We start from the raw sequence: 101840 nt of genomic DNA, 5'->3' as shown, positions 1-101840 counted from the left end.
TAAACTTAATTTATGGACTACAAATAATAGAAGCCTTTTCCAACAGTGACGACAGCATGATTGACTTTTGTCTCAATACATGACCTTAGAAAAGTCACCACAAAAATCACAGCTCGGCAGAGTCTCTGGCAGAGGCCTGGAACAAGGCTGCAGCAGAGGCTCTTGACCGAATTGCGCCACTGCGACCTCTCCACGGCATTAGACCCCGTAGAGCTCCATGGTTCAACGAGGAGCTTCGGGAGTTGAAACGCCAGAAGAGACGTCTAGAGAAGCGATGGAGGAAGAGTAAGTCCGAATCCGACCGAACACTTGTAAGAGCTTTTATTAAGACTTACAAAGTGGCTCTCAAGGCGACAAGATGCACGTACCATGCCGCCTTGATTGCATCAGTGGAATCCCGCCCGGCCGCTCTATTTAGGGTGACCTGCTCCCTTCTTAACCAGGGGGGAGTTGGGGCGCCCTTGCAGAGTACTGCCAAGGATTTTAACACGTTTTTCGCTGATTAAATCGCTCGGATCCGACTGGACCTCGACTCCAATTGGAATACGGAGTCGACTGACAACGAGTCAGTCGAGGTGACTGGGGCCCGTACTTGTCCATCTGTCTGGGAAGAGTTTGATCTGGTGACACCTGATGAAGTGGACAAGGCCATTGGAGCTGTGAGTTTCGCCACCTGTTTACTGGATCCGTGTCCCTCCTGGCTGGTTTCGGCTAGCAGGGAGGTGACATGGAGCTGGGTCCAGAAGATTGTCAACGCTTCTCTGGGGAGGGGGTCATTCCCAGATCCCTACAAGGAGGCACTTGTGCGCCCCCTTCTCAAGAAGCCTTCCCTGGACCCAGCCATTCTCAATAACAATCGTCCAGTCTCCAACCTTCCTTTAATGGGGAAGGTTGTTTAGAAGGTGGTTGACGCTCCAACTCCAGCGGTCCTTGGAAGAAGCTGATTATATAGGCCCCCAACAGTCAGGATTCAGGCCCAGCTACAGCACAGAAACTGCTTTGGTCGCTCTGATGGAGGATCTCTGGCGGGCCCGGGACAGGGGTTTATCCTCTGTCCTGGTACTTCTCGATACCATCGACCATGGTATCCTTCTGTGCCGGCTGGAGGGGTTGGGAGTGGGAGGCACTGTTCTCCAGTGGTTCTCCTACCACTCTGGTCAGTCGCAGTCGGTTTTAATAGGGGATCAGAGGTCGACCACTATGTCGCTCCCTTGTGTGGTACCTCAGGGGTCGGTCCTCTCCCCCCTACTATTTGATATCTACATGAAACCGCTGGGTGAGATCATCCAAGGGCATGGGGTGAGGTATCATCAATATGCTGATGTTACCCAGCTTTACATCTCCACCCCTTCCCCTGTCAGTGAAGCAGTAGAAGTGATGTGCCAGTGTCTGGAGGCTGTTGGGGTCTGGATGGGTGTCAACACACTCAAACTCAACCCTGATAAGACGGAGTGGTTGTGAGTTTTACCTCCCAACGACAATCCCATCTGTCCATCCATTACCCTGGGGGGGGGGGCAACTTGGGCGTCCTCCTCGATCCACAGCTCACAATAGAGAAACATCTTTTAGCTGTGGCGAGGGGGGCGTTTGCCCAGGTCCGCCTGGTGCACCAGTTGCGGCCCTATCTGGACCGGGACTCATTGCTCACAGTCACTCACGCCCTCATCACCTCGAGACTCGACTACTGTAACGCTCTCTACAGGGGGCTACCTTTGAAAAGTGTTCGGAAACTTCAGATCGTGCAGATTGCAGCTGCGAGAGCTATCATGGGCTTTGATAAATATGCCCATGTCACACCAACACTCCGCAGTCTGCATTGGTTGCCGATCGGTTTCCAGTCACAATTCAAAGTGTTGGTTATGACCTATAAAGCCCTTCATGGCATCGGACCAGAATATCTCCGGGACCGTCTTCGGCCGCACGAATCCCAGCGACCGGTTAGGTCCCACAGAGTTGGCCTTCTCCGGGTCCCGTTGACTAAACAATATCGTTTGGCAGGACCCAGGGGAAGAGCCTTCTCTGTGGCGGCCCCGCCCCTCTGGAACCAACTCCCCCCAGATATCAGGGTTGCCCCCACCCTCCTTGCCTCTCGTAAGCTCCTTAAAACCCACCTCTGTCATCAGGCGTGAGGGAATTGAGATATTCCCTTTCCCCCTAGGCTTATAAAATTTATGCATGGTATGTCTGTATGATTGGTGTCTTAAATTGGGTTTTTTAAAATTAGTTTTAATATTAGATTTGTTATATTTGTCTTTTTTACTGCTGTTAGCTGCCCCGAGACTGCAGAGCGGGGCGGCATACAAATGTAATAGATAGATAGATAGATAGATAGATTGATAGATAGATAGATAGATAGATAGATAGATAGATAGATAGATAGATAATGATGGGATAACCAATTGCAACTTCAAAAAAGCCACTGTGATCTCATAGACACCGACCTCTCATCTCTTGATTGGCAAAACTCTTTTTTCTGGCTGGAACATTGACAATGACCATTACATTTTCTTGCTTAAAGTCAAAAAGAATTATTAAACTATACAAATAATTAATAATCATAAAACCAGGAAAACCAAATTATACATATGAATAAGGAAGCTACAATCCCCCCAAAAATCTCTAGGGAAAAAAACAAAACTGGCTACGCAGCTAACTTTAAAAATCTTAGACTGTCTACTGTTGACCTCACCCCATTCCACAGAGGTCTGTAAGAGGGGTGCATAAGGGCAGCAGAGTGCCTACCGCCTCTGTCCAAATGTTTCCTTTTATTCCTATTCATTACATCTATTGAAATCATGTTTATACTAATCTAATGCATACTTGACTAAATAAATAACTGCAGAAAAAACAATTGCTGCCAACCTGTCTTCCATTGAGGACCTGTATACTGCACGAGTCAAAAAGAGGATGGGGAAAATATTTACTGACCCCTCGCATACCCTCTTATCTTACTTGGTGACCTCAATCTACCTCTTATTAATTGGACCCTAAACGAATGTACAGCTGAAACCATCCATATAACCCTATACAATGCTGTTACTAATCTGGGACTAAATCAATTTGTATCTAACACTAGACTCAACAACTGTCTCGATCTCATATTCTGTAACTGTTTAAACTTAATTTATGGACTACAAATAATAGAAGCCTTTTCCAACAGTGACGACAGCATGATTGACTTTTGTCTCAATACATGACCTTAGAAAAGTCACCACAAAAATCACAGCTCGGCAGAGTCTCTGGCAGAGGCCTGGAACAAGGCTGCAGCAGAGGCTCTTGACCGAATTGCGCCACTGCGACCTCTCCACGGCATTAGACCCCGTAGAGCTCCATGGTTCAACGAGGAGCTTCGGGAGTTGAAACGCCAGAAGAGACGTCTAGAGAAGCGATGGAGGAAGAGTAAGTCCGAATCCGACCGAACACTTGTAAGAGCTTTTATTAAGACTTACAAAGTGGCTCTCAAGGCGACAAGATGCACGTACCATGCCGCCTTGATTGCATCAGTGGAATCCCGCCCGGCCGCTCTATTTAGGGTGACCTGCTCCCTTCTTAACCAGGGGGGAGTTGGGGCGCCCTTGCAGAGTACTGCCAAGGATTTTAACACGTTTTTCGCTGATTAAATCGCTCGGATCCGACTGGACCTCGACTCCAATTGGAATACGGAGTCGACTGACAACGAGTCAGTCGAGGTGACTGGGGCCCGTACTTGTCCATCTGTCTGGGAAGAGTTTGATCTGGTGACACCTGATGAAGTGGACAAGGCCATTGGAGCTGTGAGTTTCGCCACCTGTTTACTGGATCCGTGTCCCTCCTGGCTGGTTTCGGCTAGCAGGGAGGTGACATGGAGCTGGGTCCAGAAGATTGTCAACGCTTCTCTGGGGAGGGGGTCATTCCCAGATCCCTACAAGGAGGCACTTGTGCGCCCCCTTCTCAAGAAGCCTTCCCTGGACCCAGCCATTCTCAATAACAATCGTCCAGTCTCCAACCTTCCTTTAATGGGGAAGGTTGTTTAGAAGGTGGTTGACGCTCCAACTCCAGCGGTCCTTGGAAGAAGCTGATTATATAGGCCCCCAACAGTCAGGATTCAGGCCCAGCTACAGCACAGAAACTGCTTTGGTCGCTCTGATGGAGGATCTCTGGCGGGCCCGGGACAGGGGTTTATCCTCTGTCCTGGTACTTCTCGATACCATCGACCATGGTATCCTTCTGTGCCGGCTGGAGGGGTTGGGAGTGGGAGGCACTGTTCTCCAGTGGTTCTCCTACCACTCTGGTCAGTCGCAGTCGGTTTTAATAGGGGATCAGAGGTCGACCACTATGTCGCTCCCTTGTGTGGTACCTCAGGGGTCGGTCCTCTCCCCCCTACTATTTGATATCTACATGAAACCGCTGGGTGAGATCATCCAAGGGCATGGGGTGAGGTATCATCAATATGCTGATGTTACCCAGCTTTACATCTCCACCCCTTCCCCTGTCAGTGAAGCAGTAGAAGTGATGTGCCAGTGTCTGGAGGCTGTTGGGGTCTGGATGGGTGTCAACACACTCAAACTCAACCCTGATAAGACGGAGTGGTTGTGAGTTTTACCTCCCAACGACAATCCCATCTGTCCATCCATTACCCTGGGGGGGGGGGCAACTTGGGCGTCCTCCTCGATCCACAGCTCACAATAGAGAAACATCTTTTAGCTGTGGCGAGGGGGGCGTTTGCCCAGGTCCGCCTGGTGCACCAGTTGCGGCCCTATCTGGACCGGGACTCATTGCTCACAGTCACTCACGCCCTCATCACCTCGAGACTCGACTACTGTAACGCTCTCTACAGGGGGCTACCTTTGAAAAGTGTTCGGAAACTTCAGATCGTGCAGATTGCAGCTGCGAGAGCTATCATGGGCTTTGATAAATATGCCCATGTCACACCAACACTCCGCAGTCTGCATTGGTTGCCGATCGGTTTCCAGTCACAATTCAAAGTGTTGGTTATGACCTATAAAGCCCTTCATGGCATCGGACCAGAATATCTCCGGGACCGTCTTCGGCCGCACGAATCCCAGCGACCGGTTAGGTCCCACAGAGTTGGCCTTCTCCGGGTCCCGTTGACTAAACAATATCGTTTGGCAGGACCCAGGGGAAGAGCCTTCTCTGTGGCGGCCCCGCCCCTCTGGAACCAACTCCCCCCAGATATCAGGGTTGCCCCCACCCTCCTTGCCTCTCGTAAGCTCCTTAAAACCCACCTCTGTCATCAGGCGTGAGGGAATTGAGATATTCCCTTTCCCCCTAGGCTTATAAAATTTATGCATGGTATGTCTGTATGATTGGTGTCTTAAATTGGGTTTTTTAAAATTAGTTTTAATATTAGATTTGTTATATTTGTCTTTTTTACTGCTGTTAGCTGCCCCGAGACTGCAGAGCGGGGCGGCATACAAATGTAATAGATAGATAGATAGATAGATAGATAGATAGATAGATAGATAGATAGATAGATAGATAGATAGATAGATAGATAGATAATGATGGGATAACCAATTGCAACTTCAAAAAAGCCACTGTGATCTCATAGACACCGACCTCTCATCTCTTGATTGGCAAAACTCTTTTTTCTGGCTGGAACATTGACAATGACCATTACATTTTCTTGCTTAAAGTCAAAAAGAATTATTAAACTATACAAATAATTAATAATCATAAAACCAGGAAAACCAAATTATACATATGAATAAGGAAGCTACAATCCCCCCAAAAATCTCTAGGGAAAAAAACAAAACTGGCTACGCAGCTAACTTTAAAAATCTTAGACTGTCTACTGTTGACCTCACCCCATTCCACAGAGGTCTGTAAGAGGGGTGCATAAGGGCAGCAGAGTGCCTACCGCCTCTGTCCAAATGTTTCCTTTTATTCCTATTCATTACATCTATTGAAATCATGTTTATACTAATCTAATGCATACTTGACTAAATAAATAACTGCAGAAAAAACAATTGCTGCCAACCTGTCTTCCATTGAGGACCTGTATACTGCACGAGTCAAAAAGAGGATGGGGAAAATATTTACTGACCCCTCGCATCCTGAACACAAACTGTTTCAACTTCTACCCTCAAAAAGTCATTACAGAGCACTTCACACCAAGACAACTAGGCACAAGAGCAATTTTCCCCGAATGCCATCCCTCTATTAAACAAATAATTTCCTCAACACTGTCAGACTTTTTACTAAATCTGCACTTCTATTTCTGCTACTTTTTCTCTATTCTATTATATTCTATAATCTATAAAATAAAATGCATGCACTTCAGCATAAAACCACTGGAGGGCCACAGGTGGATTCCAGAGGAGGATGAGAAGGAAGTGACATGTTTAGGCTTGCCTCTCTAGGACGTTGTAGTCCCTCTCTTTAACCCTTTGAGTTTTGCATGTGGTAAAACTGGAGGAAAGTCTTGAAGAGAAGAGGTCCAGCGGTGGTCCTGGGTGACTAGTGGATGTTTTCCGATTAAGAGGGAGGCAGGAGATTCTCACGCTGAAGAAGTAAGATATATTGATATATTGATTGATCGACTGATTGATTGACTGATTATTTGGATTTATGTGCCGGGCGGCTTGCAACATATATGCCCTCATCCAGGTTCAGTCTTGTGTCCCGAGAGTGGAAGAGCCCAGATCCCATGTGCCTCTATCCGCCATTCTATGCTCATAACAGGCGGTGTGGGAGGGAAAGCAGACTGCCAGACAAGCTGTTTGGTCTCCAGTTGTGTTGTCCCCAGAAAGTAATCCATATCCCCAGGAAGAAGGAGAGTATTTCGGGGAGGCAATCATGCCCCGTTTCCTGGGAAAAGCTCGGTTGGGGGAGAGGGTGAACTTGCATCACAAGCAGGGAAGAAGAAACGTTTTACAAAGGAGATGCAGAAGATTGTGCCTGCATTCTTACTATGTGCTGGATGGTATTAAAATAGGGCCTGGGTCTTATGCAGTTCAATTTGTCTTAGGAGGTGTAGGAAGGTAGCATGCTCTCTCCTAGAAAAAATGAAATATCCTAGGACATTTTTAAACGGCAGATTATATTGAATATAATCTGCTTTTTTTAAATAAACATGCTTTTAGGCAAGGAAAAAGACCCACTCTTAGTAGCCCCCACCTTTGTCAATGTGCCCATCAAGGAAGCTCACCTTTGTTAATAGATGGACTAATCTATTCTACATAACAAACCAACTCCTGACAGAGCCATATTAGCAATTGCCCAAAGAGCTTTCATTCTACTATCACCCAGCAAAGGGCCAGCCAAACCCAAAATCAAAAAAACAGCCTACAATGTTGCCCTTGTATGGCACCATGGGAATCCGACAGCCAATCAGTGCATTTCTTGCACAGAAGCAGCAGGGCCCCATATAACAAAACAAAGAACTTCCCAGCATCTCCCCCCCCCCCATTAAATCTGGAAACACGTGATCCCCCTTTTCTGGGCAGGAGCTCATGCCATGTGCTCCTGTCCACCATTAAACCTCCTTTCCAAGCAACCTCCATGAATCCAGTGTCTTTTCCCCCACTGGAACTGAACCCAGAAGAAGAAGATTAAGGAGAGAAGCAACTTAGAACTAAGGAGAAAATTCCTGGCAGTTAGAACAATCAGTCAGTGGAATAGCTTGCCTACAGAGGTTGTGAATTTATTTATTTTATTTTATTTTATTTTTTTACTTATCTGTCAAACAATTATAGGGTGATAATTTGTACATATTAAACATTAGATAAGTAATGATAAAAAGTAACAAAAGAAGACTATAGGACAGGGACGGTGGGCACAATGGTGCACTTACGCACTCCCCTTACAGACCTGTTAGAAAGGAGGAGAGGTCAATTGTAGATAGTCTAAGGTTAAAGTTTTTGGGGTTAAGAGTAGAAACCACAGAATGCTCCAACACTGGAAGTTTTTAAGAAGAGATTGGTTAACCTTTTATCTTAAATGGTGGAGGGTCTCTTACCCAAAGAGGGGATTGGACTGGAAGACCTCCAAGATCCCTTCCACCTCTGTTGTTGTTGTTGTTGTTGTTATTTGTTATTATTTCCAACAGTGAGTAAAGGAACCAGGATCCCTGCAAGGGATCTTCCGCTCTCTCCCCATCAATAAGGGAGCAGGTCACACTAAACATGGCGGCCGGGTGTGAATCTGCAGACACAATAAGAGCCAAAAAATACAGACGTTTTGTCGCCCTTATCACCACTAGATAAATCCTAATGTAGGCTCTTAGTAGTGTTCAGTCGGACTCGGATTTACTGGCCCTCAAGCGTCACTCTAGACGTCAAATCAAAGGAAAAGGGGGGGACATGATCGAAACATTTAAATATGTTAAAGGGTGAAATAAGGTTCAGGAGGGAAGTGTTTTTAATAGGAAAGTGAACACAAGAACAAGGGGGCACAATCAGGCTTGTTGGGGGAAAGATGAGAAGCAACATGAGAAAATATTATTTTACTAAAAGAGTAGTAGATGCTTGGGATAAACTTCCAGCAGACATGGTTGGTAAATCCACAGTAACTGAATTTAAACATGCCTGGTATAAACATATATCTATCCTAAGATAAAATACAGGAAATACTATAAGGGCAGACTAGATGGACGATGAGGTCTTTTTCTGCAGTCAGTCTTCTATGTTTCTATGTTTCAAATTAATTGTTCTATCAGAATTAATTGGTCTGTCAGGAAATTTATCCCTAGTTCTAAGTTCTACGTCCTAGTTCTCTTATTGATTAGTTTCCACCCATTGCTTCTTCTCCTGCCCAATGGTGCTATGGGGAATAGCTAGATTCACTCTTCTTTGTGGCAACCCTGGAGATATTGGAACAGTGCTATCCTGTCACCCCTAGTCCTTCTTTTCATCAAACTAGACATACCCAGTTTGCAACCGTTCTTCATATGCTTTATCCTCCAGTTTATTTATCTTTGTTGCTCATTGGTTTTTAAAAGGCAAGCCTTTCTTTGAGGGAGAAGGAAATAGAAAACAAAAGTGTTCAGAAATGAATTTATTCACTGCATTTCATTCCAAACTTTGATGGGGGTCAATCCCATAGTTTGCAACAAACACAAAATTGCACATAGAAACTAACTGCTCAGTGTCACCAGCTGAGAAATTATTATTGAATTAATTATTATTGAATGGTTAAATGCACCATTTTCTAATTCTTTATTTGGTTTTCAGTCTCAGATACGGAAACTGGAAGCGACTTCTGCAGTGTTTCATAGAGACAAAGTTCTCTTCAACAAAGAGGGCTGAATGGTTTGTTCTCAGGCTAGATGAAAGCTCCAATGAATGAAGAAAGCATTTGAAGATCCTCAAGATTCATTCAACCTATTTGGAATTGTGTAACAGGACAGAGAAAGGATGGCAAGCCATTTAGCAAATGAGAGAACTGGAAAAAGCCCTTCTGGTTCTAAGTCTGAGAGCCGTGGGGAGATCTGGGGAAGATCTGGGCAGAAGATCTCAGAGGAAGAAACCATCGTTTCACAAGTTCATGGCTGGAACTTCAGGAGCTTCCAATATCAGGAGGATGAGGGTCCCCGAGGACTTTGCAGCCGACTCTATTCCTTTTCCACTGGATGGTTGAGACAAGACAAGCACACAAAAGCGCAGATGCTAGACCTGGTTATTCTGGAGAAGTTCCTGGCGCTTCTGCCCCTGCAGATGCAGAACTGGGTGCGGGAGTGTGGAGCAGAGACCAGCGCCCAGGCGGTGGCCCTGGTGGAAGGCTTCCTCATGAGCCAGAAGGAAGAGAAGGAGGAGCAGCTTGAGTTGCAGGTGAGATAATTTCATCTCTGGAGCCTAGAAGGAGTTTAAATATTAATAAACAACGTGTTTGAATTCTATGCTCTTTATTACTAGTTCTCTAGAATTCATAGGATTTCACTAATTCTTGAAGGATGTTGTTCCATTGTCCATTGCTTGAAGAAAGATTTGGGACAGCCTTTTCTTTCTTCTTTTCCAACCTTTTTTTAAAAAATAAATTTTATTTATATACATATACATATACAGTGAACCCTCGATTATCGCGAGGGTTCCGTTCCAGGACCCCACGCGATGATTGATTTTTAGCGAAGTAGCGGTGCGGAGGTGAAAACACCATCTGCGCGCGCGCAGATGGTGTTTTTGCTTCCACTGCCGCCCGCCCTTTGCCCGCCCACCCCGTTGCTCGCGCCTGGGGTGCGCGCGCGCTTGGGGACACCCCAGCTCCGCTTCCCAGCTGGGAGGCGGAGGTGGGGTGTCCCCAGGCGCGCGCGCTTTCCCCAGCAACGCGCGCGCGCGTGGGGACACCCTAGCTCCGCTTCCCAGCTGGGAGGCGGAGCTGGGGTGTCCCCAAGCGCGCGCGCTTTCCCCAGCAACGCGCGCGCGGTGGGGACACCCTAGCTCCGCTTCCCAGCTGGGAGGCGGAGGTGGGGTGTCCCCAAGCGCGCGCGCTTTCCCCAGCAACGCGCGCGCGGTGGGGACACCCTAGCTCCGCTTCCCAGCTGGGAGGCGGAGGTGGGGTGTCCCCAGGCGCGCACGCTTTCCCCAGCAACGCGCGCGCGCGTGGGGACACCCTAGCTCCGCTTCCCAGCTGGGAGGCGGAGGTGGGGTGTCCCCAGGCTCGCGCGCGCCGCCCGCCCGCCCACGCTGTTGCCGGCTCCGCTTCCCAGCTGGGAAGCGGAGCTGGGGTTTCCGCGCGCGTGCCGCCCGCCAGCCCATGCCGTTGCTCGCGCCGCCACTGGGGTCTTACCGGGGCAAGAGGGGGAAGACCCAGGGAAGCCTCTGCCCGGCGGGGAAGCTCCACCATCTACGCATGCGTGGAAGGGCACGCATGCGCAGATGGTGGAGTTTACTTCCGGGTTGAAAACTAGTGATATAGCCCTTTCGCGATGCTCGAGGACGCGAAACTCGAGGGATCACTGTACATACATATATATATATATATGTTTAAGCTGAATTTGAAAATTAAGGGAGACTAGGATAGATCTATTTCGGCCTTATTTTGGACTCATCAGCTAGCCATACCCACTGGGACTTGAACCTGCAACCTTTGCCTTGTAAGGCAGAGAATTATTCTCTAGGCTACAGTATCCAATCCCTTCAGCTCTGTACCAGGGAAGGGTTACATTTTGTGTCGAATCACCCTGGTATATTGAAGGAACATCACAGCTCCTTTTTTGCCTCTCGGCCCAACCCAGGGCCATTTCCAAGGCAGTTAATTTTATTGATAGCCGACAATTCTATCTGTATGTGTCACATGTTTAATCTGAATTTGAAAATTAGGGGAGACTAGGATAGATCTATTTTGGCCTTATTTTGGCCTCATCAGCTAGCCATACCCACTGGGACTTGAACCTGCAACCTTTGCCTTGTAAGGCAGAGAATTATCCTCTAGGCTACAGTATCCAATCCCTTCAGCTCTGTACCAGGGAAGGGTTACATTTTGTGTCGAATCACCCTGGTATATTGATATATATATACATATATACATATATATATATACATATACATATATACATATATATATATATACATATATATATACACACACACACACACAATACATAAATCAATACCACTACATTTAAAACAAAAACAACAGAGAGGAAAAAGACATATTTATTTATTTATTTATTTATTTTGTCCAATACACAATACATATTGAAGAGGATAGACATGAAGTATTATATATAAAGAAAAGATATAAAAGTAGAGGAGAAGATATATGAAAGGAAGAAAAGGTATATGATATATGAGATAAGGAGAGACATTTGGACAGGGGATGAAAGGCAGGCTAGTGCACTTATGTACGCCCCTTACTGACCTCTTAGGAACCTGGAGAGGTCAATCGTGGATAGTCTAAGGGAGAAATGTTGGGGGTTAGGGGTTGACACTACTGAGTCCGGTAATGAGTTCCACGCTTCGACAACTCGATTGCTAAAGTCATATTTTTTACAGTCAAGCTTGGAGTGATTAATATTAAGTTTGAATTTGTTGCGTGCTCTTGTGTTGTTGCGGTTGAAGCTGAAGTAGTCATTGACAGGCAGGACGTTGCAGCATATGATTTTGTGGGCAATACTTAGATCGTGTTTTAGGTGTCGTAGTTCTAAGCTTTCTAGACCTAGGATTGATAGTCTGCTTTCGTAGGGCATTTTGTTTCGAGTGGAGGAGTGAGGGGCTCTTCTGGTGAAGTATCTTTGGACATTTTCTAGGGTGTTGATGTGCTTTTGACCACAGCTTGGGGAGTGTGCTGGTCCTGAAGGATTTTTGAAAGATAATGCTTAGAGGTTTGGCTATGGCAGAAGAAAGCTTTTTTAGGAAGTATGCACAGAGACCGTCTGGTCCAACTGATAGTGTTGCCCCCAGGGAAGATTTGAGGTCACGGATTGCTTTTTCAACACGGTCTATAGTGAAGTTGATTTGGGTTAGGTTGATGAGAGAATTTGAAGTGCAATTTGCAAAGATGGGGGATGAGCCATTACTGTTAACAAAGACAGAGCCAAAGAAAGAGTTGAAGAGGTTAGCTTTGGATAGATCATCGTGGTATTCTTTGTTGTTGGGTCCTACGAGATATATAACAAAGAAAAACAAACAAACAGTGTTTGGACGTATTTGCAGCATATCATATAGAAAAAACGGTTCCAACTATGGTAACATTCTATTATAGCTCTATTAAATTATTTGCATGTGCCAGTTTTGAAAAAGAATACACATCTTAAATTATAAAAAACATTCCATAACTTAATATTAACAATAGATTTTAATACCAGGCAATAGTTTTGTCAAATAAATGTTTTTCTGATCTTATTTTAACTACAGTTTTTTTCCTTTTTTCTCTAACCACAAACAGAACCTCTACCAACACTTATAAAAGTCTGATTCTTCCTTATTTTTGATTTCTAACGTTAATTTATCCATTTCTGCGCAGAGTATGACTTTTTCTGTGATCTCTTCCTCCTGAGGGATTTCTTGTCAATTCTAGCTAATTGTACAGGTGTTATATAGAATAGAATAGAATAGAATAGAATTTTTATTGGCCAAGTGTGATTGGACACACAAGGAATTTGTCTTGGTGCATATGCTCTCAACGTACATAAAATAAAATATACATTTGTCAAGAATCATGTGGTACAACACTTAATGATTGTCATAGGGGTCAAATAAGCAATGAAGAAGCAATATTAATAAAAATCTTAGGATATACGCAACAAGTTACAGTCATATGCCATCTGTAGTACAATTTGAACCAATTCTCTTTGTAAGATGTGGCTAAAGTCATTTTTAAGTTTTCCCATGCTTGTTGCCAGATTTCAAATTCTATATTGTAAACAAAATTTTGTTACCATTTCCTCATATTTAACTTTATTTTTCCCTTTTCCTCAATCTGAGAAAGTAAATAGCGATATATTTTCTGAATTGTTTGTCCAATATCTTTTCTTTCTGGATTCCTAAATCTCTCATATCCTTTTCATATTTAGATTTAATCTGTAAGTATTCCCACCATTCTAACTTAATTTCTTCCTTATCTAATTCTGCTCTTGTCTTAATACAGTGGTACCTCAAGGTACGAACCCCTCGTCTTACGAACAACCCGAGATACAAACCCGGGGTTCAGAAAATTTTTGCCTCTTTTTACGAACTTTTTTCATCTTACGAACACCAAACCCGAACTTCCGGGTTCGGTGTTCGGGAGGCTGCTGGGAAGCCCCGCAGCCCGGCTGTCACCTTTTAAAACAGCCGGGGGGCTTCCCAGCAGCCTCCCGAAGCCGAAGCCGGAAGTTCGGGTTTGGCGTTCGGCTTCGGGAGGCTTCTGGGAATCCCCCCGGCTGTTTTAAAGGTGACAGCCAGGCGGCGGGGCTTCTCGGCGGCGGCGGCAGGTTCGTAAGACGGAAAACGTTCGGGTTCGGGAGGCCGCTTTGGGTTTTTGGCTGGGAGGGAGGGCAGGAGGTCCGGCGCTGGGGGAGGGAGTCAGGAAGGTCCTCCTGCTCCCCCCTCCCAGCGAAAAACACAAAGACGGTCTGCCGCCGCATGACAGGCAGGGCGGAGCAGCGTGGAGCAAAGGGAGTCTAAAACCGCCGCTGGCTTCAGCTTCCCATTGCTCTGCGGGCGACGGCAGACCCCTTTGTATTTTTGGCTGGGGGGGGAAGCAGGAAGCGCAGGATTGGGCCGGCAGCGGGCGCGGGGAGAGGCAGCAGGTCTGCATCCTGGGCGGGCGGCGGGCGAGGAGGCGCGACCGAGCGGGCCCGGCTCAGGCTCCGGCTAGGACGGGGCGGGCAGCGGCTGGGCGCGGCGGCAAGGGTGCGTCCGACTCGAGGCTGGCGGCGCCCGACGTAGCGGGGAACATCGGCGCAGGAGGCAGGAGAGGACCGGGTGAAGTGAGCAGCAGCGCTGCCGCTGTCGCCGCCACACCCGGCTTGGCTTCCCTGGCCGCCACAGGCAACGTGCGGTGCAATCTTCCGGGCCGGCGAGGCTCAGTGACTGGAGCCGCTGAGCCTCGCCGGCCCTGAAGATCACAGCGCGTGGTGCCTGCGGCAGCCAGGGAAGCCAAGCCGGGCATGGCGGCGATGGCGACGGCGCTGCTGCTCACTTCACCCGGTCCTCTCCTGCCTCCTGCGCCGATGTTCCCCGCTGCGTCAGGGGCCGTCAGCCCCGAGTCGGACGCACCATCGCCGCCACGCCCAGCTGCTGCCTGCCCCGTCCTCGCTGGAGGTCTAGCCGGAGCCTGAGCCGGGCCCGCCCCGCCCGGCCGTGCCTCCTCACCCGCCGCCCACCCGCCCACCCAGGATGCAGACCTGCTGCCTCGCCCTGTGCCTGCTGCCTGGGCTGGCAACGTCTCCGACTGCTTAGCTTCTCCTGTCCAGCCCGAAGCCGAAAGAAAAACATGGAGGCTGGTGAACAAAGGGCAAAACTTTCGGCTTCTGGATGGATGGGAGGAGCTAAGCGCCTGTCGGAGAGCTTCTTGGGCATGAAAGCTGGCGAATGCAACAAGAACGAAAGCCAGGAAGCTCTCTGAGCTCGGAAAGGAGCCCTCAGTCAGTCGGCTGCAGGCGGGAGGAAGGCGAATCCCCCGTTGGCTCCGTTACATCTTCCGCTGCCAGCCAGGCCATGCTGGCGGCAGCGCAACAAAGAGAGGCATTCGCTTTCCTCCCGCCCGCAGCCGACTGACCGTGGGCTCCTTCCCGAGCTCAGAGAGCTTCCTGGCTTTCGTTCTTGTTGCATTCACGAGGTTTCATGCCCAGGAAGCTCTCCGAGCTCGGGAAGGAGCCCACGGTCAGTCGGCTGCGGGCGGGAGGAAGGCGAATGCCTCTCTTTGTTGCGCTGCCGCCAGCATGGCCTGGCTGGCAGCGGAAGATGTAACGGAGCCCACGGGGGATTCGTCTTCCTCCCGCCCGCAGCCGACTGACCGTGGGCTCCTTTCTGAGCTCGGAGAGCTTCCTGGGCATGAAAGCTCGCGAATGTAACAGGAACGAAAGCCAGGAAGCTCTTCGAGCTCGGGAAGGAGCCCACGGTCAGTGGGCTGCGGGCGGGAGGAAAGCGAATCCCCCGTGGACTCCATTACATCTTCCGCTGCCAGCCAGGCCATGCTGGCGGCAGCGCAACAAAGAGATCCGAACGGGGGAGGGGTAACAATTCTGGGGAGAGGAAGCCGTGGTTAGGGGAAGCCTTTTGGGGGAGGGCCCCGAGGAGGGGGGAGCGGGGCTTGCGATGGAGGGTGGAGGAAGCGGCCATGGGAGGGCAAGCTGCCTCAGGGAGGAGGAGGATCTGGCGGGACCAGGTGTGGGCTGGAATTTCTCCGCTGGGAAGAAGCGGCGATGGATCCTCCGTCTACCTCTGTCGCCTGCTCCCGAAGGGGCAGGACTTCCCGGGCGGAAGGCATGCTCGGCTCTGCCGCTCCAGCCCCTTTCGGTCGAGCCTCCCTGGCCAAGCGGGGAACATCGGCGCGGGAGGCAGAAGAGGACCGGGCCACCGGAGAAGCAGCGCCGCCATGCCCAGCTCGGCTTCCCTGGCTGCTTCCCCTAACCACGGCTTCCCCTCCCCAGAACCATTACCCTTCCCCCGTTCGGATCTCCCCCCCCCTCCCCGCCCGGGGGGCTGGGCTGGGAGGGGCGGGAAAAAGAGAAAGAAGGCGGTGCCCCCCGCCCGGCCACGACGGTCCCTTTCTTACCGCTCATGTTGGCTGACGGGGAAGGCTAACCTAAGTGGTGCCGGAGGGGTGGGCGGGGCGGGGGCAGCGAAGTCGGTGACGAGGCAGCCTAATCCCACCGGTGACTGCCAAAGGGTTGGCAAAGGGAGGGTGCTGCGCCGACCCGGCCCAAGCCTATGGACACGCCTCCCGCCGCTCTGCCCAATCGCAAAGCCGAAGGAAGCACGGGAGGCGGTGAATGTCGTGTCCTCCGACCATTCAAGCGAAGCAAGGCGGGGCTTGGCGGGGAATGTTGGGGGGGGGAGTGAAGAAAATGGAAACAGATTACGAAAAGCTCGGTGGTGGTGATGGCACTCCTTCCAGGAAAACGCCTCCGAGCGAGGCTCCGCCTGGCCGGGTAGACTCGACCGAAAGGAAGGTCCTACTTTCCCCCCCACCAGCCAAAAACCCAAAGCCTGTCTGTTGCCGCACGGTTTAGCCAGGACAGGAGCGGCGAAGTGCTTGGTTTCAGCTTCGCATTCCTCCACGTCACTTTGCCGCTCCTGTCCTGGCTAAACCGTGCAGCAACAGACAGACTTTGGGTTTTTGGCTGGGGGTGGGAGGGAGTTAGGAAGGTCCTACTTCCCCCCCCAGCCAAAAACCCATTCTGGGCGGGCGGGCAGCAAGGAAGCCGGCGGCTGTGGCAGCTGCTGCAGGAGGCTTCCCCCCCCTCGTCCGCCGCCCGCCCACCCAGAATGCTGACGTGATGCCTCGCGGGGAAGACGGGCAAGAGCGATCTTCTGCCAGCCATGGGCGAGCGGCGGGGAGTCGCCCATGGCCGGCAGAAGATCGCTCTTGCCCGGCTTCACCGCGAGGCATCAGGTCAGCATTCTGGGCGGGCGGGCGGCGGGGAAGCCGGCGGCTGTGGTAGCTGCTGCAAGAGGCTTCCCCGCCTCCTCAAAGCAGCCTCACAAACCCGAACTTTCGCTGAGAAGCCCCAGCGCCCGGCTGTCACCTTTTAAAACAGCCGGGGGGCTTCTCAGCAGCCTCCCAACGCCGAACCCGGAAGTTTGGGTTTGGCGTTCGGGTTCAGGAGGCTGCTGGGAAGCCCCCCCGGCTGTTTTAAAAGGTGACAGCCGGGCGGCAGCGGTTTTTTGCGGGGGGGGGGTTGTTGTTGCACGGATTAATTGACTTTACATTGTTTCCTATGGGAAACAATGTTTCGTCTTACGAACCTTTCGTCTTACGAACCTCCACCTGGAACCAATTAGGTTCGTAAGACGAGGTATGACTGTATTCCCATCCTCTCTATATGTTTATATGTAATTATTTTACCTAATTTTGTAAAGTTCGGGTGGGTATAAGCTTTCAAGGGTGAGAAGCAGTTCAGGACACCTCTATATTCTTGATTTTTAATTTTTTGCCTTAATAACTTGATTTTTAATTTTTTGCCTTAATAACTTAATAATGAATTTGTAATATAATGGTTTGTGAAATATTTGCTCGTTTTGCATTTATCTTGCTATAAAAATGCATGCCAGCCAGAGTGGAGATCATGGCCCTCTAAAGTTAGTAGTCTAGTGCAGTGATTTTCAACCTTTTTTGAGCCACGGCATATTTTTTACATTTACAAAATCCTTGGGCACACCACCAACCAAAATGACACAAATCTAATAAATAAATAAATAAATAAATAAATACATACATACATACATACATACATACATACATACATACATACATACATACATACATACATAAAACCCTCATATATACGATCCCATGTAACATCCCCTTATAAATGCAGTCAATCATCAATCATCCCTCCTCAAATTTATACCACTGTCTCATTTCTGGGTACTTCTCCTGTCTTTCCCCCTTTTCTCTCTCATGTTTCTCATTTCTCTCTCTTCCTCCCTTTTTCCCTCATTCCTTCTCCCTCTCATTTCTCCTCTTTTTCCATCCCTGTCTCTCTCTCTCCCTCCCTTATGTGTGTGTGTGTATACACACTCGAATCATTTCCAAAACCAGTTGCGGGCTGGGTTTTTTTTCTCTTATTCTTTTCAAAAACAGGTGTGGGCTGGGGGGGGTTTCTTATTATTTGGGTGCTTTTTACCATATGCTTCAAGAATCACCTCTCTCTCTCTCTCTTTTGTTTCTCTCTCCTCTCATTCTCTGCCTCAGTCATTTTATCATTTCTCCTTTTTTCTCCCCTTTTTGTTCTCATTTCTCTCTCTCCTTTCCTCTCCCTATCTGTCTCTCTTGCTTTCTCTCTCTCTTGCTATCTCTCTTTTTCTCTCTTGCTTTCCTTCTCTCTCTCTCTCTCTCTCTCGTTCTCTCTCTTATTTTCTTTCTCTCTCTCTCTTGTTCTTTCTCTTTTGCTCTCTCTCGTTCTCTCTTATTTTCTTTCTCTCTCTCTTGTTCTCTCTTATTTTCTTTCTCTCTCTTGTTCTTTCTCTCTCTCTCTTGTTCTTTCTCTCTCTCTCATGCTTTCTCTCTGTTGCTCTCTCTCTCTCTGTTGCTCTCTCTCTCTCGTTTTCTCTCTTATTTTCTTTCTCTCTCTCTGTTGCTCTCTCTCTTGTTCTCTCTCTTATTTTCTTTCTCTCTCTCTTGTTCTTTCTCTCTCACTCATGCTTTCTCTCTCTTGTTCCCTCTCTCTCTCTCTCTGTTGCTCTCTCTTGTTCTGTCTTGTTCTCTCTCTCTCTCTCTGTTGCTCTCTCGTTCTCTCTTATTTTCTTTCTCTCTCTCTCTCTTGTTCTCTCTCTCTTGTTCTCTCTCTTATTTTCTTTCTCTCTCTCTTGTTCTTTCTCTCTCTCTCTCATGCTTTCTCTCTGTTTCTCTCTCTCTCTCTGTTGCTCTCTCTCTCTCGTTCTCTCTCTTATTTTCTTTCTCTCTCTCTGTTGCTCTCTCGTTCTCTCTTATTTTCTTTCTCTCTCTGTCTCTTGTTCTCTCTCTCTTTTTCTCTCTCATTTTCTTTCTCTCTCTCTTGTTCCTTCTCTCTCTCTCATGCTTTCTCTCTCTTGTTCTCTCTCTCTCTCTCTCTGTTGCTCTCTCTCTCGTTCTCTCTCTTCCTTTCTTCTCTGTGGAGGCCGGCGAAGGTTTTCCTTAGTTTGAATGTTCTGAACAAGCTGGCAGGGGCATGGGAAGCAGCCCCTTTACTGGCAGCCCGGGATGGGACTGTGAGAGGGGTGGGCGTTCCCACAGCGCTCGGAGCGGCTAGCGGTCGGATCGCCAGCGCCGCTACAGCCACCGCTGTGAGAGGAGCCGCGCCCCAAGAAAGCTGGAGAGAAGGACGGATCGGGCGGGCAGGGACAGCCACAAGTGGAAGCCTCAGCCCTGGAGCTCCCACTTGAAGAAGCAGCCCCTCCCCCCGACTATTGCCCGCCGCCCCTGCCGCCGCTATTAGCGAGGAGAAGCCATGCGCGCGAGGGGGCCGACTTTCAAAACAATCTTTGCTGGCCTCCCATGGGAGGGTGCCAATAGCAGCGGCGGGCAATAGCCGGGGGGCGGCTTCTGCAAGTGGGAGCTCCAGGGCTGAAGCCTCAGCTCTGGAGCTCCCACTTGCAGGAGCCGCTTCGCGGCACACCTGGGCACACCGGTTGAAAAACACTGGTCTAGTGTTATCTAATTTGATCCAATCTTTGATCCACATTAAAATATATGCATTATAGTATTGTTTCCAGGCTGGTAAACTAAGGCCTCCCTCCTCTTTTGGCATATGTAAGTATTTAAGGCAAATTCTTGGTTTTTTATGTTGCCAAATAAATTTGCCGACAAGTTTAAATTGGTAAAGTAATCGTGTTTAAGCTTTATAGGGATGGTCTTCTTTTCCAATCTAACTGATGGACATTGGGTGCTTTCAGTTGGTGTTGAAAGAACAGAACAAGAATCCTTGTCATTGTTTGTGTGGTCCTTTCATTCTTCTTCTTTTCTCTGGCTTATATTTCAAGTCCTTCAATGTGGAGAACAGAGATCCTGACGGAAAGAGGCATCTATCCAATACCCCTCGGGAACTGTTTTTCTTCAGGACTATTCAGCATGACTTCAGCATGATAGATGGGACAAATCAAGAAATATACACAGGTAATACAAGACTCTCCCATTCCCCATAGAGATCTCAACTGGCTCATGTTCTCCATGTCTTTGCTATTAGAGCGCCCCTCCTCCTATTTTGTTAATTTTCAATTTTAAAATTATGTGTCCCTCACAGGCGAGAATAGAGGGAAGCTGACTCTTCCTTATGGTGAAGATGAAACCATGATTGAACTTCCAACTCAAGTAAGAAAAGGAATGTTATTTATTAGATTTGTATTCTCCCTTTTCTTCAAAAATCCAACCTAGTGTCCTTCCATTTTTTTTCTTCCTGTTTGGAATGCCTAACTTTCATGACCCCAAACAGCAAAACTTCAAAGGAGGTTGTTTATTAGGATTTTTCTTTTAAAAAACCAATACTTTTGAAATGTATTCTTTATGCTAATTACACTCCACACATTTTAATTTTTTATAAAACCCTTCACAATGCCCATTTTTTGTCATTCTTTGACTCAATTTGTGCAAAGATGCAAAAAACCCACGTAGTATTTATTCTGGTACATTATTATTTTAAAATGTTTTGTTGCAAGGTTAATATTGACCGGGATATTCTGGCCCTCTGCCACCCCAGAGATAGATACCCCCATCCTTCCTGTCTCTCCAGGTGGACTATTCTCATTCATACCATTTCCATTTGCCTCATACATAACATCCCACCTACCCCAATCATTCATTCCATACACACCTTCCCAGTTATCCCAAAAATCCATCATTTAAAAACCCTCCGCAATAGGTTAACTAAAATATTAATTACTAAAATCTTAATAAATACAGTTCCATTAATAATTAATACTAAATTACCAATTACTCTTAATACTAAAATACCAATTTAGCTATATTACTTTCTAAATTTAAGTAGAATAATATATGAATTATTAAACATTATTAAAATATTCATGAATTCATATATGCTCCTAAACTCATTCCAATTATTCATCAAATTAAGAAACCCCCAATAATTTAATTAAAAATATAAGTTAATTCTTGTCCTCTGTCCTGGTGCTTCTTGACCTCTCAGTGGCTTTCGATACCATCGACCATGGTATATTTCTGTGCCGGCTGGATGGGTTGGGAGTGGGAGGCGCTGTTCTTCAGTGGTTCTCCTCCTACCTCTCCGGTCAGTCGCAGTCGGTGTTAGTGGGGGGGGTCAGAGGTCGACCTCTAGGTCTCTCCCTTGTGGGATCGGTCCTAATGCAATCAATGTGGCATGATACACGCATCTTGCTACCTTAAGTGCCACTTTGTAAGTCTTTATATGAGGTATTAAAAGTGTTCGATCAGATTCAGATTTACTCTTCCTCCATCTCTTCTCCAGTCGCCGCAGAAGGATACCATGGTTGATGGTATCAAAGGCCACTGAAAGGTCGAGCAGCACCAGGCCAGCCAGAGATCATCCATCAGCGATCCAGAAGGAAATGGATCTTTAACTAAATGGCACCAAACATCCTGATAAAGGCTGCCTAAAATATTTTTTCAGTCAAATCCTTCTTGTTTTGTCCATTTTCTCATCTCAATCCAGGAATCCTACTAAGCATAGACCTAAATGCATAATTTTGCTTTGGGGATTTCTAAACAAAAGGGCAGATCCCAGGCCTATTCTGTACTATTTTTTTCCCAGGAGCGTCTTGTGTGTTTTGAGGATGTGGCTGTTTATTTCTCTGAGGACGAGTGGTCTCAGCTGGATCCTGACCAAAAAGATCTGCATTGGGAAGTCATGCTGGAGAATTACAGAAACACGGCTTCTTTAGGTAAGATTTTCTATTCTCCAGGAAGAGCTCAGGAAGACATGATGTGGTTAGATGCCATTGACTGTTTCTTATTTAAGTATCTCCAAATAGAGGTCATCTCTTTATTTATTTATTTATTTTATTTGTTAAATTTGTATGCCGCTCCTCTTCGCAGACTCGGGGCGGCTCACAACAGTAACAGAAAAAAATATATAATACAAATTCAATAATTAGAAAGCTAAAAACCCATAGTTTTTTTAAAAAAACAACATACACACAACATACCATACATAAACAGTATAGGCCTGGGGAAGATATTTCAGTTCCCCAATGCCTGATGGCAGAGGTGGGTTTTAAGGAGTTTGCGGATGGCAAGGAGGGTGGGGGCAGTTCTAATTTCAGGGGGGAGTTGGTTCCAGAGGGTCGGGGCCGCCACAGAGAAGGCTCTTCCCCTGGGACCCGCCAAACGACATTGTTTAGTCGACGGGACCTGCAGAAGGCCAACTCTGTGGGACCTAATCGGTCGCTGGGATTTGTGCGGCAAAAGGGAAAAGGAAAATATATGCATTTTACTGCTCCCAGTATTGAAATAGATCAATGGCTTTTGGCTTAAATGCATCCTGTGCCATTTGTCAACTGTTGAGATTTTCTATTTCTCTTTAAACCTGCCAGTGATAAAGTAATTCCTTGGTTTCAGGTAATGCTAAACTCTGTTACAAAGATTTCATAATTTTTGGCCCAGGTGCTTCCGTACTATGAAGGATTGCAATTCAATTAAATTTTTTGGCTTAATGGACTTTGCTTCCATTTCATTTCTATCCTGAGTCTTGGAATTAGGGAAATCTGGTGCCATTTTTCAATTGCAAACATGCTGCATAGGGTTAATACAAGAACTCTTTAAGTTCTCTGTCTCTTCCATCATGTGACCTTTGGCAGGAAAAAATTAAAACACGAATGGAAGGTAGGTTTATATAGGAAGAAAAAAATGAGTTTCAAAGTTATTCTCTGTGGTCTATTCCAAAATTGGCCCACCTCCAATAAATCTTAGGTTTTCTACAATGCTTCTTAAGTGAAAGTTTTGTTTTAGATTTTTGAAAGCTTTGACGTCTCATGAATAGTGATATTATAATTTATATATCATGCCATTATAAGTATACAAATATACAATATATAAGAGTTTGGCACAATATACAAAGGGAAATTCACATGACTTCTGGAAGATTGACCTTTTTTCTTAACCTTGCTAACATTTTTATTTCTTTTTTCCTTTGGAGGTAATAATGGGCAGGAGAATAAAGAGTTGATTGAACCATTCCAAAAGTGTATAGGAGGGAAAAAACGAGTTTCAAAGTTAATACTGAGAGGGCTCGTCTGAAATTGCCCCACCTCCAATAAATCTTAGGTTTTCTAAAATTACTTTCTTAGATGTTTCTCCTTCATTCTTAACCTTGCTAACTTTTTTATTCCTCTTTTCCCTTGAAGGTTATAATTTGCAAGACTATAAAGAGTCGAATGAACCATTCCAAAAGTACAGACTTGGGAACAGAATAGAAAAACCTGCAAATCAAATGGAACAACAAAAACAGAAGAAAAACCCATCAAATAATTTGAATAAGGAAAGCCCATCTTCAGTTGATGCTCAGTTGCATGGCTTTCTTGAACAACTAGGAAAAATACAGAAAAAATATATTGGGGTAGGAGAAGGACTATTCAAAGACATAGATGTAAATGAATATAATCCAACACAGCCAAACCCAGAAGACTCCATATGTAAAGACAATGGAAGAAATTACAGCTGGACATTAACTCTTTCTAGAGAAAGAGTGATACCTGAGAAAGGAGAGCACATAGGAGAGAAGCCATTTAAATACATGGAGTGTGGAAAGAACCAATGTGGTCATCTTGCTTCCCATAACAGAAGATATATAGGGGAGAAGTCATATAAATGCATGGAGTGTGGAAAGGACTTCATTAAAAGCAGTACACTGACATCCCATCAAAGGATCCACACAGGGGAGAAAAAATATAAATGCATGGAGTGTGGGAAGGGTTTCAGAAACCTTGGTAATCTTACTTCACATCAAAGGATCCACACAGGGGAGAAACCATATAAATGCATGGAGTGTGGGAAGGGCTTCAGAAACCTTGGTAATCTTACTTCACATCAAATGATCCACACAGGAGAGAAGCCATATAAATGCATGGAGTGTGGAAAGGACTTCATTAAAAGCAGTGATCTTACACGCCATCAAAGGATCCACACAGGGGAAAAGCCATATAAATGCATGGAGTGTGGAAAAAGCTTTAGAACAAACTCTGAACTTTCACTCCATCAAAGGATACACACAGGGGAGAAGCCATATAAATGCATGGAGTGTGGGAAGGGCTTCATTACAAGCAGTACACTGACATCCCATCAAAGTATCCACACAGGGGAGAAACAATATAAATGCATGGAGTGTGGGAAGGGTTTCAGAAACCTTGGTAATCTTACTTCACATCAAAGGATCCACAAAGGGGAGAAACCGTATAAATGCATGGAGTGTGGGAAGGGCTTCAGAAACCTTGGTAATCTTACTTCACATCAAATGATCCACACAGGAGAGAAGCCATATAAATGCATGGAGTGTGGAAAGGACTTCATTAAAAGCAGTGATCTTACACGCCATCAAAGAATCCACACAGGGGAGAAACCATATAAATGCATGGATTGTGGAAAAAGCTTTAGAACAAACTCTGACCTTTCACTCCATCAAAGGATACACACAGGGGAGAAGCCATATAAATGCATGGAGTGTGGGAAGGGCTTCATTACAAGCAGTACACTGACATCCCATCAAAGTATCCACACAGGGGAGAAACAATATAAATGCATGCAGTGTGGGAAGGACTTCAAAAATCTTGGTAATCTTACTTCACATCAAAGGATCCACAAAGGGGAAAAACCATATAAATGCATGGAGTGTGGGAAGGACTTCAGAAACCTTGGTAATCTTACTTCACATCAAATGATACACACAGGGGAGAAGCCATATAAATGTATGGAGTGTGGAAAGGATTTCATTAAAAGCAGTGATCTTACACGCCATCAAAGGATCCACACAGGGGAGAAGCCATATAAATGCATGGAGTGTGGAAAAAGCTTTAGAACAAACTCTGAACTTTCACTCCATCAAATGAAACACACAGGGGAGAAGCCATTTAAATGCATGGAGTGTGGAAAGGACTTCATTACAAGCAGTATACTCACGTCCCATCAAAGGATCCACACAGGAGAGAAGCCATATAAATGCATGGAGTGCGGAAAGGACTTCATTAAAAGCAGTGATCTTACACGCCATCAAAGGATCCACACAGGGGAGAAGCCATATAAATGCATGGAGTGTGGAAAGGACTTCATTACAAGCAGTATACTTAAGTCCCATCAAAGGATCCACACAGGAGGGAATCCATATAAATGCATGGTGTGTGGAAAGGACTTCATTACAAGCAGTTCATTTACATGCCATCAAAGGATCCACACAGGAGAGAAGCCATATAAATGCATGGAGTGCGGAAAAGACTTCATTAGAAGCAGTGATCTTACACGCCATCAAAGGGTCCACACAGTGGAGAAGCCATATAAATGCATGAAGTGTAGGAAGAGCTTCATTACCAGCAGTACACTGGAATCCCATCAAAAGATTCACACAGGGGAGAAACAATATAAATGCATGGAGTGTGGGAAGGGCTTCATCAACCTTGCTAATCGTATTTCACATCAAATGATCCACATAGGGGAGAAACCATATAAATGCATGGAGTGTGGGAAAGGCTTCAGAAACCTTGGTAATCTTGCTTCACATCAAAGGATCCACAAAGGGGAGAAACCATATAAATGCATGGATTGTGGGAAGGGCTTCAGAAACCCTGGTAATCTTACTTCACATCAAAGGATCCACGCGGGAGAAGCCATATAAATGCATGGAGTGTGGTAAGGGCTTCATTACAAGCAATGATCTTACACGCCATCAAAGGGTCCACACAGTGGAGAAGCCATAAAAATGCATGGAGTGTGGGAAGGGCTTCATTACAAGCCATAAACTTACATTCCATCAAAGGATCCACACTGGAGAAGTCAAATAAATGTATGGAGTGTTGAAAAGGCTTTAAACAACAGACTAGCCTTAACTTCCATCAAACGATCCTCACAGAGGGCCTCGGGGGGGAGAAGTTGTTTTTGCCCTCCCCAGGTATTGCATGGCATAAGGAAAAAATGGTTCACCATCACTGCCCTACACCATCTTTGACAAATGACAGTTCAATTTCTTCTTGAAATTCTCAAGTGATGAAGCTTCCACAAATTCCGAAAGCAAGCTGTTCCACTGGTTGATGGTTGCCAATGTCTTTAGTTTCTAGGTTGAATCTCTCCTTAATCAGTTTCCATCCATTATCCCTTCTGTGGCCTTCAGTTGCTTTGGAAAATAGCTTGGCCCCCTCCTGTCTGTGGCTGCCCCTCAGATATTGGAACACTGCTACCATGTCTCCCGTCATCCTTCTCTTCAGGTCCAGTTCCTGTAATCATTCTTGATATGTTTTAGTCAACAGTCTCCTAATCATTCTGCTTCTTCTCTGCTGCACTTTTTCTAGAGCCTCAACATCTTTTCTATAGTGTGGTGACCAAAACTAGATGCAGTACTTCAGTGATGGCGAACCTTTTTTTTCCTTGGGTGCCGAAAGACTGTGCCCTATTGCACATGCGTGAGTGCTCACACCCATACAGTATTTCAATTCCTGGGTAGGGTGAAAACAGCTTCCTCCGCCCCCCAGTTGCCCTCTGGCACCGGGAATGGACTCTTTCCCAACTTCTCGTGGATCTAGTAGGCTCTTGTTTCGCCCTCCCCAAGTTACAAAGCATTCCCTAGAGTTTATATGTATATTTTTGGTTTTTTTTTTTACCTAACTGTAGGACTTTACTTTTCTCTGCATTGCATTTCATTTTGTTAGATAGAACCCAGCGCTCCAGGCTGTCAAGAGCCATCTGCATCTTCAGCCTATCTTCTAGGGTGTTAGCTTTACTCCATCATCCTTGTTGAGGGATGGATTTTAATTAATGAGGAGACTCGGACAGCAGGAATGAAAACAAAACATTTCTTTATTTAATAAACAGAAAAATAAATTGTGCCACGAGGGACACTTGTAAAACAGCCGAAAGCATGGCTGCAGGGAGGAGAACAGAGATAGAATGGAATGTGCTTGCTACGTAAGCAGGCGGATATGATTAAAAAGGATATGATGTGAATTGTGGGAGTGATTAAGGGGGGAAGGCGCACATTAACTCTTTAACTACTGAATGTCTCTGTGGCTGGCAATTCTCAGCGTGACACCCCTTCTTTGGTAGTCATCAGGGACATTGGTTCACATAAGGCACATTTTCTCGGAGAGGTATTCGTGTTGGTCGGCTGGCAGTGGTTTATTCAGCATGTCAGCGATCTGTTCATTTGTAGGCACATATTGTAGTTTCACGAATCCTTGTTGCACATATTTTCTTGCATTCTTATATCTTAAGTCGATGTGCCGTGAACGGGCTCCCACATATTCAGCTTCAGCAATGAATTTAACTGAAGTATTGTCCTCCATAATAACAATTGGTTTCATTGGATCAGCCCAGATACTATTAATGAGAGCAGAAACATTGATTAAATCATTACAACAGTCAGAAACACAAGCATATTCTGACTCCGTGGAAGAAGAAGAAATAAATTTCTGCTTTCTAACTTTCCAATAAATTGGACAACCGTTCAAAAACATTATAAAACCAGAAGTACTTTGACGAGTTTCAATATCACTCGCCCAATCGGAATCTGCGTAGCAAATCAATTCAGGATACTTGTTGTGTTCTGGTTCCAGGAACAACTTCATGTTCATCGTGTGCTTCATGTACCTGAGCAATCTCTTTATGCATATCCAATGAAATGTAGTTGCATTGCCTACGTGTCGTGACAACAAATTCACACTAAGTGAAATGTCAGGCCTTGTCCAACTGCTAATGTATAACAGTGACCCAATGACTGAGCGATAAAGTGTTTGGTCCTTAAGCAAAGGACTGATTTGGTATGTCAACTTGTAAAAGTCTGTCTGCATTGGAGACCGACATGGGCGTGCATCAGCCATGTTGCATTGTTGCAAAAGTTTATCAATCTTGTTTGCTTGTGAGAGGCTAAACCCCTTCTGAGTTTTCTGAATCTGAACTCCTAAGTAATCATGAATGTGTCCTAAGCTTTTCAGTGTAAAGTGTTTTTCTAAACCTTTTGCAAAAATCTCATACGTTGATTTGGACCAATGCAAACAATATCATCAACATAAACTAGAACAATTTCATAAACATTACCTTGCCCTTTTGTAAACACGCATTGATCAGAATCGGACTTAATAAAGCCCATCGAATTTAGCTTGTCAATGAGACATCTGTGCCACATTAAACCAGATTGTTTCAATCCGTACAAACTCTTTTGCAGGCGCCAGACATGTCCTTCTTGGTTCTGGAATCCGGGTGCGCCTTTCACGTAGATTTCTTCATCTAGATCAGCATTCAGATAGGCAGTTTCGACATCGAACTGGAAAACTTCTAAATTCAGGGCAGCGGCAGTTGTTAAGGCGATTTTGACACTTTCATTTCTGACAGTAGGTGAATAAGTATCGGTGTAATCATCTGGAAAAATCTGAGAGTAGCCTTATGCTACTAATCTTGCTTTGTATAGTTCCTCACCATTTGGTTTTTGCTTAATTCTGTAGACCCATCGTGTACCAATAACTCTCTTGTCCTCTGGAGGGTCAACATGTTTGTACACCTTAAGTTTCTTTAAACTGTGAAGTTCAGCTTGCCATTTTTCTTGTTCAGGTTCAGGTAAATGTCTTATTTGATAAAAATTATCGGGAGGAAGTAAAACATTGTTGCAAATAACAGGAAACAATTTTTGAGTTACTTGCGCTTGATATCTCTGAGGAGGAACTCCTTTTGTGGTTCTCCTGGAACGTCTTAGAACCGTGGTCCATTCATTTTGGTCATCTCCGTCTTCATTTACATCGCTAGGAACATAATCTGCGACTGGTGAAGACTGTACATCAGGAACAGCTGGAACAGCTATCTGAGAATCAGGTTGCGCTGTACCTTGAACATCTTTAGGAAAATAAACTGAAGTATCATTACTGTGTATTCTGGACCAATTTGTATCTTCCTCAAATTTGGCTGAATTGGAAATAACAGCTCTGTACTTAGAGTCAGTAAATTTGTAGTACTTGGAACTTTCATCAAAACCTATAAATCTCAGTCTTTCTGCCACTGGACCGCCCTTCTTTCTCTGGGCCAGTGGAATGTTAACCATGGTATACGAGCCAAAAATGTGGAGGTTTTGAATGTCAGGCTTCTTCCCATAAAACATGTAGTACGGAGTTTGTTTTAAAACACTGCTCCAAGTACGATTAACAAGGTAGTTTGCATACCTTAGTGCTTCGCCCCAGTAGGCATTGTCGAGATCAGCGTCTTCTAGGAGACAGCGATACGTAGTCTGTAAAACACCTTGGCGTCGTTCAACAATCCCGTTGTGGGCGGAGTGTAAGGGGCTAAAGCTTGGTGCCATATTCCTTTGTATCTCATCCAGTTCTGGAATCGCTGAGACATGAACTCTCCGCCACGATCACTTTGGATTCTTCTGATACGGACACCGAATTGATTGAAGACCTGTGCAGCAAAGTCTGTAAAGATCTGAAACGTCTCTGATTTCTGTTTCATAAGAAATACAAAACCATATCTAGAAAAACTATCAACAATTGTTAAGAAATACTTATTGTTACCCCTAGTAGGCTGAAAATGGACCGACAATGTCAGTATGAACCAAATCGAAAATGCGTGAAAACAAACGAAGGGCATGCTTAGCAATGGGCGCAGCTTTTGATTTTGATTTGTTACAAACAAAACAGTCCAAGTAAATGGGACAATTACTATTGACTTTGAAACCGTTTACGCATTCGGGCATCTTGGATAAGACATCATATGAAGCATGGCCCAAATGACGATGCCAATGGTGGATGCACATGGAATGAAAAGGTTTATTAGTTAGTACAGGTTTAGCATTTGCAACATTATGCGGAACACCTTGGGATTCATTGGCTTTATGAGCCTCTGATTTTATAGTAGCAGCAGGTTTTCTCTCTGGGCCTGCACTTTCATGGTTTGGAACGCTCATACTTACATCTACCAGTGAACGAAAATGTAGCTTCAGGTAGAAGACACCACCAATCGGAATGGCATATGCGACAACAGTTCCATTTCTAATAATGTGGATATCATAGTTCAGGATCATAGCTTTGTAGCCTAAGTCTTGGTTTAGGCAATGAAGGCTGAGTATGTTGCTTTCAGCGTCTGGAATGTAGAGAACGCGTGGAATCATCTGGTCCAGTTCATCTATGTAGATCAGGGGTCCCCAAACATTTTACACAGGGGGCCAGTTCACTGTCCCTCGGACTGTTGGAGGGCCGAACTATAAAAAAACCTATGAACAGATTCCTATGCACACTGCACATACCTTATTTCTCTCTCTCTCTCTCTCTCTCTTGCTTTTTTTCTGTCTCTTGCTCTCTGTCTCTTTCTCACTCTCTCTTTCTATCTCTCTGCCTCCCTCCCTTTCTCTTTCCCTCTTTATCCCCCCTCCTTCCTTCCTCTCCACTTCTCTTTCCCTCGCTTTTTCCCTTCTCTTTCCTTTTTCTTTCTTTCTCTCCACCTCTCTCTTGCTCTTTTCCCTCTTTCACCCTCCCTCTTCTCTCCCCGCGGAGGACTCACCCGACAAGCCTCCACCCTCCAACCCCGGACTCCCATTCAATCCCCATTCAGAAAACAGGAGCTAGCAACTCAAAGAGAAGGAGGCGGGTGTGTGCATGTATGTGTGTGTGTTGTGCCCAGCTCGGCTTTCGGCAAGCCTTACTTTACCTCAGGTGAGATAAGATTGAGGGGGACGTTCTCACTGCTTTTCCAGTGCACCCTTGAAAAAGACCCGTGGGCCAGATAAATGGCCTCAGTGGGCTGCATGTGGCCCCCGGGCCGTAGTTTGGGGACCACTGATGTAGATAGTTCCTTCTCCTTCGACTTGGGATAGGTGATTTGAGAATCCATACACCTCCTTTATGTCAGCCCCCGTGCGTCCCTCCGGAGGAGCCCCATCGTGGACGGAGCAGCCTGAGGGGTCCGGTGCAGCGCTGCCTCCTCCCGCGCCCCGCCCCCGCTCGGCAATCGGCCCGGCGGCATTGCTGGCGTTCCAGGCGGGCCGCCCGGCATAAGTGGCGGTTTCGTGCCTCTCGGGCCGGGCAGACAAGAGGTGCGGCACTCCCACGGGGAAGGGAGAAGGCGGCGGCTCAAGCCCTTCCCCGTGCGCCCCTCCGGAGGAGCCCCATCCCGGACGGAGTGGCCTGAGGGGTCCGGTGCGGCGCTGCCTCCTCCCGCGCCCCGCCCCCGCTCGGCAATCAGCCCGGTGGCATTGCTGGCGTTCCAGGCGAGCTGCCCGGCATAAGCGTCGGTTTCGTGCCTCTCGGGCCGGGCAGACAAGAGGTGCGGTGCTCCCACGGGGAAGGGAGAAGGTGGCGGCTCAAGCCCTTCCCCGTGCGCCCCTCCGGAGGAGCCCCTCTGGCAGTTGTCCGGGCGGGTGAAGGTGGCTGGGCCGCTAACAGGGACAGGCGGTGAGCGCTCGGAGGGGCTCGTATCTCGAATTTGAGCTCGGGAGTAGAGCAGAAATATCTCTCCACTCCTAGCTCGTATCTCGAAATGCTTGTATATAGAGCAGCTCGTATCTAGAGGTACTACTGTATTTTGAGCCTCCTAAGTGAGAAGACGACAGAATTCTATTTCTGGAATTCTGGCACAAGAAAATCAGCATCTGCGTGTATATTGAGGGGATACCATTGGAAATGGAAGTTGACACTGGCTCATCTAAGAACCTTTTCTCTTGGTCGACATTATCACGCCTATTGTCCTCTTTTCAAAAATCTAGACTCAGACCCTCTAATGTACTTTTACATGACAATCAGGGAAATTACATATCTATAAAGTTGAACTTTCTGTGACTAGGGGATCATTTGCTGGATTGTTGCCCTTGGTGGTAGTTGCTAAGCCCCTCCCCTCATTACTAGGCATTGATTGGTTTGGGGTGCTAGGCCTAAGTGTAACAAGTATTAATACTATCGCTAGCGACTTTGAATGTATATTCACAGAATTTGCAGATGTGTTTTCAGAAGGGTTGGGGTGTTATAAGGGTAAACCTATTTCATTGAACCTGGACCCGGGGATTGCCACGATTCATCTTAAACCTAGAAGTATTCCTTTTGCCTTAAGGCCCTTGGTTGATGAAGAGTTGGATAAGCTCATTTTGCAAGATATACTAGAAGCTACTGACCATTCTCGCTGGGAAACCCCTATAGTAATACCGATAAGGCCTGACAGTTCTATTAGAATTTGTGGAGATTTTAAATGTACGTTGAAAAGGGCCTTTCAATCACACCCCTATCCGGTGCCCATTGTGCAACAACTGCTTCATTCTCTAGGTTGGGGACAGGTATTCGCCAAGCTTGATATGGCGCAGGCTTATGAGCAGTTGCCTGTGGACTGCTGATGCTTTAACATTGGTCACCCATCATGGGGCATTCCGTTGCCGTTGCCTGCAGTTTGGCGTAAGTGTGGCCCCAGGCCTATTTTTAAATATTTAAATATTTTTTAAATTGTCTGTTTACTTATGATTTGTTTTTACATGTTGTGAGCCGCCCCGAGTCTTCGGAGAGGGGCGGCATACAAATCTAAGTAATAAATAAAATCTAAGTAATAAATATTTCGAAACATGGAGCGATTGCTCACAGACTTGCCTGGAGTCATCCCATATTTTGACAACATTCTAATTTCAGCCTCTTTTAATTCAGAATTAATATCACGTCCCAAAGTTGTTCTATTGAGATTATGCCAGGCAGGTCTAAAATTGAAAAGAAGCAAATGCCTGATAGGGGTACCCAGGGTAGAGTTCTTGGGTTATGTGGTGGATTCCTCGGGCATCTATCCCTCTCCTATAGTGTAGTAATACCCCCAGATTTGAGAACAGCAGTTCTTTGCCTATTACATAATGGCCACCCAGATATTGTTAGAATGAAAGCACTAGGTCGCAGGTATGTTTGGTAACCAGGAATGGGTTGCTATATGTTCAGCGTGCCAGGATTTGAGACCGGTTCCACCTTCTGTTACTCCTAGAGTTTGGGGACTGCCAAGAGGGCCATGGGCCAGATTGCATGTGGATTCCACAGGTCCTTTTCATGGGCACTACTTCATGGTACTGGTAGATGCGTTCTCAGGCTGGGGTAGAGATTGATACAATGAATTCCATCACAACAGAGGCCTTAATTTGATCATTGCAAAGAATATTTGCAACTCGTGGCCTCCCTGATATCATTGTTAGTGATAATGGCCCTCAATTTTCTGCCACTGCCTTTCAATTGTACTTGGCAGCCAGGGGCATTCGCCATGCCAGGGTAGCACCATAGCATCCCGCTACTAACGGGAGGGTTGAGAGGGCTGTGAGATTGGCTAAGGAGGCCTTGGTACGTTTGAGTAAAGCGAATTGGCATGATAAGGTGGCCCAATATTTGTTTTGTCAACATACCACCCTGTGTCCCACATCCAACTGTAGCCCAGTTGAAATATTGATGGGGCATGGACTCAGAACGCACTTGGATAGACTGCACCCGTCATTTGCCCCAGAATCTGTTGGGGAGAAGTCATTTAACCATAGAGAGTTCCAGGTGGGGGACTAGGTCTTTGCTGAGAATCAGGGGGCACTTCTCGTTGGCTACCAGGAGTTATTAATGAAATAACGGGCCCTGTTTTTTACAGGGTCCAGTTAGAGGATGGGAGGTGTGGGCGCAGACACGTGGACTAGCTTCCTGCTCGCCACCAAGGGGCATACTTGGCTCGACCAGAGGGAATTGTCACCATTGAAGGCCCACAATTGTTTCAAACACCAGTAGCGGTACCACCAATTGATTCTGCATCTGATGCTCGACTAGAAGGTATTGTTACCACCAGAAGCCCTCGATTATTTCAAACACCAGGAGTGCCACCATCAATAGACTCCCTGCCCGAAGCTTCAGGCAGCACGGTTGTCCACCTGAAACTGAGTTGGCAGATATCAGTGCTCCGGCCTTGCAGGAGGAGCCAATGATTCCCCGTCGATCAATCGGGCAGCGTAGGCGTACAGCGTATCTCGATGAGTTCATCTGCACATGCCAAGGGGGAAGGGCGTTGTGTCCCCAGCAACAGCAGGGAGCACAGCTGTAGCCTTCTAAAACAGCGGGAAAGCTTACTTCACTGATTGGCTGCTGAATAATGATAATAGGAGTTGTAGGAGGGTTTACACTCACTCCTTGTTTTAGCCTGCATGCATTGGGTTTGTTTTTATGTGTTTTTTATTGCTACAATAAAGTGAGAACTTTTCTACCCCAGAGCTTGTCCAGTACATAATAAAAAGGCTTCCTGATCAGTGTGGCCAGGACAAACATCTGGTCCCCATCCAAAATGTACCATTCTTCCTTTGCATTAGTACCTGCAATGTACATACAATCCACCTGTAGGAACATCATTACTTCACTAAATAACTTCACTACTAACCTGGGTAGCCTCCTTGCCCATACCCTCTTATCTTTCTTGGTGACCTCAATCTACCTCTTATTTAATAATAATAATAATAATAATAATTTATTATATTTGTATGCCGCCCCTCTCCGCAGACTTGGGGCGGCTCACAACAACAATAACAATATACAATGTAACAAACCTAATATTAAAGTAAAGTATCTAAAAACCCATCATTTAAAAAACATACAACACAAGCATACCATACATAAACTCTAATTGGACCCTAAATGAATGTATAGCTGAAACTATCCATACAACCCTATACAATGCTGTTACTAATCTGGGAATAGAACAATTACTATCTAACACTAGACTCAACAACTGCCTCAATCTACGGGGGAGAGGAGAGTCAAGGGCCACGGCAACACGGGGGTGCCCTCATTCCCTTGAGGGCACCCCGAGATCCCCATCGTCCAGGGGTTTCGGTTCTCCTGAACCGAACCCAATCCTCCCTAAAGAGGAGGTGATGCAGGGGATGCTTTTGCGAGCCAGTTTGGGGGTCAGCAACACCCCCTCCGGTGAACCGACCTGGTCTTGCGTCAACGGTGGTGCAAGGCCAGCCAGGCAGCCATGTCTGAGCCGGCACTAGCCATGGGAGACAACGCAATGCAGGCGATTGAAGAAGACAGGTAACCAATGTTCCCTCTAATTTTTTTTCAGTGTGGGTGGAAAAGTATAGTGTCTGAGCGGCAGTCCCCTTGGGACTGGGCAGCATAGAAATAAATAAACAAACAAACAAACAAATAAATAAATAAGAAAAAAATCCCTTCTTTTTTATTAAAAGAAATTAATAATTTAAAAAAACCAAAATCCATTACTATTAAAACTAAAACAAACAGCAAAACCAAAAACATAACTAGTAATAAAAACAGGTAAGGGCTGGGTTTTTTTTCTCTGTTATTATTTAAATGCTTTTACCATATGCTTTAAATCAAGAGTAACTTCTCTCTGTTTCTCTCGCTTTCCTGTCATTCTCTGCCTGAATCATTTTCTCATTTTTCTTTTTTCTCCCCTTTTTTCTATCATTTCTCCCTCTCTTCCTTCCACTCTTCTCTCTCTCTCTTGCTTTCTGTCTCTCTCTCTTGCTTTCTTCCTCTCTCTCACTCTCTTCTTTCCTCTCTCATCTCTTTCTTTCTTTCTCTCTTCCCCTCTTGCTCTTTCTCTCTTTTTCTCACTTTCTCTCTCTTGTTTTCTTTCTCTCTCTCTTGCTTTCTCTCTCTCACTCTTTCTTGTTTTCTTTCTCTCACTCTTTCTCTTGTTCTCTCTCTCTTGCTATCTCTTTCTTTTCCCCCTCTTTCTCTCTCTCTTTCTCACTTTCTATCTTGCTCTGTCTTTCTCACTCCCTCTCGTTCTTCTTACAGCGGAGGCCGGCGAAGGTGATTTTCAATGTCAGACGTGTGGGCGGGTGCGCGGGCTCCCCATCACCCTGCCAGCCCGCCCAGAACATTCAAAGTAAGAAAAACCTTTGCCGGTGAAGGTTTTTCTTATTTTGAATGTTCTGAGCGGGCTGACGGGGGTGGGGAGTGCGCGCACCCATGCGCCCGACATTGAAAATCACCTTTGCCAGCCTCCGCTGTGAGAACGCCTACCCTGCCTCTCCTGCAGCCCCCTCGCTGAGAGCCTGGGGTGAAAGCGCTCTCGGCGAAGGGGCTGCGAGAGTGGCGGGGCGGGCGTTCCCGTTGCGGGAGGAGCCGTGCCCCAAGGCGGGAAGCGGAGGAGAAAGAGAGGCGGATCGGGCAGGCAGGCAGCAGCGAGAAGCCAAGGGTGCGAGGGGACCGGAGGTGCAGGGGGGGTGGGGGCGGCCGCAGCTCTGTGCACGCCCTTGGAAAAGGGTGCACGGGGGGGTTGGGGTGCGCGCAGCTTACGAGGAACAGTGCCGGTAACATCTGGGAAGGGATAAATATAAGCATTAGCGAGATGAAGAAACCTTAAGCGGTGTGCTGGTGACTTGGAGTGCTAAGGAAGCTAAATGGATTCGGTTGCGAAATTGTTACGATCAGGACCAGAAAAAGCCAGAAATAGATCACAGCGGCTGCTCGTGGTGGTGGCATAAAGCAAGAGCATAGATCAGCAAAAATGCCTTAACTTTCTCTCTTCTTCTTGAAGAGCTTCATAGCTGTTAAGGATGAAGTTTGGATCAAAGCTAATTTGGTGTTCATTTTGATTATGGTGTTAGGGTTTTTCCCCGAAATTGTTCCCTTCTAAGTGTAAGGAAAGGATGTGTGGCTTTGGAGTTGACGTGTTGTTTGGAGCTGATTCACCATCCTAGATTCTAGAAGCAAGCACCATCCTGGACTCGAGAAGCAAGCATAGTGGGAAGTGGGAAGATTTGAATATGCAAAGGAGAAGCTGTGTACAGCTTGTATGCCACCCCGAGTCTACGGGGAGGGGCGGCATTCAAATCTAATAAATAAATAAATAAATACATACATACATACATACATACATACATACAATATAAGGACTTTTTACAGAACAAACAACCACATCATATTTTGAGACTTGTGCGGAGAAGATCTGAAGCGGGAGTTTGTTATTTTACATTTTACATTATGTTAAATGCATACAGTAACATTTCACAGTATGTTCAATAGATATGATAACACCCTAGGAAAAGAAGAAAAGAGAAAGAAGAAAAGGTGTTATTCTTAGAGCCACGGACATGCTATTTGTTAAGGGACATTATACATTTAAAAGCTTAAATATATCAAATTATCAAACTTATTAGCAGGTATACCTATGAGAAAAAAATCTTGGTTTTTTTTTTCAAATTTGCTTGATATGGATTTGATGATACTTGAGGATATTAACATCTTGATATTTGAGGATATTAACATCATGAGTGAAAGAGCGTTTTGAATGGTTAATATACTATATAAATGCTTGCTTTTCCTTTTTTTTCTTTTCGTCAAGATGGTGATTATATGAAATTTGATAAGTTCAAAATTATTTTTAAAAGGATATAATGTTAGAGGGAATGCATTTCATTTTGGAGATATAGGGTTTGAGGAAAGGGGAATTAATATAGTCAAAGATATTTTTGTTCTGTATGATGTTGGATACAATGAAGTTTGACTAGAAAATAAATTAATTAGAAATTTAATCTTTCTTTTATTTTACTTTGTACTTATAGAAATTCTTTCTTAAAATTAATAATAATAATAATAATTGGGAAAATTTAAATTTAAACAGAGATTAAGATATAAAATATATAAATAAATATAAATATAAATATTGAAATACTGGAATTTGGAACTATTTAAGAATGGAAAGGAATAGAGAGAGGGATGTTGTTTTTCTTTCTATTTCCTTTTATTCATTATTTTTATTAGTGAAGAAGGTGGTCAAGGTTTATGAGAATCATAGGATTATATGGGAATATATACATGTGAATGGAAAAGAGGAATGAAAATACTATAAGCAATGGTACGAATATAAGAAACTAAGTGTACTTTTTTCAGGCAGATAATAGATTTTTATAAGATGCAAGATATAAGATATATGTAGCACAAAAGAAGTATTGAAAGCAAAAGTAATAATGAAATAATGGAATTAATTTACTGAGATAAGAAATGAATTGTTTTTTTACTTAAGCTATTTTGTAATGAAAAGATGTTATCAACTTTATAGTCTTGAAACTATTAAAACTATGGATTGAAGAAGGGGAAGCTTTTCCTATTACCTATTGGGATCAATTTAAGTAGAATAGGGCATGACAATTCTGCTGGGTTTGCAGTGATAAACTTAGACTAGGGCATAAAAATTAGCTGAGTATACAGCGTTATATTTATAATTAGATCCTGGCTGGATATTGGAGGGCTTTCTTCCTTCCCTTCAAAAAATTTTTATGAATAATGATGGAGAAATTACCTTAGGTATTTAAACTTTGGACAATGTGGATTATAAATTTTGAAGAGCATATTATTAATTTTAGAAAGGATATAAGCATGCTCAGGATTAGGGAAGGGGAATTTTCTTTTTTATTCACTGGGACCAACAATTTAGACTAGGGTATGATGATTCTGCTGGGTATGCAGCAATAAAGCTAGACTAGGGCCAGTGTTCCCTGTAAGGTGTGCAGCGTGCTTTAGCGTGCTGGTTTTTCCTTCTCAGCACGGGAATTTTGAATTCCCGTGCAGAGGACCTTCTCCCCGCTTTGGGGTCAGCAGCCGAGGCTGCCCCAGCTCTGATACCCACCCACGTGGCGTCGGAGGAGGCATTGGCCTCCTCCCCAGCCACCGCGCTGCGAGCTGCCCCCTGGAGCTGGGGGTGATGGGCCCGGGCTCAGCCTACTCTGCCCTGAACTCCGCCTCCTCCCCTGCCACCGTGGTGGGCAGCAAAGCATCAAGGCTTGTGAGGTGAGCTGCGCCAGTAAAGCCGGCTTTCTGGGAAACCGGTGCGCTTTTCAAACGTGCTGCTTTCCTGCACCTCTTTCCTGGGCAGTGGGGGAGAGGCGGCCCCCTCCCCTCCCCCTCGGCACCAGGCTCAAGCCCTGTGCTGGCCAGCAAAGCTTGCTGCCCGGGAAAGCCCTGCGCCAGTCAAGAAAGCCGACTGCCCACCGGAGAAGTGGAGAGAAGGAAAGAAAAAAGAAGGGAAAGAGAGGGAGGGAAAGAGAAGTGGAGAGGAAGGAAGGAAGGAGGGGAGGGAGGCAGTGAGGAAAGGAAGGAAGAGAGAGAAAATGGAGAAAGAGGGAGGGAGAAAGGGAGGAAGAGAGGAAGGAAGGGAGAAATATAAAGGGAGGGAGGGAGAAAGAGAGGGAGAGGGAGGGAAAGAGGGAAGAGGGGAAGGAAGAGAGAGAGAGAAAGAAAAAAGTGGAAGGAAGAGAGAAGGAAAGAAAGGAAGGGAGAGAGAGAGAGAGAAAGAAAATCAAAATTTAGTTTGAAACTAACTCAACTATTTAAGCGGCATTTTTATACTTAGCAGAGTTGCCTCCTTCTGAGGTCACTGTTACAGACACACAGTATTTTATTTTGAAATTCTCTGAGGCAAAATATGGTCGGTTTTTTAAAAACCAAAATATCTTTACTGAAGATTACGATCAGCAAAACACCCAATTTCTTAATATGCTTTAATTTTCATGTCTCTCAGCTGCGTAAAATCCTTTGGTAACTTATAATTAAAAAGAAAAATAACAAATATCAAAAGAAAAACGCAGGCTACTGAAAAACAACATGGTTTCTTCCCTTTGGCAAGAGTGGTAGAAATTTGAGGAGGGATGATTGATTATTAAATATGGATTGACTATGGAATGATGGTAAAAGATATATTTAGATGTTGTTTAATATTAGGATGTATTAATTCTTAAAATTGTATTAGAATTTTAGAACTACCCTGTTTCCCCGAAAATAAGACGTACCCCGAAAGTAAGGCATGTCAGAGGTTTTGCAGAATTTGCTAATATAAGGCACACACACACCCCCTCCGAAAATAAGGCGTAGTCAAGTTTACATACGGTACAGTGGAAAAACATACGGTACCATTCAAAGCTGTTCATAGCGGTACCGTAATAATGTGGCATCCCCTGCTGGCCCCTTCCATCGCTTTGTATTGTTCAGTACAGCAGACACAATCTGCTGCTGTCTCACCGCCATTACAGTCTCCACTACAGTGCATAGACTATAATTCCTCTGGTGGCCGGAAGCTGCAATAGCGGGAGTATACTGTTGTACCATATAAGTGCCATTGTTTGTGTGTGTGGGTGCCATACTGACAGGTACTGTACCATAATCAGTGTACCGTACGGTACACTTTTTTTGGGGGGGGTCAGCTTTTTTGCCTGTGAATTTGGCTTATTTGAGAAATATAAGGCACCCCCCCCCCCCCCCGAAAATAAGACATAGCACAACTTTTGGAGCAAAAATTAATATAAGACAGTGTCTTATTTTTGGGGAAACACAGTATATAGAGTTACATAGGTAAAATTAATGGAAGATACATAGGAGTTTATGACAAGGGGTTTATGATATGTACTGTATGATTTTATGAGTTTGCATTATGAATTTAAAATATAGTTGGAAATGTAGACGATTGATGAAAGTTAATGCTAAGTGCCTGAAAATTAATTGAGCTTGGAAATATGTAATGAAATTATAGAAAAGTAAATATGGAAATATATTAATTGATGCATTGGTGTTCAGATAGATTTTCATAGTATTATTAGATTACTATAATACTATGATAAATATTTAAGAAATGAAGATTTTAAAGCATGGATTTATTAACAGTTGTGTTTTTGGGACTGCTGCTCAGACACTATACTTTTCCGCCCACACCGAAAAAAAATTAGAGGGAACACTGACTAGGGCACAATGATTCAGCTGGGTAGGCAGTGTTAATTTTAAAAATTGACTCCGGAAATAAAGGAAATTTCTTTCTTTTCTTTTCTCTGTTTGGGTTGGAGGATTCTGTTGGGTATGTTCTTCTTTATAAAATAACCTTAAAATTTTGCAAATTTTGGAAAATGCTATAAGGAGATAGGTGGAGAGGTAAAATGAGAAGAAGAGGAAAGCTTTTTTTTGCTCTTTCCTCCTCTTCCTCTTTTTATTTTTCTTCTTGCACTGTGCTTTTCTTTTTCTTTCTTTTTCCTGCTTTTTCTTTTCATCCTGTTTGTGTCTTTACGTCTATAGTTACCTTATCTACTTAGTGTAATTTTCTATTTTCTGTCTCATATCTCTTTGTTTTCTTATTTTTTATAGATTTAATTCTATTTTTTTAAAACTTTTTTATTTTTATTTTTTTATATAAAGGAATTCATAATTAGGTTTGTAATTGGATTAATTTGGCAATATTTGGTGATACTATTTGTTTTTCCCCCTTTGATTACGCTACCACAAGATGTTTTCAAATGTTTTTTTAGGGGTATTTTTTTAATAGGCGCTAATTATCTGTAAAGGGTATTGACTATACATGAAAATTGATATAGAAGCGGTTAGGAGAGAGTTGAAACATTTTAGCCTATTTAACTGGAGAAACTAAAATTTGGAACAGCTTAAATGGGATTTCAGCTAATAGTATATCTGTATAGCATTAAAAAACAGAGCAGCTATTTTTTATCCAGATGTCAAAAGTAAAGGTGGTAACATTTGGCTTGTGTAACATAACTTCCTGAAAATTGTAAAGCAAGTGGATGTTGTTGTTATAATTTTTACTGTAATGATTGGAGAGAAAAAAATAAAAAAAATCTTCTTTGAAAAAACAACAACTGCCTCAATCTCCTGTAACAGTTTAAACTTAGTTTATGGACTAGAAATAATAGAAGCCTTTTCCAACAGTGACTACAGCATGATTGACTTTTGCCTCAATATACAACCTTACAAAAGTCACCATAATGATGGGTTACTCAATTGCAACTTCAAAAAAGCCAGCTATGATCTCATAGACACCGACCTCTGATCTCTTGATTGGCAAAACTCTATTTTCTGGCTGGAACACTGACGATGACCATCAGGGCTGCCGATAGGCCAGTACTATTGCTACTGGAGTCAGGGGCCCGGCCAAATTGAAAAATGGGGGGGGGGGCGGTTTTGGCCCGCCACCGTGTGACGGCCCACTGGCGCCTGCAGCAGTCATTGTGCCCAGCCCCCCCCCCCGCGCCTCTAGCCCCCTCACGCCCCTGGCTACTCGCCGCTGCCCCCCGCCCGATCCACCTCTCTTTCTCCTCCGCTACAAGAGAGGCAGGGCAGGCATTCTCACAGCGGGGGCCGGCAAAGGCGAATTTCAATGTCGGGCACGCTCTCCCCATCCCCCTGCCAGCCCGCCCGGAACATTTAAAGTAAGCCCGGAACGTTCAAAGTAAGTGAGAAAGAGAGAGAGAGAGAAAGAGGGGGGAGAGAAAGAGCAAGAGAGAGAGAACAAGAGAGAGAAAGAGTGAGAGAAAGAAAACAAGAGAGAAAGAGTGAGAAAAAGAGAGAGCAAGAGGGGGATAGAGAAAGAGAGAGAAAGAGAGGGTGAGAGAGAGGAAGAAAGCAAGATAGAGAAAGAAAGAAAGAGATGAGAGAGGAAGAAAGCAAGATAAAGAGAGAGAGAGAGAAAGAAAGAAAGAAAAGATGAGAGAGGAAGGAAGAGCGTGAGAGAGGAAGAAAGCAAGAGAGAGAAAGAGAGAGAAAGAAAGAGAGATGAGAGAGGAAGAAAGAGTGAGAGAGGAAGAAAGCAAGATAGAGAAAGAGAGACAGAGAAAGAAAAAAAAAGATGAGAGAGGAAGGAAGAGAGAGAGAGAGGAAGAAAGCAAGATAGAGAAAGAGAGAGAAAGAAAGAAATAGATGAGAGGAAAGAAGAGAGTGAGAGAGGAAGAAAGAGAGAGAGAAGAGTAGAAGGAAGAGAGAGAGAGAAATGATAGAAAAAAGGGGAGAAAAAAAGAGAAATGAGAAAATGATTGAGGCAGAGAATGACAGGAAAGAGAGAGAAACAGAGAGAGAAGTGACTTGATTTAAAGCATATGGTAAAAGCACTTAAATAATAACAGAGAAAAACCCCTAGCCCTCACCTGTTTTTATTAATAGTTTTGCTGGTTGTTTTAGTTTTAATAGTAATGGATTTTGGGTTTTTTTAATTGTTAATTTCTTTTAATAAAAAAGAAGGGATTTATTTATTTGTTTGTTTGTTTGTTTATTTATTTCTATGCCGCCCAGTCCCAAGTTTTTCCTTATTTCCAGATTGCATTTCTTCTTGGTGAGGTTCCGCCCATTGCTTCTTGTACTACCTTCAGGTGGCATGGAGAATAAATAGATGCCATCTGCTCTGTGGCAGCCCTTTAAGGGTTGGGAAACTACTATTATATTCCCCCTCAGTTTTCTATTTGTTGAGCTAAACATACTCCTTCTCTTAGCCCTTGTTCATAGGATTTAGCCTGTAGGCCAGGGGTGTCAAACTCAATTTCATTGAGGGCCACATCAGGGCTGTGTTTGACCTCAGAGGGCCGGGGGAGGGCTTGCCCAGGGTGTGTGGCCATGGTGGCATGGCACGGGATTTGGGGGGCAGTAGTTTTAAAATGGCGGGGGGGGGGGAGACACTTAGGCTGTATGGAGCCCCAAAATTCCTCATGGCGGCCCTGATGACCATTATAACATTTTCTTGCTTGAAGTCAAAAAGAATTATTAAACTATACAAACCACTAATAATCACCAAAACCAGGAAAACCAAATTACCCATATCAATAAAGAAGCTACAACATCCCCCCCCCCCCAAAAAAACCCTCTTTAGGGCAAAAACAAAACTGGCTGTGTGGCTAACTTTAAAAATCTTAGACTGTCTACTGGTGACCTCACCCCATTCCAAAGAGGTCTGTAAGAGGGGTGCATAAGGGCAGCAGAGTGCCTACCATCCCTGTCCTAATGTTCCCTTTTATTCCTATTCAGTACATGTATTGAAATCATGTTTATACTCATTTATCTAATCTAATACATGCTTGACTAAATAAATAAAATAAAATCCATGCAGTTCAACATTAAACCACTGGAGGGCCACAGGTGGATTCTAGAGGAGGGTGAGAAGGGAGTGACATGCTTAATCTTGCCTCTCTAGGACTCCGCACTCTCTCTGTTTAACCCTTTGAGTTTAGTCTTGAATAGAAGAGACCCGGCTGTGGTCCTGGGTAATTGGTGGATGTTTTCCCATTCACAGGAAGGCAGGAGATTTTCACGCAGAACACGTAAGATATATTTATTGATGTTTTTTATTTATTTATTTAATTTATTTATTATTTGGATTATTATGCCGCCCCTCATCGAAGACTCGGGCCGGCTTACAACATAATATATATGCCCTCATCCAGGTTCAGTCTTCTATGTCCCGAGAGTGGGGGAGCCCAGATCCCATGTGCCTCTGTCCGCCATTCTATGCTCGTAACAGGCGGTGTGGGAGGGAAAGCAGACTGCCAGACAAGCTGTTTGGTCTCCAGTTGTGTTGTCCCCAGAAAGTAATCCATATCCCCAGGAAGAAGGAGAGTATTTCGGGGAGGCAATCATGCCCCGTTTCCTAGGAAAAGCTCGGTAGGGGGAGAGGGTGAACTTGCATCACAAGCAGGAAAGAAGAAAAGTTTTACAAAGAAGGAGATGCAGAAGATTGTGCCTGCATTCTTACTATGTGCTGGATGGTATTAAAAATAGGTCCTCTGTCCTCTGCAGTTCAATTTGTCTTAGCAAGGTGTAGGAAGTTAACCCCCACCCGTCTCCTAGAAAAAATGAAATATCCTAGGAAATATTTTAAAAGCAGATTATATCGCATATCACCGGAAACATGATTTTACGCAAGGAAAAAGACCCACTCTTAGTAGCCCCCACCTTTGTCAATGTGCCCGTCAAGGAATGGCCCAGCTCACCTTTGTTAAAAGATGGACTAATCTATTCTACATAACAAACCTCCTCCTGACAGAGCCATATGAGGAATTGCCCAAAGAGCTTTCATTCTACCATCACCCAGCAAAGGGCCAGCCAAACCCAAACTCAAAAACACAGCCTACAATGTTGCCCTTGCATGGCACCATGGGAATCCGACAGCCAATCAGTGCATTTCTTGCACAGAAGCAGGAGGGCCTCAGGACAGGGCCTCATAGAACATAAAACAAAGAACTTTCCAGAATTTCTCTCCCCCCCCTCTGGATCTAACATCTGGAAACATGTGATCCACCTTTTGTACACAGGAGCTCATGACATGTGCACCTGTGCCATGTGTTCCTGTCCACCATTAAACCTCCTTTCCAAGCAACCTCCATGATTCCAGTATCTTTTTCCCCACTTGGAACTGAATCCAGAAGAATATTAAGGAGAGAAGCAACTTGGAAGGAACTAAGGAGAAAATTCCTGGGGTTAGAACAATTGATCAATGAAACAATTTGCCTCCAGAGGTTGTGAATGCTCCAACACAGGACATTTTAAAGAAGAGATTGAATTGCCATTTGTCTGAAGTATTGTAGGGTCTCCTACCCAAGCAGGAAGTTGGACTAGAAGACCTTCAAGGTGCCTTCCAACTCTGTTGTTGTTGTTGTTTTTATTATTATAATTTGTTATTGTTTCCAACAGTGAGTAAAGGAACCAGGAAATAATCTTAATTTACTTTACATCAACCCTTGTGTTTCACTCAAACTCACCACCCATAGTTTCTCTTTGGGCTTAAGCCAACCTTTTTGTGAACCTGCCTGCTTATAATAATGTAATTTGACTCTAAAAAAGCAAGCTCTGAAGAAAGGGAAATGGAACATCCTAAGCAAGACTCACTTCATTGGCTTTCATTTTATGTGAACTTTCATGGTTTGTTAATGTGTTCAGGCATTGGGCAGGGGTCCAATGAACAAGTGGAGGCACTCATGGCTTCTATGGCCTTGTCCACTTCACAGTGTCAATCTCATCCCCCACAATGGGACTAAGGCTTCCCCAGTCATCCAGTCACCTTGCTTGATATTGCCCAATTGCAATCCAGGTCCACCCGAATGTGAGTGATTTTGTCGGTCAGAAACAGAAAAAATTCTTCGGCTCTGCCCTGCAAGGGGTTTTCCGCTGTCTCCACATCAAGAAGGGAGCGGGTCACCCTAAACAGGCGGCCAGGTGAGAATCTGTGGATGCAATAAGAGCAGAAAAATATACACATTTTGCCGCCCTTGTCACCACTAGATAAGTCCTAATGTAGGCTCTTAGTAGTTTTTGGTCAGACTCGGATTTACTGACCCTCCAGCGTCGCTCTAGGTATCAAATTAATTGCTCTATCAGGATTAATTGTTCTGTCAGGAAATTTATCCCTATTTTTAAGTTGCTTCTTTTCTTGATTAGTTTCCACCCATTGCTTCTTCTCCTGCCCAAAGTTGTTTTGGGGAATAACTAGATTCACTCTACTTTGTGGCAATCCTGGAGATATTGGAAAACTACTACCCTGTCTCCCCTAGTTCTTCTTTTCATCAAACAAGACATACCCAGTTTGCAACCGTTCTTCATATATTTTATCCTCTGGTTTAATCATCTTTGTTGCTCATTTCTGCACTCCTCTTTAGGGTGTATATATATTTCTTGGTTTTTAAAAGCAAGCCCTTCTTTGAGGGAGAGAGAAATAGAAAAAAAAGTGTTCGGAAATGCATTTATTCAGTGCATTCCATTCCAAATTTTGATGAGGGTCAATTTCATAGTTTGCAACACACACAAAATTACCCATAGAAACTAACCGCTCAGGACCACTGTAATCTTTCACCAGCTGAAAAATTATTATTGAATTGATTGAATGGTTAAATGCACCATTTTTTAATTCTTTATTTAGTTTTTGGTCTCAGATACGTAAATTGGAAGCGATTTCTACAGCATTTTACAGAGACAATGTTCTCTTCAACCAAGAGGGCTGAATGGTTTGTTCTCAGGCTAGATGAATGCTCCAATGAATGAAGAAAGCATTTGAAGATCCTCAAGATTCCTTCAACCTATTTGTAATTGTGTAATAGGACAGAGGAAGAATGGCAAGCTATTTAGCAAATGAGAGAACTGGAAAAAGCCCTTCTGGTGCTCAGTCTGGGAACCGTGGGGAGATCTGGGGAAGACCTGGGCAGAAGATGTTGGAGGAGGAAACCATCGTTTCACAAGTTCATGCCTGGAATTTCAGGAGCCTCCAATATCAGGAGGATGAGGGTCCCCGAGGACTTTGCAGCCGACTCCACTACTTTTGTAGTCGATGGTTGAAACCAGAAAAGCACACAAAAGCGCAGATGCTGGATCTGGTAGTTCTGGAGCAGTTCCTGGTACTTCTGCCCCTGCAGATGCAGAATTGGGTGTGGGAGTGTGGAGCAGAGACCAGCGCCCAGGCGGTGGCCCTGGTGGAAGGCTTCCTCCTGAGCCAGGCGGAGGAGGAGAAGAAGGAGCAGGTTGAGTTGCAGGTGAGATAATTTCATCTCTGTAGCCTAGATGTAATAAAGTGTTTGAATTCTATGCTCCTCATTACTAGTTCTCTAGCATTCATAAGATTTCACTAATTCTTGAAGGATGTTGTTCAATTATCATTTCCTAGAAGAAAGATTGGGACAGCCTTTTCTTTCTTCTTTTCCAACCTAACTGATAGACATTGGGTGCATTTAAGTGGTGTTGAAAGAACAGAACAAGAATCTATTTCATGGTTTGTGTGGTCCTTTCATTCTTCTTCTTTTCTCTGACTTATATTTCAAGCCCTTCACTGTGGAGAACAGAGATCCTGAGGGAAGGGGGCATCTATCTGATACCCCTGGGGAACTGTTTTTCTTGAGGCCTACTCAGTTTGAAACAAATCAAGAAATATGCACAGGTAATACAAGACTCTCCCATTTCCCATAGAGATCTCAGCTGGCTCATCTTCTCTATGTCTTTGATATTATAACACCTTCCTCCCATTTTGTTAATTTTGCATTTTAAAATTCTCTGTCCCTCACAGGGGAGAATAGAGTGAGGCTGACTCTTCCTTATGGTGAAGATGAAACAATAGTTGAACCTCCAAGTCAAGTAAGAGAAGGAAAATTATTTATTAGATTTGAATTCTCCCTTTTCTTCAAAAATTCAAGCTAGTCTACCTCCTTCCATTTTTTCTTCTCATTTGGATGCCTAATTTTCATGACCCCAAGCAACAAAACTTCCAAAGAGGTTGTTCATTAGGATTTTTTTTTTAAAAAACCAATACTTTTTAAACATATTCTTTATACTAATTATACTCCACACATTTTATTTTTTTTACACAACCCTTCAAAAGGCCCATTTTTTGTCATTCTCGCACTTGGAAAGATGCTAAAAAATGTAATATTTATTCTGATACATTATCATTTTAAAATGCTTTGTTGCAAAGTTCATATTTTAGGAGCTTTCGAAAGCTCCTAAAAACTCACCTATGTCGCCAGGCATGGGGAAACCTATACACCCCTTAGCTACTATGGTTTTTTATGTATGGTTTGTTCTGTGGTGTGATTGTTTTTTATAAGAAGGGTTTTAAATTGCTTTTTAACATTATATTTCTACATTGTGTATTGTTGTGAGCCGCTGCAAGTCCTTGGAGAGGGACAGCATACAAATATAATAATAATAATAATAATAATAATAATTATTATTATTATTATTATTATTATTATTATTATTATATTGTATTTTGCAAATATAATGTTTACATTAAAAAGATGTAACAAAAATAAGTTCATCGGGTTAAAAGAAAAGGTAAAATTGATTGAAAGTGGCCATACAGAAGAGGCTTGGTACAAGATTTATTGTGAAAGTCCCCTGTGGATACAAAGGTGAAGAAATGTTCTCCTTAGGAAATGTTCTCTTTCTTTGTTTCACATTCAGCCAATGGCTCATACTAATAGCAGCTTCCTTGCTATACAGGAGTATGTATGTATGAAGCGTTTTGTGTCTCTGGGTATTGATGGCACTTTACTAAATCTGCCAATATACACACATGCACACAAACAAAAAAAACCCACAGAGACACACATAGATAGTAACCCACATCTTGAATTGTAAACGGAGACTAATCAGTAGCCAGTGCAGCACGCGGATTCTGGGTGTTATGTAGGTGTACTTAAGTACACCCATAAAAGCTCGCGCGGTTGCATTCTGGACTATCTGGAATCTCCGAACACTCTTTGAGGGTAGCTATCACATCCACCACTTCACTGAATTGGCATGGGGTGGAGATGTATAACTGGGTATCATCAGCGTACTGATGATACCTCACCCCATGCCGTTGCATGATCTTGTGCAGCGGCTTCATGTAGATGTTAAATAGTAGGGGGGTGAGGACGGACCTCTGTGGCACCTCACAAAAGAGAGGCCGAGGGGTGGACCTCTGTCTCCCCACTAACACCGACTGCGAATGACTGGAGAGATAGGAGGAGAACCACCATAGAATGGTATCTTCCACTCCCAGTCCCTGGATGCTATCAAAGGCCACTGAGAGGTCAAGGAGCACCGGGATAGGGTAATATCCACTATCCCAGGCCGGTCAGAGATCATCCATCAGTTATACAGAGGGAAAAGGATCTTTTATGGAATGGCAAAAAAGGTCCGGACAAAAGCTGCCTAAAATATTTTTTTCAGTCAAATCCTTTTTGTTCTGTCCATTTTCTCATCTCAGTCCTGGAATTCTACTAAGCATAGACCTTAGTGCATAATTTTGCTTTGGGAATTTATAAACAAATGGGCAGGTCTTGCAGTCCCTCCCAGGCCTATTCTGTACTATTTTTTTTCCAGGGGGGTCTTGTGCCCTTTGAGGATGTGGCTGTTTATTTCTCGGAGGACGAGTGGTCTCAGCTGGATCTTCACCAAAAAACTCTGCATTGGGAAGTCATGCTGGAGAATTACAGAAACACAGCTTCTTTAGGTAATATTCTCTATTCTCCAGGCAGAGTTCAGGAAGACATGATGCAGCTATATGCCATTGGCTGTTTCTTATTTGAATATAGAAACATAGAAACATAGAAGTCTGACGGCAGAAAAAGACCTCATGGTCCATCTAGTCTGCCCTTATACTATTTTCTGTATTTTATCTTAGGATGGATATACTGTATGTTTATCCCAGGCATGTTTAAATTCAGTTACTGTGGATTTATCTACCACGTCTGCTGGAAGTTTGTTCCAAGGATCTACTACTCTTTTAGTAAAATAATATTTTCTCATGTTGCTTTTGATCTTTCCCCCAACTAACTTCAGATTGTGTCCCCTTGTTCTTGTGTTCACTTTCCTATTAAAAACACTTCCCTCCTGGACCTTATTTAACCCTTTAATATATTTAAATGTTTCGATCATGTCCCCCCTTTTCCTTCTGTCCTCCAGACTATACAGATTGAGTTCATTAAGTCTTTCCTGATACGTTTTATGCTTCCACCATTCTTCCACCATTCCAGACCTTCCACCATTCTTGTAGCCCGTCTTTGGACCCGTTCAATTTTGTCAATATCTTTTTGTAGGTGAGGTCTCCAGAACTGAACACAGTATTCCAAATGTGGTCTCACCAGCATTCTATATAGCGGGATCATAATCTCCCTCTTCCTGCTTGTTATACCTCTAGCTATGCAGCCAAGCATAATCTCGTGAGAAGGAAAAGGAAAAGATATGCTATTTTGCTGCTCCTGGTATGGAAATAGACCAATGGCTTTTTGCTTAAATGCATCCTGTGCCATTTGTCAACTGTTGAGATTTTCTATTTCGATTTAAACCTGCCAGTGATAAAGTAATTCCCTGGTTTCAGGTCATGCTAAACTCTGTTACAGGGATTTCATATTTTTTGGCCCAGGTGCTTCCATACTATGAAGGATTGCAGTTCAATTAATTTTTTTGGACTTTGCTTCCATTTCATTTCTATCCTGAGTCTTGGAATTAGGGCAATCTGGTCCCATTTTTCAATTGCAAACATGCTGTTTAGGGTTAATACAAGAATTCTTAAGTTTTCTTTCTCTTCCATCATGTGATCTTTGGCAGGAAAAAATTAAAACATGAATGGAAGGTAGATTTGTATAGGAGGAAAAAAACGAGTTTCAAAGTTAATACTGAGAGGCAGTGTCCCCTCTAATTTTTTTGGGGGGTGAGCGGAAAAGTATAGTGTCTGAGCAGCAGTCCCTTTGGGACTGGGCGGCACAGAAATAATAAACAAACAAACAAACAAACAAATAAAAAACCCACCCTGTTTTGCCTCAGAGAATTTCAAAATAAAATACTGTACTGTGTGTCTATAACAGTGAGCTCATAATAGGGCAACTCTATCAATATCAAAATGCCCCTTAAATAGTTGAGCTAGTTTCAAACTAGATTTTGATTTTCTTTCTTTCTTCCTTACTCCCATTCTTTTTCTTTTTCTTTTCCTTCCTCTCTTTTTTCTATCTGTTTCTCTCTCTTCCTCTCTTTCTCTTTCTCTCCTTCCCTCTCACTCTTTCCCTGTCAACTTCTGGGCAGGTTTGGAAAACTCTGAGTTGATGATGATTTTTAAGTGAGCGATTGCTCACTGCTCAGCTTAGAGGGAACTATGTTGAGAGGGCTCATCCTTTATTGGCCCACCTCCAATAAATCTTAGGTTTTCTAAAATTGCTTTCTTCGATGTTTCTCCTTCATTCTTAACTTTGCTAACATTATTATTCCTCTTTTCCCTTAAAGGTTATAGTGGGCAAGAGTATAAAGAGACGATTGAACCATTCCAAAAGTTCAGACTTGGGAACAGAACAGAGAAGCCAGCAAATCAAATGGAACAACAAAGGCAGAAGAGAAACCCATCAAATAATTGGAATAAGGAAAGCCCATCTTCAGTTGATGCTCAGTTGCAAGGTTTTGTTGACCAACTAGGAAAAATAGAGAAACAATATATTGGGCTACGTGCAGGACCATTCAAAGACACATTATATGTAAATGAATATTATCCAACACAACCAAAACCAGAAGATTATATAGGTAAAAACAATGGAAAAAATTACAGTGGGACATTAACTCTTTCTAGAGAAAGAGTGCATGTAGGAGAGAGGCCATTTGAATACATTGAGTGTAGAAAGCCCCAATGTGGTCATCTTACTTCCCATAACAGAAGACATGTAGGGGAGAAGTGTGGAAATGATGTGGAGAAGTGTGGAAAGGATTTCATTAAAACTAGTGATCTTACATCCCATCAAAGTATCCACACAGGGGAGAAGCCATATAAATGCATGGAGTGTGGAAAGGACTTCGTTAGAAACTGTAAACATATACGCCATCAAAGGATCCACACAGGACGGAAGCCATATAAATGCATGGAGTGTGGAAAGGACTTCATTAAAAGCAGTAATCTTACATCACATCAAAGGATCCACACTGGAGAGAAGCCATATAAATGCATGGAGTGTGGAAAGGACTTCATAAGAAGCAGTAATCTTATATTCCATCAAAGGATCCACACTGGAGAGAAGCCATATAAATGCATAGAGTGTGGAAAGGACTTCATAAAAAGCAGTGATCTTACACGCCATCAAAGGATCCACACAGGGGAAAAGCCATATAAATGCATGGAGTGTGGAAAGGACTTCATTACAAGCAGTAATCTTAAATCCCATCAAAGGATCCACACTGGAGAGAAGCCATATAAATGCATGGTGTGTGGAAAGGACTTCATAAAAAGTAGTGATCTTAAACGCCATCAAAGGATCCACACAGGAGAGAAGCCATATAAATGCATGGAGTGTGGAAAGGACTTCATTACAAGCAGTGATCTTACATCCCATCAAAGGATCCACACAGGGGAGAAGCCATATAAATGCATGCAGTGTGGAAAGGACTTCAGAACAAACTCTGAACTTACACGCCATCAAAGGACCCACACAGGGGAGAAGCCATATAAATGCATGGAGTGTGGAAAGTGCTTTAGTTCCAGCAGTTATCTTACTACTCATAGAAAGATCCACATGGGAGTGTTGTGGTTGGCTCACAGCCAGTTCCTCTGGTAACAGATTTTGAACTGGATGTACCAGGTCCGTCGGAGCATTGGAGACCCGTGTGGCTCCTGGAGGGTTCGGACGGTGAGGAGAAAGGGGAGATGGAAGCTAAAGGTGTTTGAGAGGTAGAGGCCCTTGCAGTGTCTGTGGAACCCCCAGTTAGAGCCTTGTTTGGATCAGATGATGAATGTGAAGGGTTATGGGACAGCAGGAGCAGCTTTGCAGATGCAGAAGAAGATCTTAAACACAGCTGGGAGTAATTAGGGAATCCTGCAGCAGGTTTTAAAGGGGAGGTTTTGTGGGGAAGCTTTTTGCAGGAGTTACTGTTTGTGGTTTAACAGAGAAAACAAAAGAGATCCGGAGTTACGTCTCTAAATCAACATCTTCCATTCTTGGAAAACAGCCCAGTTTTTGGACACTTGTGTTTTGAAAGACTGTAGCTCTTGAAGAACATAGTCAGTACCTTTGCTGTAGCCCGGTTTGGAGGCATTCTTTACAAACCTTGTGTGGTTTGGAACATTTGTTATCTACTTGGTAGATGTTGTGGTTAGCTCTGGCCCTGCTCCTGCCCCAAGGACTGTGGATGTGGAGGAGACATCCACATGCTGCAGGCCTGTTTTGCCCCCGGTGGAATCTGCTGATGAAGGCTTCTCTGACCAAGAAGACATGAGTGGCAGGGAGGAGGAGAGTGTGGCAGACAGCTCAGAAGGAGATCAATTATCTAGCTCCTCCTTGGATTCAGAACAAGAATTAATGATACAGCCACGCATGCCGAGAGCGATGCATAGGCAACAACAACTGAGAGATTATTATCAAAGAAAATGAGGCCACCTGTGGTTGGGTGGGGCTGTGGTAATTAGGGTGGCTGCTATAAATAGCAGCCTGTGGGTTTGGCCATTGTGGAGGATTATCTGATCCTTGTGTTTCGTGACTGCTTTACTGACTTTGACTTTTTGTGTGCTGATTTTTCCCCGCTTTGAAACTAAACCAGAGCAAAGTGTGTTTCACTTTGTGAAAGAAGGACTGTGAATTGCCTCACAGCTGCAAGCTAAGTATCACAGAACTGATAAGGGACTTGTTCAAATTACCAGTTTGTTTTGAGACGAGTGCTCTTTGCTATACAAAAAGAGGGCTTAGTTTAAGTGAATTTTCATTATAAAGAACATTGTTTTGAATTTTAAAACGTGTGTGTGTCTGAAATTTGTACCTGTGCATTTTTGGGAGGAGTCTACCAGAGAGCCCGACAGAACAGTAGATAACCCCGACCTTTTGGTCATAAAAAGACATTCTTCTTGTGGCTCTCAGCCAAATTGTAAAGCAATATATTTTGTGTTTTGGAAACCTCCAGTCTGTGTGTGTGTTTTTGTCTTCCCTTGCTGCTCAACCAGTGTCAGGCAGAACAGGGAGTAGCCATATGACAGCAGAGAGGATGGCAAGACTTTTACTTACAGGAATCAACTGGCTGGTAATAAAAAGATCTACACAGATTTCAGACAGACTAGTAGTCTTTCTTCCCATAGGAACATCCATAAAAGGATGAAGTCATATAAGTGCATGGAGTGCGGAGAGAGAGCGACAGAAGCAGGAATGATGTAATTCCCCATAGAGATACAATTGGTTTAGAATCTATGTTAATTCTAGATTTCATTTGCTACATCCATGGATTTTCTTTTCAATAGTTTCCTGCCACTCAGTTGTTCCTTTCCACTTCATTACACACAAAGTGTTTAAAATGTCCTTTTTCTGACATTTTTTTAATAAGCAGCGTCAGCGTTCCAAATAACATCTGAGAAATAAATCCAGAGTCCAGACCTTGGCCTTCTTCCAAGTTCCAATTTATTCTCAGAGTCATATTGGTTATGTACCGTAGTTAAACCACTATTACCTTTTCCTACAGTTCCCTACCCAGGTTAAGGGTCATCCATCATACCCACCCCCACAAGTTCATCACGTGGATAGATCTGATTAACTGCACATCCACAGACCTCCTCCATACTTCAGTTGGTGCTGAACAAAGGATGACCTTGAATCTTCAAGAGGCTAATCTATTTCCCCCTCATGCAACCACCCCTCCCAGTTCCCACTGTGCTACTCTAATTGTGGCACAGATTTACAGAGTTGGAACGGACCTTGCAGGTCATCGAGCCCATCTAGCTTTGGAACCTGTCTAGGGCAGTGATAGCAAATCTATAGCACAGGTGACACACAGACCCATATCTCCTGGCAAGTGAACTGTTGCCCTAGATCAGCTCCATCGTGCGTGTGTGTGCCAGCCACCTGTTTTTTGGCTTGCACAGAGGCTGTGGGAGGGCGTTTTTGGCTTCCAGAGAGTCCCTGGGGGGATGGTGGAAGGTGTTTTTACCCTCCCCCAGCTTCAGGGAAGCCTTTGGAGCCTGGGGAGGGTGAAACATGAGCCTACTGGGTGAGATCATCCAAGGGCATGGGGTGAGGTATCATCAATATGCCGATGATACCCAGTTATACATCTCCACCCCATGTCCAGTCAACGAAGCAGAGGAACTGATGTGCCGGTGCCTGGAGGCTGTTGGGGCCTGGATGGGTGTCAACAAACTCAAACTCAACCCAGACAACACTGGAGTGGCTGTGGGTCTTGCCTCCCAAGGACAATTCTATCTGTCCGTTCATTACCCTGGGGGAAGAATCATTGACCCCCTCATTGCTTATTTGACCCCTATGACAATCATCAAGTGTTGTTCCACATGATTCTTGACAAACGTATCTTTTTCTTTTATGTACGCTGAGAGGATATGCACCAAGAAAAATTCCTTGTGTGTCCAATCACACTTGGCCAATAAAAATTCTATTCTATTCTATAAAATAAAATCCATGCAGTTCTACATTGGACCACTGGAGGGCCACAGGTGGATTCCATAGGAGGGTGAGAAGGAAGTGACATGTTTAAGCTCGCCTCTCTAGGACTTTGTAGTCTCTCTCTTTAACCCTTTGAGTTTTGCATGTGGTAAAACTGGAGGAAAGTCTTGAAGAGAAGAGATCCAGCGGTGGTCCTGGGTGACTAGTGGATGTTTTCCGATTAAGAGGGAGGCAGGAGATTCTCACGCTGAAGAAGTAAGAGATATTGATTGACTGATTGATTATTTGGATTTATGTGCCGCCCCTCCCTGAAGACTCGGGGCGGCTTGCAACATACATGCCCTCATCCAGGTTCAGTCTTCTGTGTCCCGAGAGTGGGAGAGCCCAGATCCCATGTGCCTCTGTCCGCCATTCTCTGCTCGTAACAGGCGGGGTGGGAGGGAAAGCAGACTGCCAGACAAGCCGTTTTATCTCCAGTTGTGTTGTCCCCAGAAAGTAATCCAGATCCCCAGGAAGAAGGAGAGTATTTCGGGGAGGCAATCATGCCCCGTTTCCCGGGAAAGCTCGGTAGGGGGGGAGGGTGAACTTGCATCACAAGCAGGAAAGAAGAAACGTTATACAAAGGAGATGCAGAAGATCCTGCCTGTATTCTTACTATGTGCTGGATGGTATTAAAAATAGGGCCGGAGTCCTCTGCAGTTCAATTTGTCTTAGGACGTATAGGAAGGTAGCATGCTCTCTCGTAGAAAAAATGAAATATCCTAAGAAATTTTTAAAAGGCAGATTATATTGAATATAATCTGCTTTTTTTAAAATATACATACTTTTAGGTAAGGACCCACTCTTGGTAGCCCCCATCTTTGTCAATGTGCCCATCAAGGAATGGCCCAGCTCACCTTTGTTAATAGATGGACTAATCTATTCTACATAACAAACCAACTCCTGACAGAGCCATATTAGGAATTGCCCAAAGAGCTTTCTTTCTACCATCACCCTGCAAAGGGTCAGCCAAACCTGAACTCAAAAACACAGCCTACATTGTTGCCCTTGCATGGCACCATGGGAATCCGATAGCCAATCAGTGCATTTCTTGCAGAGAAGCAGGAGGGGCTCAGTGCGGGCCCCCATAGAACATAAAACAAAGAACTTCTCAGCATCCCCCCTCCATTAAATCTGGAAACGTGATCCCCCTTTTCTGGGCAGGAGCTCATGCCATGTGCTCCTCTCCACCATTAAACCTCCTTTCCAAGCAACCTCCATGAATCCAGTGTCTTTTCCCCCACTGGAACTGAACCCAGAAGAAGGCGATTAAGGAGAGAAGCAACTTAGAGCTAAGGAGAAAATTTCTGGCAGTTAGAACAATCGGTCAGTGGAATAGCTTGCCTACAGAGGTTGTGAACACTCCAACACTGGAAGTTTTTAAGAAGAGATTGGTTAACCATTTGTCTTAAGTGGTGGAGGGTCCCCTGCCCAAGCAGGGGATTGGACTGGAAGACCTCCAAGATCCATTCCACCTCTGTTGTTATTGTTGTTATAATTATTTTTATCATTTCCAACTGTGGGTAAAGGAAACAGGAAATAATCTTAATCTTCATTCCTTCAACCCGTGTGTTTCACTCAAGCTTACTACCCCCAGTCACTCTTTGGAGTTAAGGCAATCTTCGTGAACCAGCCTGCTTATTATAATATAATTTGACTCTTAAAAAGCAAGCTCTGAAGAAAGGGAAATGGAACATCCTAAGCAAGACTCACTTCGTTGGTTTTCATTTTATGTGAACTTTCATGGTTTGCTAATGTATTCAGGGATTGGCGTGTTGTGTGAACCCTGCTTGCAGGTATATAGATATAGAAATACAGAGTTGGAAGGGACCTTGGAGGTCTTCTAGTCCTACCCCATGCTTAGGCAGGAAACTATACCACTTCAAAAAAATGGTTTTTGTAGCGTCCTCAATCTACGACCCCTCTATTCCTCTACCTATGACCCCATGATCCTCTAATCCTTGACCTATGACCCTACGCTCCTTTAGTCCTCAACGTACAACCCTTTCCTCCTCAACTTCCTATCGCACCAGCTGCAGCTTCAACCTGATTAGTTGAAGCTGAAGAAGCCGGAACACAGAAGAAAACGACACCTCCTGTTGGCCCCACATTTGACATCTTCCCTATAAATAGGGAGCTATCATCCACAGTTGTTCTGACTTCTGCCTCAGCTGTGTTGTTGCTGAATAAACAGTTGCTTCTTCCTGACATGCCCCTCTGTGTTTTTCCTCAAGCTAGCTGACTCCAGTGTTGGAGCATTCTCTGGAGGCAAGTCGTTCCACTGATGATTGATTGATTGATTGCATTTATACCTGATGAATTGGACAAGGCCATTGGAGCTATGAGTACCGCCACCTGTTTACTGGATCCGTGTCCCTCTAAGTTGGTTTAGGCCAGCAGAGAGGTGACACGGAGCTGGGTACAGGAGATTGTCAACGCTTCTCTGAGGAGGGGCTCCTTTCCGGCTCCCTACAAGGAGGCACTTGTGTGCCCCCTCCTTAAGCCTTCCCTGCACCCAGCCATTCTTAACAACTATCGCCCAGTCTCCAACCTTCCCTTTATGGGGAAGGTTGTTGAGAAGGTGGTGGCGTTTCAGCTCCAACAGTGCTTGGAAGAAGCCGATTATCTAGGCCCTCAACAGTCAGGATTCAGGTGCGGCTACAGCACGGAAACTGGTTTGATTGCGCTGATGGATGATCTCTGACTTCTCAGCGGCTTTCGATACCATCGACCATGGTATCCTTCTGCACCGGCTGGAGGGTTGGGAGTGGCAGGCACTGTTTTACAATGGTTCTCCTCCTACCTCTTTGGTTGGTTGCAGTCAGTGTTAGTGGGGGGTTATAATTATTATAATTATATTATTATTATTATTATTATTATTATTATTATTATTATTATTATTATCCTGTCACCCCATGTCGTTCTTTTCATCAAATTAGACATACCCAGTTTGCAACCGTTCTTCATATGCTTTATCCTCCAAGTTAATCATCTTTGTTGCTCATTTCTGCACTCCACTTTAGGGTGTGTGTGTGTGTGTGTGTATATATATATATTTATATATATTTATATATATATTTGTTTTCGTAGATTTTCACGGGTATATGTATGTAGATTGTTCTGAGTTCGGGTTTTGCCCTGTGTAATATTATGAGTGTCTATGCGACGTTTCGGTGAAATCACATTCACCATCATCAGGCTGAAGTTTTAAGCTTCGTGTTGCTGATATATATTCATTGGTTTTTAAAAGGCAAGCCTTTCTTTGAGGGAGAAAGAAATAGAAAACAAAAGTGTTCGGAAATGCATTTATTCAGTGCACTTCATTCCAAATTTTGATGGGGGTCAATCCCATAGTTTGCAACAAACACAAAATTGCACATAGAAACTAACTGCTCCGTGTCACCAGCTGACAAATTATTATTGAATTGATTATTATTGAATGGTTAAATGCACCATTTTCTAATTCTTTATTTGGTTTTCAGTCTCAGATACGTAAACTGGAAGCGACTTCTACAGTGTTTCATAGAGACAAAGTTCTCTTCAACAAAGAGGGCTGAATGGTTTGTTCTCAGGCTAGATGAATGCTCCAATGAATGGAGAAAGCATTTGAAGATCCTCAAGATTCCTTCAACCTATTTGGAATTGTGTAATAAGACATAGAAAGGATGGCAAGCCATTTAGCAAATGGGAGAACTGGAAAAAGTCCTTCTGATGCTCAGTCTGGGAGCCGTGGGGAGATCTGGGGAAGATCTGGGCAGAAGATGTTGGAGGAGGAAACCATCGTTTCACAAGTTCATGGCTGGAACTTCAGGAGCTTCCAATATCAGGAGGATGAGGGTCCCCGAGGACTTTGCAGCCGACTCTATTCCTTTTCCACTGGATGGTTGAGACAAGACAAGCACACAAAAGCGCAGATGCTGGACCTGGTTGTTCTGGAGCAGTTCCTGGCACTTCTGCCCCTGCAGATGCAGAACTGGGTGCGGGAGTGTAGAGCAGAGACCAGCGCCCAGGCAGTGGCCCTGGTGGAAGGCTTCCTCATGAGCCAGGCGGAGGAGGAGAAGGAGGAGCAGGTTGAGTTGCAGGTGAGATAATTTCATCTCTGGAGCCTAGAAGGAGTTTAAATATAATAAACAACGTGTTTGAATTCTATGCTCTTTATTACTAGTTCTCTAGCATTCATAGGATTTCACTAATTCTTGAGGGATGTTGTTCCATTATCCATTGCTTGAAGAAAGATTTGGAACAGCCTTTTCTTTCTTCTTTTACAACTTTTTTTTAAAAAAAATAAATTTTATTCATATACATACATACATACATACATACATACATACATACATACATATATATACAATACATCTGGGATCGACAAACCCAGGCGCCTGGTCGCCAGTGGCGCCTAGAAAATGTTGTCTGGCGCCTAGAAAATGTTGCCTGGTGCTTGAGGAGTTGAGAAGAAAAAATATTACTCTCAATCCAATCCCACCTCCTGCACGGAGTCATCCAATCGGAGGAAGCAGGGACAGTATCGCTCAGGCCGCCTTCCCCACTTTGCTCCGCCCCCCTTATGCTCCGGGACTGGACAGGGAGAGTTGGGTTACGGGGGAAGGATCGCTGTGGCCGGGGGCCCGTTCTCATCTCCCGCTACCTGTGTAAGTACATACAAAGGCCGTGCTCCCCGGGGAGACGCCGTGTGTGAGGGGGTCTATATGTACATACAGTGTGTGCCCCACCATCCCCCCTCCCCGGCCGCGTTCAATGAGGCCGCAGTACTGTTTTGGGGGGATCTACTGCACGGATTTTCCTAGGACTAGCGTGTTAGTGATGCATAGCGCATCACTAACACGCTACTGCACCCACTTTAACATGATTTTTGCAGGTGACAGGTTCCCTTTAAGCACTGTGTGGAACGGTCATGCGCGCCTAGCGCGCATGACCGCAGCTGTTCCCTGCCCCCTGCACTGACGTCATCTTTCCAGAGCAGATAAGCGCCGGAAAGATTGCGACCGCAGCCTCTGCACCCTACTGCGCATGCGCGGCTTCTGTGAGCGCGCATCGCAGGCAGTTCATTCATTCACCTCCCGGAGCTGAACCAGGACGTGCAGGGAATCTTGCAAGACGTCGCTGGACATCGCAGCTCACCGCTGAGTAGGTGAGTATGTTGTTTCATTGATTTAGAAAAGTGTTGTTCCTACAAAAAAGGATTTGAAACTTCTTATGGTTAGAAAATAAAATACATGGATAAGAAGGCAGATTGATTTTTAATCTTCTCTAGAAGTGCTGAGAGACCCTATCCTGCTGGACCACCACTGAATGGAGTTTCCTACATTGCTAAATCTTTTTGTAAGTAGGGTATAGCAGTATATACACAGTATATGCTGTAATTATATGGTTACTATATGGCAGTATATTCACAGTGTATCCCATTACCAGTACTATATGGCGGACTGCGGAGTGCTGCTGGAAGAACAAAGTCGGGTGCCGCCAGGAGAACGAAGCCGGAGTACTGCCTCGTCCACTCGGACAAAGAAGGGTAAAGAGTTCATGTGTAAGTTATAATTGGCATAGCAGAGCAAAGTGCACATTTTTTTTTCTTTTCTGGGTTCAGGAAAAAAATGAAGCGCAGAGCAACAGAGAGAATACCAGAAAATGAAAAGCAACTGAAAATGACACAGTTCTTTACAAAGACCTCTCTTGAAAGCGCAGTGCAACAGGTAGAAAGTGCCGGGCAACAGGTAACTGAAGAAACAAGAGAAGACCCACCAGCAGAGGAGTCCCCATCAACAAGCCGTTGTCAAACTGCTGGACCCAGGAGATTTAGGCAAGAGTGGTGTAAAGAACTCGCATGGCTTAAATTTGACCATACAACTGGTATAGCTATATGCGAGATTTGTGCTTCCTTCCCTGGCATTGCTGACCAAGCATCTAGGATCGTAAAAGGATTTTCAGGACCCTTTAAACTTGAAACCTTCAAAAAGCACGCAAAGTCTCTCCAGCATCTAAATTGTGTGGAGGCTACACATGCAGCGTTGGCTCCAGAAGCTACTCCATTGGCTGCTTGTATAAGGAAAATGGATGAAGACATGTTTAAACATATGACCATTCTATTTAATGTGGCCTATTATATTGCCAAAAACAACAGACCTTTCACAGATTTTGAAGGGTTGCTAGAGTTGACGGAGAAATTAGGGAGTGCTGTGCGACAGGAATATGCAAACGATAAAAGATGCAAAGAATTCATTTCCCATATTGCAGAAATAATCAGGAAAAACCTAATCAGTGAGCTCAAAGAGGCAAAATATGTCAGCTTGATGCTAGATGGCTCAACTGACAAAGCAGGGGTTGAACAACTGATTCTGTATGTCAGGTACATCAAGGACAACAGGGTCAAAGAAGTATTTCTTTCTGTTTCTCCTCTTGAAATGGCTACTGCAGATGGATATTTAGAAGCGCTCACAGAAGAACTTAGAACACTTGGTCTTGTAGGCTGGCTTTCTTCAAGTCACTTGATTGCCATTGGTACAGATGGTGCTGCCAGCATGATTGGGACCGAAAATGGCTTGGTGCAGAAAATACGCCAAAACATCAGTCATTTAATTGGCATTCACTGTGTTGCACACCGATTGAACTTAAGTGTATTAAGTTCAGTAAAACAAGCTAAATTAATTGATGACCTTGACTCTATTTTAAAGAAACTCTACCAATTTTATCAATACTCACCTAAGAGAATGCGACAGCTGAAGCAAGTAGCAGAAAACCTGCAGCTTACAATTCTGAAATTCCAATACTTGCATAATGTCAGATGGGTAGCAAGCAAAGTCGGTGCTCTGTCTGCACTTGTCAAAGACTGGAAATGCGTGACAATCCACCTAGAAAGTGTGGCTGCGGAAAAAGACAGTGCCTCTGCAGCTGCCCATGGTTTACTGAGAAAGCTCACAGATTTTAAATTTGTTCACATGCTCCATTTTCTACTGGACTATCTGGAAATTCTTAAAAACTTGTCACTTATATTTCAAAGGGAAGAGCTTTTTTTAAGCACAATTGAGTTGCATGTGAAAAGCACAATTTCAACAATCAATTCACTTAGAGATGCACCAAAACAACATGAGGCCAGATTTGTCTCAGGAACATCTCTTCAAGGACTGTTTCAAAATGTACAGCTACATGGACTGAGCAACACTGTAGCTGCATCAATTCAGCAGGAAAAAGCTAATTTAATTAATCATGCAGTTAAATACTTGACAGTGCGATTTCTAAGTGATATAAATATTGAAAGATCCACCGCAGTGTTTGACACCTTTGCCTGGCCAGCAGGAACAACATTGCAAGACTACGGTGTGGTTGAGATTACTGCATTGGCTCATCATTTTCGTAAACAGCTATCTCCACCTGAAAGTGATGACCAATGCATTCACTCACTCCTCAATGAGTGGTATGAGTTTAAGGTCCTTGGAAAAGGAAAGAAACTGTGTGAGCTTCTGGATTTGGCACTCTCCAACACCGAGAGATTTCCAGTTCTGGGAAACCTGTTGTCGATTGTAGCGGTGCTCCCTGTCTCAACCTCATGTTGTGAAAGAGGATTTAGTTTGATGAACATGGTCAAAAATAAATTCAGATCAAGGATGCAAGAAGAAAGTTTAAGTGACTTGTTTATGATCACCATGAATGGGCCATCTGTGAAGGCGTTTGATCCTGCCAAGGCTGTGGACCACTGGTACTTCAGCTCTAAAATCACAAGGCATGTTCATGGCCACAAAACGCAAAGTGAAAAACACTAGAATGTTGCCTAAAATCTAAAATATCAAAATATAATATTTATTATCTTTAAAAGTAAAATGTTGTTTATAACGTTTGTAATGTTTTTTTTGTTAAATTAAAAACCAAGTTTGCTTAAAAAAAATTCTGGCTCCTAAATTTTTTGGCTGGCTCCTAGATTCTGAACAACTTTGTCGACCCCTGCAATACATAAATCAATACCACTACATTTAAAACAAAACCAACAGAAAAAAAGACATATAACAACGGTTCCAACTATGGTAACATTATATTATAGCTCTATTAAATTATTTGCATACGCCAGTTTTGAAAAAGAATACACATCTTGAATTATACAAAACATTCCATATCTTAATATTAAAAATAGATTCTAATACCAGGCAATAGTTTTGTCAAATAAATGTTTTTCTGATCTTATTTTAACCACAGTTTTTCCTTTTTTCTCTAACCACAAATAGAACCTCTCCCAACACTTATAAAAGTCTGATTCTTCCTTATTTTTGATTTCTAACGTTAATTTATCCATTTCTGCGCAGAGTATGACTTTTTCTGTGATCTCTTCCTCCTGAGGGATTTCTTGTCAAATCTAGCTAATTGTACAGGTGTTATATGCCGTCTGTAGTACATTTTGAACCAATTCTCTTTGTAAGTTGTGGCTAAAGTCATTTGTAAGTTTTCCCATGCTTGTTGCCAGATTTCAAATTCTATATTGTAACCAAACTTTTGTTCCCATTTCCTCATATTTAACTTTATTTTTCCCTTTTCCTTAATCTGAGAAAGTAAATAGCGATATATTTTCTGAATTGTTTTTTCCTGGGGCCCTAACAATAATTTGTCCAATATCTTTTCTTTCTGGATTCCTAAATCTCTCTTATCCTTTTCATATTTAGATTTAATCTGTAAGTATTCCCACCATTCTAACTAAATTTCTTCCTTATCTAATTCTGCTCTTGTCTTAATATTCCCTTCCTCTCTAACTATATGTTTATATGTAATTATTTTACCTAATTTTGTAAAGTTTGGGTGGGTATAAGCTTCCAAGGGTGAGAAGCAGTTCAGTACACCTCTATATTCTTGATTTTTAATTATTTGCCTTAATAAGAAATTAATAACTTAATAACGAATTTCTAATATAATATTTTGTGAAATATTTTCTCATTTTGCACTTTCCTTGCCATAAAAATGCATGCCAGCCAGAGTGGAGATCATGGCCCTCTAAAGTTAGTAGTCTAATTGATCCAATCTTTGATCCACATTGAAATAGATGCATTATAGTATTGTTTCCAAGCTGGTAAACTAAGGCCTCCGTCCTCTTTTGGCTTTTGTAAGTATTTAAGGTGAATTCTTGGTTTTTTATGTTGCCAAATAAATTTGCCGGCAAGTTTATTTAAATTGGTAATCTTGTTTAAGCTTTATAGGGATGGTCTTCTTTTCCAACCTAACTGATGGACATTGGGTGCTTTCAGTTGGTGTTGAAAGAACAGAACAAGAATCTATGTCATGGTTTGTGTGGTCCTTTCATTCTTCTTCTTTTCTCTGGCTTATATTTCAAGCCCTTCACTGTGGAGATCAGAGATCCTGAGGGAAAGAGGCATCTATCCAATACCCCTCGGGAACTGTTTTTCTTCAGGACTATTCAGCATGACTTCAGCATGAGAGATGGGACACATCAAGAAATATGCACAGGTAATACAAGATTCTCCCATTCCCCATAGAGATCTCAGCTGGCTCATCTTCTCCATGTCTTTGCTATTAGAGCGCCCCTCCTCCTATTTTGTTAATTTTGCATCTTGTGTCCCTCACAGGCGAGAATAGAGGGAAGCTGACTCTTCCTTATGGTGAAGATGAAACCATGGTTGAACCTCCAACTCAAGTAAGAGAAGGAACATTATTTATTAGATTTTTATTCTCCCTTTTCTTCAAAAATTCAAGCTAGTATACCTCCTTCCATTTTTTCTTTTCATTTGGGATGCGTAACTTTCATGACCGCAAACAACAAAACTTCAAAAGAGGTTGTTTATTAGGATTTTTTTTTAAAAAAAGACCAATACTTTTAAAAGATATTCTTTATGCTAGTTACACTCCACACATTTTAATTTTTTATTAAAACCTTCACAATGCCCACTTTTTGTCATTCTTTGACTCAATTTGTGCAAAGATGCAAAAAACCCACGTAATATTTATTCTGGTACATTATCATTTTAAAATGTTTTGTTTCAAAGTTCATATTGTATTGTGTTTTGCAAATGTAATGTTTACATTAAAGAGACTTAAGAAAATAAGTTCATCGGGTTAAAAGATAACTTACAATTGATTAAAAGTGGCCATACAGAAAAGGCTTGGTACAAGATTTATTGTGAAAGTCCACTGCAGCTACAAAGGTTAAGAAATGTTCTCCTTAGGAAATGTTCTCTTTCTTTATTTCCCATTCAGCCAGTGGCTCAGATTATTAGCAGCTTCCTTGCTATATGAAGAGTTTTGTTTCTCTAGGTATTGATGGCACTTTACTAAATCTGCCAATATATACACATACACACACACAAACATACACCCAGAAAAAAACCCCATAGAGACACACATAGGTAATAACCAACACCTTGAATTGTGAACGGATAATAATAATAATAATAATAATAATAATAATAATAATAATAATAATAATAATAATTGATTAGGTTTGTATGCCGCCCCTCTTGGAGGACCCGGGACAGCTCACAACAATAAATACTGGTACAAATCTAATATTATTAAAAGCTAGAATTAAAACCCCTTAATATTAAAAAACAATCAATGCTACACAATCATACCATTCTCAAGTGCTATAGTCAGCAGAGGGTGGGGGATCAGTCCCCCCATGCCTGGCAACATAAGGGGTCTTTAACATCTTGTGGAAGACGGGGAGAGTGGGGGCAATTTGAATATCCAGGGGGAGCTTATTCCAGAGGGCCCCGGCCGCCACAATTAAGGCTCTTCCCCTGGGTACCACCAGATGACATTTTGTAGTCAACGGGACCCGGAGAAGGCCAACTCCGTGGGACTTAATCGGCCGCTGGGACCCATCAGAAGGCAGTCCCATAGGTATTCTGGTCCAATGCCATGTAGGGCTTTATAGGTCATTACCAACACTTTGAATTGTGACCTGATAAGCAGCCAGTGCAAGCCGCAGAGTGTTGATGAGACATGGGCATACCTAGGGAGGCCCATGATAGCTCGTGCGGCCGCATTCTGCACGATTTGAAATTTCCAAACACTCTTCAGAGGGAGCCCCATGTAGAGAGCATTGCAGTAATTGAATCTCGAGTTGATGAGGACGTGAGCGACTGTGAGCAGAAACTCCCTGTCCAAATAGGACCGCATATGGTGCACCAGGCGAACCTGGACAAAAACCCTCCTCGCCACAGCTGAAAGATGAGGTTCTAATGTTAGAGTCTCTCCAAGGGGGTCAGTAATTCCCCCCCCCCCCAAGGTAATGGATGGAGAGATGAGATTATCCTTGGGAGGCAAAACCCACAGCCACTCCGTCTTGTCAGGGTTGAGTTTGAGCCTGTTGACAACCATCCAGACCCTAACAGCCTCCATGCACTGGCACATCACTTCCACCACTTCAGCAACGGTACATGGGGTAGAGATGTACAGCTGGCTATCATCAGTGTACTGATGGCACCTCACCCCATGCCCTTGGATGATCTCACCCAGCGGTTTCATGTAGATATTAAATAGCAGGGGGGAAAGTACCGACCCCTGGGGCACCCCACAAGGGAGAACCTCGAAGTCGACCTCGGACCCCCCACTAACACCGACTGAGATCGGTCAGAGAGGTAGGAGGAGAACCACTGCAAAACAGTGCCCCCCACTCCCAACCCCGAGAGGTCAAGAAGCACCAGGACAGAGGATAAACCCCTGTCCTGGGCCTGCCAGAGATCATCCATTAGCGTGATCAAAGCAGTTTCTGTGCTGTAGCCAGGCCTGAATCCTGACTGCTGAGGGCCTAGATAATCGGCTTCTTGCAAGGACCGCTGGAGCTGGAGTGACACCATCTTCTCAACAACCTTCCCCATAAAGGGAAGATACGAGACTGGACGATAGTTGTTAAGTACAGCTGTGTCCAGGGAAGGATTCTTGAGGAGGGTGCGCACAAGTGCCTCCTTGTAGGGAGCCGGGAAAGACCCCCCTCCCAAAAGAAGCATTGACAATCTCCTGGACCCAGCTCCATATCACCTCCCTGCTGATGTTCAATCAGATTCAGATTTACTCTTCTTCCATCTCTTCTCCAGACATCTCTTCTGGCGTTTCAACACCCGGAGTTCCTCGGTAAACCAAGGAGGTCTCTGGGGTCTAGTGCCACAGCGAGGTCGCAATGGCGCAATCCGATTAAGAGCCTCTGCTGCCGCCTTATTCCAGGCCACAGCAAGAGACTCTGCCGAACTGTATATGAGTGAATACGGTAAAACCGCAAACGCCCTCTGAAAGCCCTCTGGATCCATCAGGCGTCTGGGGCGGAACCACCTAATCAGTTCCTCCTCCCTGCGGGGGAGGATTGGAGGCTTTAAGTTAAGCCTTAGCAGAAAATGGTCTGACCATGTCATAGGCAAAGTATCTAAGCCTCTTAGTCTCAGACCATCACTCAACTGCTACGGGAGAAATATCATGTCAGGTGCATGCCCCCCCTCGTGAGTTGGACCCTGAACTACTTGGGTTATGTCCGTGGCTGTCATGGTGGCCATGAACTCCTGTGCTAGCTCAGAGGATTCGCCGAGCGATGGTATTGAAGTCCCCCAAGACAATAAGTCTGGTGAACTCCACCACCAGCCCGGCCACCTCCTCGAGCAGCACAGGCAGGGCTGATGACATGCAGTTGGGAGGAAGGTACATGAGCAACAAGCCCACCTGAACCCCTAGTTCCAACTTCACAAAGAGGGACTCACAACCTGCAGTCTCGAGAGCAGCGAGTCTGCGTAGGCTAATAGTCTCATTGGCTATAATAGCCACTCCTCTCCCCTCTTCCCTGAGCATATTTCAAAGAGAGGAACTCCTCCCTCTGGGCCCAGCCAGGTTTCAGTCACACATACCAGGTCGGCCTCCTCCATGATCAAAACTTGGATGAGGAGAGCCTTGTTCACAACCAACCTGGCATTTTGCAGCACTCATTACCAGAGCCCCGGGTTGAGTCTAGGGCAGTGTTTTTCAACCGGTGTGCCGCGAGACATGATCAGGTGTGCCGCGAAGCTCAGCTTCTGAGATCGGAAGCTGAGCTTTATTCTTCGCGCCCAGCTGGAGCTTCCCTGGCAGGGGCGGCAACAAATCTCCTTTGGGGTCCGGCAGGATGGCAGCGGTAACGGGAGGCTGTCAGCTGCAGCGGCCCCGGGCAGTCGCCGGGGAATGGCGGCGGCAAGCAAGAACTCCAGGGCGGAGGCAACGGCAGCACCCTGCCCAGCTGGAGCTTCCCAGTGGAGGTGGCAACAAGTGTCCTTTCGTGCCTTGCGGGAGGGCAATGGCAGCAAGAACCGGAGGCTGCCGGCTGCAGCGGCCCCAGGCAGTTGCTGGGGGATGGCAGCGGCGAGCAAGAGCTCCAGGGCGGAGCCACCAGCAGCACCCCGCCCAGCTGGAGCTTTCCTGGCGGGGGTGGCAACAATTGTCCTTTGGGGCCCGGCGGGAGGGCAATGGCAGCGGAAACAGGAGGCTGCCGGCTGCAGCGGCCCCGGGCACCGTTCCCTGTAGGCTGCACACCCCAAATGCCCCCCCGCACACCCTTTTCCAGGGGCGCGCAGGGAGCCGCAGCCACCCGCCCGCCTGCCCGATTTCCCTCCGCGCGGCTGGGGACGCGGATCCACCGCCCTCGCCAGCCGGATCTCCCTCCACCCGGCTGGGGAGGTGGATTCGCCACCCCCGCCAGCCCGATTTCCCTCCGGTGGCTGGGGACGCGGATCCACCACCTTCGCCAGCCCGATTTCCCTCCGCCCGGCTGGGGAGGTGGATTCGCCACCCCAATTTCCCTCCGGTGGCTGGGGACGCGGATCCACCGCCTTCGCCAGCCCGATTTCTTTCCGCCTGGCTGGGGAGGTGGATTCGCCGCCCCCGCCAGCCTGATCTCCCTCCGTGGGGGGGGGGCACGAACCTACGACCGGGGGCTGTCCGTCCGTGTTGGGTGGTGCAGGGCAGGCACAGGCAACCCCAGGGGAGGGAAGGAGGGAGAAAGAAAGAGAGGAAGGAAGGAAGAGAGAAAGAAAGAAAGAGGGATGGAGAGAGAAAGGAAGGAAGAGAGAGAAAGATGGAGGGAGAGAGAAATAGAGCGAAAGGGAGGAAGAGAGATTTTTTTGTCCAAACTTTTTTTAGCCCCCTCCCCCCCCCCCCCCAATGTTCCCCAGGATTTTCAAAATATGAAAAATGTGCCGCGGCTCCAAAAAGGTTGGGAAACACTGGTCTAGGGGACCGGAACATGGGATCGCTTTCAAGCAGCGTTCCCTCGTTCCCCTGAAATGTCCTGCCCCATGTCTCCCACCATATCTGCCTCTCCCCAGCAGCACCGGAATATTATTGCCCTCTTCCACCCTGGAGAAAGGTTCTCCCATCCCTCCCGCCTCTACATCGCCAGGCTGGCTGACCCAATCATCCATTTCGTTCATCATTCCATTCATCTCATACATAACTTCCATCTGATCCCAAACATCCATCTCTAAAATTACCCCACAACAAATTAATTAAAAATATAAAATTAAAAATGGTTAACTGGCTAATTATTAAATTAAACTGAGACAATTAGTATAATTTATTAATCAATTAATCTAAAATTAGTTCTACAAAAAATTCATCAATCAACCAATCGCTCCAGGTCAAGTTAATAAATAATGTCCTCCATAGCTCTTTCTTTAAGTCTGCTGTGTTATACGATCTTCCAGTATGGGCACAGTTCTTCAATAGTGATCTTCAAAGAGAACAAAGAATAAAGAAGATGGAAATGGGAGAGCAGAGATGACAAAGCAAGATCTTAATGTTCGCTAATACCCCCAGTCAATTTGATTTTCCATTATTCACTTTCTCCCCAACACTGGTCGCTCTGGTCACTCCATTCTCCATTCTCTCAATCTAGCGCCAGCAGGCGCCCTCAGCTCCACGTGGTAGCCCCAGGTCACCTTGGTCTCCATCCTATGCCCTCTGGCAGCCCGTTTCCTTTGTCGCCCTCGGCACCAGTAACACTCACCTACTGGTGCCGTGCAGGGGATTGGGCTACTGTTCCTCGCTCAGCGGTATCAGCTCGCATCTCCTCAATAGCCCTCCAACGCTGGCAGCTGACCGCTCTCACTGGCCTGTATCCTCGGCATCTTCGACCACCGCTCCTCGGTGTCTTCACCCCACTCAGCAGACCAGTTCGCCCCAACTCTGTCTCTTATCTCCACTCCATCGTCCCTTCGCCTCTGCCGCCTCGGCACCCGCCACTCTCACTTCCCGGTGCTGTGCTAAGAGGCTCAGTTTGCTCAGTTCACAGATCTTTCCATCTTTTCATCTCGTCGTCCTGGAGCGGCCACCACCTTTCGTGCCCCAGCTGATCTCCCCAGCTGATTTCTCAGTGCTGTTGTCCCGGCGCCCCACGAAACAGCACAGCAGCATTCAGTTTCTGAGCCCCTAAACAGAGGGCTCAGCAACAGAGAGGAATCAAACAATAACTGGCCTGGATTGATTCATTGATTGGTGTTTTTGCCTAAAATAATTTTTCAGTCAAATCCTTTTTTTATATATATATATATGACTTACAAACATTTAGACATCAAACAATACAACATTAAACATTTACACTTGATATATTTACAAAATTTATTTTTTAACAATTCTATTTACTATACCTTTTTCTTAATTTCCACCCAGTTGTAAATTTTTCCCACACTTTGTAATAGTCCTTATTTTGTTGGTTTTGAATTTCATATGTTAATTTGCTAAATTTGCCGCAGTCTAATATTTTTTTAATTACTGTTTCTTTGTTTGGAATCTTATCTTGTTTCCAGACTTGTGCATATGCTAATCTTGCAGTAGTAAGTAAGTGATTTATTAAGTAGTAATTTTCTTTGCTATGTTTGCCTCTAATTATGCCTAATAAATACATTTCCAGTTTTATTTCAATTTTATAGCCCAATATTTCTTCCATCCATGCCCTAATTTGAATCCATTTTTTTTTTGCTTTGTTACATTGCCACCATATGTGGTAGTATGTCCCCACTTCTTTTTTACACTTCCAACATTTGTTACTAATATTTACATTCATTTTGGCTAGGCGCGCTGGCGCATAATGCCATCGGAAGAACATTTTATAAAGATTTTCTTTATATGATGTTGACAAAGTCATCTTATAGTTAACTGACCATAGTTTTTCCCAGTCTTCTAGCTGAATTGCATATCCAAAGTTAGTCATCCAAGATATCATATTAGGTTTAACAATTTCTTCTATGTTTTCATAATTTAATAGATAAATATACATTTTGGTTATAAATTTTTTGTCAGATCCTGTCAATATTTTGTCTATTTCATTTTGTTTATTACATATTCCGAATTTTACCAAGTCCCTTTTATATCTACTTTGAATTTGGTAATATGGAAGCCAATCTATTACTATGCCTTCCTCTTTAAGTCTTTCTCTAGTTTTAAGACTTCCTTTGGTATTTAATAGGACTTTGTAGGTTATTTTTTGTTCTTGGCTAATTATATTTGGATGAATTTGAGCTTCTAGTGTGGATAGCCATCTGGGTATTTCATTATAGTGCTTTTTCCTGACTTTCCGCCAGTGTGTCAATAGTGTATTCCGAATTTGGTGTTGTTTAAAGTGAGAATGTTTTGAGTGTTCTTTTTCCCACAAATGTGCGTGCCATCCTTCATTTATATCGTGGCCTTCTATTGTTAAAATTCTAGGATTTTCAAGGTTGACCCATTCTTTAATCCATAGTAATTTAGTGGCTTGGTGGTATATTTCTAAGTTGGGTAAACCGAATCCTCCTCTTGTTCTTAAATCTTGTAGGACTTTCATGTTTATTCTTGGTTTTTTGTTGCACCAGATAAATTTAGAAATTATTTTATTTATTTTAGCAAAGAACGATTTGTTTAATTGTATTGGTGCTGTTTGGAAGAGATAGAGCCACCTTGGAAGTATATTAGACTTTATTGTATTAATCCTTCCCATTAAGGATAAATTTAAGTTTGACCATTTTTCTAAATCTTCTTTTGTTTTAGTTAATAATTTCATATAATTTAGTTCTTTCAGTGAAGAATACCTTGTCGTAAACCAAATCCCTAGATATTTAATTTTTTTTTCTATTTGGAAACCTGTTTCTTTTATTAATAATTTATTTAAATCTTGGTTACAATTCTTGGTTAATATTTTAGTTTTATTCCTATTTATTTTTAAGCCGGCCACTTTCCCATAGTTCTCTAATTCTTTTACTAAGTATATCATTGAGCTAACTGGATTCTCTAAGAAGAAGACCAGATCATCAGCGAAAGCCTGTGTTTTATATATTTGCTGTTTAATTTGGGTGCCTTGTATTGATGATTCCCCTCTAATTTGGTTTAATAGTATTTCTATAGACATTATATATATTAAGGGAGATAGTGGACAGCCTTGTCTCACTCCTTTTTTAATATCGAATGTATTGGTTAAATCTCCGTTTATAATTATCCTTGCCTTTTGTTTGGAGTATATTTTATTTATTGTATTTTCAAAGTTCTCTCCTAAATCCATAGTATTTATTAATTTTTTAAATAAGTCCCAATTGAGGTTATCGAAGGCTTTCTCAGCATCTAGAAATAGCATTGCAAACTCCTTATCATTATGGCTTTCATAATATTCTAGCACATTTAATATAATTCTTATATTATTTCTAATTTGTCTGTTAGGTAGGAAACCATTCTGATCAGAGTGTATTATTTTGTTTAATATTTTTTTAATCTGTCTGCTATAATTGACATAAATTTTGTAGTCTACATTTAACAGAGATATTGGTCTATAATTCTTAATATACTTTGGATCTGTGTCTTCTTTATGTATCAGCGTTATGTTAGCTTCTTGCCATGATACCGGGCATTTTCCATTCGTTAACATTTTATTATAAATTTGTAATAATAATTCTCCCGGTATATGGAATGTTGCCTTATAGAATTCAATTGGGAAGCCATCTGGGCCTGGTGTTTTATTATTATTCTGTTTCATAATTGTTCTTTCCAATTGTTCTTTTGTTATTTCTTTGTTTAATATTTCTTTATTTTCTTTACTTATTAAGTTGATTTTACATGTCTCTAAATATTTTAATATATCTCCTTCCTTAATATTTTCTTCACTGTACAATTCTTTATAATATTCTAATGCAATTTCTTTCTTTTTTTTAAACTGGTAATGTGTTGTTTCTTTTTTATCTGTTAATTGTTGGATTAATTTCTTCTCTCTTTCTTTCCTCAATTTATACGATAGCCATCTACCAGGTTTGTTTGCATGCTCAAATTGATTTTGTTTTACTTCTCTTAGTTTCTTAGTTACTTCTTCTATCTCTATTAATTCTAGTTTGTGTTTTATCAGCATAATTTGTTGCCTTACATTTAGGTTTCCTGGGTCTTTTTGGGATTCTTTTTCTAATTTTCCTAATTTAAATATCCACTCTTTTTGATTTTGTCTTTTTTCCTTGTTTTTTCTTAATTTATAGGCTATTGTTAAGCCTCTTTGATAGGCTTTTGCTGTATCCCATAAATTCTGGAGGGAGATATCTGGATTGTTATTTTCTTTTAAAAATAATTTCATTTCTCTTTCAATCCAATCTATATATTCTTGTTCTTTTAATAGTTGTAGATCTAATCTCCAACTCCTATTTTTCTCCTCCTCCTCATGGGTTATGATCAGCCCAATCATTTTTATCAATTTGAATTTGTTTTATTAAGTTTCCTATCTTATTATTAACCCACGCCATATCAATCCTGGACCAGCTTTGGTGTGCATTGGAGTAGAATGTATATTCTTTTTTATTTTGGTTCCTTGTTCTCCAACAATCCTTCCAGTTTAATTCTTCACACATCTGATCAAACGTTTTTGGCAGTACTTTTCTCTTTTTATATCGATTTTTATTAGCACTTTTGTAATCCTTAATGGCATCAATAATACTGTTAAAGTCACCTATCATGCAAATGTCTTCTACTTCTAATTCAATCAGTTTCTGGTGCAAGTTATAGAAGAATTTTTTTAAATTTTTATTTGGTGCGTAAATTACTACTAATGATACAAATACATTAACAATTTTTACTTTCATGATTAAAGTTATTCCCTTTTTATCTGCATATATTTTCCTTGGATCTAATTATTTTTTAACATAAACTGCAATCCCTCTTTTTTTGTTATGTGATAAGGACGTAAATACTTTCCCAATTTTCTCATTTTCTAATTGCATTTCATTTTTTTGTCGAATGTGTACTTCCTGTAGACAAACAATATCTAAATTTTGTTTTTGTAATTTATTGAATATACTATTTCTTTTCATAAATGAGTTTAAGCCATTTACATTAATTGAGATTAATTTAATTTCTGTTCCCATCCCCCTTTAATTCCTTATTTGTCTTCTGTTTGTCCTGTTTTCTTTCTGTGCTCTTGTCAATATTCTTTCTTCCTCCTGTTCTATATCTTTAGAGGTTCCTTCTTTCCCGCTATCTGAATCTATCTGGGGTTCTTCTATCTCTTTTTGACTTCCTGTTTCCACCCTCTCTTCCGCTATTAATTCATCGTAAAATTCCTGTGCCATAAGTTCATTATTTACTTTTATTTTTTTTCCTTTCCATGTGATAAGCATCCCCTCCGGAATTAACCACCTGAAGGTAATTTTCCTTTGATTTAACAGATCTGCCAACGGTCGGTATCCTCTTCGATTGTCCCTTAATTTTGGGGGGATTTGCTTAAGAACTCTGATTTCCTTCCCATTATGAATTATTGCTTCGTCTTTTGTGATTTTTAATATTTCATTTCTAATCTCCTTTTTTACATCCCTAGGAAGCTTATGTTTTCGGGCGTAGTTAGTATTCACCCTGTAAATCTCATCTATTCCATTAGCTGTTTCTTGTTTATCTTTTTGTAATATATTAGCTATCATTTCTGTCATTGTCTCTACTAAATTCTCATCTTTCTCTTCTACATTTTGGAATCTGACATAAAATTCTGCTCTATCGATCTCAAAATTAATTATCGATTCTTCTAACTCTCTATTTAATTGTATCAATTTGTCATCCATTGTTACTACTTTTTTATCATTTTGTTCTACTTTCTTTTCAATTTGTTCTATTCTTCTTTCATTTTTTTCCAAGGTTTGATAAATTATTTCAATTTTATTATCCGTTTTTTGCATATCTTCCCTCATTGCCTCATGGTTCCTATCTAATTTTTCCTGCAGTTTGAGCATTGTTTCTTGAATTGCCATTAATGCCTCCTGCGTTGTTTGTGGGGTGTTGCTAATATTACCGGTACTGCTGGCCTTTTCTGTTGCTAACATGCTAACTATTGATTTTTGGGTTGAGGAAGAGCCGGATGTTTTTTTTGTATATTTCTGGAAAGTTGCCATTTTAAACTTTTTAATTGATTATTAACTTGAATGTCTAATATTTTCTTGGAATCAGATAAATCTAATATATAGTTAGATTTAAGGTATATAATGCGCAGTTAGACTTTTAATATTGAGCTACTTGTTGATGAGCTGTTATCGTTCTTTTCTTATATTTCCCCCCCTTTTTCCCCCTCTTCCTTTACTCCAATAGATCAGTATAATTCAGACAATGTAATTCAATATATTCAATAGTACAGTGGTACCTCAAGATACGAACCCCTCGTCTTACGAACAACTCGTGATACGAACCCGGGGTTCAGAAAAATTTTGCCTCTTCTTACGAACTTTTTTCGAGTTACGAACCGGCGTTCTGAGACTGCTGGGAAGCTGCGCGGCTGTTTTAAAAGGTGACAGCCGGGTTCGGTTCGGGAGGTTGCTGGGAAGCCCCCCAGGCCGGCTGCGACCTTTTAAAACAGCCGCGCCGCTTTCCAGCTGTCTCCCAAAGCCGAACGCGGAAGTTCGGCTTTGGCGTTCGGCTTCAGGAGACAGCTGGGAAGCGGCGCGGCTGTTTTAAAAGGTCGCAGCCGGCCTGGGGGGCTTCCCAGCACCCCCCAGAACCCCAGCACCCCAGGCCGGCTGCGACCTTTTAAAACAGCCGCGCCGCTTCCCAGCTGTCTCCTGAAGCCGAACGCGGAAGTTCGGCTTTGGCGTTCGGCTTCAGGAGACAGCTGGGAAGCGGCACGGCTGTTTTGAAAGGTCGCAGCCGGCCTGGGGGGCTTCCCAGCACCCCCCCGAACCCCGAACCTGGGTTCGGGGGGGTGCTGGGAAGCCCCCCAGGCCGGCTGTCACTAATATTTTCTTGGAATCTGTCTAATATTTTCTTGGAATCAGATAAATCTAATATATAGTTAGATTTAAGGTATATAATGCGCAGTTAGACTTTTAATATTGAGCTACTTGTTGATGAGCTGTTATCGTTCTTTTCTTATATTCCCCCCCTTTTTCCCCCTCTTCCTTTACTCCAATAGATCAGTATAATTCAGACAATGTAATTCAATATATTCAATAGTAATATTAATATTATTAAGTTAATATATATATTCTAAGTATAGATATTGTAGATATGTTATAGCTGAGATAGAAATAGAAATACAGATTAATTACTTATTTCATTGTATCATTAATACCATTCACTTCATAGGAATTCAATTCATCCAGAAAATAATTATCAGCCTTTCTATTTGTTGTGGGGTTTTACCTAATTCTTCGTCCTTAAATTTTAAAGTTCACATTCAAGTTCAGTATATCAGAGTTCAATCAGGGTTCAGTCAAAGTTCAATCAGAGTTCAATCAAAGTTCGGTCAAATTTCTTTTTCTTCCGCTATAAATAGCAATTCACCAGTTAATCCGTTAATCAGAGAGGAAGTTAATTAGTTAATCAGTTAGTCAGTTTTTTCGATTTAGGGAAGGTAAAAAAGAAAGGAGAGAGATATAAATAAGTGCTTAATTAAGCTAACTTCCTCCTTCCCCGATGTTCCTCTTCTCTGCACCTTCTTTTGGCTCACCTCCGCTTATCTCGTCGGCTTCTGCAGGCTCCTTCGTCACTTCCAAGCACACTCCACCGCTGCTGTTTATTTATTCCCTTGGTCGTGGACCTCAGCTCTTTACCGTTTGTTCTTTAAACTTCTTTAAACTCCGGAGCACTTCCTCCCTTTTCCGATCTCCCAGCAACCTCCGTATCTGCGTGTCTCCGTCACTACCGCTGTTTCCGCAAATTCTGTAGTTCCCGTAGTCTCCGTGGTTTGGCTTTTCTTTTCTTTTTTTCAAAAGTTAATGTTCTCCACCGTTTCTTTTAGTCACAAAACTTACAAACATGTTGGTTGGTGACTCTCTTGCTTCGAGGTTTGCGAGGTTCTCACTCCTGCACACGGGGTGCTTGCTTCACACCTCCGTGCTCGGAGGAACCCTCGCTACTTCAGCCACCTCTCCAACGTGGTTGCGTCGAAATTCAGCCGAATTTCAACCCCACCCCCCCGAACTGCAAAATCAGGCTTGGGAGAACGGAGCTCTGCTCTCACACACCTGCTCGCCGTAGACCCGCCCCTTTTTGTTCTGTCCATTTTCTCATCTCAATCCTGGAATCCTACTAAGCATAGACCTTACTGCATAATTTTGCTTTGGGAATTTCTAAACAAAAAGCCAGATCTTGTGGTCCTTCCCAGGCCTATTCTGTACTATTTTTTTTTCCCAGGAGGGTCTTGTGTCCTTTGAGGATGTGGCTGTTTATTTCTCAGAGGAGGAGTGGTCTCAGCTGGATCCTCACCAAAAAGCTCTGCATTGGGAAGTCATGTTGGAAAATTACAGAAACTCGGCTTTTTTAGGTAAGGTTTTCTATCCTCCAGGAAGTGTTCAGGAAGACATGATGTGGTTAGATGCCATTGGCTGTTTCTTATTTAAGTATCTCCAAATAGAGGTCATGTCTTTAGAAGGAAAAGGCAAAGATATGTGGTTTTACTGCTCCTAGTATGGAAATAGATCAATGGCTTTTTGCTTAAATGCATTCCATGCCATTTGTCAACTGTTGAGATTTTCTATTTCGATTTAAACATGCCAGTGATAAAGTAATTCTTTGGTTTCAGGTAATGCTAAACTCTGTTACAGAGATTTCATATTTTTTGGCCCAGGTGCTTCCATGCTATGAAGGATTGCAATTCAATTAATTTTTTTGGCTTAAGCCAAATCTTAGGTTTTCTAAAATTATTTTCTTAGATGTTTCTCCTTCATTCTTAACCTTGCTAACATTTTAATTCCTCTTTTCCCTTAAAGGTTATAGTGGGCAAGGGTATAAAGAGATGATTGAACCATTCCAAAAGTACAGACTTGGGAACAGAACAGAGAAGCCTGAAAATCAATTGGAACAACAAAGGCAGAAGAGAAACCCATCAAATAATTGGAATAAGGAAAGCCCATCTTCAGTTGATGCTCAGTTGCAAGGTTTTGTTGAACAACTAGGAAAAATAGAGAAAAAATATAATGGAAAAGTTGCAGGACTATTCAAAGACATATTAGATGTAAATGAATATATTCCAACACAGCCAAACCCAGAAGACTCCATATGTAAAAACAATGGAAAAAATTACAGTGTGACATTAACTCGTTCTAGAGAAAGAGTGATATCTCAGAAAGGAGTGCACATAGGAGAGAAGCCAATTAAATACATTGACTGTGGAAAGAACCAATGTGGTCATCTTGCTTCCCACAACAGAAGACATATAGGGGAGAAGTCATATAAATGCATGGAGTGTGGAAAGGACTTCATTAAAAGCAGTGATCTTACACGCCATCAAAGGATCCACACAGGTGAGAAGCCATATAAATGCATGGAGTGTGGAAAAAGCTTTAGAACAAACTCTGAACTTAAACCCCACCAAATGATCCACACAGGTGAGAAGCCATATAAATGCATGGAGTGTGGAAAAAGCTTTAGAACAAACTCTGAACTTAAACCCCATCAAATGATCCACACAGGGGAGAAGCCATACAAATGCATGGAGTGTGGAAAGGACTTCAGAACAAGAAAGGAACTTACATGCCATCAACGGATCCACACAGGGGAGAAGCCATATAAATGCATGGAATGTGGAAAGGACTTCAGAAGAAGCAGTGAACTTAAATCCCATGAAAGTATCCACACAGGGGAGAAGCCATATAAATGCATGGAGTGTGGAAAAAGCTTCAGAAAAAACTCTGCACTTACATTCCATCAAATGATCCACACAGGGGAGAAGCCATATAAATGCATGGAGTGTGGAAAAAGCTTTAGAACAAACTCTGGACTTACACGCCATCAAATGATCCACACAGGGGAGAAGCCATATAAATGCATGGAGTGTGAAAAAAGCTTTAGAACAAACTCTGAACTTACACTCCATCAAATGATCCACACAGGGGAGAAGCCATATAAATGCATGGAGTGTGAAAAAAGCTTTAGAACAAACTCTGAACTTACACTCCATCAAATGATCCACACAGGGGAGAAGCCATATAAATGCATGGAGTGTGGAAAAAGCTTTGGAACAAACTCTGGACTTACACACCATCAAATGATCCACACAAGGGAGAAGCCATATAAATGCATGGAGTGTGAAAAAAGCTTTAGAACAAACTCTGGACTTACACACCATCAAATGATCCACACAGGGGAGAAGCCATATAAATGCATGCAGTGTGGAAAAAGCTTCAGAAAAAACTCTGCACTTACACTCCATCAAATGATCCACACAGGGGAGAAGCCATATAAATGCATGGAGTGTGGAAAAAGCTTTGGAACAAACTCTGGACTTACACACCATCAAATGATCCACACAGGGGAGAAGCCATATAAATGCATGGAGTGTGAAAAAAGCTTTAGAACAAACTCTGAACTTACACTCCATCAAATGATCCACACAGGGGAGAAACCATATAAATGCATGGAGTGTGAAAAAAGCTTTAGAACAAACTCTGAACTTACACTCCATCAAATGATCCACACAGGGGAGAAACCATATAAATGCAAGGAGTGTGGAAAAAGCTTCAGAAAAAACTCTGAACTTTCACCCCATCAAAGGATCCACACAGGGGAGAAGCCATATAAATGCAAGGAGTGTGGAAAAAGCTTTAGAAGAAACTCTGAACTTGCACGCCATCAAAGGATACACACAGGGGAGAAGCCATATAAATGCATGGAGTGTGGAAAGGACTTCATTACAAGCAGTGCACTTACATGCCATCAAAGGATCCACACAGGGGAGAAGCCATATAAATGCATGGAGTGTGGAAAGGACTTCATTAAAAGCAGTGATCTTACACGCCATCAAAGGATCCACACAGTGGAGAAGCCATATAAATGCATGGAGTGTGGAAAGGACTTCATTACAAGCAGTAAACTTACATCCCATCAAAGGATCCACACAGGGGAGAAGTCAAATGAATATATGGAGTGTTGAAAGGGCTTTAGAGAAGGACCGTTGAAACTTACCTGAACGGTCTTCTCGATGCACTGCGAGGAGAGTCCAACATGGGTGATACTTCAGCCTGATTGGTTAGGGACTGAGTTAAATTATAATATTAATTAGCTCCGCCCTGTAGTCACCCCCTTATAGCTCAGTCAATAAAAACGAAGGAGTAGTGCAACTAACACAACTTTATTAAGTCAACTTCAACAAACACTGAGCCCCTGGGCCAAACGGCCGGGTTGGGTTTGGACTCTCCTCGCAGTGCATCGAGAAGACCGTTCAGGTAAGTTTCAACGGTCCTTCTCCAATGCACTGCTGCGGAGAGTCCAACATGGGATATACCCAAGATTACGATACCAGGGCGGGAGAAGGCTGGACCAGGAGCGTATGGGCATCACACACCCGCTGCAGCACTCTTCGGCCAAATGCCGCCTCCAAGGACCCGAATGAGTCAAGTTTATAATGCTTTATGAACGTATTCGGAGTGGCCCAAGTCGCAGCTCGGCAGATGTCCTCCAAAGGTGCCTGGGTGGACCACGCCGCAGAAGTAGCCGCACTCCTTGTGGAGTGAGCCTTAATGTTCTCAGGAACTGTCCTAGATCGTGAGGTGTAAGCTGTAATAATACAAGATGTCACCCATCGACTAATCGACGTAGGAGACACCTTAGCTCCCATCGTAGATGTTGCAAAAGACACAAATAAGGCCTCCGTTCTACGGAAAGTGGACGTCCGACGAACATAGATTTTAAGGGCTCGACACACGTCTATCTTGTGCCAGCGTAACTCCAGCGGATGGTTACCTCGTGCACAGAAATCTGGCAACACAATATCCGTTGATCTATGGAAGAAGGTGTTGACCTTGGGCAGGAATGTCGGGTCCGGTCTTAAAACAACTCGATTCTGTTGGAAAAGACAAAGGTCAGGCCTTACCGAAAGAGCCGCCAAATCCGACACTCTCCTGCCCGATGTGATGGCCACCAGAAAGGCAGTCTTAAAGGATAAAAGGCGCAGGGAAATACTGCGGAGAGGCTCAAATGGGGGCGCCGTCAGGGTATCCAAAACAAAGGAAAGATCCAATGATGGGAATCTGTGTACCGTCTGGGGCCGTATGTTAGCTGCTCCCTTGAGAAAATCCCTCACCCATGGGTGATGAGCGATTGTTCTCCCTTCATCCAGCTTAATGATGGTTGAAATCGCCGCCACCTGTCTGCGCAGGGTGTTAGGGGCGAGACCCCTGTCTAGCCCGGTCTGCAGAAAGGATAGAACGTGTCCTACCGATGCTGATAGTGGATATGTTCCAGCGGCAACACAGAATTTGTGGAAAGCTGACCAGGTGGACTGATAAATCCTTGTCGTTGACGGCCTACGGGCCGCTTGTATGGTGGAAATCACAGCTTGAGGAAGCGCTGCTGCTCTCAATCTGTCCCCCTCAAGCGCCACGCGGCAAGCTTCCACCATTGGGGATCCGGATGGTAGACTGATCCCTGGGTTAGTGAGACAAGGTTGATCGGGAGTCGCCATGGTGATGTGATTGACAGGTCCATTAAATCCGCAAACCATGGGCGGCGCGGCCAATAATGGGCGATGAATATCACCTCGGCCCTTTCCGCAATTATTTTGGCCACTGCTCGGTGGATGAGGCACACCGGCGGAAACGCATACAATAGGCCCTCCGGCCACGGGCTCCTGAGGGCATTGATCCTCTCGGCTCCCGGACAAGGGAAACGAGAGAAAAAGCGACACAGGTGTGTGTTTTCTGCTGTGGCAAATAGGTCCACCAGCGGAGTCCCATACCTCCTTGTCACCGCCTGAAATGCCTGATCTCCCAAACGCCACTCGGCCGGTTGGAGGGTGGACCTGCTGAGCCAATCCGCTTGCACATTGTCTACCCCGGAGATGTGCTCTGCCCTGATTGAAAGCAAGTATGTCTCTGCCCATGAGAATAGAATATTCGTCTCTCGCATCAGTCTTGCTGACCTCGTCCCTCCCTGATGATTCAAGTGGGATCGAGTCGCCACGTTGTCGGTGAGAATTAAGACATGAGTGTCCTGACACTCCTCTAGGAATGCCTGAAGAGCCAGAAATACCGCTCTCAATTCCAGAAGGTTGATATGGTTGTCTGCTAACTCTGACAATGTCCACACCCCCTGAGCCACTTGAGTCTCTGAGTGAGCCCCCCAGCCTCTGAGGCTCGCATCCGTGGTGATAACCACCTCCCTCTGTTTTAGGAAGGGGGAGCCTCGAAGAAGCGTGGGCGAGCGCCACCATGGGAGCGACTTCTTGACACTCCTTGGGATTGATACCAGATGCTGGGAGTGGCTCGATCGACTCCGTTGGTATGGGAGGAGGAACCACTGCAGGGGCCTGGTGTGGAATCTGGCCCAAGGGACGATGTCTATGCAAGATACGAATGACCCTAGTATCTGAGATAGCAAGGCTAAGGTCACTCGCTGCTGATGGCAAAGAAAGCTTACCATGTCCCGAATCTTCATCTTGCGTTCGTCCGAAAGGAAAACCTCGCCCACCTGAGAGTCTATCACCGCTCCCAAATGTTGAAGACGGGTCGTGGGAATGAGATGACTCTTTGGAAAGTTGACTGTGAAGCCGTGATCTTCCAAGGTTCGAATTGTCAACTGCAGGTCCGTGCGAGCTCTCTCTGGAGATCTGGACAGGATAATAATATCGTCCAGGTACGCCATGAGGCGTACCGAACTGGATCTTAGGGAAGCTGTCAGGATGTCCAGAAGTTTTGTGAACGTCCTGGGCGCCGATGACAACCCGAACGGCATCGCCCGGTACTGGTAATGGCGCTCGTTGACACAGAACCTGAGGAACTGGCGATGTTCCGTGTGTACCGGTACATGCAGGTAGGCCTCTTTCAAGTCTATGGAGGTCATGTAATCTCCCCTCCTGATGCAAGAAAGTATCGTGCGGAGTGAGTGCATTTTGAATCGTACATATCGTACGTAAACATTGAGCTGCCTCAGGTTTAGAATAAGCCTGCATCCCCCCGAAGTCTTGGGTACCACGAATACCACTGAGTAGTACCCCTGCCCCCTCTGGTCCAAGGGAACCGGCTCTATGGCCCCTATGTCCTCCAGGTGTAGTATCTCCTGCTGTAGGAGTAACCTCTTGTGGGGGCATGCAATCCAAGGGCATTGAACAAAACGTTGGCGTGGCAAACGGAGGAAATTGAGCCTGAGGCCCCGACAAACAGTGTTGATGGCCCAAGAGTCTGTGGTTGAGTCTTCCCATACCGAAGAGAATGCCTGAAGGCGGCCTCTGATAGGAATCCCAGTGGTGCAGTCACTTTTGGCCACGGAATCCCTTCTGGCCTGCATTCCCAAAGGGTTTTCTGGCTTGTTGATATTGCCGCCCTCGGTTACCGTAGCCTCCTCTGTTGCTCCTGAATGTATTTTGATGGAATCCTCCAGAATACGGCCTTGGATTTTGTGTGCCCGCCGTAGCAGGCTCTTGACGAAAGGACTGCCGGCGGTAAAATGGCGTCTGGCGACAATCGGCTCGTTTGGCTGATTTAGGCAGCACCTTCTTCTTGTCCTTATCCTCTATAAGGGCTTTATCCAAGGCCTGACCAAAGAGCTCTGAGCCATGAAAAGGAGCCGAAGCTAGCCGCCACTTAGATTTTGCGTCAGCCTGCCAGGAACGCAGCCAGAGTAACCTCCTGGAGGACAATGTGGCCGCCATCGCCCGTGAAGCAAATTTGGTTGCAGTCAGGGTAGCATCTGCCGAGAACTCAGAGGCCAAAAGAAGCTTGCCTATATCCTGCCGAAGGCGCCCCTCCTCCGGTCCTACCCTGGTCTGCATCTCCTGCAACCAGAGAATGCAGGCCCTGTTAAAGAATGAAGCGGATAGCGAAGCCCTTAAGGCCCACGAAGCCATCTGATGGGTCTTTCTTATTAGTGTTTCGGCCCTCTTGTCGTCAGGCTTGAGGCCCTCTGCATGTTCCGACAGGACCAACGCACTTGAGACCAAGCTGGCCACCGGTTGGTCAATGGTCGGAAAAGCCAGCACGTCCTCAATCTCAGGGTCGAAAGTGTACATTTTTCTGTCCAACATTGAGGGACCCTGAGCTGCCGCCGGTTGTTGCCACGGTCGCTTGATATTGTCCAAAAATATCTGCGATGATGGTATGTGGCATGACTCAGGCTGGGGCTCCGTAAATAGGCGCACTGCTGGTTGAGTGCCCGCTGCTGTTTCAACCGGCTTGGACGCTGCAGATAAGGCGGCCACCTGTTTCGCTTTCCTCAAGAGGACGTCGAATAATGCTGGTTTGAAGAGCATTGCTGAGGCAGGTTGATCAGGAGGAGGCCCCTCATCCTCTGACAGCTCACACTCATGATCCGACTCCCCTTCCTCCTCATCCATTTCAGAACCTAGTGCAGGGGTCAGGAACCTTTTTGGCTAAGAGAGCCGTAAACGCCACATATTTTGAAATATAATTCCGCGAGAGCCGTACAATATGCCATTGACAGATCAATCGCTCCAATGTTCACTTAGTACAGCAAGGAATGCTCCTCCCTGCTGTATAAAGCCACAACTGGACTGAAACAATGGTAATTAGCAGTAAAAAAATTAAATAACTTACATTGTGAGCTTGCGATGCATGACATCAGTCCAGCAGTCTGGCTTCTTCTTTTTCCTGCGCATGACTGGAAGCTGGCATTCTTCCCACCTGATGTTGAGAGAATGCCAGCTTTGAGGCATTCGCAGAAGAAAGAAGCTGGAATGTTGGACATGTCACACAACGCATTGTAAGTTATGTCAATTATCTATTTTATTATTTTACAGCGAATTATTGTTTAGGTCCAGCGGTGGCTTAGTGCAGCAGAGGGGAACACTCCTTTGTGTACTAAGTGACCGCTGGAGCAATTGTATCTGTCAGTGGCCCTTTTAAAAGTGTTGGTCTTACAGAAAATGAACAAAAAAGAGAGGCTCAGACCCATAGGGAACTAAAGCATTTACTACTTAAAGTGGTACATACAAGCAGGCACACCCAGTGTAATAAATAATTGAACTTTATTAAATAGTCTCACTGTACATAAAGTGCACACATTGACTTGTATTTAATTTTAAAGAACAACAAATCTCCGAACTCTTTTTTTTATAACATAATAACGTTTTAATGCTGTTGCTAACCAACGATGAATAGAATACTTCCTACCATTAATGTGACTTCTGGTGCTGAATGGATTTGCTGATGGCTTTGTAATCTGGTTCATACGTGGTGAGGTTTAGCTTCATGCAGGCGTTGAGACTTCCATCCGTTAAACATGAACGTATGTTAGTCTTGATGTGCTTTAGATGTGAGAAAGACTGCTCGCATGCATAGGTAGAGCCAAAGATTGTCAGTACAGCAATACCCACACGCTGCAGTGTTTGGTATGTGACAGGAAGTGCATTCCAAGTTTTGACAATCAGCTGGTCTGCATGTTGGAGTTGTTTCATTTCTCTCCACTTGTGTTTGCTTGCCAACTCTGCTTGCTGTCGTGCAAGTTTTTCCAAATCTTCATTAAGTGATTTAAACTTATTCACCCACATGTCTGAAGCCTTCAGGTCAGCAGCTTGTAGCTCAAAATCTCTGATGGAGACACCAGGGATATAACTCAGGTCAGTGCTGTCCAGTGCACACTCATGTGGATGAGTGATGAACTTAAAAAGACGAGTGTGCTCACGAAATTCTCCAAAGCGCGCTTTGAATGATTGCAGGAGATTGGATGTAAAGCCTGCTAGCTGCTGAATATCAAGATGTTGTGCAGGGTCATTTGCTGTGCATGCATCTTTAAACTCTCCCAGTTTTTCAAAGTGTATTAAACGACCTGTTTCAATGTCTGCGATAAACAGTTCCAGCTTATTTTCAAATGCAAACACAGCTTGTTGAAGCGATAAAACTGTATTACCAACGCCTTGCATTTTCACATTGAGCTGGTTCAGATGTTCAGTCATATCTACAAGATAGAAGAACTTCAGGAGCCACTCAGTGTTGGACAACTCAGGATGGTCAACGTTTTTCATTTCAAGAAAAGTTCGTATTTCACTCAGACAAGCTGCGAAACGGCTGAGCACCTTCCCTCTTGACAGCCAGCGCACGTTGCTGTGCAGAAGCAGACCAGGATAATTATCCCCAACTTCATCCAGGAGTGTTTTAAACTGGCGATCATTTAAAGCACGGGCAACAATAAAGTTGACCACCTGAATGACAGGTGACATCACCTCACCAAGCTGCTCACCAAACATCTGAGCACAAAGTGCCTCCTGATGTAGGATGCAGTGAAAACTAAGGATAGGTTTTTTTTCATGTTCACGAAGAAGCGCTACAAATCCTTTGTTTTTTCCTACCATGCATGGAGCACCATCAGTACACACTGAAATAAGTTTATGCATTGGTAGATTTTTTTCTTTAGTGAACTCAGTGAATGACTTGAACAAATCATCCCCTCTTGTTGTCCCTTTCAGAGGCAAAACAGCAAGACTTTCCTCATGTAACGTGTCACCGACAGCATACCTTGCAATGATGCTGAACTGAGATATATGGCTTACGTCAGTTGATTCATCCAAAGCAAGAGAAAAGAACAGAGCTGTATTTATGTCCTTCACTTGGGATGCCTCAATCTGATTTGCCATCATGATGGCACGGTCATGAACTGTTCTTGCTGACAGAGGCATGTTTTTTTTCCGTTTGATAATCTTGGCTTTATCCGGAAAATCATCAAAAAGTTCATTGGCAACATCAAGCATAAATGTTTTGGCATACTCCCCATCTGTGAATGGTTTTCCGTTTCTGACAATTGCCAAAGCACCAACAAAGCTAGCCGAATTTAAGTCACCTTGTTGGGTCCAAACTCGAAGTTGCTGCTGACTAGCTTGCACTTTGCACAGCAGCTCTTGACAGGCTTTCTTCCTGCTGTCCCCTGCAGGATATTTCGATGCAAATGAAGCATGGCGTGTGTCAAAGTGGCGCTTTATATTTGACCGCTTCATGGATGCAATTTTATCATTGCATATAAGACAAACTGGTGAACCTGCTCTCTCCACAAAGGCAAATTCGTCTGTCCACTCCTGCTGAAAAGTACGATACTCCTCATCCTTCTTTCTTTTAGCCATCTTCTTCAATAAAGGGCAGTACTGTGGGGGTGAATAGAAGGCTCTGAGTCATTATTTCTTTAATTTGTGGATTTGTCTGCAAGCAAGGCCAACTCCAGGTTTCTTTTGGTCCTTGTGCTATAGAACTTTAGTAGACCTCTAGAAGAGCTGTCTTCTTTTCGTCACGGGTTAGTTGGGTGCTGACGCCGGCCGTGTTCAGCTGTCACTTTCAATACCCCAGCATGGCCCACCATATGGGTAAGATGTCAGCTGTAGGGATACCTACTACACCCCAGTAGCCCCCCCCCATCCAGTGACTACAGGTGGTGTGCCCTTACCCATACCTATTACACCCAGTGACTACAAGCAACATCACCCACCCCTGCTCACGTACCTATTACATTCAAAACATCATAATTTTATCTAATAAAGCCCCATTTGTGTTTAGATATTTTCTTACCTCAAATTTTATCCTTGGGGGGAGTCTGCAATTTGATTGAAGGTCGCTTCTTCTCAACTTGGTGTTCTTCACCAATATGGCGCAGATAGCTTCACAACTTCCAGTCTTTCCGAGGAAAAAACAGTCACTGAGCAAAGAAGAGACACTGTGACAGGAACAGTCAAAACTCCTCTTCTGGGACATAAATCTGAGGTCAGAACAATAGGTAAGTATAAAGGGGCTTTATTAGCTAAAAGGAGCAAGTACTTCAGCAGTGAATGTAGCTCATTGCTGAACTAATAACTCTGTTTTTGTATCAAAGTGACATTCATTTTAATTTAACACAGCTTATCTTGATCACTTCATTGAGAGTTTGTCACACAAGCTTATTGTTTCTCACATTTTCCCATATATAGAATAACCCACATTCACACAGAGTAATACAGCACAGAAAATTGCACTCCTCAGTGCTGCCTGCGTGAGGCTAGCTAGAAGCACAAGGGCTGTGTATACTGCCCAATTTCAGTCCAGAAATGCTGCAGCATTCCTCCTGCCACTGAGCTCCTATTGACATAAAGACCCTGACAATAAATGTTGCAGGTCTGCGCTGACCTCCTGTTATGCTCAAGAGGAGCTCAATGGGAGCCCACAGGACTCGCAGAAGCATTTCTGCACTCAAATTGGGCAGTATACACAGCCCATGTTCATCGCGCCAACACTGAAGAATGAAGTACAATTTTCAGTGCTTCATTCCTCAGTGTGAATAGGAGCCTAAGTGTGCCAAAAATCTAGTTTCTCTGAGAATAAGACGTGGGGTGTCTTAGAAAACACCTGGTGGAAGCGGTGGGCTTCTAACAGTAGAGGACCACCACTGATGTCACAGTCCCATCACTGCTATCCGCTGCCTGTATACCGCTGCCTGGAATAGTGGAGGCTGCAGCGCTGGCTGTGATAGGATTGTGCAAGATGTCACATCCTATCACCTCCACCGCAATCCTGGAAAGCACAGGGGTGTCACTGCCTTAAGTGCTGTATACAGGCATCAGTTAGCAATGATTGGCCTGTGACACTATTAGGCTGCTTTCACACTGCAGATTTTTTTTAAAAATATGCGCTGATTTTATCTGCTATCCATAGAAGTCTATGGAGACTTGCGGATTCTGCATCCATGCCACAGTTGCAGAATCTTCTTCGATTCAACCTATTGCAGTGTCCTATATTTGGCGGAACTCCCATAGACTTCTACGGGGCTGCAGATTGCATTCCCGTAAATATAAATAAGCATCAGCATAATGCAGTGAAATCTGCATAGAGAAAATTTTGATTACGGCAGATGTTATCTGCCGCTGATTCAGCGACAGATAAAATCTGTTCTACAGTGTGAACATAGCCATTTCCCCAAATAAAACCTCTCCCTCAGGACTCCCCTGGAATTAAAGGACTTCTGCCACCCATATTTCATGCTTGGGGGCTTTTAAATCATCTCTTGGGGGTATAAGAAACTGATTTAAAGCCCCCCAAGAGTGAACTAGCAGCGATCGGTACCTGCCGAATATGTAGTTATATTTGCTGCGCTCTGCAGCTCCGACTACCGGGTTGATCCCTGCATCTTACGTCACGCTGCTCCCTCTCTCTCCATAGAGGTAAATGGAATCTGCTGGCAGCGTATGCGCACCAGTGGCAGCACGACGTAAGATGCACAGTTCAACGCGGAAGTAAGAGCTGCGGAGCACAACGAATATAAATGGAGGGGGTTATGAAGCTCATGTCTCCTCGGTTCAGCAAGCGCCGAGGAGGCAGAGCCGGCGGCGCATGCGTGCTAGAGTGAAAGTATATGCAGCGATCCCACACAGATACGTCATCGGGTGGAATCGCTGCATTATGGGAGAAGGTAAAAACAGGGGCTAGCGCCCCAATAACATATAGCACGGGCGCCGTTCCTGAGCGCTTTATTACAGCTCTGGAGGTCTCCCAGAGCTGTAATAAAGCGCTCAGAACAGATTTTTGCACTGATAGTGGTCCTTTAAATCAGTTTCTTATGCCCACAAGAGATTAATTTAAAGCCTCCAAGAGTGTAATATGGGTGGCAGATGTCCTTTAAGGCCATATTTTTATTTTTTTTTTGGGGGGGGGGGCTATATAATGGATTATGTGGGATTATTTTCAGGGGTGAAGTGGGAAGGGGGGGTTGGTGGGACACACTGTATTACACAGCCCCTTTATTGATGCAGCTCACTGCTGCTGACCATGAGGCTGTGTAACAATTTCCATGTTATAATGTTCACCTTCAAAGCAGCAGCACAGCCAGGGGTTTCTGGAACGTCCAAGGGAGACACAAGGGAGGAGGCAGATGCCGCTTCACTAGGGAACGCAGGTGCGTGCTTGCAGACGGCGCGGCTATGCAGGGAGTTATGGGAAATGTAGTCCATGCTCCCTGCCGCTCACCACTGCCGCCAATGCTTATCAGGCCATCAAAGAACTACCAATATCAGCGTGCACCGCGGCCTGATGGAGCGCGGTGCACGGGCTGATGGAGCGCGGTGCATGCATCCTTCCCATAGACAGGTAGGAGCCCTGTCTGCGAGCCAGATACGGCCATCAAAAGAGCCATAGGTTCCCGACCCCTGACCTAGTGGGAAGCAAGAAGTGGGTAGAGCTGACCAGAGATCCCTTCTGGGCGGCCTTGCTTGCTGCATCACTGGTTTCTGGGGCCCCACAGCCATGCCTTGAGTATAGGCACAAGTCAGCATCTCCTGCAAGGCAGGTGGCATAGACTGCCAGGTTTCATTGACTCTGAGTCCAGCTGCCGATGGGGTAAAGGTTGCAGATGGCAAAGTAGTTGCATATGCTGGTTGAGGCGGTTGGTATATGTAGCCTCCTGCCCTCCATGCATTTGACTGGGGTAGTAAGAACTCCGGCCTAGGAGGTGCTTCACTGGGCTGGCTCGTAGGCTGTCTGCCTGGGGATAGCTCAATGCTGTGCACCGATGGCTCAGAACCCCTTTGTATGCCCGGGGAGCAACCAGGTAGCCATTGTTGTAATTGTGGCTGCATTGAGGTTGTGGTCTGAGGAGGAGGTGAAGGAACCAGCGAGGCCTGCCTTTGGGTGGCCTCCAGCTGCGCCTCCAGTGTCCTGATCTTCCTTTCTGCCTCCTTTAATGATGAGGAGGAGGCCTTAGATTTGGTTCTGGAGGAGGTAGACTTTGTGCTCGCTTTTGGAGCTTCCTCCCTCCCAGATACTGCCTCAGCCGGGGCACTGGCTGCTTGTTCTGCCATTAGTACAATATCACTCACGGTTGAAATTGAGAATTTGATTGTGTGGCTGCCAAACGTTCGCTCTCTACAAGTAGATCCACGATCGAGCTCACCGACAAGCACACAAAATGGCGCTGCCCGGTGGTGCCGTGGGCGTTCCCCAGCTAGCCAGGCAATTTCCGGCAAGCCAAAATGGCGGACGCCGTTGTGGGGCGGGAAATTTTGGCGGGCGCTTATAGCTGCGTCAACTGTCTTCCTGACAGGGGCCGCGGCGATACCGCTAACCTTACAGTTGCTCCAGGCGCATTAGGAGGCCTCCACGGCTCGACTCTTGTACAGATCGCTTCCTGTACAGCGATCAGCTGTGAGTCGGCCGTTTGATGCGCCGCCGCCGAAATCGGCGATTCCCTGCGGCGTCTTAAAAGGGACCCATCTGAAGCTCCTATTGAAGCTATTGTCCCGTCCGGTGAGCTCAACACAGTAATGCGTGGGGGGGGGGGGAGCCGCTGAGGCAACCGTACCATCGCCCCTCCGAGCTCACTGAGGTATGGCCACGGAGGCCAGAGACCTCAGTGCAAGAAAACGGCTCTGGATCCAACCACAAGGCAAAAAGAGGGGTCTGGCCACGGAGGTCAGGGACCCTGCCAAGGGAAAGCCGTTCCTCTGAGCTGTTCCCACGGGGGGAACGAGCTCTGAGGAGGTAGATAGATGCAGGTTGTACCCTCGGGGGGTAGGCACCTGACTCTTCCAATCCGTTTCTGCCTCTGTGAGAGAAAAGAGAGGGAGAAAAAGAAAAACATTAATTCAATGTATTTATTTATATCAACAGTTAAAATTCATTTCATATTCACTTTAAATTCAAAAAACCAAGAGAAGAAAAACTCAAGTCCCTATCACTATGACTGAGTTTTTTAAACTGAGCTATCAGGGGGTGACTACAGGACGGAGCTAATTAATATTATAATTTAACTCAGTCCCTAACCAATCAGGCTGAAGTATCACCCATGTTGGACTCTCCGCAGCAGTGCATTGGAGAACAGACTGGTCTTAACTCCCATCAAATGATCCTCACAGGGGAGAAGCCATATAAATGCATGGAATATGGAAATAGCTTTACTTTGAAATGTTATCTTACTTCTCATACCAAGATCCACACAGGGGAGTGTTGTGGTTGGCTCATGGCCAGCTCCTCTGGTAACAGATTTTGAACCGGATGAGCCAGGTTCGTCGGGGCATTGGAGACCTGTGTGGCTCCGTACACCATTGATGGCGAACCTATTGCACAGGTGCCACAAGTGGCACTCAAAGCCATATCTGCTGAAACACGAGCCGTTGCCCTAGCTCAACTCCATCGTGCATGTGAGAGCCTGCCAGCTGATTTTTGGCTTGCACAGAGGCTCTGGGAGGGTGTTTTTGGCTTCCAGAGAGCCTCCAGGAAGACAGGGAGGGCGCTTTTACCTTCCCCTGGCTCCAGGGAAGCCTTTAGAGCCTGGTGAGAGTAAATACGACCCTACTGAGCTCACCAGTACTTGGGAAACAGGCCGTTGCCGGCCTCCAGAGGGCCTCCAGGGGTGGGAGGGAGAAGTTGTTTTTGCCCTCCCCAGGTATTGAATTATGGGTGTGGAAACTCATGCATGCGCTCTTTTGGCACCCGAGGAAAAAATGGTTCACCATCCCTGCCCTACACCATCTTTGACAAATATCAGTCCAATTTCTTCTTGAAAGTCTCAAGTGATAAAGCTCCCGCAACCTCCGAAGGCAACCTCTTCCACTGGTTGATGGTTGTCACTGTCCGAAAGTTCCTCTTCAATTTCTAGGTTGAATCTCTCTCCTTAATCAGTTTCCATCCATTATCCCTTCTCTGGCCTTCAGTTGCTTTGGGAAATAGCTTGACCCCCTCCTGTCTGTGGCTGCCCCACAGATATTGGAACACTGCTACCATGTCTCCCGTCATCCTGCTCTTCAGGTCCAGTTCCTGTAATCATTCTTGATATGTTTTAGTCTCCAGTCCCCTAATCATTCTGCTTCTTCTCCGCTGTACTTTTTCTAGAGTCTCAACATCGTTTCTATAGTGTGGTGACCACAACTGGATGCAGTACTTCAGTGATGGCGAACCTTTTTTCCCTTGGGTGCCGAAAGAGTGTGCGCTATTGCACATGCGTGAGTGCCCACACCCATACAGTATTTCAATGCCTGGGTAGGGTGAAAACAGCTTCCTCCGCCCCCCAGTTGCCCTCTGGCGCCGGAAATGGACTCTTTCCCAACTTCTCGTGGATCTAGTAGGCTCTTGTTTCGCCCTCTACATGCTACAAAGGATTCCCTAGAGTTTATATGTATACTTTTGGGGTTTTTTTTACCTAAGTGTAGGACTTTACATTTCTCTGCATTGCATTTCATTTTGTTAGATAGAACCCAGCGCTCACGTCTGTCAAGATCCATCTGTATCTTCAGCCTATCTTCTAGGGAGTGAGCTTTCCTCCATCATCCTCACATTTCAGGCACCACTTTTGCAGTCGGGGAGGGGGATCTGCCTCCTGAAGATGTTTAAATGGCTTTCTAAGCAGTTCCCTGGGTTGCTTCGGGAATCAGGCTCCGACGGAGGCAGCAAAGGTGCATGGGCTTGCTGGGAAGCCTGGTAGCATGTTTACAAAATGGCAGGTCCATGAGGATTGGTGTGCTGCCTCTTTATCGGGGCTTACTGTGAGAAAGCTTGGCTTTCAATGCCTACGGCTATAGGTAGGAAGACAGGGGCATTTTGGGAGTAGAGCCAAACCTGTCTTCTGCCCCCATGAAAATCATATCACACCACACCCACTCCAGGTAAATTCCATCCCAATTTCTGCAGTAAAAATGTCAACAGATGCATGCTTAAACAGTTGTGATTAAAGATTTGAAGAATATGAACTCTGAGATTTACATTATGCAACAAAAGTGGATTCTTAAAAATCAAGGAATATCTGATACTAATACATTTTATTAATAATACAAAACAAAGAAGATTATAAAATCATATATGACTACTTGTAATTTCTTATTCACTTCACATTTCTGTAATCTTAGAAAGCAAAATTCATTTTTCTTGTTAGAACATATAAAAAGATTTCTGCTGCTCGTTATCAAAATCTAGGTAGAAGTGAGGACTCTGGTAATCCTGATGCTGGTAGGAAGAGGCAGAATTCTTTTGTTCTTGTTTTCCTCTCCCAAAATTAAGGTGTGTCTTATATTCTGGTGCATTTTATACTCTGAAAAATACAATAAGTGCAACAAGAGCAACTTCATTGTAGCATGCTGCCAGAAACTGATTGTCAAGGAGCCAAATAATCTGCTTCCTCTAATTCTGTCCGCAGTTACGGAGCACCAATCCTTTCAGGCAGTCCAGATCAGGAATCAGACACCACCAAGTCTATTAGAGGTCTTTAATGTTGTGGTATAATAAGAGAGCCTTGAAAGCCCATCAAGAGTTTCCCATTCATGGGCTGTCTGTTAAAGCAAAACAAGGTTATGGCATACACTTGAGAGAAATCCGGGAAGCCTGTAATTGTGGAATCTGTCTGGCAAGAACAAAGAATGCTTATTCACAGGGAATATGCTCATGTAAAGCTTGTATCAATCCTGGTTAGAAAGCTGGTAAATGTAAGAAAGAGTTAGGCATCTTTCAGGCCTTAGCTAGAAGGAACAGAGATGGCCTGGAACAAATAGAATATGTATTAGATAACCCCTGAACCATTCATTAGTCAAGGTTAGGAATAGGAATGGCTACAGACCAAGAGAAATTATAGAATAATTGTTAGATCATTACTAAAATGTTTATTAGATGATATTTTGATTATATCCTGCCTTATGCCTTGTATACCCCCCTTCTGCTTTGGTGAAAATGTATAAAGCTACTTAATTCTATTGGGATGGTTCTTTGACATTTTGGCCAAGATCCCTTTCCTTGGAACACTTGAATAAAAGGAAACAAAACCTGCACCTCGTGTCTGGTCTTCTTCATTGGGCTCGACACCAGGCTCAAACCCGAATTCGGGACAACACCATTATTCTCTTTTATGGGGTGCCGTGTCAAGATAAGATTATTTTGAGCCTCTTAAGTAAGAAGACAGAATTCCATTTCTTGTCTGCTCCTTAATCCCACTCTATACAACTTTCTCCAGATGCTCTTAAATATGGAGGATTGTGGATAGGTCTAACATAAAACAGCAGGAAAGCTTACCTCATTTATTGGCTGCTGAGTAATGATAGCTTGTCATAATAGGAGCTGTAGGAGGTTTACACTCCTTGCTTTAGCCTGCATATATTGTGTTCTGCCAGCGTGTCCCAACCGCCCGTAATTACAGGGTAATTAGTCCAGAAAGACACACACCACACGATAGAAGGAAAACCAAAAGTCTTTATCAACAGAAAAGCAGAAAAAATTCCCTTTTTAAATGTCAAAGGGATTTTCTGGTACACACAAGGCATAGTACTAAGCCTAAGTGTAATGAGTATTAATACTATCGCTAGCAACTTTGAATGTATATTCACAGAATTTGCAGATGTGTTTTCTATGCGCGTAACAGGCGGGGTGGGGGAAAACAGACTGCCAGACAAGCTGTTTGGTCTCCAGTTGTGTTGTCGCCAGAAAGTAATCCAGATCCCCAGGAAGAAGGAGAGTATTTCGGGGAGGCAATCATGCCCCGTTTCCTGGGAAAATCTCGGTAGGGGGAGAGGGTGAACTTGCATCACAAGCAGGAAAGAAGAAAAATTTTACAAGGAAGGAGATGCAGAATATTGTGCCTGCATTCTTACTATGTGCTGGATGGTATTAAAATAGGCCCTAGGTCCTCTGCAGTTCTACTTGTCTCAGGAGGTATAGGAAGTTAACCCCCACCCCTCTCCTAGAAAAAATGAAATATCCTAGGAAATATTAAAAAAGCAGATTATATCGAATATCACTGGAAACATGCTTTTAGGCAAGGAAAAAGATCCACTCTTAGTAGCCCCCACCTTTGTCAATGTGCCCTTCAAGGAATTCTGCCGCACGAATCCCAGCGACCAGTTAGGTCCCACAGAGTGGGCCTTCTCCGGGTCCCGTAGACCAGAGGTCCCCAACCGCCGGTCCGCGGACCAGGACCGGGCCGTTGGGGTTTTTCAGCCGGTCCGCGGCGCCGCTGACAGCTAGCTTTGGCTGCCGGGGGGCGGGGAGGATTAAATCCTCCCCCCCTCCAGGAGCAGCAAAAGCCTAAGCGGCGGGGTGCATTTCGGCAATGCTTTCCCTCCGCGGTGGGGGGTGCAGGGCAGGCGCAGGCAGCCCCAGGAGACGCCGCCGCTATCCGGGCGCGGCGAAAGCGAGTCGGTCGAAAGGCTGCCCGGGTCGCGCCTGCGGTCGTCCTCGCGCTCCCATCGCGCAACAAGTGCAGGCTTGTTGTGGCTGCCGCGCGCCGCTTTGCCTCCCTCTGCTGCGAGCCTTCGGGGCTCCGGGGCGGCGCGGCTGGCGGGAGGGCAGCTTCCAGCGGGACGTTGATGGGTCTTGGAAAGCTTTCTCGTGGCGGTGGCTCTGGCGCGGCTGCAGAGCGTTGGTGGGAGCGGGAACTCCGTCGGATCGCCCGAACTCCAAAGCCTCAGCGAGGTTTGGCTGCCGGGGGGGCGGGGAGGATTAAATCCTCCCCCCCTCCAGGAGCAGCAAAAGCCTAAGCGGCGGGGTGCGCCCTTTGCATTTCGGCATTGGCGCTCTCTCCTCCAGGAGCAGCAAAAGCCTCAGCGACTGATCGCGTCGTTTGCCTTTCTGCTCCATCGCTGAGGCTTTTGCTGCTCGTGGAGGGGAGAGCGCCAATGCCGAAATGCAAAGGGCGCACCCCGCCGCTTAGGCTTTTGCTGCTCGTGGAGGGGGGGTTGGCGGTGCCGATACCAAATGCTTTCCCTCCGTGGTGGGGTGTGCAGGGCAGGCGCAGGCAGCCCCAGGAGACAAAGAGTGAATGAGAGAAAGGAAAGAGAGAGAAAGGGAGGGAGAGAAAGGAGTGAGAGATAGAAAGGATAGAGAGTAAGAGGGAATGAGAGAAAGGAAAGAGAGAGAAAGGGAGAGAGAGAAGGAAAGAGTGAGAGATAGAAAGGATAGAAAGAGGGAATGAGAGAAAGGAAAGAGAGAAAGGGAGGGAGAGAAGGAAAGAGTGAGAGATAGAAAGGATAGAAAGAGGGAAAGAGAGAAAGGGAGGGAGAGAAGGAAAGAGTGAGAGATAGAAAGAATAGAAAGAGGGAATGAGAGAAAGGAAAGAGAGAGAAAGGGAGGGAGAGAAGGAAAGAGTGAGAGATAGAAAGGATAGAAAGAGGGAATGAGAGAAAGGAAAGAGAGAGAAAGGGAGAGAGAGAAGGAAAGAGTGAGAGATAGAAAGGATAGAAAGAGGGAATGAGAGAAAGGAAAGAGAGAAAGGGAGGGAGAGAAGGAAAGAGTGAGAGATAGAAAGGATAGAAAGAGGGAATGAGAGAAAGGAAAGAGAGAGAAAGGGAGGGAGAGAAGGAAAGAGTGAGAGATAGAAAGGATAGAAAGAGGGAATGAGAGAAAGAGGAAATGAAGGAAATGAACCCCACCCCCATATGACCAAAGCGCCCCCCCCCCCACCGGGCCATGGAAAACTGGTCTAGCTTAATGCCGGTCCCTGGTGCAAAAAAGGTTGGGGACCTCTGCCGTAGACTAAACAATGTCGTCTGGCGGGACCCAGGGGAAGAGCCTTCTTTGTGGCGGACCTGACCCTCTGGAACCAGCTCCCCCCAGAGATTAGAATTGCCCCCACCCTCCTCACCTTTCTTAAGCTCCTTAAAACCCACCTCTGTTGTCAGGCATGTGGGAATTGAGATACTCCTTTCCCCCCAGGCCTATACAATTTATGCATGGTATGTTTGTGTGTATCTTTGGTTTTAATAAGGGTTTTTTAGTTATTTTAAATATTAGATTTGTCATACTCTGTTTTATTATTGTTGTTAGCCACCCTGAGTCTACGGAGAGGGGCGGCATACAAATCTAATAAATAAATAAATGGCCCATCTCACCTTTGTTAAAAGATGGACTAATCTATTCTACATAACAAACCAACTCCTGACAGCGCCATATGAGGAATTGCCCAAAGAGCTTTCATTCTACCATCACCCAGCAAAGGGCCAGCCAAACCTGAACTCAAAATCACAGCCTACATTGTTACCCTTGCATGGCACCATGGGAATCCAACAGCCAATCAGTGCATTTCTTGCACAGAAGCAAGAGGGCCTCAGGGCGGGGGCCTTAGAACATAAAACAAGGAACTTCCCAGCATTTCTTACCCCCCCCCCCCTCTGGATCTAATATCTGGAATCGTGCTCCTGTCCACCATTAAACCTTCTTTCTAAGCAACCTCCATGAATCCAGTGTCTTTTCCCCCACTGAAATTGAACCCAGAAAAAGAATATTAAGGAGAGAAGCAACTTAGAACTAAGGAGAAAATTCCTGGCAATTAGAACAATTGATCAGTGGAACAAGTTGCCTCCAGAGGTTGTGAACGCTCCAGCACTCGACGTTTTTAAGAAGAGATTGGACAATAATTTGTCTGAAGTATTGTAGGGTCTCCTACTCAAGCAAGGGGTTGGACTAGAAGTCCTCCAAGGTCCCTTCCAACTCTGATTCTTGACAAATGTATCTTTTTCTTTTATGTGCACTGAAAGCATATGCACCAAAGACAAATGAGAAAGGGGATTGCTCTGGGGATGCCAAAACACCCCAAATTAATCAAGGTTGCATCCACGGTGTAGAACTGAGACGAGGCAGCCATTATCTATGCTAAAGTGACCAGATTTTAACATGGGTAAAGTGGGACACCACTGACTGGGGGGCGGGGCTGTTCTTTGTTAAAATATTGGTCTAGGAAATAAATACTTGTTTAAGTAGCACTACCTTTGCCACGAACAAAAATACCCATTAAAATGTTAAGAAACTCTTTACTTACAACCCACTTTTCTCCATCTCCCTCCAAGTCTGTTGACTCTCCCATTTTCGTTTTTTTCAAGCAACCATTTGCCACAGGCAAGGGAGCTAGAGGAGGATAGAAGGCGGCTTTTGCAAAACCCAATCCCTCCCCGGCCATAGTTCTCTCTAAGCTGAGCAGTGAGCAATCGCTCACTTAAAAATCATCATCAACTCAGAGTTTTCCAAACCTGCCCAGAAACCGAGAGGGAAAGAGTGAGAGGGAAGGAGAGAGAGAGGAAGAGAGAGAAACAGATAGAAAAAAGAGAGGAAGGAAAAGAGAAAGAAAAAGAATGGGAGTAAGGAAGAGAGAAAGAAAATCAAAATCTAGTTTGAAACTAGCTCAACTATTTAAGTGGCATTTTGATATTGATAGAGTTGCCCTATTATGAGCTCACTGTTATAGACACACAGTACAGTATTTTATTTTGAAATTCTCTGAGGCAAAACAGGGTGGGTTATTTGTTTGTTTGTCTATTTATTTATTTATTTATTTATTTATTATTTCTGTGCCGCCCAGTCCCGAAGGGACTGCCGCTGAGACACTATACTTTTCCGCCCACCCCCCCAAAAAATTAGAGGGAACACTGTCCCCGGCCTTTGCTAAATCTCCTCTAACCAGAAGCCTTTGTGGCGAGGGGACTCTTTGCCGTGAAGGCGCCCAACTTTCCTCCCTGCCTACCTGAGTGGACCCGTTTTAGGGCGCACCATCTGGAGGCCTGCAGGATCACCTCAAAGCCGCCCCATGCCTTTTGGGCACATAAGGACAGGACCCCGATACCAAGAAGGTGAGGGAGATGAAGTCGTGGCTTGGGGTGAGCTGCGGCCTGTTGTAATAATTCATGCTGGACCTTTGGGTCAACGTGCGGTTGGAGAACCGCAGGATGACCTGGGTAGGTATGAGTACACAATATAAGGCAAGATGGATTATATCCACATATTAAAGGAAGTCATGCAGTAACACAATGGAGCAATTAATAACAGTACCATAGTCAGGAGAGGCATGACTTTATATGAAATATATCACCACTGTCCTGTCACCTAGTAGTATGGTAGGAAGATCAGAGGGAAAAGCAGAACTAATAATGAAGCAATAAGTCAGTAGAGACAACTCAATAGAGGGGTTGGAAATTGTAACTGTGGCACAGCAAGAAATTCATACATAGGACAAAAGTAATCATGTGAGCCATTGCTATACGTGTGTTCTGCTGGGTGCCCCCAGACTTCAACACCAACTGGAAAAAGCAGCCAGACACGCTGGGAAAAGCAAAGGTACTTTATAGTTGGGAAAACAAACACAGAGACAAAACTGTTCTTACAAACAGGGTTGTTAGGAGGCTTCACAGCAGAGTCATGACGGCCAGACAATACAACAAACTTCTTGCTGGCACACACACCTCTGTAGAGAATAAGACCCATGCCTCCCCCCAAGGTTTCAGCTTTCAAGGCCACAAGCCAGATTCAGAGACGCCAAAGAGCACAGCCAGATCGCAGGACTCCCAAAGATAATACTCCACAATTACAGGAAGGGTGGGCCTGCCTTTTCAGCCTTTCTGGGGAGAACCACACCCAAACCCAGCTGTTGCCTATTTAGTGCTGGAAATACCTGGCTAATTGTCCCCTTCGCTGGGCTGCTCTTCTCTGCCTTAGATCAATTATGGCTTGTGCATCCTCAGCTAAGGACTCCAGGCTGCTTGCTGGGGAGAGCTCCATCCCAGGGGACTCAGGCTGTTCTCCCTCTCCCTCAGCCTGACCTTCCTCCTCCCCGTCTGCCTGGGCCTCCTCCTCCTCCTCCTGTTCCTCATCCTCCCCCTCTGAGGATGGAGCCGGCAGAGGTTCAGCCGTTCCCTGAGGAGCCTCAGATGGAATTACAACAATGTGTAACTGCTTAGCATATGTAA

General features: G+C 44.4%; 1 protein-coding gene and 1 pseudogene across 1 annotated transcript; both read left to right on the top strand.

Annotated features, from left to right (window-relative positions):
- Positions 1-6391: 6391 nt before the first annotated feature.
- LOC139159397 (zinc finger protein 729-like) lies at positions 6392-54170 on the top strand (annotated as a pseudogene).
- Positions 54171-55953: 1783 nt separating this feature from the next.
- On the top strand, positions 55954-86028 carry LOC139160336 (zinc finger protein 420-like). Its single transcript, XM_070738100.1, has 6 exons — positions 55954-56074; positions 59341-59940; positions 65185-65317; positions 65437-65504; positions 78434-78563; positions 79009-86028. Exons 2-6 carry the CDS (start codon positions 59524-59526, stop codon positions 81168-81170), a joined length of 2910 nt encoding a protein of 969 aa, XP_070594201.1. The 5' UTR covers positions 55954-56074; positions 59341-59523; the 3' UTR covers positions 81171-86028.
- The last annotated feature ends 15812 nt before the right edge of the window (positions 86029-101840 follow it).

This window comes from Erythrolamprus reginae, chromosome 2 (genome assembly GCF_031021105.1).
Source record: "Erythrolamprus reginae isolate rEryReg1 chromosome 2, rEryReg1.hap1, whole genome shotgun sequence".
Taxonomy (NCBI): domain Eukaryota; kingdom Metazoa; phylum Chordata; class Lepidosauria; order Squamata; family Dipsadidae; genus Erythrolamprus; species Erythrolamprus reginae.
Note: the sequence above shows the minus strand (reverse complement) of the source record. Positions and strands in the feature narration are given on the sequence as shown.

What these genes read in the sequence shown, in the direction of transcription:
- LOC139160336 (XM_070738100.1), top strand. Translation starts at nt 59,524, where the DNA reads ATGGCAAGCCATTTAGCAAATGGGAGAACTGGAAAAAGTCCTTCTGAT. An exon ending in AGGAGCAGGTTGAGTTGCAG is followed by an intron (nt 59,941 to 65,184) that starts GTGAGATAATTT and finishes TTATATTTCAAG; the next exon opens with CCCTTCACTGTGGAGATCAG. An exon ending in CAGAAACTCGGCTTTTTTAG is followed by an intron (nt 78,564 to 79,008) that starts GTAAGGTTTTCT and finishes TTTCCCTTAAAG; the next exon opens with GTTATAGTGGGCAAGGGTAT.